We start from the raw sequence: 118,683 nt of genomic DNA, 5'->3' as shown, positions 1-118,683 counted from the left end.
AGAACGCACACCCATGATGAACATGCCGGGCTTATACATCAGGACTTCTAGATAAGGTCAATGTTTACCTCATTTTGTTGGTTGATCTTTTGGAGATTAAAGCCGAGCCTTGTGATGCCTAGGCAAACCTGTACCGCTCGGCTCCACCCCAACCCATGGCTTTTCTTTTTTTTCAAATCTGACCATTTAGTGACAAGGATGATAAAACGTGTTCGGCACACAGAGACACTCCATCATAGGGCCAAGGATGTGGTGATTTCCAGGCACTGGCTGACACTCAGCTGTCTCAGGAATAAAGAGTGTTGGTGGAGCATGGAGAAGCAAGCCTCTCCCCGTCTCTCTCATTCTGTAGTAGTAGTGGTTAAAAGAGAAACAAAACAAAGTTAGGGCAAGCAAGCTGTAAATCTCAGCAGCTGCCGACAGAAGAGAAGGGAACAAAATTAAAAACCACCCAAACCATGACATTTGAATTAGGCTGATATGGAGGTCAGAGACATGGCGGACAAGCAACCAAATGGTAGGACCGGGAGCTTTAGAGAAAGTGTGGGCAGGGGAAAGGGGCAGGCCAGGCTCCGACCATCATCGAGAGAGAGGGGAGGGAGAGAGAAAGAGAGAGAGAGAGAGAGAGAGAGAGAGAGAGAGAGAGAGAGAGAGAGAGAGAGAGAAAGAGAGAGAGAGAGAGAGAGAGAGAGAGAGAGAGAGAGAGAGAGAGAGAGAGAGGAGGAGAGAAGAGAGAAGAGAGAGGAGAGAGAGAAGAGGGAGAAAGAGAGAGGGGAGAGGGAGAGAGAGAGAGAGGAGAGAGAGGCAGGGAGAGGAGAGAGGAGAGAGAGGGGGGAGAGGAGAGAGAGGGAAGAGAGGAAAGAGAGAGAGGAGAGAGGGGGGAGAGATAAAAGAAGAAAAAAGAAATACTTCCACCTTCAGAAACACAGAGAGACCCGACTGAACCTCAAGGCAGTTCCCGGGGGGCTGAGAGTCTGAGACCAAAAGCACAGGGCCTCATTCAGGGACAATAATTCTGCTCATCTCCTTAGCACATACCCGTGTTTCTTGATGATCTTACATGTCTGAGTTTTCCAGAATCTCAGTCAGATAGAAGGAACCGGCCTGAAGAAAAATAGGAAATCTGATTTTGGGCCCTTGTGAGTTAGGTGGCCTCGGTGGTTCCACAATGTCCCCACCTATAAAACAGAGAGACGGGGCCAGGTGGTCTTGGGTTCACTTGGCTACTGCGACTCCATAAAAATTCCAGGGCTGCTTCAGTTCTCCTGGTCTAGACCCATGTTGCTGCATTTTTGAGAACCACTGGATTAGAGGGTGACAGAGAGATTTGCAAACTCACAACTAAAGATCACCTCCTCCCATGAACATTTTATCACAACAGAGGACCAGAAGACATGAAAGACAATAAGAGTCGGGGAGACGGCTCAGTGGGTAAGGCACCTGCTTTATATGCCTTATGACTGGGACTGGAACCCTGGAACCAATGTAAAAAAAAAAAAAAGCCAGATGCACATCTGTATTCCGGGCATTCCTGTGCCAAGACGGGACACAGGAAAAGGGGGAGAAATGGCCAGAAGCTGACAGCTAGCCTGGAGTATGCAGCTCAGGGACAGAAACAAGAGAGACTTTACCTCTGAACAAGGGGGAATGAGAGGACTGACTTCTGCCAAGTTGTCCTCTGATGGCAACATGTGTCTGTAGTAGCAGGTGCATGTCTGTACACACATATACGTGTACATGCGTGTACACACACACACACACACACACACACACACACACACACACAGAAAGAGAGACAGAGAGACAGAGAGACAGAGAGAAAGAATAAAGACATTTTATCCTCTGTGAGTTTTTATTTTTACTGTATTTATTTATTGAATATTTTGATTAATGGATGGGAGTCCTTTAGTCTAAAAACAGCCGTAAATGACTAATGACCAAGACTAAGATCCATTATGCTCTGTATATCCTATACAAGTATTACATTGCTTTTATTAGGTATATCACTTAGCTGATATTTATAGCATTTTATAGGAATGTTATACATTATCTGCCATGATTTAAAATGTTTTCAGAGGGCTGGGAGAGATGGTTTGGGGGGTAACGAGTGTGTACTGCTTTTCCAGAGACTCCAGTTCAGTTCCCAGCATCTGCCTATAACTCTAGCTCCAGGGGATTCCACCTTTCCTCTCATCCTAGGGCACACTCAGGCACACACACATGCAAATACAATAAATACACACTTTTAAAAAATGTTTTCAGATTTATATAGCACTTTATAGCTTTCATAGCAAACTTCAATAACGTGCCACTAAAACTTCTGCCTGATTAATAATTTGGTCATATACAATATAATTCTTCTGTCAAAAATTGTACTTTAATATTTAGGTTAAAGATTATGAGACAAATACTGCAAGTTGGTTTTAAAAAATCCAAGTATTCAATAGAAATGCAAAGTAGGATGGCATGTCTGAACTGCTTCTAACTTTTTCCCACAATAGTGAGTTAGGCAACATTCAAAACACTTCCTTATTTTAACTTTAAAATTTGAAATAACTTCTCTATATTGATAATAAGATTCTTTGTTTTCCGGGCAGGGAGTTCACACTATTATTTGACATGCATTTGGGATAAAGCAAGTGTCTAAACTGCCTATTGAAACCATCATATACCAAGAAATGCTCTATGGAACTAGTTTTTGTTCAAGTGATAACAAAAAAAAAATCACATGAGTAATATGCTATGTGTATTTGTGGCCAATTTCAGGGGCAGCAGTGGCCAACTTCATTGTTTCCAACGCTGAAGGAGAAAGTTGAATCTTAAGATAATAAACTCACTTTAGATAATCCTAATACTGTTAGCTGCAGAGCAGCCCAGATTGTTTACATTACACTGCTCCCTTCCAGTAGATTAGGGAAATTCCATATTGACTATTTCCTCCACACTCTACAAAACAGTATCGCACATTAAAACAACTGATTTCTTTCTGAGGCATAACACTATAATGAGTCATTCATTCGCTCAAATATTCAAGGATGACTCTTTTAAGTACTTACTGTATGTAAGGTACGATACTATGCTTCATAAGAAAGAAAAAGAAAAAAACCACAACTATATTGCTCCATTTATAAAGCTCTTGCCTGGCATGTGTGAGGCACTGGTTCAATTCCCAGCATCTCAGGGTTCTAGTTTTTTTCTTGTTGAAAAAAGACAAAAAAAAAAAAACAAACAAACAAACAAAAAAAACAAACAAAAAAAAAACAAAAAAAAAACCAAACCAAAAAAAAAAAAAAAAAAAAAACAAACAAAAAATCTCAAATAGCAATTAGGGAGAAAAAGGTTCATTTGGCTTACACTTTCAGGCCACTTCCATCACTGAAGGAAGTCAGGGCAGGAACTCAAGGCAGGACCATGGAGCAGGGACTGTGGAGGAATTCTGTTTGCTAGGTCACTCATGGGCTCATGGTCAACTGACTTTCTTATGCCTGGTAACGGTGCTGTCCACAGTGTGCTGGGCCTTCTGTTAATTACCAATCAAGATAATCCACAACCCTTTACAGACATGCCCACAGGCCTACCTGATAAAGACAATTACGAACTCTTCCTTCCTTCCTTCCTTCCTTCCTCCCTTCCTTCCTTCCTTCCTTCCTTCCTTCCTTCCTTCCTTCCTTCCTCCCTCCCTCCCTCCCCCCTCTTCCCCTCCCTCCCTTCTTTCTTTCCTTCCTTCCTTTCCTTCCTTAGACAGAGTTTGTCTATGTAGCCATGGACGGTCTCAAATTCACAAGATCAGCTTGTCTGTGCTTTCAGAGTGCTGTGATTAAAGGTGTGTGCCACCACACTCAGACTCAATCGAGACTCTATGCAGGTGATTCTAGGCTGTGTCGAGTTGACAGTTAATGCTGTTTAGGACTCACAGTTTTTAAAAAGAATAGTGTGTACCTGGATATTTGCATGAACCCAATAATTAGCTATAGTTAATGGTTATAGACAATGAGTGCAAATTCCAATCGCCATTACTGAATACTGTAATACAGTAGAGACAGTGAAGATTTGGGTGTAGTGGGTAGCCATTCCAGCTTTGATCTGGAAGTTCCAACCCCCATTGAGGCTTCGGTAACTATCACGCCTACAAGGCGGGGGCCAAGGGAGGGCCCTGAAGACCGGAGATCGGGACGCGTGGAGCTCTCTGTTCCTGGACCCTGGACGGTGGAGGTTCACCAAGCAGAGCTCCAGAGAACACCGCTGGACTGCGATACACCTTCCTCAGACCCTGCGACCTACCTATCCCTTCATTTGTAAGTTGCGCCACTAATAAACTTCCCTTTTAACTACGTGGAGTGGCCTTAATAATTTCACCAATATTTGGGTACTAGAACGGCATAGAGAAAAGCCAGGAGAGATGGGCAGGATTCATGTCATGAGAAATAATGGAGAAAGCACAGAGCAGGGAGCATTGCACAGACCATGACAATGCCAACCGTATAAAACACAGTAAACAGAGCATAGAACTTCAGAGTTCCTCAAAGGGAGGTCTGGGGGCCAGCAACATGAGCACCCCCTAGCTTTACAATTACAAGACCAATGTGTGGTTCTGCTTGGCTCTCATCTTTGGGTATGTTAACGCATTAATGTCTGAGAAGTTACACCAGCAGCTGATCCTTCAATTTAGAAAGGGTGGGACTGGAGAGATGGCCCAGTGGTTAAGAGTACTGGCTGATCTTCCAGAGGTCCTGAGTTCTATTTCCAGCAACCACTTTGTGGCTCACAACCATCTCTAGTTGGATGTGATGCTCTCTTCTGGCATAAAGGTGTACATGCAGATATCACTCATGCATAAAATCAGTAAATCTTTAGAAAAAAAAATGTAACCTCAATTTAGAAAGGTGCTGAGCCATAGAGAGGTTGAATGGCTTCCCTTGGATAATAGAAAGCTTTTTTAAAAGCCCAAATCAGACAGTGAATCCCCTGCCATGCAGAAGGATTTGAATCCTTGAATCCCATGTTAAGAAGTTTAAGCTTTCTTCTTCACTAATTAAACATTTATTATTATTGTTATGTATGGTATACTCCCTCCCTCCCTCCCTCCCTCCCTCCCTCCCTCCCTTCCTCCCTCGCTCTCTCTGTGTGTAGGAGACAAGAAGTCAACATTGGTGTCTTCCTCTATCTACATCTATCTATCTATCTATCTATCTATCTATCTATCTATCTATCTATCTATCTACATAGCCCTGGCTGTCCTGGACTCACAGAGATCTGCCTGCCTCTGTCTCCCAAGTACTGGGATTAAAGACCTGTATCACCACTGCCCTATTTTATTTATTTATTTATTTATAGTATTATATGACAAGGTTTCTCTGTGTAGCCCTGGTGTACACTCCCCCTGCCCAGCTATTTTCTCTTTCTCTCTCTCTCTCTCTCCTTTTTTTTTTTTTTTTTTTTTAAACAACTTACTTATTTTATATACATTGGTGTTTTAGTACCCCTAGGACTGGAGTTACAATTGTGAGCTGCCACGTGGGTGCTGGGAATTGAACTCAGGTCCTCTGGAAGAACAGCTAATGCTCTTAACCGCTGAGCCATCTCTACAGCCCCCTCCTTATTTTCTTGAGATAGAGTCTCTCACAGAACCTGGAGTGTGTAGATGGGCAGCAAGCCCCGTGATCTTCCTGAGTCCTCCACAAGCACTCTTAGCCCCTGAGCCATCTCTCCAGCCTCTCAGGTTACCTTTTGCAATGTGGTTTCTTGGGTCATGCTGGACTCTTTGCATTGCATGTGTGTTCAGGGGTCATCTGTCAGACTGCTCTGTACTGACTGGTTAGTCCTGTGTGAGGACATATGGAGTACCCAGAGTCCAGGGGCTCAGCTAAGTCTGGCGTGGGATCTGAGGGAAAAAGTCTACGTACACCATGTTCTGACGTCTGTTAACTTTATTCCTCTAAGACAAAATTCTATCAATACAGCTATAGCTCCACCAGGCATTCAAGGCAGGAGTAACTCTAGACATACCAAGCTCTATATCGTCTACTTTATTTCTATGGGATGAAATCCTGTCTCCATAGTTTCAGTTCCATCCAGCTCCCCAGCTCATAGTCCAGCTAACAACTAAACTCCTATGCTTTCAGCCTCATCTTCGTCCTCTGTATCCTCTTTCTCCATCTCTGCTACTCTCTACTCCTGGCACTCAGAAGACTCTACCCGAGATCTGCTTACTCTCTATGGAACCTTTGTCGTCCTCCCTTCTCTCTCACCATGCTGTTCTGTCCCTGTTTACAGAAAATGCCTGCCCTTTCTTTCCCTGGGCATGTGGTTCCCTGCCTCCTCAGGAAAGTTGTTTTACCTCTCACCTTGATATGTAAAAACCTCTTTTGTTCTCAGTCAATTGCTCTGGAGAATCACTAGGCCCTCTCAAGGAGAGGGGATGGTCTGAGCTTCATTAGCACAGGAAACAAAGCTAGGCGTCTCCCGCCAGCTTGTCTCCTAAACTCAGCAGGGGAGTTAGTAACTTAGTAGGTTCAGCAGGTCTGAGGAGCTGAAGTGTTTACCAATTGGTTTGGGCACGCAAGGATTTCATAGTAGAAGACAGCTGGAATATTAAAGGCTGGGCAACACCAAATATTCATAATAAATGGCTTGTCTTTTGACAGACCCTTGGCCGGTCAAAGTTCAGCTTTAATACACAGCTGAATCTCTGATATATTTTTGCAGCCCGCAAGAAGGACAGGCTAGTCTTGTGTGAGGATAGGCTAGTTCTGAGTGAGGATAGTCCTGTGTGAGGATAGTTAGCCCTGTGTGAGGAGAGACTAGTACTGAGTGAGGATAGACTAACCCTGTGTGAGGATAGGCTAGCCCTGTGTGAGGATAGGATAGTCCTGTGTGAGGACAGGCTAGTCCTGTGTGAGGACAGGCTAGTCCTGAGTGAGGATAGGGTAGCCATGTGTGAGGATAGGCTAGTTGGTATGAGGCAGGAAAAGTGCTGTGGCTTGAGAAACAATTCCTCCTCCTCAATCCTACTCATAGAGTGTGGTCCCCAAAGCCATTTGCTAAAGGTAATAAACATAATACAAGGACAGGCATTTGAGCTGTTTGGTCTTTGATTCTGTGAATAATGCTGTTTAAGCATCTCTGCACGTGCCTCTTGGTGCACACACATGCATCTGTTGGGTATATGGCACTACTGGAGCCATATCAGGACCAGTTTAGCCTTTGGGGGAGAAGAAGACCCTATGAGCAAAGAGGTCAACTCAGCCAGCCAGCAAACCAGTTGAATACTGCTACACAAGTAGCCCTACACCAGACTATTGAAAGAGAAAGAACTGCTCAACTAATCCGGATGATTTGAATAAGTAACACTTTATTGTTGCTTTAATCTCTTGAATTTGTGTATGAATGTGTAGTGCTGGGGTGGGACCTGAGGCCTCAGGCATACTGGTCAAGTACTTTACCGCTAATCTGTGTTCCCAGCCTTGGTTTTTGTTTTGTAGAGAGGGTCTCACTGTGTGGCCTTGGTTGGCCTGGAAATGACAATGTAAACAGGGCTGGCCTGAAATTTACAGTAACACTCCTGCTTCTGTCAAGTGCTGGGACACACACACCACGGTGCCTAGATGGAAATACTAATTCCTAAAGTAACTCGTTACACAGCAATACTAGCTGGCACCGAAATCAGTAGCAGACATGGGTACATGAAAATTTAAAATGTGGCCTTGGCTTTTGAACACAGTGGGTGGGAGCTGGAAAAACAGGCTATTTTGGCTATTAGTGAAGGGTCACCAGGTTGGGAACAAATGTCAATATCGCTGGCGGCTAGAGAAAGTGAACTGTGGCCGATAGCTGTGAAAAGGGCCCAAACCTTCCTGTAGCAATATGAACATGGCTAATGGATTTGCAGAGCAAGCTGGGCTATTTCCAGGCGGGGTATTGAAAAAATCACTTTGCTTCTGAGAACTAGAAAAAGTTGTAAGAGAGGAGAATGGTTGGGTCTGTGAGCAGAGAGCTGGCCAAGGACTGAAAAGATTAGAAAGCGAGACTTCAGTCCAAGTTTCTCCATCTGGCAAAATGGAAAAGCCAATGGTGTGCCTGTAGGACCTTTGGTTAAGACCTCAGAAAGAAACTGTGTGTGGTGGTGCAAGCCTGTAACCCGAGCACCGAGGAAACTGGAGCAGGCGTATTGCTGCGTGTTCAAGGCTATCCTGGGCTGAATTGAGACGTGGGCTAAACTTCAAGTCTTTGAAAAGTTACAAAGCTTTCAACAATGATATTGGTGCAGAAACAGCCAGAAGCCCAGCGGGGCAGGGGAAATTCTCCCCTCCACACCCCAGACCCTGCCACATCCTTAGGACAGAGTCAACACTGGTTCTCTGCAGCTCAGGAATGAGGATGCACATCAAGCTGGAAGTCTGAAACTTTTCCAGATACTAAGAGAAAGGAAACCAGGAAGGCCTCCAGGCCCTTCACTTAGACCAGTGTGGTTTCGCAATCTGAGTCTTTCTGCAGGAACAGGAAGTCGTAGGCCTCCCAGAGAAGAAAGGTTACAAAGTGACTAGGTGCTGTTTCCCAGCATCTCTGTCAGAGTGGTGTGAAGAAGAGCTGGAAAAAATGGCTCCCTGTGCCAATGAGCTGGTGGGATCTGTAGGGGGCCATTTGGGAGGCCAGCGAGAAATCAAGGAACAAACCCCGCCTTACCCTTTGGAGAGGCCCTACAGAGGCCCGGGGGGGGGGGGGGGGGGGAGAGGGGAGGTACTGCTGTATAGATGGTGATCCCCAATGTCCTCTCTGAGAGGTGCTGTTGACTCCCCACATCCTGTTACCTTCAGCCTCCAGGGTTCCCGCGTCCCCTTGTGTACAGTTGCTAGATGGTGGCGTCCGCTTCCTTCTGGGGAGCTGCACTGCTGCTGAAGCCCCATCATCACTGGTCTTCACTGAAGACCTTCTGGTTTCTGGGAGGAACACAAGCCTGCATGCATGGGCAGATCTACTCCTGCTTCCTGCCACTGGCCCAGGAGACCTCGGCCTCTGGCAGCCACCATCAGCCTCTTAGGACCTCAAGATCCTCAGAGAAGCAACAGAAACTCAATCGTTTTCTCTCTGAGGAACCATAGAAACTTAAAATGCTGTACCCACTGTGAAAACACATCTAATTTGAAAATTCAGTAAGTTATTATTGGATTATATCAACTGAAAAAGATTAAATCGGCTGGGTGTGGTGGCTCATGCTTATAATCGCTGTATTGGGGAGCTGGGGCTGAGGGAGCAGGATCATCATGAGTTTGAGGCCAGCCTGAGCTACAGAGTGGGACTCTGGAAAAAAAAAAAAAGTAGTTTCCTCCGAAGCTAGGCTATGTAATATACACTATGTTATCCTAGCATTTAGAGAGTTGAAGCAGGAGGATCACAAGTTTAGTGTCAGCTTGGATCACACACTAAGATTCTTTCCCAGTAAACGGATAAAATAGCAAGTTGTCCATTGCTTCTAATAAACTGACCAATTGACAGGGGTCAACAGCAATGGGTTTAGAGCACTACCTCCACCTAGTGGCCGCTCTTGACTAGGACGGTTCTTTGGTAATTTGACTTAGTATCACATTAATAGTTCATTTATGACTACTGTAGGTAACAAATTCAATAATGTAACATTGAAGAATTAGACTAATGATCATTGCATTTGTCCCCAAATCTCATTTTATAATTTAGCATATAGCTGGGCATGGTGACCCACACAGGAGACCAACCTGATCTATATAGTGAGTTCCAGGCTACCCAGGGCTAGAGGGAGATCCTGTCTCAACCAACCAACTAAACACAAACACACAAACAAAAAACCCAAACAATAACAAACAACAAAAACAAATACCTCAGTGCTCTTCTGCAATAACAATAAAAATTCACCTATTTTACATTTAGTGAATGAATATAAGATAATAAGCATAAGACAAGTACATAGTGAGCAAACTAGGTTCCTGTTAGAAAATGCTGTAGGTATATTTCTAATCTTGTTCAGGATTTTGTACTTCTACGGTTCATTTAACAATGTAATGTAATTTGCTAATCCTTGAATGTTATTATTACCAACTATTAGGATACAAATAAATGAAAGTTAGTAGTTAGACATTACAATAGAACTTGTATTCATATTAGGTATGTTTTCAAGGTCGAGCAGATATATTTTAGATACACAGGTCATCTTCAAACCTTTCAGAGATCTATAGAATATGGCATTTATAATGTTTTAATAACTTAGATTTTTTTTTTCTTTTCTTATGACTATGAGACATGTTGGCTCCTGGCAGCACCAATCTACTTCAGAGAGAATATGGGCATTGAAGGAACTGCATATGGAGTTAACTTTCCTTGTGGCAAAGTTAGCCACTGGACAACAAAGTGTCCTCGAATCGACTGCTGACAAACAGGACAAAATGGACAGACAGGACACGAAACAAAGGACTACCGATTCTTGTCAAGACAAGTGTGGTTGTGTCTTCAGCAACAGGCATCCTCTGAGGCCAGGACAATATGGCACCATCGCCGAAGTGGCCTTTGCAATCCGGAAAAGGTACAGTGCCTCTTTCTTCAAAGGCAGCTGAACAGGCAGTGGGCCGATGGCTTCTGATGTGCAGTGAACAGCAGCTGAAGCAGTTATTCTTGAAAGAGTAACTAAGCTGATGGAGTCTAACCTCTCAATGGTAGACTGGCATTTAATAAAAGAGATGAAGCCACCCACAAGCTAAGAAGAATGGACAGCTGAACTCCAAAAACAACAATTTCCACAATTTAAAATCCTGAATCACGACAGGAACTAGTGGAATTCAGGTTTATCTGGTACATGGACTACTTGCACCAAATGTGAGGTCGAACTGTAGGCCTTGTACATCTTACATCAACAAATGAGTCTGTCAGACATGCTGAGCCTATAGGCTGAAGATGATGCCCCAACGTTTTGAAGAAACCTCTGGTGACTGTCCAGGCAGCTGGCTGTTTCTGTCAACTCACAATTTTTTTTGGAAGCCGCTTGCTTGCACTTCCTGTTTTATTAGATAATATTATTTCCTCCTTGGGTCTCTGAAGGAGTTGAAGATTAGATATAGTTATAGTTAGTTTAAGATTAGATAGTTATAGTTTTCCTTGTTAAGAATTTTAGAAAAGAAACTCACTAAAGAGATGTTATGTGTATAAATTTGAAAGACATTATAAGATAGTTCTCTGTTAGTAATATGTTAGGATAGAAAATGATTCAGATACATTACTTACCAAATAGGATAGATAATGGAATATTTTCTCTGAATTTGTCAAATGCAAATGGACTAGACATTGTTGTATTTATTGCTTGTATATATTGTATATAGCTATTGTACTTATTGTATATAATTTCTTATATTAGTTATAACCTTTTTCTTTTTATTAGAATAAAAAGGGGAAATGTGGTGATATTTTATTTGTGCTGAAATGTGATATTTGTATGTTAATAAATAAAGTTTGCCTGGAGATCAGAGGTCATAGCCATAAAAAGAAGTCAGGTGGTGGTAGCACATGCCCTTAATCTGATCACATGGCAGGCAGAGTCTCTGTGTGGTCAAGGACACAGCCAAGCATGGTGACATGCATTTTAAATCCCAGTACCAACCATAGAGACCTGGAGGTCTGTATAGACAGGCAGTGACAAGGAAGTGATGTGGCTGGGTTTAGAGCCAATGAGAAGGCAGAACAGGAAGGCAATAAAAGCACAGTTTAGACAGGAAGAAGCTCTCTCTGTGGAAGCTACTTCATGGTGGTAAGCTAAGGCTAGTCTTGGCTATTTGCTCTGATCTCTTCAGCTATCAGCTGTATTTGGCTCTGTGTTTCTTATTTAATATGACTGTTTAGAAATTTGTCTACATTTGGTGCCCAAGGTGGGTAAGAATTTGTACTAAAAATTAGAGCAATGGGAAGTGGGGCATGTTGTGATTTTAAATATGACATTTGAGTGAACATGTTAAACAAGTTATTTCTGTGTGGTTGTCTCAAGAACAAAAATCCCAAGTTTTCCAATATAAGTATATTGTGAGCATGACGTTATAGTTCTACTTCCTCTAAGGTCACTCTTTAAAATATACTTAATTTGCTGGGCGGTGATAGCACACGCCTTTATTCCCAGAACTTGGGAGGCAGAGCCAGGTGGATCTCTGTGAGTTTGAGGCCAGCCTGGTCTACAGAGCGAGATCTAGGTCAGGCACCAAAACTACAGAGAAACCCTGTCTTGAAAAATACCAAATATATGTATGTATGTATTTATGTATTTATGTACAGTTGGTGAGTGTAGGAGCCCATGGAGGTCAGAAGAGCAATCCAATTCCCTGGAACTGGAGTTACAGACAGTTGGGAGCTACCATGTGGGTGCTGGGAATCTGGGTCCTCTGCAAGAGCAGTAGGAGATTCTAACTGCTGAGTCGTCTCTTTAGCCTCAAAGACTACTCTTCATTGTGGAAGTTTTGAAAAACAGAGGTTCCAAAATTTGCCTACAGGGTCTTACTTTCATAGTAGTTTTATAGTGATGTCTTTCTGTAGCTGAAAGTTTTCCTGTGTCCCACCTGGTCCAAGGTCAGGACAAATCTCTCACCTGCCGGTCCCGCAGCTGCTCGGACCCAAATAAACACATAGGCTTATATTAATTAAAACTGCTCGGCCATTAGCTCAGGCCTACCACTGACTAGCTCTTACACTTAAACTCAGTCCATTTCTGTTAATCTGTATGTCGCCACGTGTTCTGTGGCTTTACCTGTGTGCCATAACATGCTGCTCCCTGGACAGTGGGCTGGCATCTCCTGACTCAGCCTTTCTCTTCCCAGAATTCTCCTTGTCTGCTTATCCCACCTATACTTCCTGCCTAGCTATTGGCCAATCAGTGTTTTATTAAACCAGTGTATAAAAGCATTATCCCACAGCATTTCCTCTTTTCTGTTTAATTAAAAAGGAAAGTTTTAACTTTAACACAGTTAAAGTTTTAACTTTAACACACAAACAAAGAACAGGAAAATTTTCAGCTACACCTTTTCTTTCCTTTTTTTTTTTGAGACAAGGTCTCTCTATGTAGCCCTGGCTGTCCTGGAACTTACTCTGCAGACCAGGCTGGCTTTGAACACAGAGACCCATCTGCCTCTGTCTCCCAAGTGCTGGGATCAAAGGTGTGTGCTGCCCATCCTTTATAGTGATGTCTATTAGTTGACTTACAAATGTGGTATAGTTTTCCTTTTGGCCTCTTTTAAAGAAAATCCATACCCTCAGGTATTTTCTGCAATTGTACTCAAAGATAAATCTATAAGAGCACAGGTTTGAAGTAGCAATAACCAAGACCTGCCAAGTGTAGCAATTCATGTTGGAGAGCAGGTGGGGAAGAATGGGGGAGGTCAGTGGAATCATAAGCCTGCTTCATGTGTGAAGCATGCAAAGACATGGCAGTCTTTATAAATAACCTTCAAAAAGGCTCAGGTGTTGTAATGGCATTGACTTATCAGTCACGTGCTCTCCCTTGTGTTGGGTGAGCCTGGTCCGTGGCTCTGCAACACCAAGAGAAAACCAGAAAGGAACAAACAAACACAAAAACAAAACAAAAATTGCTGTGTCCTTGAGAACAGCTAGAAAGGGAAGCATTTCTAACAGAAGTTACTAGTGTTTACTCCATGTTATAAAAAACGCCTAGAATGAAAGCGGAAAGCCAGCCATGCAGCCATGAGAAGCTCACCAGTGGATGGACGGCACCAGCCATTCAGCCATGGGAAGCTCATCAGTGGAACGGACGCCGTGCTCTTGGAATTCTCAATGGTGACATCTGGCTTTGCTTTCAGGGCTGGCCCAGTTGGTTTCTGCTGGATGACTGCAAGAGCTAGACTTGATGGTGTCTGTATCTGCTGTCATTTGTTCTTTTACACGGAAGCCCCACCTAAGGGGACACTCAGGAACTCCAGGTGGTTGCTTCAGTGAGGATTCTCGTTGACTTCTGCTGGATGTTTAAGTTCCTGATTGGATGCTACCTACCTTTTGTTTGCTCTCTCAATTGGGCGGCCCCAGTTTGCCTCTGCTGGATGTTGTGAGCACCTTGAACTGATGTTTTATTTTCTGTTGCTTCTATCTCCTCCAGGCTATTTAATGTCTTACATTTGCTTATTGTATTCTTAATAAACTCATTTGTGGCTACCGTAGATCACTCTCCAGACCTCACAGGTGTCTAGGTAGAAATTCACTTTCTGGGACAATTTTTCCTTGCAAGGAATGTTTCTGGGAATCTAGGACTTTGGGTGATGATGAGGGTGTTGGAAGATTTAATTCAACATCTATATAGTAAATTTAAGTAAAAAGCAAAATAGACACTCTTGGTAGGAATGTAAAGTATTATAGCCATTGTGGAAAACAGTACGGAGGTTCTCAAAAAATAAAATAAATACTGTGGTATTCACTTTGGGGTATTTATCCAAAGAAAATTAAATCAGTATGTCAAACAGATACGTGCACGCATATATATATATATATATATATGTATATGTATAGTATATAGTATATACATATCAAAACATCACATTGTGCAGCATACATATGACTTTTGTCAATTAAACCTTAGTAATGCTAGACCAAATCTCATGCAGTTCGTAAACTTCCAAATAGATGAAAATTTCCATGGTAAATAAGAACATAATACACGAAATTTACATTTGGAAGAAAACCTAAAAAGTGCTGCCATTTCCGGCGAAAACTCCAGACTTTGAGATACTACTACTTTTCTACGTTTTTAGGAACTTAAAAAGAAAAATGCGCCAGTTTTGTGGTTGCCGTTCATTTCTTGCATTTGAAGTACTCTTCAATGACATCTTTGGCCTGAGAGTCTTTCCCATAGTTCTTCACCACCACACAGCTGCAACCTATCACTTTACGGGGTCTCCCCTTCCGATCGATTTTGCAGAGGCCTGCCCATTCCCCGAGTTTCCGGCTGTCATCAACCTTCATGAGGTGGGTCCGGTGCTCGGCACAGAGGGACTCCACCAACTTGATGTACATCGGTTTATCACAATTGGTGGCGAGCACGCACAGACGGGCTTGGCCCTTGCCTAAGGCTTTGACAGCTTCGTGAATTCCTCGCGCGAGGCCGTCGTGGGCCAGGGCGGTCTTCAGCACCTCTCTCAAAGCCGTGTTGACGTCCATTGCACTTGCAGCCGCCGCCGCCGCCGCGGTGGTGCCTTCCTTGGCCACGGCGGTGGGTCACAGGTGGATCCGATCCGGGGACGCACGCGAAGCCCCCCCCGAGCCCGTGCGCAGAAGCAAGGCGCGTTGCGAGGACTCAATCCTTCCGAAACCACTCGACAGCTATGGAAAACTACGTTAACTTCCGACCTCAGTCGCAGGAGGCCACGAATTCCCAGTCCTGCGGAGGCGGGAAGGTGGTCAGGTGACCACCGAGAGGACAAAAAATTAGGGGCGCCTCGGGCAGAGGCCGCTCCGTGTGGGGGGCACGTAGGGAGGATGGGTGGCTCGCGGGGAGCAAGGGTGAGCCTTCTCGTTATTATTACGTAACCTCGGCTGCTTCTGCGGGAAAGCATCTGGGGGGCGGGCGGGGAAAGTGGACGGCCTCCGCAGACCGCACCGGGACCCACAACCACCGCGGACGCCGCCGCAAGCTTGCGCCAGCATCCCGTGTGCCCTCGCTCCATCGATCTCTGACTCTTGTTTTGCGTTGGCCGATTCGCCACGACTCGGTGTCAGAACGTAACACTACGACGTGACGGTTTTAATATAGGAGAAGGGCTCACTGTTCAGAAAAGTGGAATCAGGAGACACTCCATTTTGGTTTCTAAAGACAAAAATTTTTTTTGGGGGGGACGGGGGTTATCGTTGTGGAGCCCACTTCAGCTCCGCGTGCTGAGGCTTTGCGTCGAAAACGCCGACGCGGACGCCCAGGCCCGTCGTGCCCCGGCGGCGCGCAGGCGCAGTAGCCTCTCGCCCCCAGGTCCCGCCCCCCTCCCCCGTCCGGGTGGACGACGTGGAAGTTGCTGGCCGACCTGGCTCGGAGGCGTCCGCCTGGGAACCCGAGGCCCGGAGCGGCGGAGGTGGCGGCGCCCAGGCTCCACTAGGACTCGCTGCCGAGTCCCGGCCTGACTCTGCGGATCGGCGAGGGCGCGGCGGCGGCTCATCATGGGTGAGGAGCGTGGGGAGGGCGGCGGGCGGGCGGCCGCGGCGGGGCGGGGGAGGGGGGGACACAGCCGCAGGGCCACGGGCGACCGAGCCACCGTCACCCGCCGGGGGACCCCGCCCCCCGGGCCCGGGTCTCTTCCCCGTCACCCCGCGTCCCCGGCTCGGGTGGCTGGGAGGAGCGGGGCGTCGGGCGCCCGGCCCCTCGGGTGGCTTCTGCGTGGGCGTCGGGACTGCGTCACTTTGAGAAAAGCCCAGGCAGGCCAGGTGCTGCTGTGGCTCCGGGCGCTGCTCGCCTGCTCGCCTGCTCGCCGGCTGGCACGGTTGGTGGAATTGCGAAGTGGGAGGTTAACAGCCGGCCAGTGCGTGGGTTTTTTTTTTTTTTTTTCATCGCGATTCGCACGATTTGCTGTTCCCCGGGTGAGGGAAGGCCAGCGGCGGCCCCAGCGCACCCCTAAGGTGACGCCCCCAGGACAGCTGGAGCCCTCTAGGGAGTTTTCTCAACAGGGATCCCGAGCATCCTAATTCTGTTGGGTTGCCTGTCACCCTTCAGTGTTGGTTTTCCGCCTCCCTTCTACGCGTAAAAGGGTTGAAAGGACTTTGTCGGGTCACACCCATTCTTTTCCCAAGGTTCTGTGTACAGTGTGTGACATCTCTTCTTCCTGTCTTCGTCCCTTCTCCTTTCCGTGTGTCCGGGTGCGTGTGCGCGCACGGAGCACGGGCTGTGTGGATTGAAGTCAGCCTTGAGCATGCTAGGCAACGCCCTGCTGCTGAGCTGAAGTCCCAGCCCTTTTAAAACTTTGAGACAGGCTCGCACTAAGTTGTTTAGCCTTGAATTCAACTCACGCTGTAGCCAACTCAAGACTCACGGTGCTTTAGCCTCTTTAAGTAGCTGGTACTATTAGATCACTAGCCAAAGGCCTTGCCTTTTATTTTTAAGATTAAATATATCCTGTATATAATGCATATTGAGCATATTCTCCTTTATATTCCCCCACTTTTCCCTTTTCTCACTTTATATTGTGAATCTTTTTTTTTTTTCTTTAGTGACTTTTGAAGGCAAAGAGTTTGTGCACAAATACTTTTATGTTGCAGGGTGACTTGGGTACATAATGTTTCCTGGAAATATTTCATAAAATATCGGATGAGTCTTACTGTCTCAAATGAGTTTTCTAATGCATTCAGGAAACAGAGGCAGGTGGATCTCTATGAGCTCAAGGCCAGCCTGGTCTACACACTGATTTCCAGGTCAGCCTGGGCTACAAAGTGAGACCCTGTCTCAAAAAATACTCCCCCCAAATAATAGTAAAATGACTTTTCCACAGTAGCTGTTATTAGAAAAACAAATCAGCAACAAAATGTATTTTGTCTTGTGTGGCCATCAGAGTCTCTTGTGGTAGTTTTGTGGGTTAGTGGGAGTGTACCAAAGGCGCTGGTACTGCATGTCCTGCATGTCCTGCATGTCCTGCATGTCTGATTAGTGTATCTTCTGCCTCCTGACAGTACTTGGGACCTGAGAACATCACTTAGTACTTGTTTGCTGTTGAATAATGTATTTCATTGGAAGCAAAAGTGTCTACCTGTGCATCCAGGGAGATGTTTTGCTATTCGATTAGGCATGTAGCTTTCAAAAGGCAAGGTTAAATGTTCTGTGACCCTAATTTAAAAGATGACATTAAGTACGTTTTTGTTTTTATTCTCTTGTAGGTGGCTTTTTCTCAAGTATTTTTTCCAGTCTCTTTGGAACCAGGGAAATGAGGATTTTAATTTTGGGATTAGATGGTGCTGGGAAAACAACAATTTTGTACAGATTACAGGTTGGAGAAGTTGTTACTACTATTCCCAGTAAGTATTGGTTTGATAACTCATTATAGAACTTTTCTGGTTTCTGTCTTAATACAATTTTCTGAATAAATTAGTCATATGATAGGTTGATAGGGGTTTGTAAACTTTTTGGAAAAAAAATGATACTGACAAAACTTTTTTTTTTTTTTTTAAATGAAGAAAGAAGCATGTTGATGTACTTGGTTCCTATCCAGGCAGGCAAACAGATGTCTGTTTAGAGCTGTAGTTGGCTTAAGTCACTAAATCTTTATACTTAATGAAGATACTAAATATCTACTGGCTTTGACCAGTAAGTAAATGAAGTGTACAAGGTACTTTGCTAACTGTGTAATGAATATAGAGATGTTAAATTGGTGGTGTTGTATATAAAGTACATTTTTTTCTGCATCCTTTTAGTACTTGAATCACAGTGTAGTTTCTCCTGAGTAGTTCTGTAGATCACTTTTAAAGATGGAATTGTAGAGGCTGAGTGTTGAAATGAACGGGTTACCTGAGAACTAAGAAGAAACACCTGAACTTTAACTCTGTTCATAGCCTTGTTATTCTTGCTGTCTTAGAAAATTATTTGCAAATAGTCCTATCTTACTACATAGGGATGCTGTTGATGTTTATACTTTTTCTGTTGTTGAACTAAATTTATAGAGTAATACATTTAAATTAAATTGAGGAATTCATATAATTTGCTCAAGATTTTAAACTGTGTTCTGAATGACTGTCATTTTGTCACTAACTCTTCCAGGATTGTTTGTTTGCGTTTATGGAAGAAGGTTTGGGTTCTGTAGCATCTGTTATTTCCTTTTGCAGTTTTTTCTGCCCGTTTCATTTCCTTTGACTCTGACTTCTCAGACTCTTCTCTCCGTCTGGGTAGCTTTGGTGACGTCACTTTGCAATCCCAGTCCACACAGTGGATGGACTGCAGTGTGGGCTGCTGTCACCTCTGCCCTTTGCACATGAACGCTGCTCTTGATGGTGAGGAACAGAGCTGCGTCTGTCCAGTTCTGAAGGAGAAGGAACTTGGACTTGTTTCAGTGTGTTACGTTTGCTGTGGTTTTATTTTTCTGTTGTAATGTGCATACTTGCCCACCAAATACATCATCTACCAACACAACGTTAACAGGGAACAAAAATCAGTGGTTACTGGAAGTCGTTTTTCACTCTGACTTTTTTTTTTTTTTTTTTTTTTTTTTTTTTGATTTTTCGAGACAAGGTTTCTCTGTGTAGCTTTGCGCCTTTCCTGGGACTCACTTGGTAGCCCAGGCTGGCCTCGAACTCACAGAGATCCGCCTGTCTCTGCCTCCCGAGTGCTGGGATTAAAGGCGTGCGCCACCACCGCCCGGCCGACTTTTTTTTTTTGTTTTTTTGAGACAGGGTTTCTCTGTGTAGCTTTGCGCCTTTCCTGGAACTCACTTGGTAGCCCAGGCTGGCCTCGAACTCACAGAGATCCGCCTGGCTCTGCCTCCCGAGTGCTGGGATTAAAGGCGTGCGCCACCACCGCCCGGCCGACTTTTTTTTTTTTAAGCTTAGGAAATGTGAGCAAACTTTGTACGTGTCCACACTAAGTGTTTTAAGCATCATTTTCTCTCTCGTTTAGACTCCTTTTCTCTGAAAGTAGTATCTGGTCTCAGCTGTGTGGTGCCAGAGCTACACCTAGGAAGGATGGTAGACAGAAGGGGTGAAATATAGACCATCCCAGTTGTGACCTTGTTACAACTGAGCTGTTGAGATGTCTGCAGAGAGTCTGTAAGGTTGCCACCTACAGAGAATGTGGCTCCTATAAAGTCATTGCTGTGTCCTCATTGAATTTTAGTTTTTAATTATAAGTCTTTCGTTATAATTTTAGTTTTTATTATCTACCAGAACTTCAGCTCTCATATCTATAACTGTACTTTTCAAATAAAACTTTCTGAAGATGCTGGGCAGTGGTGGTACATGCCTTTAATCCCAGCACTTGGGAGGCAGAGACAGGTGAATCCCTGTGAGTTTGAGGCCAACCTGGTCTAAAGAGTGAGTTTGAGGACAGCCAGAGCTGTTATATACAGAGACCCTGTTTCAAATAAACAAACAAACAAGCAAAAACCTTTCTGAACATTTGTATGCTAGTACTCAGGGAAGTTTAATAGACCGCTAGGACTGGGAAAATTGCTCAGTAGGTAAAATGCTAAGGATAAGAGTTCAGTCCCTAGGGCTTATATAAAAACAGACTGCATATGGTGGATGCCCAGGGCTCGATGGCCAGCCAGCCTAGCCTCCTTGGCTAGCAAGAAACACTTGTCTCAAAAAAAAAAGGTGGGCAGTGACTGAGAAACAGCACGGTGTTGTCTTTGTCCTCTGGCTTACATACTCTCACACACATGGGTGCCAGCAATTGTGTTAATAACATGCACAGAGTGGTCACGAGGTCTTTTTGTAACCTGAAGGTGGTGCTGATCTTGTTAATTTTGTGTGTGTGTGTGTGTGTGTGTGTGTGTGTGTGAATATGTGTATCATAGCATATTGTCTTAAATGTTATAATAACCCAGCCCATAATGTTTGAAAATTAACAGCAGTTGCTAAAACTCAGTGAAGTTGGAGACTTTGTAAAGGGAGAGTGTTAGTCTATAGTCTACATCTACTATTGATTTGATTTCTCTTTCAGCTATTGGATTTAATGTAGAGACGGTGACATACAAAAACCTCAAATTCCAAGTCTGGGACTTAGGAGGACAGACAAGTATCAGGTATGCTGTAAACACCAGGCTTAACATTTACTGGCTCTTTTTAGTGCTGACAGTACTAAACCAAAATACGTCTCTGTTGCAGAGTAGATAGGGGTCTGGTTGTTTAAATGAGGTGGGATTTGAAACTAGGAATTTCCTTAGAGCATCCAGTAATTGAAATCTAAGGAAGTCAGTTTCTCAGACAATCTCTTAAGTGAAAATCGGAAACCGGCCCCTGGTTTAGTTTTGTCTTGGCCCTCCGAGGACGTTTGGCACCCGTACACGGCCACGCAGCGGTGACGTGAGTACAGGTGCCCCGTGAAATTCAGTGCGGCAACTGGACTGCGTGACTGACTGCGTGACTTAGGGGACCGCTCAGAGCAGTAGTGAGGTTGCTGTTCAAAGGTTGATAGTGTGCGGGGCACACCTTTAATTCCAGAATGGGAGTCAGAGGCAGGAGGATCTCTGTGAGTTGGAGGCTCTTCTGGTCTACAGAGCTAGTTCCAGGCCAGCCAGGGCTACATAGTGAGACTGTCTCATAAAAGACAAAAGAAATATATGTATTTCTTCTTTTGTCTTTGTAATATATTCACTAAATACTCTCCCATTCAGTAACTCATTTAAGTCACTTTTGAGATTACTTCTGATTGTAGCCAATTCTACTTCTGGTTGTCATCAGTGATTAAGGACATATAAAGTCACATTAAAAATTCCAGGCAGTGGCCGGGCGGTGGTGGTGCACGCCTTTAATCCCAGCACTCGGGAGGCAGAGCCAGGCGGATCTCTGTGAGTTTGAGGCCAGCCTGGGCTACCAAGTGAGTTCCAGGAAAGGCACAAAGCTACACAGAGAAACCCTGTCTGGAAAACCAAAAAAAAAAAAATTCCAGGCAGTGGTGGCTTACGCCTTTAATCCCCAAACTCGGATCTGAGTTTGAGGCCAGCCTGGTCTACAGATCAGAGAAACCCTGTGTCCAGGGGAAAAGGCAAACAAACAAAAGCCATCCTTTTCTTGTAAGGGGTTCCTGGTTAAAGACTTGTAAGTTACAGTCATCAGGTCTGTGTACAGTTTTCCTATCGGGGTAGTTAGTATTCTTTGTGGATTAATTTCTATCTTCTCAGCCTGAAATTCAAACTTACTTTGAAGCTGTAATTTTGGGTCTATAATTTAATATTTATCACTCTTCTTTCAACCTAGTGATACCAAGTGTGATGCAAGATGCATTTCTGTCAGAAACAGCAAATCATAAGGCATTATTCTGCACAGAGTGGAGCAGGGCTGGCATGTAATCACCATCTCCCTGTCCTTGACCCAGGTCCAACTTGGAAATTGACATGTCAGGTTTTTTGCTCGGGATAACATGTTTTCCATTCTTGGACTTTCTTTAGGCCGTACTGGAGATGTTACTATTCAAACACAGATGCCGTCATCTATGTAGTTGACAGTTGTGACCGAGACCGAATTGGCATTTCCAAGTCAGAGTTAGTTGCCATGTTGGAGGTAAGCAAACATTTAAATATTAACATTAAACATTTAAATGAGGAACTGGAGGAATCACTTACATTTGTTTACTTTTTCCTATATATATTATCATGTGAAAAACACGCAAGGATAGTTTTCCTCTATTCTTTTCCTATCTGTTTTATTTCTTTATTTGTATGAGTGTTTTGTTTGCATCGTTTGTGAGTACCATGTGCATGCTCGGTGTGAATGGAGGTCAGAAGAGATTATCAGATTCCCTGGGAGTGGAGGTGTAGATGATTGAGCCAATGTGTGGGTGCTAGGAATTGAACCTGGGTCCTCTGCAGGAGCAACAAGTGCTCTTAACCACTGGGCTAACTTTCCCCACCCCTTTAAAGATTTATTTTTTAAAAAATGTGTGTGTGTGTGTGTGTGTGTGTGTGTGTGTGTGTGTGTGTGTCTGTACAGATGGTTCTCCACCACCTGTGTGTCTGAAGAGGCTGGAAGAAGGTGTGCCTGAAAGTGGAATTATAGATGGTTGTAATCTACCATGTGTATCTGGGAACCAAACATGGGTTCCTTGCATGAGCAGCAAGTGCACTTAACCAGAGCCCTCCCTCTTTCCCAGCCAGCCAGTCAGTCAGTCAGTCAGTCAGTTGGTTAGTCTGTCTGTCTCCCCATTTTTTTTTCTTTTTAAAAAGTGCACATTACTTCCTATTCCAGAAGTACAGTTGGAAAGATGATGGATGGAATAAAAATCTAACCCTATAGCTTCCTGTAAGGTAGATTTCATGATTCCCTGAAAGTTCAGAGCTATTAGCTTGTGTGTGTGTGTGTGTTTGCATGTGTACACACTTGCACATTGAGGTCAGAGCACAACTTTGTAGAGCTGGTTCTCATCTACCTGTATGTAGGTTCCAAAGATGTATATCAGGTTCCCATACTTAGGCAACTTTTACCTGTTCAGCCGTCTTACTGCCCCAATAGTATGACTTCTAAAGGATTTATTTTTGTCTGTGGTTTGTGTCTGCGTGCACATATATGTGGGTGCATGCTCATACATGTGGGTGCCCTCAGAGGCCAGGAGAGGGTGTCAGCTCCCCTCGGGCTGGAGTCCAGGCAGTTGGGAGCCACCTGTTGTGGGTGCTGGGAACCGAACTCTGGAGGAGGAGCAGTGCTTTTAGGCACTGAGCTGTCTCTCCAGTTCCGTCTTTTAAGCTGTCTTACCTTTGGCCAGTTTCGAAACGTTGTGCACTGAGAAGTGTGTGTTTCTGGGTTGGCAGTTGCGGCTCTGCCCTGGTTACGGAGTCTCTCCTGTCACTGTTTGCAGCCCAGCAGCCGCGCTGAGCTCCTCTCTGAACCTGCGCTTGCGGCACCCCCAGCGCCAGCTCCTCGTTGCTTCTGTCCCCATGTCTGCACTGGTGCCCTCTCTAGTGAGGCACGATCTTGCTTTGCATCAGTTTTGTTTGCTTGAGACAAGGCTTTGCTCTGTAGCCTTGTCTGCCTTTGAACTCACAGACATCCATCCACCTGGCTGTCTTTTAAGTGCTGCGATTAAAGGCCATAAGGCCTTGCAGTTCATTTTTTTTTTTTTTTTTTTGATGGTATTGGGGGTTGAACTTGAACTCAGAGCCAGCTCAAAAACTCAATACATTTACTGAGATCATCAAATTTAGAGCATTCGTTAAATAAAAGACTCAAGTAAATATGCTTCAGTTCACTAATAACAGCCCAGTAACATTTGCTTTTGAAAATTAAATGGCTATTCCTTTTCCTACAGTTCTAACGTATCCAGCTATTGATGCTTAAATACCAGTTCTGGCTCCTTGGTCCCGAGGTGCACTAGTTACTGTTCTGCTGCTGTGGTGCGGCAGCACACGGAGGCCAGTACAGGAGGGTCAGTGGGCTCGTGGTTCCAGACGGTCGGATTAGAGTCCGTGACGCTGGGCGGGCTGAAGGCAGGGCAGCAGAGGCAGGAAGCCGAGGGCTCACAGCCTCAAGTGCGGCCGGGAACCTGAGAGAACACACCTCACTTCCTCTCAAAGCCAGCCCCGTGACTTACCTTCGTCCATCAGGCCACACCCCTAAGCCTCCTCAAACACCCCCAGTGGGGGCCAGTGGATGCCGGAGACCCTCCTTACACTTCTTGCTCTCTTTAACTCTCATGACTGGTTTCCATTAATTAATTACTGTTACATATAATGGAGTTTTAAAACAGCAGCTTTATTTAGGCCTGGTTCACATTATATCAAGTATTATTTTGGAGAAACTGATAATTTAATTTATAATTCTGGAGTTGTGCAAGATTGTTAGGAGTCATTTGCAACATTAGGATTTGGTTTATGAAATCTTACAGAGATGGGTCTGTAATTATAGGGACACACTTCTGTTCTAGTACTGGGGAGGCAGAGGCAGAGGATCGTGAGACAAGACCATCCTGGACTACACAGTTCAAAGACTTATTCAAAACCAAGGTGGGGAAGGTGGGGAAGGTGGGGTGTAGCTCAGCAGAGTGCTTCCCTAGCTCACTCTGGAGAAAACAAAACCTTACAGAGCAAGAACTGGGAGTCACGTTGTTAGGAGGTAGCTTTTGTGTCCATCAGCAGACACTGTTATGTGAAGTGTGGGTCTAGTGCCAGTTTGTACTGTTCACATTAAAACATACACACAAAGCACTAGGTTCTTACCTTCTTTGTGTACATAAATACATTCCAAATGAAATAACTAATGTGTAAAATACGGAAATTAGCTACATGAATGTGTAGGTGGATAAGCCTGAGATACTTGGATTGGGAAAGCCTTTCTGAAACAGTGGGAGGATTTACAAAAGAAAAGATAGGTTTAATTGTAACTCACAACCCTCAAAGTTCAAGTGTGCTAAATACCAACAAATAAAATAGGAAGTCAGGACTGACTGGAAATCAGGATTGATTAGTGGTCCTGTTTTTTTCTGAGATGAGATCTTGCTTTTAGCCTCCACTGGCCTGAACTTGTTTGCCGTGTCCTCAGGCTAGCCTCGGACTTGACTGACTGCCGTCCTTTCTCTTTCTCTGGTGTGGTTGGATGCGTCTGTCTCCTTAGCATGCGCCAGCTGTACCCAGCAGTGGGTTTCTTTACATTGCCCTGCGTGTACACACTGTGTGTGTTTATGTGCACTCCCTCTCCTCTGCGTGTACACACTGTGTGTTTATGTGCACTCCCTCTCTCTCCTCTGCGTGTACACACTGTGTGTTTATGTGCACTCCCTCTCTCTCCTCTGCGTGTACACACTGTGTGTTTATGTGCACTCCCTCTCTCTCCTCTGTGTGTACACACTGTGTGTTTATATGCACTCCCTTTCTCTCCTCTGCGTGTACACACTGTGTGTTTATGTGCACTCCCTCTCTCTCTTCTGCGTGTACACACTGTGTGTTTATATGCACTCCCTTTCTCTCCTCTGCGTGTACACACTGTGTGTTTATGTGCACTCCCTCTCTCTCTTCTGCGTGTACACACTGTGTGTTTATATGCACTCCCTTTCTCTCTTCTGGTTCTCTCACTCCACCAGCCCCTTCCTCCCACGGGCCTCCCTTCCGTGTTCTTGTCTTTTTTCTGTGACCCAGTGCATTTCATTAGAGATGTTTACAGGAGTACGGATACACCAGCACACACTACTCTTCAACACAATTTAATGTTGGTGTTTTTCCCAATTCAAGGGTACAAACTGATGAAAGGATTTTTCCTCTATTTTATTTTTTTATTATTTTTTTTTAATTTACTATTTCCTTCCATTTTATTTAGGAGGAAGAGCTGAGAAAGGCCATTTTAGTGGTGTTTGCAAACAAGCAGGACATGGAGCAGGCCATGACACCCTCAGAAATGGCCAATGCACTTGGGTTACCTGCTCTGAAGGACCGGAAGTGGCAGATATTTAAAACATCCGCAACCAAAGGCACTGGCCTTGATGAGGCCATGGAATGGTGAGTGTCTGTGTTTGAAGCCAGCTGCTCGTGCATACGGCGAGCTTCCTGTGGGGTAGTTTTTATTTTTCCCCAGACAGTGTCTTGGTATACAGCCCAGGATCTGATCCTGCTTCAGCCTCCTTAGTGCAGGGACCAGACAGTGTGCGTTACCACACCGGCCTATGGGCAGTGCTGCCTTTCTTGGGGATGCCACTTAGATAGCAGCGAATAAACACCCCTTCCAGCCTTTTCTCCCGCTGTCTGCCTGAGTAAACGTCTTCACTCCAGCCACACTCACATGACTGCTATTACTAGGTAAGCTGCCCCTCTGCTTTACGTCCCCTTCCAGTTCCGAGTCCTTCAAGAATTAGGATAAGGCTTGCTTCTTGTCAAGAAGATTCTTGACAGGCATGGTGGTAGCTCATCCCTTTTGTATCAGCACTCGGGAGGCACATGCAGGAGGATCACTATGGGTTTGAGGCCAGCCTGGTCTACTTAGCCAGACCAGCTGAGGCTATATAGTGGGACCCTGCTGCAACCCTCTTCCTCCCCCCCCCCCCCCCCCGAAAAGATCCTCAAGTGCATCTGTGATCCCACTGTCTTACCACACAAGTGAAGTTATATGCCCTTGTCACAGACCAGTGACACACGCTTGCTCCGTTAGTCTGTAATTGTTCAGTAGGTGTGTCTGCTCCAGGTGCTTGAGAATAGAGATCAGTTTCTACCTCTGAACTGTGCATGTACACATCCCAGCAGTAATAGCAGACTATAGATACCTGAGATCTATATCAAATCAAATTTGATGGTGCCTGCCTATGATATCAACACTTTGGAGGCAGAGGCAAGAGGGTCAGGAGTTTAAGGCCACCTTTGGCTATGTGGTGAGTTCAAGGTTAGCCTGGGGCTACTTGAGACTCTGTCTCAAAAAAGAAAAAAATAAATAGAAAGAAAAGAAAGAAAAATTAATAGATACTTGGGCTTTTTCTTTAATCTGTGTTAATATTTGTAATCTCAATTGTGAAATTTATATTGTAAATGTTCATGTTTTATACCTGGAAGTTAGTTTTGTTAAACTATTGCATTTTCTCTCTGCAGGTTAGTTGAAACATTGAAAAGTAGACAGTAAGTCCACTCACATCAGTTCCTGTGAACCAAACGCTACATCACATACTCATTGGAATCAGCCGGAGTGCTTCTGTGACTGTTAGGACTGTGTGATTGCTGGCTGTACAGAACTACTGACACCATTTGTAATAAATAGAAAAAACAAGTATTTGGCAAGAGGGTTAGCTTGATTGAATCACCCAAATGGTTTATGTAATGTAAAATAGTCTTCCTTGCTTTCTTGTGTTAAGGTATATATTCTATTTGTATGGAATTCTTACACAAATACAATTCTATTAAAGAATGTACACTCTTGGGGGGAACCCTCCTATTTTTAAATTAGTGGTTGCATTTTGTTTGTATGAACACTACTATTTAGCTCAGACTTTTTTTCCCTTAAAATGAATTAAGGCTTTCCAAAGATTAGTCTTAGCAAAGTAGATTAGAAATATAGTGTGTGTAATATAATCATCACTTGCCTAACTGACTAGTTTATATAAGCTATTCCACTTAAGAGTTTTTGGTTATAGGCATGAGAATTATTTTGTTGGCTCACTTTACTGACGTCATTATTTTACAATACTTTATACTTGTCAAAGAATTTTATATATGTTGACCTGAACATTGTATCAGACACCCTGTGAGAAAGGCACGGTTCTGCTGTGTTGCTTTCCGAGGCCCTATGTGACGTGGGATAGAGTCCAGAGTCAGGCTTCTGGGTCAGAAATTTGTGTTATAAATCATACTGTATCTGGAAATACCAATATGGGAATGCAGACACCCAGGTGTGGTGGCACACACCTGTAATCCTAGGACTCAGGAGACAGAGGCAGGAGGACCAAGAGTTCAAGGCTAGCCTCAGCTTTGTGGTGAATCTGAGGCCAGCCTGGGCGCTTGAGACAATGTCTCAAAACAAAAATAACAACCAACCAACCAAATTATGCTAAAGTAGTTACAGACATTCAAAGTAATGTTTATATAAACTCTTGTCTATGCTAGTAAAATGATAAATGATACAGTCAAAATGATCCCAAATGGCTGTATTTCATGAGTTCACAACACAATAAAAAACTTAACATGAAAGGAAATAAAAAGTAATTTTAATAAGTATTAACAAGATGTCTTTACTGTCTTCCATTCATTTACCTTTTTCAGTATTAAATTGGTTAAAAATAAGGATCTTACTGGTTCTATAGCAAAAATTAAATATTCCTAGCTTTAAAAATTAGACATAACTGCAGACTTAAATTTGTCTTCAGAGGAGGTTTCCCAAGCTGATAATCTAGCACGCACTTAGCAGCGGTGCGACAGTAATAAAATAACATAGTATTACTAACATTGGGAGTTCTTTCAAACATGGACAACTGGCATTTGAAAATCAGATATTGCTAGAGACGTGGGCTCTAGCCTCCCTCCCACATACGGTCGTTTTTGTGGAGGTAAGTGGAGGAATGCACTTTGCTCCTGAGGGATTTTTATTCTTTGGAGCTAGCCCAGGCTGGCCTCAAACTCCTGGTAGTGCCGAGGTTGTGGCTGCTTACTGTCATGGCCAGCTAGGAATTCATAACCTTTTTGTTCCTGCTTCTGTTTAGTTTGATTTCTTTGAAGTCTTTTTAGGGACCCTCTTCCTCCAGGCACAGTTATTTCCAATAAAGCGAAACAAAAACAAGGCTTTTGTTTTCCCTTGAATTCTAGTACCCATATACGTGGACATCCCCTTCCACTGGAATACATTCATACTTAAGGCTGGGGAGGTGGCTTAATTGTTCGCTATGCAAGCGTGAGGATCATCGTTGGATACCCAGCAAGCATGTAAAAAGCCAGGCATGTCTTGAACCTCAGTGATGGGGGCCAGTCTAGTGAAATGGCAAGGTCCGGCACTGAGACCTTTATCTCAGAAACAAGATGGAGTACTAGATGAAACTCAAGTCACCCTCTGACCTTCACATCTGCACACAGACAAGTGCATCCCTCACACCCTTACACATATACCACGCAAAAAAGTCTAAAGTTGACATAGGATTATATTTGTCAGCTAGACAAGAGGCACTGCAATTTGTAGTTTCCTTCTGGTCAATGGCAATAGCACATACGCTGAGTTACTATGTTTATTCTTAAGGTGTTAAGTACTCCCCTGATTCTGGGACACTGGAAAAATGGTGTGGCAGGCACATGCTGCCTGGCACACAGCCCCCACCACCTCAATCTGATCATGATTCTGCTGATTTATCACATATAGGCTAGGATATATCCTGAGTTCTGATGCTGATGTTTACAAAGTTTTTTGAATACTAGAGTGTCCGTGTGTATGTGTGTGTGCACAAATGTGTGTAAGAAGCTCGGTAAGGGAAGTATTTTGAATCTTGCTTCTACATTCCACATCTCCTTAGGTTATTTACTGAATGTTTCATCTATAAAATAGAAACAATTTTGAATCTCAGAGATAGTATCAGAATTTAGATGTTTGCCAAGTACCTAACATACAGGATGGACTGCTTTACAAGTACACTGGGCACTGAAGAATATCTCGACAACGTTGAGTGATGAGCAAATGATGTGGCTGGACAACTAAAAACAGTTTCCTTCAAATGTGAGTCACTGCAGACTTATGTATATTCGACCTTAGAATCAACTGGTAGTTTCAGTGAAAGCACATACTAATATTTGTTTCTTGTTGTTTGCCCCATTTAAATTGAGGCATTTGCATATAAGCAAAATACGAAAACCTGGAACTCCAAATCTTATGAGTATTGCTAGTACAATTTAAGACCTCTGCCACCAACATTATGGGTTTAAATTGTGTTCCTTCTCAGGACTATCTTTAAACACTGACATCATTCTCGTTATCCATATGTGTGTGTGTGTGTGTGTATGTCACACACACATATGTATATATGGATAACAAGAATGGCTTCATCATATAGTATATTTGCACATGTCCAGATTCTTAAGTTTATTATAACACAGTGGTATTCTATTTTTCTATGACTTGCTTTCCCCGCTAACAGTTTCTAAGACTCGCCTATATTGATGTAACTAGCTCATTTTCTCTACTGCATTTCTGTGAACAAATATACCTCTATTCATCTATTCTCTTGTGTAACTCCTGTCTGTGGTACCGTAGTTCTAAGTTTCTCTAAATAGTGGATTACTGGGCTGGAAGCCCACTCATCTTCAAGTTCATAGTTAATGCCAAGCTGTTTTCCAATGTGCTGACTTCTATTGCTCCACTAGGTACCTAACACCTAATGGTCAACCTTATCATAACAGTTTGGCTAGGAAATACTCCTTTATTATATGGGGAGTAGCGGTGAAGGAACTCACTCATGACCCAGGGTGGCAGTTGGTGGTGGTGAGGCTAAAGGCAATGATTACTTACCAACTAGCATGTAAGTTCTAAGGCACTGGTACAGCCATTATCAGCTGACAGTTAATGGTAAAGATCATTTCTGCTTCTCTTCTGTGGACCCATTCTTTTGCCACGTTTTCTATAGGATCACCAGCTGATCCATAGTTTACTCATTACATATTCTGGAAGCAAATCCTTGAACAGTGGTATATGGAATATGCCATATCCCAGTGTGCACCTCTTTAGAAGCACCTTTAAAACAAAAACTTTTATTTTTGTGTATGTGCGTATGCCATGTTAGTGCAGGGTTCCTTAGGGACCAGGAGAGGGCATCAGATGCCCTGGAGCTGGAGTGGCATGGCTGTGAGCTGTCCGCCATGGGTGCTGGGAACTGAACTGGAGTCCTGGGAAGAGAAGCAACTGCTCATAACCACTGAGCCACCGGAAGGAAAGCTCCTTATCCATACAGTAGAAATGACCACGTTCTGATACCGACAGCATTTTTATGTCTTTGAGACATACAGGCCAAGTCCTTATTTCATCCTTTTCTAAAGGCACCTTGCTTTGTTGGTTCATTGTCTTATCTTCCATGTAAATCTTAGAATTGGCTTTATTAATTAGCTTAACATGAATTTTTGGGGTTTTGCTCCCCTGCGTAGTCAACCAATGGGATGAGTTTGGGAAAACAGCATTTTATACTAATCCATCAGCATGGCTATATCTTTCTGTTTGCACAGACTTCTCAATGCCTTCTGATAGTATTACAAATACTTTGTTTTACTTATTTATTTATTCCTAATATCTCCTTTTTTGCATATAGATATGTGTGTGTGTGTTATCCCCATTTTAAATGATCTTTTTGTGAAAAAGCTAAGCTTTAAACCATGTCATTTAGTATCATATACTTTTTAGACAATGAAGATACAGGAGTAGCATATTAAACATTTTAATTTAAAAAATACAAGCATGATTACATTAAAATATACATTACAAATCTATGCCAAAGTTGAACTCATTTTCTTTTCGTTGAGACCTGTTCTCAGTAGTCCAGCTGGCCTGAAACTCACAGGCGGGCCTCAAACATGCAGCAATCCTCCTGCCTCAGCCTTCCAAGTGCAGAGATTACAGGTGTGAAGCCACACCCACCTTTCAAAGTTTAACTTAGAAAACAATCTGCTGGGTATTCAGTCCAGGAGAATGAAGCCGGAAGTTCAGGTTTTCACCCCAGTTGAGACAGCGTGAGTTTCTGGTATGCACACAGGGAGACCTCACTCCACGATTGCTAAATCTCTCAGGCTGTGGGATTTTTGTCTCTTGGCCTTATAGCCCAGGCGCAGGAACTCTATCTTTCTTTTCTTTGCTTCACTTTTATTTTTATGTTTCTTCAACTTTTTCTTGGCAGCGATATCAGGATTGGTTACAAACTACAGAGAGAAAGCAGAGATCTTTCATTACTTTCCCGGTACACGTTAAAAGATTCCAAATCAAATGCAGAAGATGTCATTACTGACAACCCCTCTCCTCTCCAGCCCTCCTCCTTCCCCAGGGAACAGCAGCACACGTGTGCACGGCACTCCTAGCACTAATGTGGCCCAGCCACAGTCACAACAGCAGCCTCACTCACCTCCAGGGCCTTCCTCTTCTTCCGGAGTGCCCTCTTTTCACTAGCCTGCTTCTGCACAGAGGCAAAGGCCAATGAGAAGCTCTCGAGCCCCACCAGCTTTCTGAGTAATTCTATGATTTCCTGGGATAGATTCTTCAGCAGAGGATCTAGTCACACGGAAAAAAGATGAGAAGCAGTCACACGTCAAAACATTTAAACTCTTGTGGCACCACGACTGTTACCACTCAACACAAATCCACTGGCCTCTGAGCTCCTGAGACCGGAGGGTGTGGCACCTGTAGTGCCCCCTCAGGCAGAAGGCAACAGGAGAGCCGACTCTAGGGGGCCCACCTCCCAGCAGGAAGCTGGCTGCGAAGAACTTGGCAGCATTTGGGTTTCCTCTGCGAGCCCGCTCAGCTCTGCAGATGTGGCCTCCAGGGCACAGGTCAGAGCCCAGCTGTGCGCCCCCCCCCCCCCCCCCCCCGTCTCCTTCTCTTTATAAAATGCGAATCAGCCACACAGTTGCTTATTCCTCAAATACCGTGGGAATTAAGATGTATACCCAGTGCCTAACACACAGAATGGACCTTTCCAAATACCCTGGGCATTAAAGACTATCACTTCAAGACTAAGCGCAGTGAGCAAAAGATGAATGGGGCTGAACAGCTAAGAACAGCCTCCTCAGCTGGGTGGGGACAAGCACACGCCTTTAACTCAGCACTCAGGAGGCAGAGGCAGGCGGATCTCTGTGAGTTCGAGGCCAGCCTGGTCTACACAAGTTCCAAGATAACCAGGTCTACAGAGAGAAACCCTGTCCTGAAAAACCAAAGCAACTCCACAGCAACAACAAAACTCCAGCGTCTTCTAAAAGTGTTACTTACTAGAGCATCAGGAATATCAACCTCAGGACCAACTGCTAAGGTCTCATGAAATCATGGACTGTTTTCTTTCTATACTTAAGCCACATATTGAAAAAAATTAAATTATGAGGTATTTGTGAATAAGCAAGATATGAAAACCGGGGAATCTAATGCCAAATCTAACACAATTGCTCCATTTCCAACCTAACACCAAATCTGCCCCATTTGTCTTATTTTTAAACTGTTTACAACTTTTTTTTTGGTTGAGATACTCTCCCCATGTAGCCCAGGCACACTCCAAACTCCCAATTCTGCCAGCACCTCCAGAGTGCTGGGATTACAGGTGCGCACGGCCTGTCCAGCTCACTGTGAGGTTTAGGAATACCTCAAACTTGCCCCTGGGAGTAGAAGTAAAGCATTCTCTCTCTTTTTAGATAGCGTTTTACTGTGTAGTCGTGGCTGGTCTTGAAGTTATCAAGATCTACCTGCCTCATGCGGCACACCCCACAGAAGGTTTGTTGAATAGAAAATAAACGTCTTCCTTACACTCTAGGAGGGAAGGAGACAGAAGGGAAGGGGTCATGCAGCAGCATTCAGGAGAGAAGCCAGGGGTTCCAGTGTGCACTCAGAGGACAGGGTTACCTTGCTCTGCATAGGTGCTGTTGAGTTCCCGGAACAGCGGGGCGATGATCACTGGGAGGTAGGGCTTTACTCGGTCCACCCCGAGGTCCACGGCCACTGCGCCCAGGAACTTAAAGATGCAGGTCCTCTGCAAGGAGAGACTGGTCACTGCAAACGCCTCTGCTCAACATGCAGCCATGCCAACAGTGTGCATTTGAAAAGCAGAGTTCTCGATTGTGAGACAGATATTGATGCTGTTTTAGGTTCAAATTACAAAATAACGGGGACCTGAAAAGTCTCACCCATAACATAAAAACATTCAACAAGAAACCTCAAGCCCCCAAACACCCCGAATCAAAACTCCCAAATCAACAAACATCAGATTTATTATTACTCCCATAATAAATCTAGCACTTGGGAGGGCGAGGCAGGAGGATTCTTACAAGTTTCAGACCAGCCTAAGATATATAAAGTGAGCACCAGGCAATGAGTTAGAACCTATGTCAAGAAATCCTGTCTCTAAACACCGGAAAACAAAAACAAAAAACAGACCCACGTCAAAAAACAAGAGCCAACCACAGTGGCACACACCTCTGACTCTCCAGCATTTGGGAGGTAGAGGCAGACAGATCTTTGTTGATTCCAGGCCGTCCTGGCCTAGCAGAGCTCCAGGTCAGCCTGGGCTACACAGTGAGCTGAGACCCTGCCTCAGACAGTAACAACAAAACAAAGCTTGAGTCGCCCTGCTGCACCTTTAAGGGGTTTCTAGGCGTGTAAGCAGCCTCCAGCGTAGCCGTCCGGGACAGCTTCTGGATCAGCCACAGCAGTGTGGCCGGCCTGCTGGGTTCTTCCTTCTCTTCTCTTTCAGGCTCCGTCTTTCCATCTGCACCAGCCTCGTCTCCTGCCGCCTCTCTGGCCAGAGCATCTTCCAAGTCTTTCAACTCTCCTCGCTTGTTCCCAGAATCGGGTTCCAGTAAATATAAGACTTTGGCTATGAACAGTAAGTTCTTAACAACCTTAAAGGGGGAGAGGGAGGAGGTTAGATTTTGAACAAGCACGGTTTCTGGGCTCTAACCCAGCGTGCGGGAGCCATGGTGGGCACCCAGCACCATGACACTGAGGGCTGTGTTCCTTCAACTCTTAAGTTCCTCCATGAAGTATCCAGATTCATTCTCACGTAACTGTTAGCATCCGGCCTAGTTCTGTCTGTAAAGTCACGGAAGCAGAAAACCTTTTCCCATGGAATAAGCTTTGTCATTTATCTTGCACTAATTCTTTGAACCTAATTATGCAGAAACAATCTGAACTGATCAGCTGTTTCCTATCCATGTTGATTCACCTGTGGAAGACCTCTCTGAGGTACTATTTCTAGGAGGGAAACAGTTGCCCTAAGTTACACTAACATAAAATATCACTGGTGGTCAACCAGGATCCAACAGTCTTTAGAATTCAATGCCAAGTACTTAATTCGGCCATCCACCAAATGGCTGTCCACTCCTTCCCTGACCCTGCCATATGCAAGCATGTTACCATTTACTTTTTAAAGACAGAGACCCTGTAGCCCAGGCTAGCCTCACACTGATGGCAACCCTCTCGCCTCAGCCTCCCACGTGCAGGGATTACAGGCCCGAGCTACTACACCAGCTGTAGTTGTACTTCATCTATGGAGTATATAAACTATTTTTAATGATGGAATGACGTATCTGCTTTTAGGGACAGCCAGTTTGTAGGTCAGACTGTGAATGATATTCTTTCTTTTTAACTTCCAGGGATATGGGAAGAAGAGTCAATACCAGGTCTTACTAGAGTACTTAACCCATCAACCAACCCCTTTAAAGCTTTAGTCACAAAGTAGAACTGGTATTTTAAGGTTAAAGACCAACAGGTAAACAGTTTCCCTACCCTATCATCTTTATTGGGAATGGTGATGAAGCCACAATTATTCCAATATTGACCCAAGTCAACTAGACACATATGTATAACAACACATACTGCAGTGGATGTTTATATTTTACCAAATATTAAAGCTGGCTGAAAGCAGGTGGTGGAGGCACACGCCTTTTATCCCAGCACTCAGGCAGCAGAGGCAGGTGGATCTCTGAGTTCAAGACCAGCCTACTCTACAGAGTGAGTTCCAAGACAGCTAGGGCTACACAGAGAAACCCTGTCTTGAAAAACCAAAACCAAATAAAACAACAAAACCCAAAAGAAAGTGAATAACAAATGTAAGCCGATTTAGTGTGTTGGTAGAACCGTCTGTCAGCAGTTTCTCTTATACTGGAGACTACACACACTCTTACCTGTTCTCCTAGGGACTCGTCTAAGAATTTGGAATGCAGCTGATGGCATGAAGCCAGAGCGATGCTCTTCATCTGTGAAAGAAATGGACATCAGCAGTCAGACAGCACACCTGCTGGCCATACACAACAGCTGGGTGTGGTGGTGCACATCTGCTGGCATCAGGAGCACACCAGGAGCCTGAGCCAGAGGAGCCCTGTGAATCTGGGCTACACGATGAGTTCCCGAACAACGTTATGTCACACAGTGGGATCATGTCTTAAACATACGCAAGTCATCAGCTGGTGCGTCTCCCACCCCACGACAGCCGCACAGACCAGAGGACGTCTCACACAGGTCAGAAGGGAGGGACAAGGTTTAGAGACACTTCTCCTTACGGACACACAGGCAACAGCAACCAATCCCAAGCCAGGCACGGAGGACTTGGGAGGCCGAGGCAGAAGGATCCCAGTACTTTTCAGGTCAGCTGGATTTTAGTCTAGCCATGGCTACACAGTGAGACTCCGTCTTAAACAAACAAACAAAAACAAAAACAACAACAAAAAACCAGAAGCAAACGGTACCTTTTGGTCAAGGTCACTTGTTAGGAACCTGATTGCTACAGGCTCCGTGGGTTTCTTTTTGCTTTTCCATTTTTGAATGAGTTCTTCTGGTTGGCAAGATGCAAAGAGCAATCCAAAAATCTGGGCTGCTGTGAGCCACACCCAGCTGTGCGGATGTCTGAGGTGAGAGTGTACATGACCTGAAAGAGCAGAATGCATTCTCAGACGCCTGCCTCACACTGTCTGATTCCCTGAGGTGGACGTGGTGAGTGCAGGCAGCCAGGGAGCCTCTCTGTGTGCTTGGACCGAGGAACCAAAGAGGAAAACAATCGTCCCTGCTTCCCAGGCCACAGAAGCCAGGGAAAGTGAGGTAGAAAGACACAGGAAACAATTATAAGCTAACTGTCTGGTACACTGTCTGACGCTGAGGAAATAATGAAATGCCCACAGTTCCCTATGAGCTGGTGTCACCTGAGCTAGTTTCAGAATCCAGTGAGGTAAGATGCTGTGAACGACACCTTTTTTAAGGTCAGCAGCGTAAACATGTACACAGGCACCAGCTTAATCCTAATGGTGAATTGGTGGTCGAAAACGATCGTTTCCGTACTGACTTCTTTCTACGAAGTGTGTGCTACAGTCACCTCCTCAGACCTCCCAACGGTGAAGCAGAACCGCAGAACCAGGCGAGCAGAGAGAGATGCTCCTGGGAGGCTGCTGTCACCTCACCCGGAACTCAGGCTTCAGCAAGAGCAGACAAGGTCACTCTCCATGCCCACAGGTGGCAGGTAAAGTGACAGGTCTGATGTGACTTGTCATCTACCCACAGCGTTCTATGTAAAGACCCACGGACCAACTACTCTAAACTCACACGCTAAATTACTTTTATTTCAGCCCCCTCCCTCCCTCTACTTCTTTTTATCAATAAGGCCCACAGATAGTTCTTGTCTGTAAGTCACATCTTAACAGAGCCCTGGGGAGACAGGGAGGAAAGGGGAGGAAGAAGGAAGGGAGAGCTGGTGGAGGGGGGTGGGTGCCAAGCAAATCGTCACGCAGCAGCCGGACTTCTGTAACGTCTGCCTTTTCAAAAATTTACCCCCAATGAATACCCTTTGTCTCATAAGTGAAATGTATTAGTGGTGAAGAAATACACCCCCCCAATAACACTGCAGTGTAATAATCTGATGGGGTCCTTTTTTTCCTTACAGACTTTAAAAAAAAATAACGTTTATTTTCTGTGGTGTTCTTATTCAAATTTCAAGCATTTTCAATAATTCTATCACAGCTACTTTGTCGTTAAATAAAATACTTACTCCAGATTTTATTCAGAGTCTCGGAGGGCTTGGTAAAGCGAATAATGTTACATTCCTTGACGAGTTTACTTATCAGTGTGAGAAAAGCAAAGAGCAGACGATCTGCAGCCTTTTCTTCCGTCTCCTCTATGATCTAAACACAAGGTGAACGCACGCAGTTAACGTCATGGCCTGGAAGCGCCCAATGAACGTGTCTTTCCAGCACGCGTGTCTCCACCAGGCTTCCCAACCACAGCAACAGTGATTACCTCACTCTCTACCACGATGCCAGTGCAAACCACCCCTCGGCTGTGATAACCAAAAATGTTTTTGGATACCACCAACCGTACCCTGTGAGGTAAGATGCCTTAGCTGTCTCTGATCTTCACATACCATGGAAGATAACTTACTTTAGAGACAGCATCTCACTGCGCATCACCACAGCAGGCTGCCCCTTGGGATTATGGGTGTGCATCACCACAGCAGGCTGCCCCTTGGGATTATGGGTGTGCATCACCACAGCAGGCTGCCCTTGCCTGTTTTGGCGGTGCTGGGGCTTGGGCATGCTGGGTAAGCACCCTATCACTGAAATAGTCCCTTAACCCCTAGGCCCCATTTATAAAAGCTCCAGCTGCACTGAATTCTCATTTTCACTAAGGAAAACTGCACTTCAGTACTAGCTATACCAACTTGACCAAGTGTTCTCATAAACACTTCCCAAGTTTTAACCTCGCAATTTACTTACATCTTTAAAGTTTTCAGGATCAATCTCCTTTTCAATCACAGGAAGAAGAGTCCCAAGCCTTCTCTCAAAATCAACTCCTTCACTTTCCACGAATAAGCCACAGGTCAGGGCAGCTAGCTGCCTGTTTAATCGCTACGAAAACAAAGCACACCACGCCGCAGAATGATGGAAAGGCCGGTGTGGTCAAACCACAGACAGAGAAACACCACGCGCCACCCCTTCTACGCAGCCCTAGCTTTACACGTGTGTTTACCTGGGAGTGAGTGTGTGAGGATGGCAGGGAACCAGAAAAGGGAGGACAGGAGGGAATGACACGTCGGAGGAGTGCAAGGGGGCCTGCTGGGGTGGGAGGTTCACCTCAGCCCGGGGCCAGAGGGCACCAAACCAAGCACGGATCAAACTGTTCTTCAAAAGAGAGAAGAACTAAGTGAAGTCACCGCTGAACTCAGTAAAAGATGGGCCAGCAGGGACAGTGACAGATCAAGTGGGAAGATAATGAAAAGTGCGTTCTGGAAGCCAACGAACCAAAGTGGAAGCAGAAGCGTTGCTGGGTGCTGTGCTTGGTCAACATTAATAACATCTGCGCACAGCTGGGTTTCCTGTTACTTTCTGTAGCGTCTCATGCTCTGTGAGACTTTAGGAGCATACCGTCTACAGAACCACACCAGGGCTGGCTGGGATGTGCTGGTTCAACAGTATATCTATCTATCTAGCAGGTACTCTGATATAAACGCGTCCCTGAACTAGGACAGGAGCAACACCAACCTTTTTCGCTTTGAACCAGGAGGTGACCAGATCAAAGAGCCAGTCCTTCTTCTCAAGGCTGACCTTGCTGAGCAGGGATTTGATGGCCATGGATGCCATCTTCTTGCACATGGCAGAGTCATCGTTGACCATCATCAGGCAAAGGGGGATGAAGAACATGCCGCAGTTGTCATGGAGCAGTCCCTAGGGGAAAGCAGGCCCCGGTGAGAACAGCCAGGACGGAACTGCGATGGGTGTGTAACGGCGCAGAGGCGGGGCAGCCGGGCCCTGGGTGAGCAGTACCTGAGGGAAGGTGTCAAAGAGATAGGCAATCATTTCCAAGGTGGACTCTCTTCCAGTCTCATGTTCGTAACTAGGCGAGAAAGACAGGCAGACTCAGTATCCTGTGACTGTTCTTAAACGAAAACACCAGTTTGTCAACTCATTTCTTAACACACTGGGCCTGCTCCATCCCCAATGTCAGTGATGGCGTGGACCATGGGGAGCAGCACAGCACCCCCGAGGAACCGCCACCACGCTCAGGCCTTCTTTTCAAGACGGCCACCACATCCAAGGCAAAGATGAAGGCAGCCCTCTGCGGCTGGAGTCATGGTTGCGCTTACTTCAGTTGAGCGAGCATGAATTCCAAGTTTGGTCTCAATTTCTCACCGAGGGGATAGTCAAGAATGTATTTCAGAAAAACCTAGAACAAAACACACAGCTGATTATATAAATCCTGTCTGTCCACGCGGGAAATGTGGCCCCTTCCCACCTCTCCCTTGTTTCCTTATGAGGCAGGAGACTGACGCAGGCACTGGGCAAACACTACCACTGAGCCATGTCTCCAGGATTCCTGCCTGCTAAGGTGCTTTCTGGGACTCCGAGCAGGGTAAACCTGCCCCAGGGAAGAAGTCAGGCTTTCCTACCACCTCCAGACTGACCTGTCTACTGACCTAGACCTGTGCCTCTTTCGGCAGCCATGGCACTCATGGACGCCAGGCTCCATGGAAGGTCCTGCCTGTCACCACAAGGCTAAGCTCCAAACCTAAGCCTACATATCCAGAGCTTCTCTGACAGGCGGCGTGGTGACGGAGCTGGTTCAACCTTCTGTCTTCTCTTGGCTACAATAAGCTAACACCGGGAGTGTTAACGACTGCACCTACCAAATACCACCTACGTGCCCAGCATCGTTAACCCTCGGTCAGTTCTTTTCACTTCCTTGGGCAGCAGATGATATAACAAAGCGACGGCACAGAGAGATTAAGTAGTTTACTGGTCCAGACTTGAAATTGTTTTTAAACATTTATCCATCTAGTACGTGTGTGCTTGCTCACGCATGGAGGGAGGAGGCTAACTTGTGGGAGTCCTTGCCTTCCACCATGTGGGTCACAGGGCTGGCAGCAAGTGCTCTCCTTGATGAGCCTCCCAGCCTGCTAGGCTTCATCTTTAAACCGCTGGAAGGGAGCCTTAGTTGAATTCATGTGAGAACGAAGGCAGGGCCTTAAACTTTCAGAGCCTGCTTCTTCTGAATGCTAAAACGGAGATCCTACATGCCTACACCAGGCTGTGTAGACTGTGTAAGTGGCTGAGTTGAGTAAAAAATGTGCCATGCACAGCCCACTTTGGAATTACTGTGTACTCCTTATCACAGCAAATAAGGGCAGACCACAAGCCAAACTGAAGATCAGAGATCATGTATGTCAAGTCCTGTCTCCTAGTAAGGAGTCACAAGAAAGGGATCTTAGGCTTTGTACACAGTAATTCCAAAGTGGACTGTACACAGCACATTACTTATTAAACTCAACCACTTAACAGCAGCTGGCCCTCCATTCTGCAGTCAAGCAATCTTTTGTTTCTAGGGACTTGTTTTCTCTCTACCACATGGGCCTCTGGCAGCAGCCTAAACCATCCCTGTGCAAAACTGCAACTCTGATGTCCATCTCTTAGGTATGGTATGTAGTGTTCCTAAGATTAGAGATGGACAGATGTATAAGCAATATAATCCTGTCACTCTTCTGCCTAAGGATTACAATGACTGCTTACTGTTCTTAGAACAGAGCCCTACATTACAAATTATATATATTTAGAGAGTGTGTGTGTGTGTGTGTGTGTGACAGAATTGTATGGAGGTCAAAGGATAACTTGCAGGAGTTGGTTCTGGGGTCAGACACAGGTCATCAGGCGTGGCAGCCTGTGCCTTTACCCACTGAGCTCTCACGAGCCTCAAGGCCCTCCATCTTTAACCAGACCACAGGTTCTCTCTAGCCACCAGTGCTTTGCTCTGAAGTAAGCTCGGCTCCAGATCAGCCTGAAGGTTACTTTCTGAAGGCATCTACTGCCCTTCACCTGAAGATTAAGCCTACTTTTCTTCAGATTTCGGTTTACATGGCAATCCTTAGGAAGGCCTTCCCGACCTTCTGCCCTAGAAGCTTGAACTTAGAACACAGGAACAACATCACACAAAGCAGTCTTCAGAATCCAGTCAGAGGTGACCTCTCTAGCTAGAAAAGCCAAAGCTGGCAGGTGTGGCCCAACCTGTACTGCAGTAAGAAGTTCTCTCTACGCACCTGTCTGCACTGTACCCTGGCAGGTTCATTTTGTGCAGAAATTGCCAACTTGGATACTTTCCGCATGATATCATCAATTTCTGGGACCAATAATTTCCTTGATAAAATAGCCTGAAATATAAAGGGGAAAGACATATAAATTTCATCCACAGATGATCTCAGTAGGCATGACATTAAAGCGTCACAGGCACTTTTCAAACACAATGAAAATAACCAAAAGAAAAAGTACGTGCTTTCATTTTACCACAGAAATCGTGTGGTATTCATCCAAAGTAAGCACAACAATGAAAGACCCTCCACCATGATAACCCAGAGCAAGGCATCTGTCCAGGACTCCTCGGGCTTAGGTAAGCATGTATGTACATATGTGCATATGTATGTATGTATGCATATATGCAATGCTAGGGATCGAACCCAGGGCCTTTCCTAGTCTAGGTAAGTGTTTCAACACTGAGACAATCCTCAGCCCCTCTGGGAAGATTATCACAGACCTCATGTTTCAGTACTATATTAGGGCTGGAGAGATGGCTCAGAGGTTAAGAGCACTGGCTATTCTTCCAGAGGTCTTGAGTACAATTCCCAACACCCACATGGCGGCTCACAATGGTGTGCAGACACACATGTAGACAAAGTAGCCATATACGGAAACAAATAATTCCTTTTAGAAAATACTCTATTAGCTTGTATCTGACTATCAAAATCATAATAACCTTTATCAATTACTTAATTTCAGAAGTTAAAGTAGTACGCTCCATATGGATCTGATGTGCATACATAACCATCCAAAACCAACATCTGGCAACATCATACCTTGAGAAGACCAAATGCAGTGGCTTGTCTTGTGGTATCATAAATGTCTTCCTCAGCATATGCCAGGAGAACCTGAAGTTGTTTCTCAGTTATCTTATAGGACTTGACCTTCTTGACAACGATGGTCACACACTGTAAGTCACAACAGTGAATCAGCAGCAGCCACCCCAATGTGAGGGTCTAATGAAATGAAAAGGCCTTAACAACAACCCAGGAAACCCATCTGACCAAAGATGGGATGTGGATCCCGGTCCTAGCTTTTTCTATCAGGGTAACTGTTTCTTCTCACCTTGAAACAATTCACTACCAGGTGGAAGTTCTGGCCTCGGGCAGCCCCCAGTCTTGCATAGTTCTTCAGCAGGAGGAAAAGGTGCTTCGTTAGCTGTCCTGCTTTGCTTTCTATGGAAGGCAGAGGGAACCGCAAGACCCAGATCAGGCACTGCAAAGCCCCTGTGATGACCTGAGAAAACAGAAGCAGAGCTATGACCCGGGACGGGAAGGGGAGGTGAGGAAGTAATGGGCTGTGTTGGGCCAACTGTGGGAGAACTACCAGACTAGAGTTTCTCACTTCTTAAAAAAAAAAGTTTTTTTTTATATTTATTTCTGTTATGTGCATACGTGAAGAGCATCAGACCCTCTAGAGCTGGAGTTACAGCGGGTTGTGAGCCACGTGGGTGCAGGGACGGAACCTGGGTCCTCTGGAAGAGCAGTGCTCGTAACTGCTGAGCCATCTCTCCAGCCCCAAGTCACTTATTTCTTGCTGTAGAAGAAATGACTCCCTGTCACAGCAAGTGAAAGCAGATCATAAGTAAAAACAAAGGTGCTCACTTACCAAGTTCTTAAGGATTTGTATAGACTGGACAATTTTAGGACTTTTGTCCTAAAATTAATTTAAAGTAGCTTCCTGTTTTCTAGAAGGACATTTCAATGTAACCCATCTTCGCTAAGTTTGTTTTCTATATACAAAGCACTCTACTGGGTATCGTTAGAGCTGCCACCAACACTACCACCTTTTTTGAAGTCTTATGTGTGGGAATTTTGATCTCACTGTGACACTCAGAGACTGTTAATAAAGTTTACCTTGAATCAGGGGGCGAAGTTAGCAACTAGCTAACCAGAACTGGCCATAGAGATGCCAGCAATTTGGATAGAGAAGATGCACAGGGATGAAAGGGGGGCGGGGGTGGGGGGATGGGGGGTGGGGAAAGAAACGTGAGTTTGGGCTTCCTTTTTGGTTTTGGCCAGAGACTCTTGCTGGGTCTCTGGCCAAAAATCAAGGTCAGCTGGTTGCTTTTTGGCTTCTCTGATCTAGGTTTTCACTCTCACATCTGACTTCGAGTCTTTGTTGGTAAATAGAAGGATAGAGACTTAGTTTAAACCTACATAATCAGGCAGTGGCAGAGCTGTGGCTGTGGGACCAGAAGGCCTTCCAGGCCGTGGCCAGAGTGGCTAGTGGGCGCTAACTGCAGGGCCATGGGGTTGCAGACGTAATTAAAATATCAGTAGATTCATGTGCAGCAGCCACTAAGCTGTCAGAAAAACATCAGTCCTAGGATCAAATCCAGCGCCCTTCACATGCTGGGTAAATGTTTGGCCACTGATGTACACTACCAGTACATTACTGGGCATGATAAATACAAAGATAGCTAGGCATGGTAGTGAAAGCCTGTAATCCCAGCACTTGGGAGGCTGAGGCAGGGAGATCTTGAGTTTGTGGCCAACCTGGGCTACACGCTACACAGTTAAAGAGTCTGTTTCAAAAACCCCAAATAAACACACATATAACCTCTTGTTAAGAAGACACAACTGGCTCAAAATCAGGCTGAAGAACAAGTACCATTTAATACAGTGAAGTGCAGGAATAGAGAGAGTGTCGGTGCTCTGTGATGGCAGAGAGAATCCCTAAGTTCCCAGGCTCGGATAGCTCTGTAATACCCGACACACTCCCTCTAGCACAATGCACCCTTACTGGGCTGGATTGTGAAGAGAGAAGGAGCCCGGGCGCTGTGTGGTGGTGGTGGTACTCGCCTTTAATCTCAGCACTTAGGAGGCAGAAGCAGACAGATTTCTATGAGTTTGAGGCTAGTCTGGTTTACCGAGCGAGTTCCAGGAGAGGCTACAAAGCTACACAGAGAAACCCTGTCTCAAAAAACCAAAAACGAGCCTGGTCATCTGAAAGTTCTGGGCTTAAATCTGAGCTTTTGAAATGATGGCCCGTGTGACTCTGGAGATGTGGAGGCTCTGGAGTCTGGCAGACAGAGGTTCATCATCTAGATCATGAGTAGTTGCCAGCCGTACCTTCCTCATTACAATCTGCCTCGGGCTGGCAAGAAAACTCAGTGGTACGGCACTTGTCTAGGTGCATAAAGACCTAGGGTCATTACAACAGAAACCGGGAGCTGGAGATAGAGTCTGCTGCTCTTCAGAGGACCCAAGTTTGGTTCCTAGAACCTGCATCAAACAGCTCACAGCTTTAACTCGAGTGTTTCAGGGGATCCAATGTCCTCTTCTGAGTTCCTTGAGCATTCACATGCATATATGCATATATATACATATATACAATATAAATAAAACTAAGATAAATCTTTAAAAAGAAAAAAAGTCTGCCTCAGGAATTTGGAAGGTCGGCGGTGAAGTCATTAAGATAACGGCAATAGTGACCACGATGCAGATGAAGATCACTGGCCTGGGGGCACCACTGAAGGTGTGTTGAGAATCAACGAGATCACCTACCTACAAGGACTTTCCAAGATGTGAAGGGCTGTCCAAACAAAGGACTTTGTGTGCTGTGGCTTTTGTGTGCATGTTGAGACCCAAACTCAGGTCCGCATGCTCACACACCATCAACTCTTCTTACTGAGTCTTCTTCCTAGCCCCAGTGGTTATTTTCAATGAGGTGGACGGTGATGGTTGTACCAGAAATCCCTTTATAAATCTGGTCATCTCAGAAGCGATAGCTCCTGAGTTAAGTTCCACTATTCCACAGTGCAGCCCTTGTGAAGGAGGGGATGATCCAGCATGGACCAGTACTCACCTTCACATCCCTGGCACCCAGGCAGTTTATGAGGACCAACACAAAAGGGTCCAGCATTTCCAGCACATGCTCATTCGAAGACTGGATCTTGGAAGTCTTTAGACTCAGATGCAGCAGCTAAAAGGGTTGAAGAAGATATTTTACATTATTTCCCATAATGCCAGGCGGGTGACCTGCAGAGATGAATGTGACATTTCAAGATGCTCCTATTCAAAATAATAAAAGAAAATGAAGGAAATCTACGAAGTGAGTCTCAGAAAGTGCGTGGGAGCTCAGCCTGCAGCTGACATGCTATTCACAAATGACCACTCAGCATCTCCTGGGATTCCAGGCACTGGCCCAGTGCACAGGGCACAGCAATGACCAGGACAGCCCTGGTCCCTGTCCTGAGGGCTCTTACAGACTCAAAGGGAGTGAGGTGACTTTAGAGCTGAAGGGAAGCTAGGCTCACTGCAGTGTAGGTTGGGATGGCGCAGTAGGAGCCTGCAGCCTTGCAGCCCAAAAGGACCAGGAAGACTGTGAGCCACAGGAACTAAAATCATCAGATTTAAAAAAGAATCTCATCACCTTAAGAAAAAAAGACAGTGAAACTCTAATAAACAGAAGACTCAGAATAGTAGCTGAGTCAACTGTATCATCGAGGAAGGAAGGGGCCAGAGTGGTGGTGCACGCCTGTTATCCCAGCACTTAGGAGGCAGAGGCACGTGGGTCGCTCAAAGTCTCAGGCCAGCCAGGGAAGCCTAGGACTGAAAGTAGGTAGAGACAACAGTCACTTAACAAATGCATCCCTCAGCACTTCTGTAATGACGTCACGGCGCAGCATTTCTACGGAGGCGAGAGGCACCTGAGGTTCTGCAGATGATTTAACAGGAAGCAGGGTGTAAGGAAAGAAAGGCTCACCCGAAGCCCAGACTCGATGAATATGTGCATGTTGGTTTTCTTGCTCACAACAGCTTTTGGCCCACCTCGAACTGGAGTTGGGGGGAGCAGAAGGCAGCTCTGGGGTGGCAGTCGTGCGTCAGGTCCAGGGGCTGCTGGCTTTCTGTCAATCACAATGGAAGAGAAAGAGCATTGTCATGCGCTTCAGAGACGTCCCCTGTCCCCTGGCCTGTGGAGACCTGAGCAGCACTGAGAGGCCCGGCTGCTCTAGTATGGTCTTCTCCCGTCCTGCAGATGACCGAGGGCTGCCCAGAGCTACGGCAACCCCTAGCAACGGAGGCCAAACTAAAGAACGGACTGAACGGAGACGGACAACAAGAGGACACTGGGGTTGCAATCTGAAAATAAATGCCAAGGTCTCTTCAGAACACAGAGCAAAATCCAAAGGATGTGCATGCAGTATTTTCAGATCACTTAAGCTCTATTTTTATTAGAACAACAGGAACACATTTCAAATCTATCCTTCCATTCAGTAAATACTTAAAATAAACTGGCCCCAGAGAATGGTATGAAAATAACCGACTGCTGTCTTTCAAGCTTACTCAGAAAGAGAAAAATACTCTTTCAAAAATTTATTTTATTTTATTTTTTATTTTCTGAGACAGAGTCTGTACAGACTTGGCTGTCCTGGTACTCACTATGTGTGTAGCCCAGGCGACCTTGAATTCAGAGATCCCCTGCCTCTGCTTCCTGAGTGCTGGGGTTAAAGATATGCACAACTACACACAACAAAAAACAATCTCAGGTTGAAATGATCACTTGGAAGGGTCTCAGCCCAAACAGCACAGAGCTAAGAAGAATTCTGCTATCTAACCTGGGCCGGCATCAAACTCAATTCTCCTGCCTCTGCCTCCCGAGTATTAGGATTACAGGCATCCACTGACGGGCTTAGCTAACTTTTTTACATTACATAACTGTTTTACATTACATCCGATTATTAATTAACTGCACTTAAGAGACAACGACCGAGGGCTTGCTGGAAAAAAGCACAGGGCACATGTTTATCTTAAGGTCCCCCTACTAACTTACTTTTCCTTTTCTCTTAGCAGTGGCAGATTTTCACTGACCAAACCATAACTGAGCAGTAGAAGAGATTCTGCTGTCATGTCTGGATTCACAATTAATCCTGCTATAATTCGGCGTAAGGTTTCGTGAACTTTCCGGGAAAGTTTTAAACTCGTGGTGTTTTGCAGGATCTAAATTAGCAAAGAGAACAGCACACAGATGAACAGAGCCACACTTTCATTTGCTGTAATGGCTCTTACACAGATTTGCTCCCTAGTGTGTTCTCTTTCTAATTAAAGAATGTATGTACTGCATCTTCAAATAGCTGTAACACATACAGAAAAGTTAGGCACAACCTTGTGAACCAAAGTTTCCGAAGGAAAACAGTCTACAAGGCTGACTGAATAATTAAATCCCCAGTGACTGTGGAGAGCCGGAATGCTGCAGGCCCAGAAACAAATGATCTCAGGCTATCTTTAGCCCACAAATGGTCATTCACTGTGCACCTCTGTGTTTGACCTCACATCTCTGTGACTATCTAGTAAACCCTTTGGGGAATGTAGGACAGACTTCCAGCTTCCACCAAGACAAGGCTAAGATAACATGACAGGGCTACTACAGAGACTCTCGCTTTACTGTAACTGACCTGCCCAATGTTTCCACAATGTATTTCACTCATTCATTCATTTTTGTTTTTTAAGACAGGCTTTCTCTCTGTAGTCCTGGCTGTCCTGGAACTCACTCTATAAACCAGGCTGGCCTTGAACTCACAGAGAACCACCTGCCTCTGCCTTCTGAGTGCCGGGATTAAAGCCGTATACTACCACCGCCTAGCCTATTCTACAATGCACTTTTAAAACGCCTTCATTTATTTCTTTGTTTCTTCTGCTACTATAAAAACTTCATAAATCTGTTACCATGTTGGAACACAGTATTTGGGGTGATATGAATTCATGGTCACTCATGTTTGGCTTCAGAATAATAAAAAGCATAAAAATCTCGTACTCCCTTTGAGGGGAGAGCTGTGTTTTCCCGACAGTCTCAGCTCTAGAGACAATCACTGTGATTGGTTTCTGTGCTTCTGATTTCTTCCATTCCTGCGACCTCTTTTCCTGTTGGTGAGGCTCAGGGCACAAACCTGTAGGTATCATCTGCCAAGTGCACTGATAGGGGTGACTGGTAGGCGTGTGTGTGCATGCATACACACACATACACATACACACACACACACACACACACTCACATCCCACACCCACCTATCAATAAAATGCATAGTTGCTATTTAAAAGGAACCACGTGAATTAAGGACTTCGATGGTCAGGCTTCAGGACAAACTCAAAGGAACTTGGTGAGAACTTGGGATCATCATCATCAACCTCAGCCAAAGACTCAGCACTTCACTGTGTGAGACTCTTTCCATCTCAAAACAGACCCACCATTCTTAGGTCCGTGCACTCTAGTGACAGCGTGACCTCCTACCAAGACACCTGGGACTAAAAGTAACCTGTCACTCCAACAGCACGTGTTGCTCTAGTTTTACTACCTAATGCTGTAATAAAGTCATCACTGACATTACTGAGTGATTGTCACTGAAATGGGCATGGAAAACAAGAAAGCGGGTAATTTAGAGTCCCTGTTCTCTAGCAGCAAAAATAAAATAAAACAAACAGCAGAAAGCACGTGAGCTTTGGATCAGAGTGGTCTAGAACTAAATCTGGAGTTCTTGTAACCACGTTCCTTCCTTTCTCCCAAGCCTGTAACAGTGTTGAGAACATTTTTATTTCTTTTTATGGGCATGAGTGTTTGGCCTGCATGCATGCTTGTGACTTCAGAGGCCAGAAAAAGGTGTCAGATCCCTTGGAACTGGAGTTACAGAAGGCTAAGAGCTGCCATGGGGGAGCTGGGAATTGAGAAGAGCAGCCAGTGTTCTTAACCACTCAGCCATCTCCCATCTAAGCCCCATGCTTAGAACATTTAACAGCAGCATTCTTCTGCTTGTCAATATGGGAGTTGTCTTACCTCCAAAGACAGAGCTGTAAAATGCACTCACACTCCAACTCTTCCTGCCTTTCCTTTCACCCTTTGTCTCTGTCAGGGACCGTGACTGGCTGATCATAGCACCTAAGTCAAGGCCGCAACCCAGGCCCATTCGGGACTTGTCTGTTTAGCACAAAAGGCAACCCTGGGTGACCACAGACAGTGTTTCCCCATAAGACTTTCAGGAGCTCAGAGACAGAATGTTGGGTATTCCTGGATCTCACTCAAGTCCTTACCTCTTTTAACGGAAGAATAAGTTTTGTAACCTGATCTTTACCGACAAACTTGCCCAGGATTTCATAAGAATCATAACTCTTGCTCCTTCGTGCTTCCATGACTTTGGACAGAATCTGCTTTACTTCCTTTTCTTCAGCAAGGGCACCAAACAATTCATGGTTAAAAATCTTTGAAAGAAAGAAAGGACAAATGGTAGAGATGAGCACTCAGCAAGACACGCCCAACTAGCAGTCCGTGAGGGGCACCACAGGACCCAGTCAAAGTCAGACTGGGCTGGAATGGAATGAGAGGAAGTTCTGTTAGATCTCCCACCTCCTCAGTGCACTTTAGAAACCAGTCTAGAAACACAAGGAACAACACAGAGCAGCACGCTGAGATCCATAAAGCCTCATATTTGCAACTTAATGATTGAAATGAATATAAATTTTGAAAATGAGCTCAAAAATTAGAGCCCACGTTCTAAAAATAAGCAAACAAAAGGTGTGTCAAGTTTATTATACTCCTAACCCTACCTCCCAATTATTTGAATTATTTAACTTGAAAAGTTAAGTATTTCTTCATTATTATAAAGCTCTGATTGAACATACTTTTAGCTTTTTCAACAAATCTACGACGTATCTCTGATTATTCCTTTAACCAAGATTATTGGAGATAACTGGAAATTTTTGTTCAAAAATTTCAATTTTGTTTCAAAAGCTGTTGACATGCAATGCCAACCCTCTTTTGAAAAATAAGGTTAAACTAACTTTGAGACACTAGCAACGACAGAATGCCATGGCAACAAAGTCGCAGCTTTTCTAATATCTGCTAATCTAAAACATGAAGATAGTAAATTCTCTTTGTGTGTGTGCTGAGGTTTAAACATAGGGAGGGTCTTCTACATACTAAGAACCCACCACCACTGAGTGAAACCTGACCTTCTACTTTCACTTTTATAGTCTATTTTTATTTCTTATTTGTGAACTGTTAAAATGATCATTACCCACTTAGGGAAAGCAGAATTGCATTCTATGAATCTTACCTCAGTCATTATTGGTAGACAAGGGTCTAAATCCCCAACTTGCAGCTTGCTGCTGAGGCCTTGTAGCAATGTGTAAACGGTGAACGTGAGCACGTGGACCTAAGATGAGATACACAGTCAGAATGCAAATGGCTAAGAGCCCTACACATGAGAGTGCTGTCCATAACTCAAAAGAGTGATGTCCCTTTCAGGAAGGAAGGTGAGATAAAGGCCTCCCAGAAAAAAGGAAGTGAGACCCCACTGCCCCCAGTCCCACATTCACTAGATGTGATTACTAGAGAAGTTCTTCAGACTGAAGGGAATATTAGCAGACACACCCAAAGAAGAAGCAATGGTAACTCCCCAGGGCAAGACTACTTTCCACCTTGGACTATTAAAGTTACAACATTAACCTATGAAGTTCCCACTCCTCAAACACAGAAGCAACTATAATATAGCAGGGGGAGGGGAAAGAACCCACACAGCAGTGAGTTTCCACATTTCACTCGAAGTAGTAAAATACTGACCTTCATACACTGTTAAAACATATATGCTGGCAACAAAAGCCACATAAAGAAGGAAGACTGGAATTGTACTTAGAACATGTTCCTTACACATCAAAAGTTAAGACATGCAAGGAACGGTATGAACTTTAAATGTATCTGAACTTTAAATGTATCTGAACACGCTGTAAAGCTTCCTAAACTTGACCCGAGGATCCTGGTAGATGCAGGTTCTTTAGGCAAGTGCGGGTGGGCTCTAGTTTGCACCTATCAGCTCCTGCGTGCTGCTGTCCAGGCCCACACCTGGAGCTGTGGCAGGTTAGACCACCATTTTCCAGGCCCACACCTGGAGCTGTGGCAGGTTAGACCACCATTTTCCAGGCCCACACTTGGAGCTGTGGCAGGTTAGACCACCATGCAACTGCTATTGTTTCATTTCCTGGTAGCCTTACTAATTTTATTTATGCCAAGTTTACAAAGTTAAACACATACATATCTTCTTTTTTATTCACTCAGTTGGCAATGCCTTCAAATAAACATGACCATAAAATTTTATGAAGATCTACAGACTATGAGACAATGTTAAACAATGTGAAAGAAAGAAGACCATGTAATGTAGCCTATGAGGAAAGTAAAGTAAGTTGGAAGGTCTTTTGACCGGATGGATCCTGATGACAAACTTTGGTTTTGCTGTTAGTTTGAGATAGGGCCTCATGGAGCCGGAACTGCCTTTGACTTGCTGGCTTTTCTCAACTCCCCAATACTGGGAGGAGAGACATGAGTCCCCAAACTCGGCTGTGACTGGACACGTGAATGTTGTTGACTGCTCGCTCAGTCAGCTTCACTGAAGACAGACACAAAGTACTACGACTCTTGTGCGATCAAACACTAGCTCACCTGATACCCACGGACAAGGGTCGTCTGTAATTCTTTGAGAACATACTGCAGAAAGTGCACCCCCAGATCTTCGATTATTTTGGTGAGAGTACTGCGTGCAATGTCTCTGATTTCCTGAGCTCTGTTCTTGAGGAGGACACACACTTTCAGCAAAACACTAGAAGATGCACAGTTGAAAAATAATCAAGAGGCAGCAAAATAAAAACACACCCGTCTGTTTGTCTCTCACTTATTCACAACCCGAATTCCCAGTTAGGATTTGGAACTACAGCAAACCATGGCAGTAGTTCTCTTCCTGACAAAAGAAATTCCCAAGCCAGGGGGCAAAGGAGCAAGTCCTGAGTTTCTCTGAACTCCTCTCATGTCTTATGCCATACCTGGGCAGATTTGCCTCCATCACCTCCTGTGGGAGGGACCGCATCAGCTTCACCATGGCAAAAGCCAGGGGGACCCGGACCACTTCCTCCTCATTCACGACCTTTGACTTGACCAGCTTGTGCTCTTCTTCCCTTTTGGTCTGCAAGAAAAGTTCAGGGGAAATTTAAACACTAAGGACCACAAAGGCCTGCTAACGCTGCATCCTGCATCTGACTGTCCCCTTTTCTCCTGACTCGATCCTGGCCAGTGACTGGTCTTGGGGCTTGCTACATTGAACTTTCTTGACCCTCTAACTTTACATTTGAAAGACAATTATTCTATTTTAAGACTATTGCTAGTTTACGTGTGTGTGTGTGTGTGTGTGTGTGTGTGTGTGTGTGTGTGTGTACACACTGGGAAGCCAGAGGTGGGAGTCTGATGTCCTGCTCTATTGCTCCACCTTATTCCTTTGAGACAGTCTCACACTGGACCTGGAGCAAGGCGGACAGCCAGCTAACCTCAGCCACCCTCCCCACAGCACTGGGGTAATGGCATGTGGCACAGCCATTCCCAGGTGCTGAGGTGGAGGCCAGGGGAACCAAACTCAGGTCTTCATGCACGGCAAGTGCTCTTATTCTGCTTGTCTCTGTTAGAGCTAGTTAACTCTGCTGCTATAATGCAAAACAATGGCTGTGTTCTAATAAAACTTTATTTATTAAAAATAAAACAAAACCCAAAAAACAAAAAGCCCAAGCTGTTTTATACCAAGAAAGGCCCTGGGTATGTGAGAATGCACTGTTAAAGGTTACCCTTGTCAACCAGGAGAAAGACGGATCTGTCTGAACACTGTCTGCCTAAGATGACATTTAAATAGTACAGAAGTAGCCCAAGAGCAGAAAGGGAAATAGATTCTAGTGTTTAGTTAGCTTTCTTTGGCTGCAGCATGTGCTGGCCCAGTCCTTACCGCAGATGCCAGGCACTTGTGGAGCCTGGGGAGGATGTCCCCAGTTATGGCTCCCTGGATGGTTTTAATGGTTCTTTCCAGCTCTTCCTTAGTCCGAGGAAGGAAAGAGACGGACTTCGAGCTGCACTCTTGCTCCGTAGCTGCTGCCCTACCAGACTCCGCTGCCTCGGGGGCTTCCAGCGGCTCCCTGCCATCTGACAAACTCTTACAGGTTTGCTCCTTCTCTTCCTCATCCACGGGCTCCAATTCCATGGCTTCATGCTCCAGTAACTCAGTCATTTCAACTGTGTCTGTAACAAAAGTCCCCTTTAATTACATAAAGAAATGTCACAGCCAGCTGTGGGGCTCACACCTGTCTACAATCTTAACAGTGGTACTCTCGAGAGGCCAGCCTGAGCTACATAGTCAGCTTCTGTCTGAAAAGGAGGAGGAGGTGGGGGTGCAAGAGGAAGAGGAGGTGACGATGACAATGATGAAGCTGCGCAGCTGTGATAGGCTGCCTGCTCTTTCCATCAAGATCTATCGTCCAGTAGATAATACTCATTTCCAATTACAGGCAGGTAAGGTAAGAGCGGAGGAAGAGTTGAGAGTTCAGTGAGGGACAGAGACAAGGAAAGGGTGATTACAGACACATGTGGCTTGGCCAGGACAGGGTTATTTTCGAACAGTCGGGGGGAGCACACTGCAATTAGGATTCTTAGCCAAGAGAAGGTTTCCTAAACAGAGTGGCTAAAGTTCCCTTACAGCAGAAACTCCCATTTACAAGAACGAGAAACAGTTATCAGCTGGTGGCTCTCATGGAGAAATGGGCCTTCTGGGATTCAGCTTATTTATGTACGTTTGCTGTGTTGGGTAGAACCCAGGGCCCAGTGCTTGAGTGCTGCACCACTAAGCTACAGCACATTAGAGAACTGAGACAGGGAAGGACCGTGAGGCAGGCCAGTCGTGACCCTGCTAACACACTATCTCAGTTAACCACCTCACCCCTGTGCGCTTTCAACTCACCAGTGAAAGGGAAGAGGCACCCATCTTGCAAAACTACTGTGAGAAATAAATTCTATAACTATCTAAAACACGTTTGTTATTCTATCAACTACTAAAAAAACGAAGTCCCTTCTTTTGTCATTTATTGACTGTGAAACTTGGTTATCTTTTGTAACCAAAGCTCAGGTTCTATTATGAAATCCAGGTAACTAATGGGTTCTTGAGGAGTGCCTATCAGAATGACAAGATACTACTGCCCATCTGCTCACAAAATTCCGTTTACCATTTCATTGTTGTTGAGCATCTTTTTTTTTTTTTTGCTTTTTTTTCCGAGACAGGGTTTCTCTGTGTAGCTTTGCGCCTCTCCTGGAACTCACTTGGTAGCCCAGGCTGGCCTCAAACTCACAGAGATCCGCCTGGCTCTGCCTCCCGAGTGCTGGGATTAAAGGCGTGTGCCACCACCGCCCAGCGAGCATTTTTTTTTTTTTTTTTTTTTTTTAATTTCAAGACAAGGTTGCTCTGTAGACCAGGCTGGCCTCAAACTCAGAGAGATCTGCCTGGCTCTGCCTCCCCAGTGCTGGGATTAAAGGCGTGCGCCACCGCTGCCAGTCTTATTGAGCATTTAAACTAACATATGGAATTAAGAACTAGAAAATGAAAACTCTTGGCTCAGCATCATAAGGGACTGTAAGTCAAAGATGCTCTTCATCCTCAACTGGATGTGAAGCCCCCTCCACCTTGGGCTGCTCCAGTGCTGATTAAGGCTACCCGGGGGAGATAGACAGCTGATAGGTCAAGAGTTCTGGCTGTGTCTCAGTGGGATGCTGCTCTGTCACAGTCTGATGACAGCACAGAGGAGGCTGCCGCAGAGGAGACAGAAGGAAGGAGGCTGTCCTGAGCTGACGGCCCAGGATCTCACTGCCGGGACCCACAGACAGACTGCCATACATAGGGCATCAGACCTTTAGGACAGAAACAGCATTAGACAACTGTAGATGTGTCTTCTTTACAGGTAAGTAAGATTTCCTAAGAATAAGCCTTTCATTTATTTCAGTTTCTTTCTGACTCAATAACTGGTCCTTACTACAAAGAGAAGAAAAATCAGTGCATTTTGCCATCTTTAATTATCACAAATTATCCAGGAATAAAATGAGAATCTAATTTAAGAAGTTTCAAAACGTACTTTCTTCATTCTTAACACTTCCCATTTGTTCTTCAAGAGTTTTGTAGTCAAAATGGAACGCTTCCAACACTATCACCAGCAAACTGTCAAGAAAGATAAAGACATGCCCTTTGATTAGCAATATCATCGATGATGGGGAGAGGGACTGTGAGGATAGCAACAGGACGACTGTTTACCACGTGACACTACCGAGCATGACTGTAACCACACTCCTACAGTGAGCATACGAGCAATCTCAGAAAGACCCCTTTAGGAAACAATGCTTAGGTTACACGTTAAAGACAAAAAACAACTGACTATACCTGACGCCCAGCTTCTGGTTGATCTGGCCTGTCTGCAAGACGTGAATGAAATGTTTCAAGTAATACACATAGGCTGGCCAAGACAGGTGTCTGCAAATAGCTCCAATAACCTCTGTGGCAGCAATGGTTATGTTTTCATGCTGTAAACAAACCGAGAGCATCAATGTACAAGTAACGCTAATAAAACACAAGGTCGAGCTGGGCGGTGGTGGCGCAAGCCTTTAATCCCAGCACTCGGGAGGCAGAGCCAGGCGGATCTCTGTGAGTTCGAGGCCAGCCTGGTCTCCAAAGCGAGTTCCAGGAAAGGCGCAAAGCTACACAGAGAAACCCTGTCTTGAAAAACCAAAAAACCAAAAAAACAAAAAAAAAACCACACAAGGTTACTTTGGTAAAGGCCATAGGGCAGCAGGCCGCCGGGAATTACAGAAGAAAAGAGACTATCCGTTCTTTCACAAGGAAGTTTACCAACCACTGTGACAAATACTGATTTGGACATTGTGTATGCTTGTCAAATAAATCATCCTTACTCCTTTTCCTACCCTAATCCCAGAAAAGGATGGTATCAACTTCTTTAAATTCTTTAATATTAATACACTCTGAACTCCTTGTTACCCAGATCTCCCAGATGGGTTCAAGACTCCTGGTAGTAAATGAGAAAGAAAAGCAATTGTGATCAATGTCAAAAACTACATACTACTGCTCTTCAACTAGAAAAGTGGACAAAAATAAACCCAGCTGTCAGACTCTGGATGTTCAATACAGCAAGAGAACAGTGCTCCCGAAGAGGAAGGACGGGAGTGAGCGTTGCCATGACCTGAATTTTCTGTACACACGGGAACTGTGGGGTTCCTGCACAGAAGGACCCCGAAGAGTCAACTGGTCTCTGAGTTAGAGACAGACGCTGTGCATGGTAGTTGGTCTCCAGGGTGTAGTAGCCTATAGTCCAGGGAGACGAGAGAGGTCTGCCTGAGGAAAGGCTCCTTGATTTGAACACGACACTGAGTTGGTTGTTCTTACTGCTTTTAAAACTGGGATTTAAAGAAGCAACCTTTGAAGGTTGGGTATGGTGGTACATGATCACAGTCCTGCTACCAGGAAGGGAGGAGGGTGTAAGTTCAAGGCTAAACTGGGTAACACAATGAAGCACCCCCACCCTCAAGAATACGGAAAGAAGGAAGGAAGGATCTTGCTAGGCATGGTGACTCCGGCCTATAGTCCCAGCACCTGGGGTCTGAAGCAATAGGATCGCTGTGCGTTTGAGACCAGCCTCTGCTACACAGTGAGTTCTAGGACAGCCTGAGTACAGAGTGAGTCTACAAACCAACCAACAAGAAAACCAATGAACCAAACAAACACACCTGTAAGGACAGCAACTGGAGAGCTGAGATGGAAACTGAGAGTTCAAAGGCACCATGGGCCACACAGTGAGATTCTTTCTCAAAGAACCAGAAACCATTTTAGAAATCTAGAAATTTCTAGAAAGGGGAATTTCATTTTTATTTTGGAGATTAGCCCATATGTGCAAATAATAATAAAAATAAAAAATATATTTACAATTTACACAGAATTTCCCATGTGCCAGGAGTGGTTCTAAAAAATCCAAACCACATTCATCTCAATCTAGTTATTATGATAAAATTAGTATGGTTACTAATGCTCATGCTTCCTATACCCAGTGGTTTACCTTGAGCAGTTTCTCATCAAGAATTGGAGTCATGGCGTAAGGCATGATGTAATTCTGAAGAGATTTAGAAGACAGCACAACCTGCCCTTCGAGGAGTTGTTTGGCCAGTTTCTTCAGGGCTCTCGCTCGTCTGTGGATCTAGAAAACAGATAAAACACGCAGTGGTCACTGCACACTCTCTGCTAAAACCACCTCTGCCTCAGCCCTATGTGCTTATCTCTGAACCGTGTACAGGCGGGAATCCCTGGTCATGGACTAGGTGACCAAATACCCAGGCCTTGCTTTGTTTTCAGAAATGTAATGCATAGCACCTAAAAATGGACCTGAACACTTAGGAAAACCGGAGAAAGTTGACACTGTTATGGTTTGTCTTTGGTGATGCCACCAAGAATCGAGACTCCCAGGAGATGATCGTCTCACATGCCAATTTACCCGATGGCTATGCAGAGCAGGGAAAGGAGCTGGGGACCTCGGGCCGTCTTTGCCAGAGGAAGAGTTGTTTCAAATGTTACTCTGAACGCATCTACCTGAATGTGCTTCATGTTCTCAAAGAAGTCCATTTCCGGGTCAGTGTAATGAGTGAGCTGCACCAAGTCCTTAAACTCCAGTTGATTGGGAAAAGTTTGAATCAAACAGGAAAGGATCAGAGTATAATCATGTTGAACACTCTGCAAACATCAAGATGAGACAAAAAGAGGATTTTAAACGTACCCGCTTCCTAGATAGTATAAGGTAGATGAAAAAGCTATTGCGATTTTAAGTAAGTCGTTTCTTCCCCGGTAAGAAAAAAATTATAAAATAAAAAACCAAGTCACACCACTCCCACCCACCTTCTCCTCAAAAGACTCGGTAACTGAATTATTTACACTAAACCTGACTGCTTTCAGCAGCAGAAGAGGGGAAGCACTGCAGACAGTGGTAATGAAAGGGTAAAGTCCCAATACCTCTGTCTGGCTCTTCAGTCCTTTCCTCAGTCTCTCCAGGAGAGTGCGGTGAACGATCTCCTTATAGTCTTTCTCTGTGACGTTCAAAGCAGCTAGCCTTTTGATGATACTTGTCAAGCACATGCAGGCATTGTCACTTAAAGACATGTCTCCTAACTGAAAGTAAGAAAAAGCCCAAGTTATTCTACTGTTAATAACCGTTATCTACTGAAACAATACAGACCATTATTTCCCCAGGAAAGCGAAACCCTATCAAAGCTACCTGCAAAACCCTACTAACAAATGCCTGTGGCCAGGTGATGGTGGCACACGCCTTTAATCCCAGCAAAGGAGGCAGAGGCAGGAGGATCTCTGTGTGAGGCCAGCACGGCCTACAAAACAAGTTCCAGGACAGCTATAGTGACACAGAGAACCCTGTCTCAATGCCCTCCTCGAACTCCAAAAAAATCAAAAGAACTTAGTGAGTCCAGAGAAAGTTTTCCCAACTCAGCTAGCAGGCAGATGCAGCCTCCTTGTGCTGAAATTTAACATGATAAATGAAGAAATAAGCCCTGAATAGACACTCCCTTGTCCACATCCCAGATAAACTCTTAATGTCAAACAGAGTAAGAAATGCCAGTTACTTGAGGCCACTGCAGGTTAAAAATGGTCATTGTCTTCATTTCCTGTTTCAGATTTCATTCCATTGAGTAATATGGCACTTAATACAAATACCCTTTACTTCTAGTAAATCTTTAATAAAAGCAGATAAACCTTCTGTTAAGTAACAGTTAACCCAGAGATCAACATATTGAAATGCCATAAAATTATCCTTTTAAAGTTCAACGGTTTTAAAATGTTTACTTGTGCGTGTGTGCGTATGCGTGTGTGTGTGCGTGTGTGTGCGTGTACGTACACGTGTGGAGGAGGGCAGAGGACAGCTTTTAGGAGTCAGTCCTGCCTTCCACCCTGGCAAGGCAGAATTTCTACTGCTGCGAGTACTTCAGGTTAGTTAGCTATCAAGCTTTGGGGATTTTTTAGTCTCCCTCTTCCATCTTGCTGGAATTACAGATGTGCAATACCACATCTGGTTTTTCACATGTGTTCTGGGGACTGAACTCAGGTCATCAGTCTTGCCTGGCCCTCGTGGGTTTTAGAATATTAAGAAGGCTGTGCAACCATCATTGGAACCTCCTTCCCGGAGGTTTTCATCAGTTACTCCCTCCCTATAGCTCTTGGCAAACATCCCGCTCTTCTTTAAGACGGGCCAGTTGTGGTGTTCCACGATGGTAGGACGTGCTGAAGAGGTGGAGGCAGGAATACCTGTGAATCTGACGTCCACCTGGTCTACAGAGTTCCAGTTCAGACAGGACCCCACAGTGAGCCTCTGTCTATATGCAAACATTAACCAAACCAAATAACAAAGCAACAAAAGACAGGGGCCTGCTCTGCAGACCAGGCTGGCATCAAACCTACGATCCTGTCCTGCCTCCCCAGGGGTGAGACTGTGGAAGTAAGTGTGCCACCACTCAGGCAATCCAGAACTTGTTGATTTGATCCCAACTGCTTCCATGTATTTACTACATTTTAGTCCTTCAAATCATGAGAGTAGCAGAAAGTGGTTCACAAAACAAAAAGTCAGCATTTCAAAGAAAAATCTGCCCTAAAAACACCTGTCCTGTTTCTGAAACAAATTTAGGAATTAAGTCAATGTATTTAGTGGTGTCCTATCCAAACAGTCTCACCGTCTGCCATGAGCACCCACCTCCATATTATAGAAGCAGTTATGCATCACAGGGACCAGGTAGTCAGTATCCACCGTCTGCATCTCCTTTATGGTAGAGGTGATGGTCTGGAATGCTGAGAAGCGGACGTCAAAGTTGATGTCATCGAGATGCCTTTTATCAAAGGCATTAAGCTACAAGAAATGATGGTAAAACCATATAAACAGATAGATATTAGGGTTAATAAACCAAAATGATAATACTTTTGAAGCCAAAAAAAAAAAAAAAAAGAGCTTTCTTTCTTTCTTACCTTTACAATGTCTGTAATATATTTTAGTCCACTTTCAAAATCAGACAGACTCTGAAAGGAAAGGGCAATACATTTATTCTTTGAGTTTTAGGAGACAGATTCTCACTGTGTAGCCCAGGTTGGCCTTATCCTCCCAATACCGGGCTTGCAAGGCTGTGGCACCATTCCTGGCTCTGAGCATAATTAGTAATGGATAAAACTAATTTTTCTGCTCTAAACGCCTTAGTCCTCCAAGCCATTCAACTTCATGTATCATCAGACTAGAACAAAGGTGGCTTGCTCCGATGTTTTAGGGGACAGAAGGAAAGGGCGATCTGGGATAAAAATGCCTATCACATACCTGGAAAACGGTACACAGCAACTGTCTTGACAACTTGTTCTTAATAACTGAAAAGAGTTTGGCCAGAGGTTTGAGGAAGCTAGTGGGGTCCAGACAATGCTGTAACAAGTTCTGTACTGTCACCAGGATATCAAGCTCTGTATCCTGAGAATCAGGAGAAACTGCATTTCAGTATTTCAGAGAACTGTATTTATTCACACACACACACACACACACACACACACACAAACGAGTGCGCACAGAGTGTTTATATATTTTGAGATCTGGCTTTGATACTTGCAACAATCTTCCTGCCTCTGCCTTTTAAAGTGCAGGGATCACAGGTGTGTACCACCACGCCTAGTTCAGTTTCTATTTTATGATAGCATTGGAAATAGTTACCAGAATTGGGAAAAATATTTCATGGCATTTAAAAAATTAGCATTTTAACTTAACACAAAATCTATGGTTACAGTTTTTTCCTTCAATTCTAATAGAGATTGTATGTGAGTTTGAAGCTCTCTCTTTGGTTGGTTAATCAAAGTGGAGCCAATGGCATGAGCATGCTGAGAAAAATGGATGCTTCTGGCTGTGTACAGATTTGTGGGCTTACAGCTGAAGGACTGTCTGGTCATTCCTGATACCTGATAAATGAGCCATGAGAAGACCTCTTAACTGGACTTAGTTAGGGTTTTAGAATCTGATCAGAAACTTTTGGTTGAATATTAAAAGAGAGATTTTTCACTCAATTTTGCCAGTGTGATCTATACTCATGACTCCACAATGCACAATGAACTTCTTGGGCTCTATCTGTTGTTAAAGAGGGAAGCATCCAGGAATGGACAGAAGTAATAGGAGGGGGTGGCAGGTGATGACTTCTCTCCCATCTATTCTAGCCCAATCCCCCTCTACTTCAAATGTTTGACTTCTATACAGCCTTAGGTTTTCTGGAACAACTACATCACAGAGGTTAACCAGTAAAATCACCCACACAAACAACCGAAGAGGACAGCAACCCTCTGTGGACAAAGTAACCGTCCTGTGAACTGTACCTGAGCAACACTGCCCCGGAGGAGGAAGGGAAGGAGAAGTGTAATGAGGAGAGAACTCTGCTCTTTGTCTTTCATAAACTTGCTTATCCTAAAGAAGACAATGGGCACGTTAGGAAGATGCACCAGGAAGAAGAATCGCTAAGCCTTAAGTGGCAGATAACCGTCAGTTGGGCAGCGGGCACTCTCACTCCCAACTACTGCTGTATCGTTTTCACAGTATCTGGTTGTCTGGGTGGGTTCGGATGTCAGTGCTGTAATCAGGCAACTCATGCTTCCTTATTTTGCAAGGAAATAACATTCTTAAGCACCACCACTAAGGTTTTACACACACTATTTCAATGCAATTCCATTAACAACGCCACAGCAGAGGAATTATTCAGCCCCATGTTGCTTAGAGAAAAACTGACACTAAGAGGAGCGGCTGGAGTGTGGCCGGGAAGCATCAGTGAGGCTGGAACTCTGGCCTTCCTGCAGCCTAAGGGCTCATCATCTTTCCACTGCCACATCGATGACCCGGGATAACTTGGCCAACACTTAGAGAAACTTAGAAACGTAAATAAAAAATTCTAGCTTCTATCCTAATCATTTTTATGTTGCTCAAAGTAATATTAAAAAGTTGTCAATGTTTCATAATGCTTACATTAAAATTTAAGATAAAATCATTTCTTACTAACTTTGCCTTTAGAGAAACTGATTATATATTATTACTTTTACTGCCCAAGTCTTTGAAAAAACAGGCTTGAGTCTTCAAACAGTTTGCTCTTTCTAGTATTTTTAGTGATCTAACAGAACTTGAGACTGATTAAGCAGCTATGCAAAGGAGGAGCAAGCAAGTCTGACCAGGGCCTGGAAGACTCAGCAGGTGCTGGCCCCTCCCTCCTCCCTCCCCTTCTTCTGTTTGATGTTTAGTGCTGGAGATTCAACCCAGCATCTTGCACATGCCTTGCACATGTTTGTTTGTTTGTTTTTCCCCTAATTTGTTCTTTTTTTCCTCATTTGTTCAGTTAAAGGTTTTAAAAACTTTAAGCCTATGAACGTTCACTGTACCTTTTAAGGATGGAGACGTCACTTACTTTGAAAGAATGCCGAGCTCCTTACTGACTTGTGCCCTGTTCTTCTTCTTCTTCACCTTCTCTGCACTTATTGTGCTTTTGCTGAGATACTGAAGAATTGCAGGCACATGAGGCAGAATCAGTCTCCCTCCCACAGTGATAGGCTCTGAAACAGTTATTGCTTCAATTAACTCTCCATCATTATATATTATCCTCTTGTTAACATTAGGAAAGTATTCAACTATTAATGAGCATTTAAATTTCAACTCTAATCATTAAATAACCTTTTCTTCCTTATAAAGAGAGACAGCAGTAGCTAAATCACACTTATTTATTTATTTATGGTTTTTTGAGGCAGGGTTTCTCTGTGCAGCCCTGGCTGTCCCCAAACTCTCTGTAGACCAGGCTGGCCTTGAACTTACAGAGATTCTCCTGCCTCTGCCTCCAAAGTGCTGAGATTAAAGGTGTGCACCACTACTGCCTGGCTTTTAAATTACCAATTCATGTAAGACCTTAGGGTACATAACTCATCGCTTATAACAGTGCAGGGACTGTTGGGATAGTGTAACAGAAGAATTCAGGTACAACAGCGGAAAACATTTCCCAGTGTCCTGGAAGACAGCTAAGAACTTCCTGGGAAGAAGTAATCTACATGTGCAAAGAATTTCTGATTACACACTTCTCTGAGACAAGAAACCTTTCCACACGGGCTGTTAAGAAAGTCAAATGCTACCGATTCTTTTCTGAGAGTGACAGCTACTTTGAAGTCTGTGAACCACCCTCTCTGCACACACCTGTGTTGTCTGCCACCTCGGTGTACACACAGCCAGTAACCGGCAAGCTCGGCACTGTTTCTGTGGGCTCAAAATCTGGAAGGTTGAGAAGATCATCGACTATGTCCATTATAATGCTAGCTGTGGCATCGGACAGATTCTTTGCCGAAAGAACTGCAAAGACATTGGTCAGGATATCACATTCTGGGTGTCCAGGTTTCTGTTTAGCCAGAAGAGGGAAGTATCTGCAAGGAGAAAGACATTGTAACAATTACCTTGTTTCTCAGTATCTTTATGTCTAAAACATTCCATAAGAGTTTCTGCGTTGACTTTAACAGGTGTATGTGTATAGGAAGAGAAATTACTTTAAAATCTAGAACCCAATGGCTCATTCTAAGCACTCTATAAACATTCTATTACATATAGAGTCTCATGCCATCTCTATGAGGTACCGCTATTTCACATCACAGATGAGGAAGGGCAGACCTGCTAAAGCCACTGAGCTAGCCTATGAAACAGCAGAGCTGAGACTCCAGTCACTGCTGGACTTCCAGTCTCGAGCCCTTTCTAACGAGCCCAGGAAGGTTCGGTTTTCAGTGATAAGGTTTCCAAAATGCAATGTCTACAAACTTCTATAGAGATCTATGGACGACAACATAGTGTTGTATTATGTATGTGGATATATAGAACTCAGAGAATTATGATCACTTGGAGAGGACAAAGCCATCCTAATAATAAAGCACCCAGGAAGAAGTAGAATATTCCTCCGTGTAGAAACATATCAAATACTTTTTAAGAAAAATACCATGGGTAGATTAACTTTATCATTGGAAAGAGTTCAAATACTTGGCACCAGCAAACTAACAGAAGTTCTAAGGAGTTCTGTTTCTGTACCTTTTGGTCCAATTAATATCTGACACAGTATGGACAGGCTTCAACCCTTCACACACATATCATCATCGTAAGCAGTTATTCTGTCATGTCTATTATGTCAGGTACGTCTGTTATTTCTGCCTGTGCTAACGTGCGTGTTCACATGTGCGGGAGGGAGCATGTGGAGGTCGGAGGACAACTGCAGTATCTTCTTCCACTTTTGTTTGGAAACAGATTCTCACTGGCATGATGTTTGCTAAGTGGGCTAGGCCAGGTGCAGTGAGCGTCCACACATCTGCCTGCCTTTACACGGTCCTGCAAACAGAACTCTGGCTCTCACCTTGCCCGGCAGGAACTTCACTGATCCATCTCCCAGCCCTACTTAGGCTCTGTTACGTCTGTCTTACAGTGAACAAGCGGAGGATCCGAGACCCACGGTGCAATGCCCATGCCCATGCCGAAGGGCGTGGCTTAACCAGAAACTTCAACCACCCTCTGGACAGGCAAGGAGTACCAAGTACCCTGTGTTAGGAGGAGAACTGTGGAGGGAGACACACCAGGAAGGAGAACCGGTCTCTGCCCTGATATTTTAGGTAGATAACTAGAGAGTACAAGCCAGGAGTGACGGCAGAGACGGGCAGGGCCGACAAAGCTCAACGGCAGAGATGAGTACCATGGGGACATGGGTGGATGTGGTGACCAGCGCAGCTGAGTCAGTGTCACGGCTCCCAGACCACAGTGCCTGTCCTCGCTCATCATTACTTTTAAAATTACATGTCTCCATCCACAGTAATGTTTAGTTTGTACAACCAGACAGCAAACAAGTGTTAGCTGGCTTGAGTTCCCCGAATTTTGAGACAATGTACTCTTCCTTGTAAGATTAAGGATAGTGATACAGCTCAGCTCTAACTGTATCAATGCAAAAGCCAACTGTTAAACTTTTCTATAGATGGAAAAATCAATTTTAACATCTGACTGATACTATGTAAGTGGCAGCTTTACTTTACATTTTTTTTACATTGATTTATTTTTGTGTGTGCACATGTGTGTGAGTGAGTGTATGCTACTGAGCAGTACACGTGGAAATCCAGAGGGCAGCTTGTTGGAACCAGTTCTCTCATTCCACTATCCTTGTGGCTCTAAGGGATCAAACTCAGGCCCTGTCTGTGCCTTTGCCCGATGAACCACACCGCTGGCACTAGGTCTACGCTAACGCTAGTTACTCTGCCCTCGAAAAGAGTACCATCCTCATGAAGTAGTGTTTGACACGTTTATTCATTAACTCTTTCACATACAGCTTTCTATGTGTGTCCGTGTTTACTGGGATTCTACAGTCAGTCAGGCCTCCTGGAAATACTTCTCAGGTGAGTACTACACAGGAAAGGGAAGAGCTGGAGTTGCAGCGCTGGACGAGCATTCTGGGAAGCAAGCCTAGGTCCTCTGAAAGAGCAGCAAGTGCTTGTAACTGCTGAGCTACCTCTCCAGCCCAGCGTCTACTTCTCAGCAAAGAAAGAGGAAGAAATTTCAGGATTCGTGAAGTGATGTCCAATGTGGATGTGCCTTGACTAAGGAACCAAATAAAGTAAGACCAAGCTGCACTGTGGCACCTTCCTGGACTAAAGCCTTGAGTGGCCTGTTTGTATATGTGGAAATCCTTATATACAAAATGTAGTGGGAATAAGTTCCACTACAGAACTTGTCTTAAATACGACTACAGAACACTGCTTATGCTGCTCAAGAGTAAGACACAAAATCGCCATATCAAATGCGGAAATAAGTGAAGTGAGGCCTTCTCCTGCCAACAAACAGGCGAAGAAACGATGTTTCTGGGTTTTAGGGAAATCTATTTAACAATAAGAAAATACTCATGCCATAATTGTAAACGATGAAAAACAAAATGAAAAACTGGTTATCCAATATGGTCCCAGTTTTGTAAAAACCAATGCCATGTAAATGTGCCACCAGATCAATGTCAAAGCATCCTCTGACACAGAAGCTGCATGTTTATTTAGACAGGAGGTTTAATTCTCCATTGCAAATAAGAACTGGGAAACAGATACAATCGACTATCAATGAACAAATAAATGAGCATTTATTTTTGGGAGAGCAGGCCAAAACATAGTAAGTTATGTGACAATGCCACTCCTTACACGATCTACAGTCCTCTCCCTTGGCCAGGTCAGATCGAATGACTGATGAATTGTCACACAGTGGAGGAAGGTACCCATCGACTGCCACGCCTGGGCATCGCTTTGGACTTTATATACAATTTTCATTTATATCACATTGCAAGGTGTAATTTTACCATTTTTGTTGTGAATGACTCAAATATTACAAAGGACGTATGACGCCTCCCTTCCCGGCTAAGATCTCACTCTCACAAGGAGTCCAGAAGGGCTGGTGATGTAGAGGCTGAGAGCGAAATAGTAGTTACTAGAGGCCAGGAAGGGCAGGGCAGAGGAGGGGCAGAGAAACACTGGGCAGCAGGGACCGCTGAGCTTTGGACTCTACTGCACTGTAGGGTGACAACAGGCAAGGCTAAGGCACTGCACATTTCTAAAGGATGGAAGAAAGGATACTGAATGTTTTTACAGGAAAGAAAAATATTTGAGGACGTATGTTCATCCTGATTTTTACACTATACAATGTACATAATATACTTCACAAACATGTAAAATTTATATATTTATTTTTTAAAGTTTCTCACATATCCTAGGTATTTTTGTTTTATTTCATATTCATAGACAAATATATCTATGAACATTTTTCTTGGGATACATCACGCACATTGTTTCGGTCCATTAGTTTTCTTAAATTATGTATTTTGAGTTCTTCCCATGTTTTTATTCAAATGCTTTATCTGTTTTGACTGTACTTAAGTAACTCCCTACACAGCAGACGGCCTTAGACCAATTCTGACTAGACTAAAACACTGCTCTTTTTCAAAGGAAGGAAAGTCTTACCTTGCATTTCTGCTCCAGATACTAATTAGCTTCAGCAGAGGAGTAGGTGAATATTGACTCTCAGATCCAAGCCTGCAGATCTAGGAGACCAAATAAAGGCAGTATAAAACAGAGACTTAGAGGAGAAACAAAAGCAGCCACTAAACAGAAGAAGCACCCCAGGGGAGGATGGACAGACCAGGGCAGAGAGCACGCAGAAAGGGCAGAAGCAGGCAAAGAGAAGGGCAGCCAGGATGCCAGCAGAAAATGGAAGCAGTGGTGCACGGAGCATCTAGATACCGGGAGCAGCTGCTTGGGGTTCAATGGTCAGAAATGACTGAGTTTACACAGCCAGAAACTGTTCTCAGGACCATGTCCCTCACAGTCTTCTTAGCTAACTACACCAGTTACCATAACAATGGTCACCAGCAGAGAAATCAGGAAAGCAATGCTGGGAAACACATGCACCTCCCCTGTGTTTGTTAGTACACAGTGCTATGGAAGTCAGATCCCATTTCTTTAAGGCATACAGTCACAGTCAAGTGAACCTTCAGTATAAATGTCACGACATTTAAAAACTGACTTTTGATCTTTAGGTCTAAATGTTCTATCAACTTGCAGAAATAAAGAGTCTTGATGCAAGAAAAAAGAACAGACTGCATCCATGTCTGGGTGGTGGGTTATGCTGGTGAATTAAGAATTAAGAAGTAGAAGTCGTCAGGTAGGAGGTAGAAATCAAATCAAGGTTTACCTGGGGCCAGACTGCACCATGAAACACAGCATCGATTTCTTCTGCTCTGAACTGATAGGATTCCCAATCCAAAAAGATATCGCTCACCATTTTGATTCCCAGACGTCTTAAATTTTTCAGTGGGTTAATAAACCGTAGCTGTATCTGCAAACAAAGGTCTTTTTCAGATAGACACACAGACACACACACACACACACACACACACACACACACACACACACACACACACACACGATTCCTTAGAGGCACTCTTGCTCATGTGGCAGGGGAAAAAGACTCAGGGCTGGCGAGGTGCTCAGTGTTTAACAGCACTGGCTGCTCTTGTGGAGGACCCAGGCTCAGTTCCCAGCACCCACATGGCAGCTCACAACTCCAGTTCCCCGGGATATGATGCCCTCTTCTGGCCTTCAAGGGCACTGCATGCACAGACATACAGTGAAAACACTTATATGCATGCATAAAGCAATTGTGTCTGCTTGGAGGCACAGAGGCTGGAGAGTCACAGCAAACGCTAAACAAACATCACATCTCCTTCTCTACATGGTGTGAAACTGTAACAATGCAGGCCATATGTTCAGGCTCAAAGCAGACTTATTTATTGAGTCTCCATCAATGGCATTATAGCCATAGTCCGTATTTACATGAGGGACTGACAATTCTGAAAAGTTCAGTATGTGGGGGATTTTATAAACCTGGGAATGACAAACATTATGCAGAATTCCCACTGATATTAAAGAATGAATGGGTTTAGCTCCAGAGAGGAGAGCCAAGGGCTTTGGAGTGATGCTCTCCAAGCAAATAATGTTAAACCCATCAGATCAGAGATGACTCAAACCCTCACCACCTTTCTACCTGATCAATATATTGGGGGTGTTAGCATTTATATATACGGCCTTATTTTCCTACAGCTTCACCTAAAAACCATCCTGAAATGTAGGGCAACAAGGGAAACCCTCTTATGCAGTGAATGTCAACTCTATGTCCAGGACACAATGAATAAAACCACGAGGGAAGTTCCTTGCCATGAAAAGCCAACACTCTGACCGACAGAGAGGTCCAAATCTGAAATCGCTCCTTTTAAATTCAAGCGCCTATGAACAAGGATGCTCCTCATCTGCCACATGAGCTCAAGGAAGCCCGGATCTCACCCCACCCGCCTTTATCTGATAACCTCCTTAGTCAAGGTAGAGGCAATCATGCAAACACAAGAAGGTGACACAGTGACAAGCAGTCCACTGGGAGCATCTGGGCTGTCCCTGGAGTCAGGTTTGTAGAAGACAGAAAAGATCACAAGACATTGTGATGGTCTGGAGCAAATGACAAACCAGCGTTAGGAAACAGGACCTCAAATAAGAGGCCCCACCATTCTCCATCCCGCTTCTCCCCACGGGCAGGACAGGCACACGCTACCATTTCTACAACTATAGTGCCAGCTGTCCAGTTTACTCCAGGATTGTTGACCAAGCCAGAGGAAAACCCGGAAAATAAGCCTTTGTAGACTTTATGTATATTTATACACAGCCACTGCTTTAATGTACAAACACCACAAAACCATTTACTGCCTTAACAACACACACTCATGACGGCCAACACCCCAAAGGCTATCAGAGTCATAAAGAGCAAGTGTGTAACTGAGCTCAAACACATATTAGGACAAAATCACCATGGCGTGATTCATTATGCCTCTTAGAGGAACTCCTTGGACCTGTGTAAAAGAGCAAGAGGCTCCACATCCGTGAGCAAGCCTAACACCTCTGGAACTAATGAACCATGAAATTGCACAAATGATCCTCTGAGTTACCAAATGTTGGCTTGGGAGCAAGGCCCATTACTGAGTAACTTCTTAGTTAATCAAAAGTCCAAAGGACACCTCTTTATGAAACTTGTCACCTTCGTGATTTAACACCAGTGGAGACACTGACTTCGGTTTGCTCTGAAGCACCAAAGGAAACGCTTATATTCACCTTTAAGCTTGCACATAACAGAGAATTTCCCAAGACATTTTTTGGCTTCTCCAAGCCTCTTTCCTACAAAGCAACCAAAGCAATATTTTTCTGTTTTGTTTTTTTTTTTGAGACAGGTCTCACTATGTAGCCACTGGCTGTCCTGGATCGCACTATGTAGACTAGGCTGGCCTCAACTCAACAGAGATCAACCTGCCTCTGCTTCCAGAGTGCTGGTATTAATGGTGTGTGCCAGCACACCTAGATAAAACAGCATCTTTTTTTTTTTTTTTTTTTTTTTTTTTAACGTGTAGCCCAGGCTGGCCTCAAACTCATGATCCTCTTGCCTCTGCTTCCTTCAGCAAATCGTAGCTACTGGTGTGCCCACCACACCTGGAATGAAGCTGCATCTTTATCACTCCCCTGCTTACGGTTCGTCAGGAATCTCCCAGGAGGAAGGAAGTTTCCATCCTTTCAAACAAACACACGTCCTATCACCAACCTCACTTACTGGGCACTTCCACTCACTGGGACACTCTCTCGACACTCTGCCTTGTCTCTTCTTAGAACACACTGCAGATGTCTATCTTAAAAAGTAAACAACTTGTACTTAAGACTGCATTCGAACGGCAGTTCACTGGGTGTGTTATGAATCAACAGAGACAATTTCTTTTCTTTTTTCAAAATTTACTTTTCATATGCGTTGGTGTTCTGCCTGCACACATATCTGCAAGAGACTGTTGGATCCCCTGGAGTTGAAGTTATAGATAGCTGTGAGCTGCCACGAGGGTGCTAGGAATTGAACCCAGGTCCTCTGGAAGAACAACCCATGCTCTTAACTGCTGAGCCAACTCTCTAAGCCCCAGAGACAATTTCTTGACAAACTGAAATTTTTGCCCATTTGCCAGAGTTCAAAAGACAGAATCGGAGCCTGGGTCTTTACTTCAAATCCAATTGCTCTCAGGAGCCTTCTGTGCATCTAATGTACAAACTATTCCCTTAGGTTCCTGAACGTAAGCTCATGGCCATGTTCCTATTGCAACAGAACAGGTCTGGAATACAATTCAGAGAAAAATCTACAGGCTCCCCTTCCGGCATTCGGCCAGCTAACTAACCAGTCCTGCTCATCACACGGCTTACTTCCTCAGAACACTGACCGCACTGGCTTCAGCATGTATTTCCGAAAGTCTATGCGACTCTCAACATAACAAGGGATACAGACGGAGGTTTAACCTTGAAAGCCACTAGTGATCAGATGACAACCCAGTTCCCAAGAAAAACACTCTTTCAGTTGAGAAGAAAGCATCTCTGAGGCTCTCACCTTCTCTCGCTGGTCGAGGATGTGTGAGACGGTCGCTGTCATACACAGCAAGATCTGCAGAATCTTTGGAAGGTACTCGCTGATTAGATGACTGATGTTCTTCAATACAACCTCCATGCTATTTAAGATGCCATGCTGACGACCCACGGGAAGAACCTTAGACAAATCCAAGTCCTCTACTGCCTGAATGACTGCAGAATGGCACTCCCCTAGTCAGAGAGAGAGGATGTGGTGTTCAGAGAAGTGCTAGTCTGTTGGGATCACCGTGTGCTTCCCATCTCCCTAAATAATGCAGCTTTCCCAGTGCTGTGTTATTTACAGGTGTCAATGCACTTTTCTCATATATCATCTCCCAATTTTTACAAAATGCTCAGTGAGCTGATTAAGTTGGGTTTGCTATTCACATTTCAGATAGGGAAACTGAGGGATAAAGAAAGATAAGAAGGTGGCAGTTGGAGGGCTGACTCTTAAGTGTAAATCTCACTCAATTTTATTTTATTATTATTTTCTTTTTTGAGATAGAGTCTCTCTATTATGTAGCTCTGGCTGTCCTGGAACTCACTCTGTAGCCCAGGCTGGCCTCAAACTATCAGAGATCCACCTGCCTCTGCTTCCCAAGTGCTGGAACTAAAGGTATGCACCACCACTTGGCTCACCCAATTTAATAAAAATACCATTCCTGAACACTGGACTTACTGAGCTATCCTGAGTTTGGCAGAGTCATGAAACTGCTAGAAGACTAAGAATAAAAAGTCCTCTTTCTCATATAATTTCAGGTTAATAAATAAAAACGACTCTATAAACAACTGCTACAATACTGATTGTAGAACTTGCTAAAAAGATCTGAACTGGGTACTGCTTAAGCTTTGCATAGCCATCTGAAATCGGATGATGAACTTACTGATGCACACATTTAACTACAGCACCTGTAACTGTATTGTTTGTACCCACCCACCCAACAAAACCTTAGTACTCACTAGTGCCTCTCCTGTAAAGGACAAGAATATACTAGATGGAAATCAATCTGGAACAAAACAAACTGTACTACAAAATGAATATTTATGTTGGGCTAAAGCCAATCTATTTTGGAACTAGAACAAAGGATTTTATAATCTGAAAGGTCTGAGTTCAAATCCTACCTCTACCAGTTTTCTCATCTGTAAAATGGGCAATTACATGGGAATCCCTGTGTTTGTGCGAAGGGCTTTTATAACGTTTCGTGCGGAGTAAGTGCTCCACACATCTAGTCATGGCAGTGATCATCATGACAAACCACACGCCATGACAGAAGAGAGCACCGACCTTAGCCTGCACTATTACACTTCTCCACAGCTCTTCAACTGAGCCCAGCATCTGGGCCACAGGAAAGACGGACAAGCTGCTGCTCACTGCTCAACAGGTAAATGATTCTGTGAATAAATACATGACTAAACAGCAAGAATTCCAGTTAATTCCTGCAACTTGTTCTTAATATCTCTCTCTCTCTCTCTCTCTCTCTCTCTCTCTCTCTCTCTCTCTCTCTCTCTCTCTCTCGTGTGTGTGTGTGTGTGTGTGTGTGTGTGTGTGTGTGTGTGTGTGTATTCTAAAATACAGTCTCAGTATGTAGCCCTGGCTGACCTGGAACTCGTTATGTAGACTATAGTCTGGCACGTTTTTTGTATAAGGAGTAGTATTGGACATTTTTCATTGGTAGAAATGCACACCAACAAAATGCACAGTTTCTAAGCAGTCTTCTAATACAAGGTACTGACAACCCGGGGTCAACTGAGATCAGCAGTTTACAGTGGACTGCATTCCAGCAAACAGACATCAGTGAGGTGGGAAGGAGCCCCATTAGGAAGCCTTCTGCCCTGGAACGTCAAGGGTCACCACAGAGTGTGCACTGGTCAGAGAGGCAGTGGGTAGCTACCGTTTTTGAAGTGCTTCACAGGTTCAGACAGCAGGTCTAAGAACAAGTGGATCTCTCCAGGTTCGGTCCCAGCGAGGAACCGCAGGACAATGGCCATGCGGGTGCCGGAAGCGGATTTCCCCTGGGTTTTACTCCCTGTCTTATTCTTCATCCGCCCATACAAAATTCTGAAACGTCAAAACAGCATTATCCATATGCATGTTACACGTATCACTAGCTGCCTGCTCTGTCTGCTACAGGCTTAAGGAGCTAATCCAAAGACTTCAAGGGCTGTATTATAAAGTGAGGAGGAAAGGAAAACAGGGACCACGGAAAACAATGAGACAAGGCCAGCAGGAAGCAGGAAACAGAAAATAAAGAGGCTCGAAGGTAATTCACCTTATGACAGAGGGAAAAAAGCAATAAAACAGGCAAGTCAAGGGTAAGTTAAACCAAGGATAAATGAAAACAATAATATAGATGCTAAAAGGAAGTGAATTAAGGGTCTATAAGGAAAAAAAAAAACCATATAAACCAGCAAAAGGTATTTAGAAAGAAAAAATATATCCTAGGCCGGCCAGAGACCCTATCTCAAATCAAACAAACAAAATAAACAGAACAAAAATCACATGGAACTTATCTAGTTTTATATGCAAATTTTTAAAAGCCTTTAAGGAAAAACATAATTCCTATGCTACAGTTTCACAGCAGAGAGAGAAAAGGGAAAAGTATTTTTTTCCTTTATGGAAAGTGAGAGAAGTAATACATGGATGAGTTAAAGAGTAAAAATGAAAACCAACAGGAATTTTGCTTCTAAACACAAACCACCATTTCCCATTCCCCTCCCTCCCAATAAACCCATACACTAGACTAACCCACAAACATAAAACATGGCATTTGTCCCCTCTCCCTTCCTTGTACTGCTGACACTGGCCTCGAACCCGGCTTCTAGGATCACATGCATGCAGAACCACACTAGACTCAAATACACTTCTCTCTTATTTTTAAAAGATTATCATTTATTTTATATGTGTGTTTTCCTTGCAAATATGTGCACCACATGTGTGCCTGGTGGCCAGAGGTCAGAAGTTACAGACAGTTGCAAACACCTAACAGTTGTGAACATCTGGTAACTGAAGAGCGTCCTCTGCAAGAGCACCACATGTTCTTAGCCACGGAGCCATCTCTCAGCCTTCACATCAACTGATGTGAAGTATCAACTGATGCTTTCAAATTGAGTAAGGATCACCCCAGGAAATGCAGCAAAGAGCAATCAGTACATGTATGGGGATAAAAAGTTAGCATGACCATTTTAATACATGCTTAGTAACAGTATTCAACATCCATCTCTCATAAGCCTTTAGATATTTAATAAAAGCTATTTTGTTTGTTTGGGGTAAGGTCTCACTATGTAGCTCTGTCTGGCCTGGAACTTGCTACATAGACCAGGCTGGCTTGTAACTCAGACATCAGCATCCTCTTCTTTCCTGAGTGCTGGGATAAAAGGCATGCAACCCAGCTAACTGCTTCTTTGTAGTATAATAAAATTTACTGACAACACTCAAAACTTGAATATATGGTTTAAAAAAATATTAAGACACCTTTAAACTATTAGAGGCCTAAAGAACTTTCGTGTGAGTTTACCTATGGTAGTTATGATTTTTAGAAATTAAAATAGACCAATTTTTAAAATATTGTTTTCTGAATTCACTTAAGCAAAACATGTTTATTACATGTTAATATAAGTAACTTTTTAATGAAAAAATAATTATATCTCAATACTCGTGAGACTGAAGGCTCTGTTTTATTTTCTGACTGGTTTAACAAATGATGACCAGATGTTCACATTGCTTCTGCATCTAACCCACTGGAGTGGAAGAAAAGCCCTCCATGTTACAATAATTGTGTCTACTCCGTTTTGATACTAAACAAATGACAATTGGCTGCAACATGGAATATGAAAATCTATTAACAGACTCTATAAACTGTTTACTAAAATCTATTCCTCTTGAGCTTTGTACACGCTGATTTTGTGACATCCATCCGTTACTTGGGAAATAATGGCTGACCAAGTCACGCAGAAATATCATAGGCTGACACATCCCACTGTCAACCAGAAGAAGAGGCATACTAACCAACTTTTCAAAATACCGTTACCCACCTCATCAGACATGTTTTCAGGTTACTGGGAAGTTATAAGTTCACAGGAACAGATAGAAGTTTTCCAAAATTCTAATTTTCATTTGATTGTTAAAATTTAGTAATTTGAAACCAATTCTGTCATTTGTTTTCTTTGATTTGTCAAACTTACGGCATTTGTGTTTAAGAAAATTCTTGTGAAATACCAAGTATAAAAAGAATGATGCTTCATTATTTAGGCTTTCAAATAAAAATGGTGTTGCACTGGGGGTGTGTGGGGGGAGGCATCTGGTACAGCTGTCATCCCCGAGATAAGCAGTGTGCAGCAGGAGTATCTCATGATATGTCTAATTCAGCACCTAAAACAGTAAACAGAGCCACAGCCAGAGCATTCGAAGGACACTGACAGAGTCCTTTGTTTTCACCTCGTTCTCCAACTATGTGTCCATGACGAGTGACTAGTGCAGTTTGCTGCCACTGTCCAAAAGAGCCAACTAAAGAAGAGAAAAAGCAGGACTGCAAGTACGGCTCAGCAGGCGGAGTGCTTGCCCAGCACACACAAGCCCTATGTGTCATCTCCAGTACTGCTGAAACTGAGCATGGTGATGCATGTCTGCAGTCCCAGCGGGAGCTCAAGGCCATCCTCAGCTACACAGCAAGTTCGAGGTCAGCCTGGGCTACATGAGATCCCATTTAAAGAAAAAAAAAGGAAAAGACTCACATGACTGTATTAAAACTGTTCTTTGTTTGTTTGTTTAGTTTGTTTTTTTATTTTTGTTTTTCAAGACAGGGTTTCTCTGTGTAGCCCTGGCTGTCCTGGAACTTGTTCTGTAGACCAGGCTGGCCTGGTCAGAGAGAATCTGCCTGCCTCTGCCTCCCAAGTGCTGGTGTGCACTACCACCGCCCAGCTTAGAACTGTTTTGATTCACATTTTTAAAGAGTATAAATACCTCATCAGAATTGGAAACAAATCTGCCCGGTGTGCAGTTTTCACTATGGTGTTGTCTTCTGAAATGCTGAAATGCACGATCTCTTCTTTAAAGCTCCTGTCCTCCAGCAGCCTCTGTAAGTTCTCCCTTTAAACAGAGTCACACAATCGTTAGTCCACAGCACTTTCCAAAGATGGCAAGAGCAATATTTGCAGGTACAACTAAATAAAGTAACACACTGAGGAGTTCATGAGGCTCACACCCAGTAGGCCATCCTCACAAAAACATCTTCAAATTTCAAGAGGTAAATGGGTTAGAAGGGACTAGAGATGCTCCATAACCCCATGCTTAAAAGCACATGACACAAAAGCTTTACTCCTTAGGCATTCCCATTCCCTAGGTAATCACAAAAGTTTTATGGAATTACATTAACAGAGAAATGTTACCACTTTCCAAGACATATTTTAAAAATCTCTTTTCCACTTTGTTATCTACAGAGAATAATTCAACAAATACACTACTGATTTTCATTTCTTCCCTGGAAATGGTTATGATTACTTTGGAAGAGGAAAATTTCTCAGGCCTTTAAGACATTATTTCAGAAGTGACTCTAGGTAAAAGGAAGTAACGTTTCTTATGCCTACATAGCTCACCTGTAAGGGAGGACATGAGGGTGTTTGTAGGTCATTATGCAATCCAAGGCTATTTTTTGCACGGTTTGATCTTGGTGTAGCAGTAACTAGAAAAGAAGTTTTACAGAATAATTTAATGAGGTAATATATACACAAACCATGAGATAGAAACTTGTTTAAAAAACCAAATAACAAGACTCTACCTAGGCGGAAAAAAAGAAAGAAAAGGAAATGAAACTCTGACCTGAATACTGTGGGTGACCTGGATTTTAACCAACTGGGCTGGTCTTGTGACAAGGACACCCTATACTATAAAGTTAATGGTCAGTCAGCTGTCAGAGGACTTGGCTGTGGTCCCACTGTTACCTGTGGCAGGAGACTTCTGAGCTCAGTCTTTCTAATAAGGTCTATGTGAATTATGTGCAGAATATGGACAAAGTCTGCTGAACAGATCAAGTTCCACCAAGACCACTCACATATGAGAAAACTTCATTTCCCCAGTGGGTTTAGAACGACAACCCAATTGCATTTCTGTCATCTTTTCGGGGGTTGGGGATATACATTCTAATTACAGCACTTCACCTATCTGTTCTCATTCCATCTAACCGACGCAGAAGCCCAAGTCCCCACCATGGCTGAAGTCAAGCAGCAAAGGCAGCCTTTCCTCTGATATAACATGATTTCACTGTCCTTACTTCTAATCCAGCTGCTCAGTGTTAGTCACTCTGTACTGAAGTTGACTTTAAAGTTAACTCAATTAGTGCAATCTAAAATGGTACATTAAGATGATTTTTAAAAGTATGCCTACTAACAAAAACAGCACTTAAATGTAGAAATGGACCCCATCCACGGTTACCAAAAACCTAAGTTACTCTGGTAAAAAAAAAATGAGAGGAAAGTTTGCAAGGATTAAAGCACCGAGGATTTATTTGACTTACCTGAAGATATAGTTCATATAATTTGGATTCTAGATACAAGGCCCGTGGGTTTGAAAACTTAGAGAAGACTTGCAAATGAGCAATTAACTGCCTAAACAAAATAAGAGGTTATTGTAGTAGTAAACAATAAGGATCATCTTCAAAGAGCATTGTGCACAATTTTATTCTTTGACAAGTATTCCAAACCCCCCTCCCTGCCCCCCCTGCTCCCATAAGTCTGCTGTTAATTACCCAAGCAAATTTTAATGATTAGGAAATTATCTTCTGGAAACTTTGAATCTTGGGCAGGCTTTCCACACTAGAAAAACCTTCAAGATATGCTTAGAAAGGCTTAAGCTAAACCAAAACTGGAAAGAAGGTGGTTAAAAGATTGCTCTCAAAATGTGAGTACAGGTGACCTGGGGACTTATTCCTTTGCTAGGTTCCAAAGGGCAGGCAAGAAGTGGCAGGATCCACTCTTCCTCTCACTCGAGAGAACACAAACACTTGATGGCATGCAACAGAGGTCCAAGTTTAGGTGACAATGGCTCTTGCTTATACGACTGACCAGAAAAAGCAGTGATGCTCTGTGATTAAAAGTTAACAAGAAGACAGGGCTGTCCAGAGCAAACGACACCATCTACTACAACAGACTGAGAAGTATGTGTGTACCTCATTTGCCCATCTGATTTCCCAGTTAACACATGGGCCCTAGGAAGAAAGATTATAAAACTGGGCTATGCATATACTGAGACAGCACCAAGGTCATTCACTCACTCCCCTCAACCCTCTCCCAAGGGTCTCATGATCTCACTATGTAGCTCTGCTCACCTGGAACTTGCTATGTAGATCAGGCTATCTTTGAACTGAGAGATCTGCTTGTTTCTGCCTCCTGAGTGCTAAGATTAAAGATGTGGGTGTGTGCCACACATTCAGAACAATTAATTCACATTTTAAATTTATTTATTTTTAATATTATGTGCATTGATGTTTTACCATGGGTGTCGGGTTCTCTGGAACTGGAGCTACAGACAGTTGTGAGTTGCCATGTGGGTGCTGGGAATTGAGCCCAGGTCCTTTGGAAGAGTAGTCAGTGTTCTTAACCACTGAGCCATCTCTCCACCCCCTTAATTCACATTTTAAATGATGGTATGTGGTAGCAATATTCTAGGTTTGGATATAGGTGGTATATGAATTACAACGGAGACCTAACCCTCATAGAATTTCTCCGTCCTTCCTTCCTTCCTTCCTTCCTTCCTTCCTTCCTTCCTTCCTTCCTTCCTTCCTTTCTTCCTTCCTTCCTTCTATCCATCCACCCACCCACCTATCTAGATTGCCCCTGAACTATGCAGATGAGGATAACTTTCAACTTCTGACCCTCCCACCTCCACTCCCAAGTTAAGATTACAGCTGTGTACTGCCAGGCCTGGCAGATGAAGTGCCGCCTGAACCCAGGGCCACATGTACTCTAGGCAAGCACTCTACCCGCTAAGCCCAGCACATCTTCATGTTTAGTATTTTACGTAAGTTTCTTTAGAACACCTCAAAGTGCAGGGAGGCAGGCAGTTATTAGTGAGAATACCACTTGCAGCCCGGAGGGAATTTCTGATTTTCATAAGAGCTGTAAAGAGCTAATATCCAAAGCAAGCAGGGATTCCATTCCACAAGTATAATCAATCGGTTATGAGAGTCTGAATCATGTAAGGTAATTTCTACTCTAAAAGACAAGAAAACTTCCGTGAGGGAACTATGGCTGGAGTACATCTTGAAGTATGAAGAGATTCTCTCAGTGGGTAGAAGTGAGGCCAGGGCATTTGGACAGAGGCAAGAGCACGTGTGAAGGTCTTGGGGGTGAGAAAGGTCAAGATGTGACTGGAGAAATGGCTTATTCATTTATTCGGCAAACACATACCTAGAACTAATCTTTTGCTAGGGATTATGCTGATGGAAAGAGAAGAGACTAGAGTTTCAGGCAGCTCGGCTGTGGGCCCATGCTTTGCACACCATTTCCATTGGTTGATAGGTCTTTTCCCTGTCCAAGGCTGGAGCTTTCATCTCTCAGCAGCAAAGGATCCTTTCCTCTGCAGAAGGCCTTCTCTGAGTCTCTGCCTCCCTCTTTGCAGTAGACGGGAGTAATTCTTTCCAGTGCTCCCGTAAACCCTATTGAAGTATCTGACACATCTATCCCTACACTACAGGTGTTAGCGGTTCAGCTTTGCAGTCTTACACTCAGCAAAGGGCACTGGCTGCAATTACCAAGTGGATAAATTTATAAATGGCTAGTGTGGAAATACACAACAAGTAATATCTAGAAGTTTAAGAGCAACACCAGCCTTGCGGATCAGACCCTCAATCCAGACAATCTTTGGGTAAGTTCAAAAAGCCTCTGAGAGAGGGTTTTTTTTTAAACAGTTTGGAACAATTTAAGTAAATGAGTAACCAGGGGAACTAGAAAGTGTCATAGCATAAGAAAAAAGTAACCAGCAGGGCTAAGTCAAAGGGAAGGCAAGTGCTGACCAGAGACTCTGGTGCCTGCGACCCTGGCACACAACCACACCTAAGGTACTCAGCACTCCAGGCTGCAATGCTCTCATCTTTAAAAGGACCCATGACAAAAACGAGCCACATCCAAGTTCCTCGGCTCCTAAGATTCTGTGCTGAAGCAGGAAAAACTAGCCAGTAACTGTTGCCAAACAAACCAGCAGTCCCCACGGTGCCAAGAGACTCAAGAAAGAGGCCGAGAGAGGCAGGATGGCAACACCCGTTTACCAGGGCATACTGACAGAAGTGTGGTCCTGGGCAGCACCGAGGCCAGCAGATCCCAAATAAAGGTCCCGTGTGTAATCTGGGCCTGTCTTCCTCTAGCTTTGGTGTCACAGACCACTACAGCCAGTTCTCAATGCCCGGCACCAGCATGTTTCGGAGGAAGAACCCTCAAAGACTGACAAAACTGTCAGGAAAATCCAGGAAGATGCACCACGGCATGCCAATAATGATCGGAGGAGTTCATTTTCACGAAGCTGCTCCCCACGGACACAGAGGCCTGCACTGCCCCCCCAAAACCATAGCTCCCTGATTGGCTGGGGATGGGGAACTCACTTGGCTGCGGCCCTTCTTGTCTTCTTCTTCTGGGGGGCTTCATCTGCGGGCACTGCCTCTTCCTCCAACTCTTCATCTTCCCCCACAGCAGGCTCCTCTTCCACTTCCTCAGCCTCTGCTCCTCTGCCCTTTCTGCGTAGATCCTGGGTTGGAGCAACTTGCAGATCAGCTGGATAATACTCATTGCTGTTAGAGGAAGCATGTGATAACAACGCAAGTGAGGAGTACACTTCATTGGAAAAGTATCCATAGTACACAGGCGCACGCGCACACACATACAGTGTCTTAGTCAAGGTGCCTTTGTACTAGCATTCTTAAATTATTTTATTCTATATGATGGGTGCTTTGCCTGCATGTGTATCTGTGTACCAGACATGTGCCTGGTACCAACATAGGTCAGAAGAGGGCGCTGGATCCCCTGGCTAATGTTACAGATGGTTGTGAACCACCATATGTGCTAGGAATTGCACCTTGGTCCTTTAAAAGAGTAGCCAGTGCTCTTAACCAAAGATCCACCTCTCTAGCCCCTCCACCAGTATTCTCTTTCCTTTAATTTCTCTCAATGACAAGTCGATCACTAACTGTAAAAGACAGTCTGCTCCATTACTACGTTGTCGAAAATTGAAATGTCTACTCTAGACTGGAGTGAAATCAGCCTCTGTCTCTGGAAGCACAGCTGGTCAAAGTGGACTATAGAGTAAAGGATTAATGTGAGCATTAGGACTGGATTTCTTTCCTACTTTGCCAATGTCCTTTCAAAAGCATAGCATTACAATCTCAAATAGTCAAAGCAATAGCAAGCAAAAGTAAAGTCAGAAACATTACCTAATTTCCTAACAGACTAAAAAGCTGCTTGATCAAAACAGCATCGCATTAGCATACAAGCTGGCCCACAGCCAGGGCTGGCCTTTCACTGACACACTGAGAACTCTGGAGAAAGCGCAATCTTCCAGATAAATGGTGCAGAGGACAAATGGATAACCATACGCAAAAGAATGTAACTAGACCCATGTCTCTCACCACTTACAGGACTCAACAGAAAAGTGCATTTAAGGTAAAAGGCCTACAATTATGAAACTACTAGGGAAAAGAGACAAGAAGGAAAGCTTTCATTTCAGTCAGAGGCTAAGGCTTTTTTTTTTTTAATGTAACCAAAAGCACATAAAACAAAAAATGCCACCTATTCTTAAACATGAGCACTAGTTTCTATTAGAGCGTCTAAGTCTCCCCTTCTACTAAAGGCCTCTTTGTCCCTTTACCACCTAGTATCTTTACAGGAAGGTCTTTAGTCTTAGATGAAAGGGACGTGCACAGTCCACTAACATGGCCCTTGCTACCTTACAATCAGCTGACACATCCTTGAAGACACACACGATGTGAGAGAAAAGCCAGATACCTCTTTTCTCATTCCACAAACAACCATCCCACAGACAATCCTGGGCTGGGGACATTATTTCCCCACTGCTGACCTGTTGCATGGTTTGTATGCTGTACCCTTTCCTGGTTCCTATTCTCCTCCCTGTAGTCCCCATTTTTTAAAAAACAGGCTCTCACTGTGCAGCCTTAATTGACCTGGAACCTGATATGTAGACCAGGCTGGCCTCCAACTCACAGAAACTCATCTGCTCCTGTTTCCAGGTGCTGGGATTAAAGATGTGCGCTAACCACCTAGCTTCTCTGCCCTTCTTGATCTTTTGTAACAACCATATTCAGTAAGCTGTTTCAACTTTGAATAACAAAACCATCATCAGACACGCCCTCTCCGCCTCACCTCCCCATCCCCTTCAGTCTCCATCTTACTGCGAGAACTCACAGGTTCCACTCTTCTTTCTCCAGAGCTCGTATCATCAGACTTCCGTCCAGATTAAATAAAGCAACTCATTATGGTCTCTGTGTATCTTTCTGGTGTAAGGTCTCCTTTAAGCCAAAGGCCAAGTCTAATTCTAACACAGGATTGACTGCTCAGAAATATCTAATTTTCTGATCCAGCTGACTATCCCTCCCCGAGACACTGCTCTTTAAACTAAGAGGTGATGTTATTTCTTGAGGGAAACCACAGACAATTAACACACTAGGAAGTTCAGATCCATGTCGTGTTTCCTTTCCAATGACTTCCATGGCCTCCTTTGCTGGTTCCCGACTTCCTCTCTCTAAACACTGGTCAGCAGCGGCCCCTGCAGGTCTCACTTTCTGGTCTCTCTAGGAGACTCCATTCTGTCAGGTGACTTTAAATACTGCTCATCTGCTCATAATTCTCAATATATTATCTCCAGATCAACCCTTTTCCTTGAACTCAATCTTTCTAAACTTAATACCTACTTGGGTATCTTCTTGGTTTCCCCCACAAACCAGCAGCGTCTGAGTCCCTTTACCCTAAGGTGGTGACCTGCCTTTCCTAGCTGCTCAGGCTAAAACACCTTGAGAGAGATACTCACTTTCCCCACTCCCTTCTGTTCCCTACAACCACCACCACCTCCTCCAATCACACAACTGACCTGGGTAGAATCTTTTCAGTTTTTTTTTTTTTTCAAATTGGAATTCTTTTTTAAAAAAATCAGTCCACCAGCTAACCCTGCTCACACCTGTAATCTCCTTCTGACTGACCTCTCCCCACCTACCACTGCATTCTACAATCTATTCTCAAAACAGCATCTCCAAGGCCTTGGCGCTTCTGCTTCAACTCCCTCTTCTCTGACAGCAAAGGCCGATTTCCCCCACAAGGCCCCGCTGCTAACTTCCTGCTCCATCTCCACCGCTTCCTCTGGGATCACGCTGCAGTGCTCACCCCCCCACCCCTACCCCACTGTTCCCGGGACTAGCCAGACATGCCGTGGCTTACATCCTGCTCAGCCTGACCCCATACCTTCCTCCCATGTAATGAGGCACACCGGAGCACACACTTACTGTTTACTTCAGTCTGTACAGCACACCCTTGTTAGACTTCCAAAGCCATCAAGACTCTCATACAACAAAACCAGGGTTCAGAAAGCTCTTACCACTCTTTAAAGAGCGCATCCCTTGACACCAAGAGGCTCAAAACAGCAGTTGTGCTTAGGTACTGAAAACAGCTTGTACTCCCAGGCAAGTAATAAAACAATGAACAGGGCAAGAAATAGTAAGGCCTTTGTAACTGCAACACGGCCCTTCTTCTGTGGTAACCTGACCTATTTTTACTCACACCATTTGTATGTTGAGTCAAACATAAAACTAAATGGGGAACAAAAGTAGTTTAGTATTTACCTGAGGAGGCAGTGCTTTGTAAACATGACAGATGTGCAAAGTTGTCAGTCGCCGGGGGAGGCTGATACCCCTACTCTCACACTGTGCCTGGGACATCATCCTAGGTACTTACTTGATGAACCTCAAGAACAGTGGGGAGAGTTCCCTGGACCGTGGCTCTACTCTCTCTGGAAATTTGGCCAAGGCTCGCCAGAGCAAGAATCGGAAGTTGGTATGGTCCAGTCGTTCCCGACAGTCGGTTCTGGATGCTAACTGCTGCTGGTAGAGTGCGCCAACGTCTCCCTCTTGGGTTTGCTCCCAGCCTCCATCTGCAGTGGGCTGTTCGTCTCTCCTATCCTTCTGCAGTTCTTTCTCTGCAAGAGAAAACTGTCATCCTAATGCCTGTAGAGGACCACACTTATCCCCAAGACTGGACACTTGCTTTCTAGGAACACAAAAGAAACAGTGACCTATCTCAGAGCTTTCTCAAAGAGAATGTATTTCTCATGTTCCCCAGTTTCATGCATAAAACACAGTAAAAATTAAACAATTCAATAAACACTGGTGTCCCCAGCCCTTGAGACTCCTGCTCATACCAGCATGTGCAGCTGCTTTCTCTAGATGTTCATAGCAGACATTCCAGAATTGCTTGTTTTCCATTCCATGGGCATGAGAACTGAGAAAAGATCATAAAATACATGATACAGCATGGTCTTTAGTGTGAGATATCCCACTAGAAAAATGTACAAGAATTAACTAAATGCTAATCCGATTAGCCTTCAACATGAGGCTAAAATAAATTTCACACTTTTCTGTTTTTACACTGCCTACATTGCATCAACTCTTTATTTTACTTTATCATTATATGCGACTGTGCGTGTGATATCCATGAGTGAGTGTGGGTGTACATGTACCAGTGTGTGCACAGACATTAGAGGAGTCACATAATTCGGGGAATTTCTCCTACTGTGGGATCCAAGGACTGAACTCAGGTCATCAGGCTTGTGCAAGACCTTCTTTCTACCTGTTGAACCTCCTTGCCAACCCACAGAAATTATTTTTATAGTCATAAACAACTACCGAATATTTTTTAAAACTATAAATAGACTCATGTAAGACTATTTAGCTTTGCTGTTGAAGGTGCTTTGAATCTTTCTATGCAGTCTAAGATGGCCTAGAAGCCATTATGAAGCCCTAAACTCCCAATCCACTGGCCCCACCACTGGGTGCTAGGATGCAGGCATGAATTTCCATATCCAGTTAGAAAGACATAGTAATGAAAATGAAGCATGATATACTCTCTGCTTTTTCCTCTGTTGGTGTGACAGACTCCATAAACAAAAGCAACTTGGGGAGGGAAATGTTTACTTGAGTTATATTTCCAGGTCATAATTCACTGATGGAAGTCAGAGTGGGATCTCAAAGTAGGAACCTAGAGGTATGAACCATGGAGGAAAGCTGCTTGCTGCCTTACTCCCAAGCTTAAGTTCAGCTAGCTTTCTTACACAGTTCAAGTCTACCTACCTAGGGACTGTGCTGCCCACAGCCCTCCCACATTAATGATCAATCAAGACAAGTCCTTGGACCAACCTGATAAAGAAAACCACTCAATGACTCTGTCTTCACATGACTCTGTATTTGAAATATACTTGTCAGCTGAATGTGGTGGTACACGCCTCTAATCCCATCACTTGGGATCTGTGTTTGTCTGAGACCAGCCTGCTCCTCAGAGCCTGTTCCAGGCCAGCCAGGGCTACATATTTAGATCTGCCTCAAACACAGACTTTCCAGAACTTAATGATGAGACATGAAATGAATTGTCTAGGGTTATTCTTGGTTTTGTTTATTTGTTTTGTTTTTACAGTTTAAAGACCTTGCAATAATATTTTCAAGTTTTCTCTACTCTTTGTCATTAATTTCCCTTTTCTCCTCTCTCCTTATCTTCCTCCCCATTCCCTTCACTCTCATCCTCCTCTTTCATGAGACATATAGTGATGTAGCCCAGGCTAGCTTCAAATTGTAATCCTCTCTACCTTAGCCTCCCGAATGCTGTCATTAAAAGTGTGCATCATCACATGTGGCTTCTCCTTAACTTTCTAATATACGTAAACTTTACACTGGATATGAGAACTACATATGTTGTATATTATACATGGAGAACAGTCCCCAACGGTAAAATAGCCCAGCCACCATGGAGAGACTTTAAAAGCATTTAGGAGCCAACATTTGTGATAACGGACCACTGATTACAAATATGTCACTTCTTATCTTTTGAAGGTACCAAAAAAAGAAAGAAGAAAAAAGCAACCCAGGTTGAAGTCAAAAGCCATTTATTTTCACTACACTTGTTTGATGGCTCTGAAAGGAAGTAAAAGCAGGCAAAGTGGTTTAAAATTGGAAAGGGATTTGTTTATTCTGCTTCTGTCAAGTAAGAACTAATAGGATCCGGAAAGACATGACACATGACATATTTCCAGTCTGACAAAAAACCAGAGTAAAGTCTCAAGGACAAACATTTGTAAAAGGACAGATTTCTACATCTCAGCACAGCATATGCTATTTCCTGTGACTATTAAAATTATTTATGAGAGCTAAAGGGATTTGTGTGTGTTTGTGTGTGTGTGTGTGTGTGTGTGTGTGTGCTAGACAGCAAGGGTTTTGAAAAGTCCTCATTTTTAAAGTATAGTTCAGTGATCTAATACGTAAAAATAAAAGTATGTAATTATCATAATGTATCTTTTCATCATACAAATAGTATCACATAAAATAAACAGAAAATTCTCCAGTCATTTAAATGCATAGAAATATTCATACACCTAAACTACCGAAAAACAGGCACCAAAGAGAAAGCATATCTTTCTTCTTTGTGTTGTTTCCCAAAGGATTCAGATACCCATGCACTTAAATCATACCCAGCTGGAACAAGCCCTGGCACCATCATTCTACATCAGTTAACGTGAATGGTCCCATCCACTCAGCCCATGCTTACCTTATGAGCTCAATCACAGGGTCCCAGAGGGCGCTGAAGTTGACATACAGCATGCCTAACAGGTAACGGAGTGGCACCTGCAAGTCCAAGAGACTGGTTTAGTGAGCGCAGACAGGCTGCAGTAGAAGGGCAGAAGGGAAGTGCTCAGATGCACACGCCCCCCCCCCCCCCCCCCCCCCCCCGACAAAGTGAAGTCTGGAAGACGCTTGCACTTAAGAGCAAAGGTTCTTGGTATTAACCCAGAATTCAGTGTGTAATAATTTTTCTCCATCTCCTAAAATCTCACTCATTTTCATTTGAACACAGAATTCAAGATCCTAATCCAGGCGCTCACTCACAAAGTCTAATCCCACTGGGAACGAAATTCCATCATAGCCAACCCTGCCGCCACCTGAAGAGCATCATTAGTGAGAGAGACACTAAAGAAGGACAACAATGAAACAACAATGACAACACTGTGGGAACGGGTGCGCAAGCCTCCTGCACAGCTGATGTCGGAGTTCTTTTTTGGGGGTCTCTTTACATAGCACTGGCTGTCCTGGAACTCACTCTGTAGATCAGGCTGGCCCCAAACTCACAGAGATCTGTCTCTGATTCTAAGTGCTGGGATTAAAAGCATGCACCACCATGCCTGGCCAGATGTCTGAATTCTTGAAACTGAACTTTCAGAGAGTCCAGTTCAGGGGGCCGAAAGCTTTCTCAGTCAACTTTTGAACAGCATTCATTATTACCAACGCCTGATTTTCTAGGAAGACATAATGGAGAACGGCAGATTTTTTTTAAATCTGGGGGTGGGATGTTGGTAGAGGTTCCAGCTGCAATCCCTGTTCCAAATGAAATGCAGGACACTAACATTTAAAACAGCAAAGAACAAAAGTAAATGAAAGAGGAATGCCTTCCTCCACCTTGCTCCTAGTGAGTCAGTCCATAATGGATTTCAAAGCCAAAGCCAATATCCAGCAGCAGTGAATGCCTGTGGTAAAGAACACTGGCTTTAAACCTGACGCGGTGTCCTCCCCCACCAGGAGTCATTTGTAGAAAGGGACTAATGCTGCCCACACTTGGCTGTGAGGACTGAAGGAGGAGCCGGATGGGAAGGATTAGGAATGGAAAGGCATGCTGTGAACCTCCAAGTACAGTAAGGAAAGCGGCTCTTTCCCGGCGGACTGGGCTTTGTGCATACACCGCTTCACTCACATGAACTTGCTTCTGAAGTGCTGAAGGGCGGCACTATTTGAGTTGCCACCGACTGAGGGAGGCAGCGGGCACAGCAGCTGACGGCATGGCCGGGATCCGGATACCTCAGCTCCATCCCACCCCACCAGCTGGGCACTACACGACCCTGAGTAAACGTGAAGTTCACGGCTTTCTTCTCTGGAGAGCATCCTGGTCTGCCTCCCACTCATTCCCTAGCCTCTGGGCAGTGCCTAAATCCAACGAGAAACAACACAAAGGGGCTTTCCAACGTTCCTTCTCAAGGAAGACACTTCCGGAGACAGCGGTGACTTGTCCTCTCTTGAACAGCAAGGACAGAAATCAGGATCAACGACGACAACTATTTTAGTCTTACAGTTTTCCCTGTGTGTTTTACAGGCAATGCAAAGTGTGACTGCTGTGACTGTTAACCATCTCATGGCCCTTCTCTGAATCCTAAAAGCTAGCCACCACCCATTTTGAAAAGCAGTGGCCACAGAGATCATTATACCATGAAATGTTCTTGATATGAGAGGACCATGTTTTCCTAGTCTACTTTCAATTCACTTAACAGGCATTTGCCTTTTTAGGACAATGTCTAGAATAAAATGAAAAAAGAAAAAAAAAAGCTTTCCTATGTTTTTAGTCAGCCTGTTGTAATGACACAGAATAAAGAAAAAGATAAGATTATGTCCCCGGTATGGATCACACAGAACACATTCTCACTGAAAGCCGACTCCATGGAGCAGGGCACTGTGCTCAGATGATTAAAAGACCTAAATCCCTCAAGGAATGGACTAGAGAATTCCTTCCAGAGGGAAAAAAAGGCCAGTCTTGTGACCCACAGCTAATCAACAAGCAGAATAATCAAAGCCAGCAGGACGGCTGGGGAGGAGAGCACATGTGTGACATCAAAGAGATGAAGATGTAGCAGTATCCTCTGACACGCCTATCTGCAGTGTCCCTGAATGACCTACGATGTGCTCTCAGATCTTGCTTCCTTTGCACGCTCTTCCTCTACACTGGGACATTATCGCCTCCTTCAAGATGCCACCAAACCTCACCCTTCTAGAAATCCTAGGAACTTACACACTCTTGAGCAGGTACCAGAGGGCATGCTCATTCTAGATGGCAGGCTCCCTAGTTCTTGCCCTTGACATCATCTCTTTGAAGGCAGAGGCTGGGCTTTTGCTGTGATCTTTATCACCAGCACCAACATGTTTGATGGAAGATTAACATAATTAATGTTAATAATAGTTACCATAAAGTGCTTGGATGGTTGCGTATTTTGTAGTGGGATTTTAGATTTATCTCATGCAATTCCTATAGCAACAGTGGAGTACGGACTATTGTTTTCCTAATTCACAAACAAGGAAATGGTGGTGCCAATCCTTCACCTTGGTAATCTTGAGTACTCTACTTAAGCTGTTGTGGGGATGCCAGGGGCCAGCAGTTAGCTCTGCTTCTCATTTCTGCACCCTAAGCCCACATCCACCAATCATACTCCACCATTTATAGCCACATCCACCATTCATACTCCACCCTTTATAGCATCTTTTAAAGGACGGAACCCACATTTTAGAACTATTCTGTCAACAAAACCGGTTTCTTTGTTTGTTTGTAAGGCCCTTGAAGCCAGACGACTGTGGAAAGTGAAGTGTCACATTTTAAAGTGCTCGCGTGCTATACCCAGGTGGGAAACACAGGAGAAGCCCAGGTGAAAGGAGCTGCTGTGGCCGCCACGGCGTCCTTTCTAGGCAAAGCAACACAAGATGAGGTCCGTGTCCCACCTCACACACACAAAAGAACACTAGCTTATTTAACAGCTTATTTAACTTTAACCAAGAGTGAGTGAACTTGAAGCACGGAAGAGAAGCAGGGTTCGCCTCACTTATAAGAAGGACATTTTCATTGTTGACAACTCTGTGACCCGATTTTCAAACTAAGATTTCAAAGATAATTGAAGAAACGATTTTCAAGAGAGACAGACAGACACCACGGTTACCTCCTGCAGCGGCCCCGGAGGGGTTGCATCCTGCACCACATCATGCCTCAGCTTTCTCAGGTGGAGGAGCTTCTCTCTGTAGTCACTCACAGTGGCCGGCACCAGCTCTGCCTGGCGTAGGACAGCAAAGGCCGACTGCCGCTCCGAGAGCCCATCATCCTGAACAACCACGACAAAACCCAGGGTAGCTCAGAACCCTGACTCCAAAAGGGATGTGAAGCAAGACTGAAGGTCTTTGTTTTTTGAGATAAGTCCTTACTATATAGTCCTTGTTGGCCTGGACCTTGCTATGTGGTCCAGGTGACCCCAAACTTACAGAGATCCACCTGCTTCTTGCCTCCCGAGGGCTAGGACTAAATGTGTGCACCATTATGCTCAGCTTAAAGGTTTTCAAAAAGAAAAACAAAACAAAACAAACAAAAAACTCAACCTAGAATATGTTAGAGAAGGGCAGACTCCTGGAGCTCAGGGGTCAGCAGGCCTAGCTGATTCAGTGGGAGACTTTGTCTCAAAAGATAATGATCAGGGCTGGCTCAGCAGTTAAGAGCTGGCTGCTCTTCCAGAGGACCCTGGCTCAATTCCCAGTGCCTACATGGTAGCTCATAACCTATCTGTAATTCCAGTCCAGGAAATCTGATGCCCTCTACTGGCCTCCTTGGGCACCAGGCATGTACACAGTACACAGATATACATGAAGGCAAAACATCCATACACATAAAAATAAAATACAATAATTTAAAGTAAAAAAAAGTGATTAGCTCTAAACACATATACACACAAGTAACAGTAAATGGACTTAGCAGGTTGTACTTACACATTTATTCATACTTAAATATATGTAACAATAAAGAATTGGAAGTAGGGGGATGGGAGAAGTTAGAGGGGGTAAGTGATGTAACTATATTTTAAATTAAAAAATAAAGTAGAGAACAATAGAAAACATCCAACGTCACCCTCTGGCCTCCACATTCATGTGCACTAAATGTATGTGCATGTGCCTGTACGCACACTTGCACAAATGCGTGTGTGCGTGCACACACACACACACACACACACACACCACACACAGAGTAAACGGGAAACTGTCAAAGGATTCCAAATGACTAACAGCACCTACTCAAATGAAAAAGAATACACACACACACACACACACACACACACACACACACACACACACACAGAGTATATATATATATAGTCTCACTGTGCAAGTCTACTTCTAGTATTTGTATCGTGGAAACAGTTCTATGCATGAAAATATCCATCTAAGGGAGTTCACTGTGGTGCTGTCGAAGATACTGGAAAACGGTAACTAAAACCCCACTTAACCTTCCATTAACAGAGGAAGCAGTAAGATTTTAAACTGTGGGGTACTATTAACTTCTAAAGAAAGAGGTAAAACCAGAGGCACTGATGCGGAAGAGTCCCATGGTAACATGAGCTCCCATCACGTCTGCTACCCACAAGATTTGAAAGAACATTTAGGAGACTTAGTGGTAGGCAAGAATTCGAATTCCAAAAATAACAATTTTTATCATACATGTTTATATAGCTTAGCTACATATAGTTATATAGCAAAGATATCATTTTGAAAATTAAATTATGTTTTATTTCTCTCTCTCTCTTTTTTTTTTTTTTTTTTTAAAGACAGGGTTTCTCTGTGTAATCTTGGTGCCTGTCCTGGATCTTGCTCTATAGATCAGGCTGGCCTCAGAGATCCACCTGGCTCTGCCTCCCGAGTGCTGGGATTGAAGGCCTTCGCCACCACCATCCGACAAATTATGCTTTTTTTAAACTATACACTCTAATAATTACAATACCTCCACTGATGCTGGAAGCCGGATGTCAAAATGATTTAGGATCCTTATTGTCAAGAGCCGAATCTAGAGAGAGCACAAGTGAGATTTCCAATGCAGATTTAGGTGAAGGAAAAAACTGATGTGCAGCTAGGGAGACCCACGTCTCAGCAGATCTCAGAGGTACTATTGCTCAAGAGTAAAACTCGGCCTTTTCTAGTCCTTGTCTCATATCCAACAATGACCAATACCTAATCAAACAGTCAATGAATTACAGACAGCATGAGACTGAGTGGGGAAGGCTGCTGACACACTGTAACTTCGTTTTAGCTATGGCAGGAAGTGCAAGGACCTGGCTAAGCTTGTCCAAGATTCAGCTAAGATCAGCAGCTCCACACTTAGTCACATGGGTATGTTCACACACTTGAATGAGTAGGTAAACCATCTCAATTTTTTTTTCCCTTTTCTTCCTTTTTTATTTTTCAAAACAGGGTCTTACTCTGCAGCCCTGGCTGTCCTGGAACTCACTATGAGGACCAGGCTGGCCTCACAGAGATCCATCTCCTGACTAGTGGGGTTATGGGTGTGCAGAACTATGCTTGGCTTAAGTTTTCTTTTTATGAAATTTGAAAACTGTTTGAGAGCAGCAATGTATCACAAGAACACATTCTTCTAGTTTTAAGTTGTAAGACATGGATAGGTTGTTCATCTATTAGTAGAAGCACAATTATCTAGTCCATAAAATGTGCACTATGCAAGGCTGTTATAATGGAGATTTAGTCAAACAACTACCAACTATGAGTACATAAATGAAAGGAAAATGATTTTATTTCTCTAGCTTTTTTCTACCCCAGTCCTATTGAACTGGAATCTTTGGAGGCAGACCCCGAGGATTTGTAATCTGACCACCCTAAGCTGTGATTAGTCTGAGGCCAGGGTTGAACAACCACTGTTCCAACAGAAATCCCCCAGCAGTGTCCTCTGCTGGGGGACCACATGGTCACAGGCTGCCCACACAACGTAGTATTACCTTGGAGACACCAGTTGAAATGTTTGTCTGTAACTTGGGAAATAACTCCATTAAAGCTTTCTCAGAAAGCGGCCCTTTGCATCCACATAAGGCCAGCCTCTGATAATAGAGGTCAGCCAACAGCAACACAGATGGCTCCGTCGGAAACGTTCTGCAACAAGACATTTACGAGATTCAAACTGCATCACACCGCTAAGTTACCAAGAAATGTCCGCGGAGGAGGGAAATATAAAATGCTTTAAGTTTTATAGAGCTTGCCAACATCATTTTATAGTCACAGCAGAAGACTAGGCCTGCCACGTGAGTGCTGTGCTTAGCTACAACCAGGTGGCGAGAGGCATGGGGGGGACTAGAACAGCCAGTGCTGCTCCCCCAACCCACAGCTGCCTAAGAAGGGGACGTGTGAAATGCGTGAAGTGTGTACTGCATGCCAGGCACTGAGCTGGTGAGGAACAGTGCAGCCATTTCTAAACCGTCCCCCGTGACAAGCTACAGACCCTCCATGCCAACTTCATCCACATTTGGACTGAGAGCCTACAGTACACCAGTGGTTTTTCTAGACACTGAGAGAAAGTCAACCAAAGACTAAGTTCCTCCTTTCCTGAAACTCAAAATTTCTAGGAAAAGGGAGCCATAGCACACTGAAAGATAGTCAGTAGAGCAGTGATAAATGCCGGGAAGAAAAGGATTCAGGGGAAGGAGGCCAGGGGCAAGCAGGGGGAGAGCAGTTGGCAGGGACCAGTGGGCAAAGCGGAGCGCATCTGATACAGGACGGTCACGGAATGCAGAACTGGAAGAAATGGAAACGTGGGCTCAGGGGTATCTGAAGGAAAGCATTCTAGGCAGAAGAGTGAGGCCAAGGCCCATGCCGATGCATTCTAACCTACAAGAGCACTAGAGACCAGTGTAGCTGGGGCCAAGTAAACAAGGAAATATGGGTGATGTCAGCAGTCACAGGGGTTAGATCATAAAAAGTCAGAGGGACTTGGTGAGGACTTCAGATTTTATTCCCCGTCGTTCAGGGCAGGAATACTTTGCTAGGGGCTGCCTCATGCTGTACATTGCTTAGCCACAGCCTTGGCCTCAACCTACCTGAACCAGAACAGGCCTAGTGTGTGTGAGGCCTTGGGTTCCATTCTCAGCACTACCAAATAAAGTAACTTTTTTTCCCTTTTAAATCCAACTGGGCAGAGCATGGTGACATATGCCTTTAATCTTAGCAGTTGGGAGGCAGAAGCAGATGCATTTCTGGGAGTTCAAGGCCACCCTGGTCTACTTATTGAGTTTTAGGGCTGTGTAGAGAGACTCTGTTTAAAAAAAAAAAAATCCAGCTGGCATTTTAACTTTATAACCTAAAGCCTAGGCATATAATGAAGTATTCCTTTGCAAAGATGACTTTATACTTAAAATCTGTCAAAAATTACTTATTTTAGTTGAAGGATCTAATGTCAACATTTAATTTCCCCATGTGACTGTATTTGGGTATAAAACAGATTAGAAAGATTTCTGTTATATCCAAGACTAGACAAAAACGGGAGCTTTTGATATTTTGTTTATTATTAAGACAAACAGAAGTCACTTACAGCACTAAATTCTTCACCCGCTCCACAGGAACCAGATGAAGAAGTTCAGAAGACTCTTCTAAACTTAGCAGGGTACTTACAGCTTGACAGAGAACAAATAAGTTTCCTAAGGACAGAAAGACAGGAAAGCACATATTTCTTTCTCAGCTGTGAAACATCTCATTACCAACAGTCCTTACAGAAAGCTCATTTAAAGGGAATCTGTGCTCTCTGATGCAGTACTGCATGTCAAATGTCTAACTGGAACACGCCTGTGCTCTCTGATGCAGTACTGCATGTCAAATGTCTAACTGGAACATGTCTGTGCTCTCCGATGCAGTACTGCACGTCAAATGTCTAACTGGAACACACCTGTGCTCTCTGATGCAGTACTGCATGTCAAATGCCTAACTGGAACACACCTGTGCTCTCTGATGCATTAATGCATGTCAAATGTCTAACTGGAACACGCCTGTGCTTTCTGATGCAGTACTGCATGTCAAATGTCTAACTAGAACACGCCTGTGCTTTCTGATGCAGTACTGCATGTCAAATGTCTAACTAGAACACGCCTGTGCTCTCCGATGCAGTACTGCATGTCAAATGTCTAACTGGAACACACCTGTGCTCTCTGATGCAGTACTGCATGTCAAATGTCTAACTGGAACACACCTGTGCTTTCTGATGCAGTACTGCATGTCAAATGTCTAACTGGAACACACCTGTGCTCTCTGATGCAGTACTGCATGTCAAATGTCTAACTGGAACACACCTGTGCTTTCTGATGCAGTACTGCATGTCAAATGTCTAACTAGAACATGCCTGTGCTCTCCGATGCAGTACTGCATGTCAAATGTCTAATGGAATAGAAAGCAACAGAGAGTCTAGTCTCTAAGTCGGACACTGTCTCTTTGTTACAGTGAACACATGTCTGAGGCAGAGAATAAAAGTTCATGCCACTGACTTAGACAAGAAGCAAGCTGAGGTCAAGAGATCTACTCCAAACCTGAACGTCTGAGCCCTGCTGTGCTGTGTGCTTAGTTTCAGAATCAAATGTTAGATCTGGGATTTTCAGGGGGGCTCCTCAACCAGTGAAAATACATGTACATATTTCAAAATCTGAGGGACTCAAAAATCTGAAGCATTTCTTAGTCCTGAGCATTTCAAGGGAGGAGGAATACAGTCCACCCTCCAGCATCACTCAGACTAGAACTTTCCATAACAGTCGACCTGGACTTTTCAAAAGCTGTTATCTTTACATAAAATTACTCATGCTGAAATTATTCTTCAGTTTATATTAAGTCACATATGCAATAGACTGGAAATTCAGAAACTCAGTTAACACTAATTAAGGAGTGACTTGGAGCATGGCAACCCATTCCTGCCTACAGCAGGCAGGTAGGCCTTCCTAGTGATGCACCTGTGGAGTCTGGATGAGACTGAGCAAGTCCCCACCACAGACTCCTGTATGTGGACACCGGGTCCCCAGCGGGTGGCGCTATTTGGAGGAGGTTCTGGAACTCCTAGGACACAGAGCCTTGCTGATGGAAGTCATCTCTCAGCAGCTTCCTTCTCTGGCTGCCTGCTGCCATACCTCCCCCGCCAATATGTACTCTCCTGGAACTGTCCGATAACACAGACTTTCTTCCTAAGTCACGTTTGGGTGTGGTGTTCTATCACAGCAACAACAAGCGACCAGCCTGAGTGGTGTTTGGAAGGAACTTAGGAAGGTCCTCGCACAGAGGGTACATGCATATACAGAAGAGCATTAGACTGTGTTCTGGGGACTAAATGATGCAGCTTGGAGCAGGTGTCTCTAAGGGTAGGAGGACCCGGAGACAGCAGGGCTCAAGTGTCCCAAGTTATAACAGCCTCTTGACACTTGACTTTCCTTGTGCTCACCCAACTTGGACCCGGTCACCACACTATGGGGCACAAGTAACACATATCCCTGCCACACATGCATTTTTCATACAGGGAGTCAGAGCAGAATAATGTTAGTACTATTCTCTGGCATTACACGTGTTTACATTTCCTTTGGGTGTGCCAGAAAAGACCAGGCAGAGAACAAGTGCTCATTGTCACTGACCTTTCCCAAAGCTCCCCTTGTCACCAGCCATGAAGAGTGACTCTATGAAGCATGACACGAGAGCTAGCACCTTCTTCTTCTCAAGAGGTCTGTTCAAGAGGTGCGGAGAAAAAGGGAAATTTTCAAATTTCTAGTTAACGGCTTATTCACAGGAAGGCAAAGAATGGTTAACATTTTAATCGAAACGTTAGACACTTGTAAAACTAAAGTTTATTTTCTTACCTGATATGAGGTAATACCACAAGGGCTGCCCAAGACCGTGAAAGGTAAGTGGTATCATTATCTGGGGGCAACTGAACTATGGATAAGAGATGGTCTAGTACGGGAAACTGTTCCCCTCTTCTCTTAGAGTCAGTCTTCCTCTGCTTTAAGTAGGATCTGAGGGGAAAAACAATGCACAGACATTTACTAAATACAGGCACAAGTTTGAAAGGCTGCATCTTGAATGGAGGAGGGACCTAGAGATGAAGGCTGGACGCAGATGAACAAGCTTGCAGGGACAGGCTCTTCAACTCCATGTGCTGACTTGCCTCTCCATTTCACCCCATCTGTCACCTAGCCCGGGTCCTCTCTAGTTCTAGGCACTGCTGCATATTTTGTGCTGCTGGGCAGATCTCTGATGGACCAGGACAAACTGACTTCCTCTATTCATTTCGTATTTACTTGAGACAGGGTATAGCTATGAGCCCTGGCTAGCTTGGAACTTGGCTGGCCTTGAACTCGTGGCAATCCTCCCCACGAAGTGACCATGGTAAAATAGGCAAATACCACTTTTATTGATTATGATTGACAGTTCTGACTTTAACACGGCACAAGGTTATTCAGTGATATTTTCTGACTTAGCATTTGTTTGTGGGTATGTGTTAGACATACAGTTATAATTACCCCCTTTTCTATTCTTGCAAGCAAAGTCATAGAAATGATAGGTAATATGCCTTATAACTTGTCCTCCACATAGAGTTTAGTTAACTTGTATAACAGAAGTGGACTGTAACAATTTTTTTCTTAATTTAAATCAACAAAAAGTCACATTTTTTTTGTTTGTTTTATACTTTTCAGGACATAGAATATTTGGAAATACAGACAAGTAAGTTAATTTAACTTAACTATCAATTCATTAGTCATCTTATCTTTTCTAGACAGTGTTTCTCTGTGTAGTCCTGGCTGTCCTAGAACTCACTCTGTAGACCAGACTGGCCTGGAACTCAGAGATCCACCTGCCTCTGCACCCCCACACCCTCCTCCAGTCAGTCCCCAAATGCTGGGATTAAGGGCATGTGCCACCACCACTCAGCTAGTCATCAGATCTGGCTAGTCTTTTTGGCAATGGGCACGATTTGACCATCTATAAAAATGTAAGATACTGAGATGATGTTAAACAACAGTCATTACCTGCCCCACCACTGTCCTATGGTTAACGTCCCTCCTCGCCTGGAGTCTTGAACTCAGACCTTGCAAGGCTCAGTCCTTTCCACAGTTACAGTAAGTCAAAAGGCCAACTCCAGGAAGGACTGTTCCTCTCCCTGTCCTTGCTCCCCGCCTAACTGCCTCAGCAGGTCCTTCTCCACAGCAGCATTATCTTCTGAACTGTGGAGAGGCTGCTCTTATTCGCAGTTACACCTATTGTCTACAGTACACGAGGCTTAGGTGAGCACTTTCACATCAATGTTCTCTTCCTAGTCCTGTGAGATGGACAGCTGGGGTGGGACTAAAGCTATGAAGTTTTAGAGACAGGTCTACTACGGCTCCTAGGCTCACCTCAACTCACAATGCTCCTAAGCTTGCCTGTAATTGCAACACTCCTCCTGTTTGGATTCTAGCTGAGCGTACAAGACAAAAGTGACCATTCACACAGACTGTATGTGGTGGGGCGCGGGGAGGGGAAGGGATGCTTTCTCAGAGACAGACACTGAAGTTGTAGCACTAGCTTTGGGTTAAAAGATCTAGATTTTTTTTTTACTATGTACTTTTCTTGGGAGGATGAAAGAACTGCGAGGTGTGAAAGACGGCCTCATCAGTCCCCTGGGGAAGCCAAGAACAAAGCTCCATGGCACAGAACCCAGAGTTCTGGCCACCGGCAAGAATGTGCCTGCTGGAGACTGGCTCTGGGTTGTGAAATCGAGATAGAATGCCCAAGGAAATGATTCTCCAGGAGTTATTCATTACTCACTTCTCAAGAGTGAGACTCAGGTAAAGAGAGCAAGACTCTGCTCAGGCACATTTGACAGAGAAGCTACCTTCAGAGGAAGAGATGTACACAGGCATTAAGGAAGCAAGGCTCCCCAGATCTCAAGCTCCCGTAATTCAAAAGTAAATGCCGTGTGACTGTGTGGACAATCCCTTCATTCCAGAGAAGGCAGCCAAGTTCAAAGCTGAGTACTTTAGCACAAACTCAGGGAACCCCATTCAATTACCCTAGTGTCTCAAAGCAAACCACAGACTGACAACAGGTGCAACCACTCCAGCAAACACAAAATAAAGTATGGAAGCAAAGGAACGGGGCCAGTGGGATGGTCCAGCAGGTAAAGGTGCTTGCTGCCAAGCCCAAGGACCTGAGTTTGAGTCCCGGAACCCACAGAGCAGAAGGAAAGAACTTACAAAAGCTATCTTCTGACTTCCCAGACGTACCATGCACCCACCCCACCTACCACAGAAGAAGAAAGTGAGCCGTGGCCTTTTTGAACAGCTGCAATACACAGGATAAATGGAGCAGACTATGGAGCACAGACAGACAGAAACATGGCCAGGTGATTTATGACCCAAGTACAAGGGCAGCACACAGAACAGCTTCTCAACAAATGCTGCCAGAGCAAGTCAACAGCCCGCTGACCTAAACCGTAAATCTGACACAACAATGTTATGCATTCATAACGAGTTACATATGTCATATGATACGGGAGGGAGGATGGGGGAGGGAAGGGGGAGGGGAAGAACCACATAGTGAGGTCCTGTCTCAACATCAACAACAACAACAAAACCACTTTCAATTTTTTCAATATGTTTGGTAGAACTGCTGTTTCTATCATGAATTCAATTGTATCTGGCTCTTCAAAATGATGCCTTCACAAGTCACTACAATGGCTATTTACAAGAAGTGGGTTGCAATTCTTCACACTTATGATAAACCCCCAAAATTCCACTTTGAAAACATGAATGTTCACAGTAGCTTAATGTGCTTAAATAACTAAAAGTTCTTCCACATGTGAATGATTAAACAAGTGTTACGTTTACTGAGTGAGTTTACTGATATAGGAACTTGGGTGAATCTCAAAGGAATTGTGATAGGTAACAAAGCCAACCAATCACAAAAGATACACTGCACAGTTCTTACAGAACACTCTTACAGTGACATACTTATAAAAGTGGGAGGGCCGACTCTGAGTACAAGAGGCTGGAGGGAGAAGAGAAACGATGGAATTGTCTTTGGATTTTTAAAAACTGGAGGACAAAAAGGGACATACTTCTGTGGAGGAATACTTCTGTGCCTTCAGGTGGTGGTGATAGATCTGCTGAGTGATCGCCTGCACAGAGCCACTGATCTACATATGGAAAGTGCTCAGGTGAGTGATCGCCTGCACAGAGCCACTGATCTACATATGGAAAGTGCTCAGGTGAGTGATCGCCTGCACAGAGCCACTGATCTACATATGTCAGTGCTCAGGTGAGTGATCACCTGCACAGACCCACTGATCTACATATGGTCAGTGCTCAGGTGAGTGATCGCCTGCACAGACCCACTGATCTATATATGTCAGTGCTCAGGTGAGTGATCGCCTGCACAGACCCACTGATCTACATATGGAAAGTGCTCAGGTGAGTGATCACCTGCACAGACCCACTGATCTACACATGGACAGTGCTCAGGTGAGTGATCGCCTGTACAGACCCACTGATCTACATATGGTCAGTGCTCAGGTGAGTGATCACCTGCACAGACCCACTGATCTACATATGTCAGTGATCAGGTGAGTGATCACCTGCACAGACCCACTGATCTACATATGTCAGTGCTCAGGTGAGTGATCGCCTGCACAGAGCCACTGATCTACATATGTCAGTGCTCAGGTGAGTGATCGCCTGCACAGACCCACTGATCTACATATGGTCAGTGCTCAGGTGAGTGATCGCCTGCACAGACCCACTGATCTACATATGGTCAGTGCTCAGGTGAGTGATCACCTGCACAGACCCACTGATCTACATATGGTCAGTGCTCAGGTGAGTGATCACCTGCACAGACCCACTGATCTACATATGGTCAGTGCTCAGGTGAGTGCACACTAACTGAGGAAGTCTGAGTGAGGCTGCTAAGCTGTATCTAGCTCCAATACTACAGCAAGATTATGTAAGGTGGCACCAGTGGGAAACACACACAGAACCTCTCTATACTAGTTCTTAAAATTACACATGAATCTAAAATGATCTTTAGAAGGTTAAAAAATTAATAATCACCTCTTGTTTTTCTTTTTTGGTTTTTTCGAGACAGGGTTTCTCTGTTTAACAGCCCTGGCAGTCCTGGAACTCGCTTTGTAGACCAGGCTGGCCACCTGCCTCTGCCTCCTAAGTGCTGGGTGGGGATAAAGGCATGTACCATCACGGTCCAGCTAATCACCTCTTTTCTTAATCACATTCTGAGATAAACAAAGCTAACAGGTTTATGTCTCCATCCACATTTTTCTATATTCGCACACACAACTTTTGTTTGAAACACTTCAAACTAGAATCTCACGAATCACTATGTGTAGAGGCACGACACTTTATCATGGACATCTTTCTGGAGAATATATAAGACCATCATTTTGGGCAGTATACTTGAACATTCAATGAAAAGTGGATAATCTTACCATCACCATAGGGAGTGCATTTAGACTTACCCCACAGTCTGTTGAGAGAAAACCAGAGGGTATTTTTCAATGGCCATAGAGCCAGCAGTGGGCGGGGCAGCTTTTTTCAGAATGAGCTTGGCTAAAATGGCCAGGGCTTCATCGCAGACCACGGAGTCGCCCATCAAGAAGCAATTCTCAATGTACCAGAGAAAGCTTGGTAGGAACAGCTGAAGACAAAAAAGGAAATTAATGCTCATTACCAGGAGATTCCAGAACACCCAGGAAAGAGATCATAACACTTCAACAGAGTTCCTAGCAAAAGATCAGCATTAAAGCTCTCCAGGTGAACAACAGAAGCTGGACGACAATGTGGCAACACTCTGAACACTGTGAGGGAAAAATGACCAACAACCTAGAATTGGATGCCTAGCCTACTGTCAATGCGGTGCACGAGGGAATAAACGTATTTTCAGATACAAGAAATCTTATGTTCCTGCCCTTTACCTTCCCCAGGAACCTGAAGGAGCTATGACACTGAGATAAAAGAGTAAGGTAGAACAAGAGGGAAATGCAGAGCCCAGGAACAGAAAAGAATTACAGGGCCATCCTTATGGAACATCTGTCCAATGGGCTGAGAGCAAGACCTAACAGGAAGTACTCCAGGAGGAATCTAAGGAAGTGGAAAAAAGCAGTTGCCATGTGGGTACTCATAATGCTACTGGAGAAGAAAGCAGTAACCACGTGGGTACTCATAATGCTACTGGAGAAGAAAGCAGTAACCATGTGGGTACTCATAATGCTACTGGAGCAGGAAGCAGTAACCATGTGGGTACTCATAATGCTACTGGAGAAGGAAGCAGTAACCATGTGGGTACTCATAATACTACTGGAGAAGGAAGCAGTAACCATGTGGGTACTCATAATACTACTGGAGAAGAAAGCAGTAACCATGTGGGTACTCATAATGCTACTGGAGAAGAAAGCAGTAACCATGTGGGTACTCATAATACTACTGGAGAAGGAAGCAGTAACCATGTGGGTACTCATAATACTACTGGAGAAGAAAGCAGTAACCATGTGGGTACTCATAATACTACTGGAGAAGGAAGCAGTAACCATGTGGGTTCTCATAATGCTACTGGAGAAGAAAGCAGTTGCCATGTGGGTACTCATAATGCCACTGGAGAAGAAAGCAGATGCCATGTAGGTACTCATAATGCTACTGGAGAAGAAAGCAGTAACCATGTGGGTACTCATAATGCTACTCGAGAAGGAAGCAGTAACCATGTGGGTACTCATAATGCTACTGGAGAAGAAAGCAGATGTCATGTGGGTACTCATAATGCTACTGGAGAAGGAAGCAGATGCCATGTGGGTACTCATAATGCTACTGGAGAAGGAAGCAATTGCCATGTGGGTACTCATGCTACTGGAGAAGAAAGCAGATGCCATGTGGGTACTCATAATACTACTGGAGAAGAAAGCAGTAACCATATGGGTACTCATAATGCTACTGGAGAAGAAAGCAGATGCCATGTGGGTACTCATAATGCTACTGGAGAAAAAAGCAGATGCCATGTGGGTACTCATAATGCTACTGGAGAAGAAAGCAGTTGCCATGTGGGCATTCATAATGCTACTGGAGAAGGAAGCAGTTGCCATGTGGGTACTCATAATGCTACTGGAGAAGGAAGCAGTTGCCATGTGGGTACTCATAATGCTACTGGAGAAGAAAGCAGTAACCATGTGGGTACTCATAATGCTACTGGAGAAGAAAGCAGTAACCATGTGGGTACTCATAATGCTACTGGAGAAGAAAGCAGATGCCATGTGGGTACTCATAATGCTACTGGAGAAGAAAGCAGTAACCATGTGGGTACTCATAATGCGACTGGAGAAGAAAGCAGTAACCATGTGGGTTCTCATAATGCTACTGGAGAAGAAAGCAGTAACCATGTGGGTACTCATAATGCTACTGGAGAAGGAAGCAGATGCCATGTGGGTACTCATAATGCTACTGGAGAAGAAAGCAGTTGCCATGTGGGTACTCATAATGCTACTGGAGAAGGAAGCAGTAACCATGTGGGTACTCATAATGCTACTGGAGAAGAAAGCAGTAACCATGTGGGTACTCATAATGCTACTGGAGAAGAAAGCAGTAACCATGTGGATACTCATAATGCTACTGGAGAAGGAAGCAGTAACCATGTGGGTACTCATAATGCGACTGGAGAAGAAAGCAGTAACCATGTGGGTTCTCATAATGCTACTGGAGAAGAAAGCAGTAACCATGTGGGTACTCATAATGCTACTGGAAAAGAAAGCAGATGCCATGTGGGTACTCATAATGCTACTGGAGAAGAAAGCAGATGCCATGTGGGTACTCATAATGCTACTGGAGAAGAAAGCAGTTGCCATGTGGGCACTCATAATGCTACTGGAGAAGAAAGCAGATGCCATGTGGGTACTCATAATGCTACTGGAGAAGAAAGCAGTTGCCATGTGGGTACTCATAATGCTACTGGAGAAGGAAGCAGTAACCATGTGGGTACTCATAATGCTACTGGAGAAGGAAGCAGTAACCATGTGGGTACTCATAATGCTACTGGAGAAGAAAGCAGTAACCATGTGGGTACTCATAATGCTACTGGAGAAGGAAGCAGTAACCATGTGGGTACTCATAATGCGACTGGAGAAGAAAGCAGTAACCATGTGGGTACTCATAATGCTACTGGAGAAGAAAGCAGTAACCATGTGGGTACTCATAATGCTACTGGAGAAGGAAGCAGTAACCATGTGGATACTCATAATGCTACTGGAGAAGGAAGCAGATGCCATGTGGGTACTCATAATGCTACTGGAGAAGGAAGCAATTGCCATGTGGGTACTCATAATGCTACTGGAGAAAGAAGCAGTAACCATGTGGGTTCTCATAATACTACTGGAGAAGAAAGCAGTAACCATATGGGTTCTCATAATGCTACTGGAGAAGAAAGCAGTAACCATGTGGGTACTCATAATGCCACTGGAGAAGAAAGCAGATGCCATGTAGGTACTCATAATGCTACTGGAGAAGAAAGCAGTAACCATGTGGGTACTCATGCTACTGGAGAAGAAAGCAGTAACCATGTGGGTACTCATAATGCTACTGGAGCAGGAAGCAGTAACCATGTGGTTACTCATAATGCTACTGGAGCAGGAAGCAGATGCCATGTGGGTACTCATAATACTACTCGAGAAGGAAGCAGATGCCATGTGGGTACTCATAATGCGACTGGAGACAAACCCACAGACAAGGTATTCAACCTATGTGAAGAATGAGGCAATTGTTAATTCAAGGAAAGATAAGGCGGCATACACAAAATACATGTAACTCTAAAGTTCTCCCTGCTTATAAATGTAAGTGGTAAATATGGATTCAATCAAATCCTGAGACAGATCTGTCCTGGGTGAGGAGACAAAGGAACTGAAATTAACCTACCAGAGGAAGACCATAGATGAGACCAAAACCAACACACCAAGGAAAGAATACTCAGTGAGTTCAGAGTAAATACCAGGGAATAAGGGCATGGTTAGTGTTCTGTGGTTGCTGCTGGTAACATGGGAAAACAAATGATTTGTCTTTTAGCCTTGTGTGACTGGCTCAAACCAAGGCGTGTGTGCACACGAATGCATGCATGCATACGCGAGTACATACACACACACACACACACACACTTTTAGCTTTTTTGATACAAGGTCTCCTGATCCTTCTGTCTTCATTTTCCAAGTGTTGGGATCGTAGGTATATACCACGACATCCAGATAAGATTTAAGACAGAATCTCACTCTAACACTGGCTAGTTTGGCTCCTGTTACACAATCCTTGTAGACCTTGAACTCACAGTAATCCACTTGTCTCGGCCTCTGAAGTGCTGGAAGTATAAGCATGCCCCACACTGGCTTCATTTTGGGCTTTGCTGGTGCTGGAGACAGGGTCTAAACAGCCTGGACAGGCCTTAAACACCCTGTCAAGTCTTCCTGCCTCGACCCGCCAAGAGCTGGGATTACAGTCCAACCTGGACATTTTATATGACTTAGCATATAAAGTATCCCATATAACCTATGATTGAATATAATTGCTTTAAAATTATACTAGCTAAACAGCAATCATTAATTCTGTTTCTCTCAAAAAGCAACAACAACAACAAAAAAGAAGTCACAGAATCTCAAAAGTGATTATATCATGACATACTTAAAAAGTACCCTAAAATGAATGTCTTGCTTACCTGTTCAAACTGCTTCATAGGAAACATGACTTCAGAAAAATCCAAAATCAAACGTCTCTCAAATTTGCTTTCAAATATCTGTGAAGCAAAGATCAAAAGTATTTACAAACGTATACAGCAGTTCTCCCCTCACCCCCAATGTAACTGCAATCAGGGATGGCAGGCACACCACACGCCAATCAGCAGCATTCCATCCAAAGGCTTAACCTGCTCTGAAGGAACATAGATGCAGAGTACAGTATCTCAGTGACTACTGCAGGCCCTAAAGGCTGCTTGGCTCTGCCCAGGTACAGACAATCACAACAGGAAAAGCAGCAGGGGCCACAAAAGCTCAGTTTTTTCTTTTCAGTCCCATTTCAACATACTTTGGAAACCCACGAAATGCAAACAGCAGATATGACCCTGCTTAGCATTCTCCTGGGGCCTTCCCTACTTGCAGGATAGAGCCTAACTTTTCAAAGCCAAGAGAGCTCTACTGCTATGGTGTCACACTTTCTCCAGTACCTGTGTGCCCAGACTACACGCATGATGAACACAAGTCAGTCACTAAAGTTCCTTTGTCAGGTGTTTTTTCCCCGTTGGCAAACTGTTAAGAAACCTTTAAAGACTACTCCAAGTCTATGTCCTTTGAAAAGCTTCCTCTGTTCCCCCAGTAAGTAGAATTAACAGTTATAATTCAAGAGACATCTCTAAGCTATGAGTTCACCATATTGTAACTACCCACTCCCAGGCTCCCTTATCCAGACAGAATGGGAGGCATCATAGCTACCCTGGAATATGCAGCACACGCCCACTGCACAGCAAACTACACACGTTCACTCATGTTTGCCTTGAGATTGAGCTGCTTGTTTCCATGATGGCATGCAGCTCCCATCTCCCTAACAAGCTCAATCCCTTGGGGGCAGAGCCTTTGCCATGCTTCATCTCTATTTCTCAGCGGTATACTCAATGCTAAACACATTATTAACTACACAAGTAACATCTGGTGAAGCAAATTACTTTGTCTATGGTTTCTTTGATGAGAGTCTCTGGCAAGGAAACATTTTCAGCTAGGAGCAAAGCAGAAACCACATCCAAGAGGGTCTTCCGGCAAGATGTGGAAAGATTGGCTGTCTGTAATGCTTCAGACAATACCTGTAATAATGAAAGAAAAAACAAGGCACATATAGCAATCTACATCCGGCCCCACTCTCCAGTGCTGGGGACCATCAGTCCTTTGCACATGCCAGGGGAGTGCACAACCTTTAACAAACCCTTAAGCACATCAGACTTGGAAACTCACCCTACAGACGTCAGCAGGCTTTGTTATTTTTGACCCACTTCCGTGTTTCACGAGGATCAGCAATGTTTCCAGCAGCCGACTGATCTGTTCAGAGTTTTCACGGCAGTTTGTTTTCGTCCCTTTGCTGTGTAGCTCCAGGAGTGATTCCTTCAAATCAAAAATTTGAGAGAGTAAGTAACTACAAAACACCAAACCCATGTGCTCATGCAATAATGGGATGTCCTGCTTTCTAAAGAAGGGTGCCTATTTTGGACACCACTAGACAGTGGCAGCCAGTATTTACTGAGTACTCTGTCTTCGTTCTTTGGAAGTCTTTACTCAACACCCTCACAGCGACCTGGACATAGGTAACATCAGCCCCATTTTACCATATGAAAATACTGAGCAACAGGCGCTCTACATAACTTCTCCAAATCACACTTGTACCAAGATGCAAACAGGAAATCTGGCAATTCTTTCAGCCACTATGCTCCACTGCATCACACACACACACACACACACACACACACACACACACACACACACACGATCAATGTGTAGATATTCAAATGAGGAAATGATGATAAAATACAATCTCCAACAGTGCTCAGCTCAGCTCAGAGCAACAACAAAGGGTATGCAGACTGTCCTGTTACATACCCATTCCTAAAAATTAGAACTTACTTGCAAACAGTCAAAAAATACACCAAAATGTTCCTTATAGATATAGCCGACAGTGGATTTGGCCATGTTTTTCAGGGTTTCCCCAACTAAAGTCCATGGCAGTTGAGTTTCTGTTTCAGTTACAGGTCCCAGTTTTTGCAAAATGAGCTTCAGTGCCTGTGGGAATGCAAGAGAAAGCAATGTAAAGTTTTGGATAGCAATTTTTAAAAGAAAGTCTTAATCTGTGGCTTATCACTGATTTTATTAAAAACTTAGCATGGAATAATTGAGGATATGGCAGCTCTGACTGTTAACTCTGTGGCCCAGGTTGTGTGTAAATTTACGATCCATCTGCCTCAACATCCTGGATGCTGGGATTACAAGTGAGTATAAACCACACTGCCTAGCCTTAGGATGTGGAATTTATCATAGAACAGTGTCTCCCCCTCTATCCATGACCATCAATTAATGTTACAGCCTCCAAGTACTCAGGGCCAAGAAGACCAATGTGATTTTGTAGGTCAAAGTACCCGAAGTCCACGTTCAGAAGCACATTCTTAGCCCTGACACTGCCCAGTGTGTGCTTCCTATGTATTCTAGGACTTCTACCCGCCCCCCACCATTTCCTTTATTCCCTCTGTTTAACCCTTCTGCACAGACTCAAGTGTCTCCCCCACTCTTTACCTGGCCCGCACAGGAATGAAACATATTTCTGACTCCTTTGCACATTTCAAAGAGCAACTGTCCAACTCCTTCCACTTTTTCTGGATGTTCATTGAGATCAAGAAACATTAAATTGAAAAGTGCATTTTTATCAGAGACCTAAAATGAGAAATGGAAAATTGCATTTACAAGTATGTCTAAATAAGAAACTATACTTTCTATTTCATATATTCATATTTAAATAGACTCTGAACATTTCTGAAAGGAACAGACATGTGTACTGATTTCAAACTACTGGAATCATGTACTTGTCCTTGTAATTGTCACGGGAGGTGATGAATTCATTGGTATGATAGGAAGGCACGTGCTAAGAAAAACAACCTAAGGCAACATGCTATCTTTTAAATTGAGTCAAGTATTTAAATTTTATAGCACAAAAGAAACTTAATAGCAACGTTTTATTTTATTACCAAAACCTAAAATTCACCAGGAAAAATTCAGACAAACATAAATGGTACTATGCTATTGTTTCCTTGCAAGAAATTACAGAAATCCCTCAGTGACTTTCAATCAAAGGGCACTTTATATTATATTATGTACACTGAAAGCTGTAAAAACGTAAGTAACAGAATGACTCAAATTACAGCTCACTGATTAGTGAACAGAGACTAAACCTTAGGGTGACATGAGGTGAAAACAGTAACAAGCTTCTGCTTATGGATTTTAAAAAGTTACTTCATAATCACACTAACAAAGACATCTATCCTGGCCATCAGAGTCTTGACAATTTACTACCAATAAGCACTAAAATATCAGACTAACCTTTCTCATCAAAAAAGTAAAACTTTCGGCAGCAAAATTTCTTATGTGTAGTTTTTTATGAGCCAAGAGGGTACTGTACATGCTGTAAAAGAGAGGAAACAGGGCAGTTCAGTTAACAGTATCAGTGTAGTACAGATGTGCTACATGTCAGCAACGTGGTCACCAGTGCTACGAGGCAGATGATCACAGAGACAGCCAAACGTCACACAGAGGCTGAGACCACAGACAGCAGTGGAGGCCAGTGGTGTTGGCCTTCAAGGAAAAACTTCATCAAACAGTGAAACTCACAGTGAGTTCGGAAAGGTGGTATGAATTTGGGTGTGAAACGTAGAGCTTTTTATTAGGAAGAGCAAAGATGGGGTAAGTAGAAATAAATAACACACTCAGGAAATAATAAGGAGGCAAGACGTACATCTCAAAGAGAGTGGTGATATGGCTAGAGGGGAGCAATGGGTAAAGCTGCCCTGGTAAACGTGCACTCTGAGCTCCAAGCAGAGGAACCTGGGCACTAGTTTACACTTCTGCAAGTACTTCCTCTGCATTACTTCATTTAACCAGCATAGCTCTATAAGCTGGATACTCTTATTCCCGCCATTATTTAGATAGTGAGCTGAGGGAAAGGCTAAACAGTCTGCTCATTGTTATAACTGTTCAACAGCTATAACTAGTTATGTAACCACAAGGTTAGCTTGCCTAATGATGGAAAAACACCAAATACGGCTAGCCTATTTTCACCATGTACCTAGTATCTGACAGCTCCTTACTAACAGCAGGTGCAAATCAATAGTGGCTGGATATCATATTTAGTAGATTAATTTGATGCAACATACAGGATAAAGGAAGAAAAAAGAGGCTAATGATCTAGTTGAAATATAGCTCAGTGGTAGAGCGCTTGCCTAGCAAGCACAAGACCCTGGGTTCAGTCCTCAGCTCTGGAAAAAAAGAAAGAAAAACTAGTCAATAATGGAAAGTTGGGGCATCGAGGCATAAAAGAGGCAAGTATCAGAGAGAAAGGGCAAAGGGTGGACCCAGAAGATATTTCAGGAGTTCCTGCAATGGAGCTGAAGACCTTCCAGTGATCCAAGACCCTCTGTGATCTGTCCTTTTCCTACTGTTCCTTGGCTGTTACCTAATTACGCTCGCCCTTACACATGCCAGTGTGCACCCAGGAAACCTACTATAAACATTCTAATATAAACATAGAAAAAGGACTGCTATCTATTTTATTTGTAACTATCCCAATTAATTTAACAGCAAACAGCAGTCACTACAAGTTCACTGAGCTGTATGAATGACAGAAAAGATCTGGAATCCTGAATAACTAGATCAAAGGTGCCTCTAAGGAGCCAAGACAGGAAGAATGCTGGCTTCACTCTCCTCCACATCCACACCTTCTACTGGGATGCACAGAACTGATCTTTGATCCCACGCTAATTACAGTAGAAATAATCAGAAAACCAAAAGGCGAGTTCTATTAAGTCTGACAGATTTAAACAGAGAGGAATCTTTTCTTTTCTTTAGACAAAAAGCTACCAAGGAATTTATTCTCCCTCCACAACTCCATGTATTTAAAAATGGTTATCTCTTTTAGCTGTGCAAAAAGGCGACAGGGTTCTCACACAGTTCAGGGCTTTGCAGAGGACAGGATTATATTACAAAGAACTATAATAAAGCCTGTGTGATCTAAGCGAAGAAATGGAACAAAACACAGCCAAAGAGGTACAGAATTTAAAGCTATCATGGCTACATAGGGGCAGGGGTTGCTAGTATGATGAATTCCGAGTCAAGCTTGGATGGGTGGGAGTCATTTTCAGAGTTGATGAGGAAAGTAAGTAGGTATGATATACACAGCAGCCTGCAGACTAACATTAGATCAGTGACTGGCAAATCAACTCTGAACAAGGAAATAATTAGCACTGGACCGGGAAGGTATTCTGGAGTCAGGGAGAGGTCAGGGCAAAGGAAGAAGGCAATCAAACATACTACAGGGGAAGGATCACCTGTAGATCTTGGCCATGTCCTTCACCATCAGTCTCCACAGGTACTTGTAAAGATACGACAGCGAGGTGAAAGCCCATTCTAACAGCTCTGTGTCCTGAGTCTCCAGGATGGAGGTGACTGTCAGGAAGAAGTCTTCAAAGTGTGGATAGAAATCAGTCTGCAGATCTCGTGCCAACTGCACTACTAAACTGGATTGAAAAAAGGCGACCAATTTAAAAAAGAAAAAAAAAAAAAGGCCGTTTAATGATATAGATAACCTGTGACTGTTTCGTGAACTAAACGAAGTCAGTTTAGTTCTAAGTCATCTCTGTTGTTGCTGTTTTAGTTTTTGAGACAAGATCTTGTCTTGCTATGTAGCCCAGGCTGGACAAGATCTACCTGCGTCTACCTCCTGAGTGCAAGGATTATGGAGTGTACCACCATTCACAGCTCAAATCTTTTTTCATTTCTTTCTTTTTATTTTTTGGCTTTTTGAGACAGGGTTTCTCAGTGTGTCTAGAACTCACAGAGATCTGCCTGTCTCTGCCTCCCAAGTGCTGGGATTAAAGGCGTGTGCCACCACTGCCCAGCAGCTCAAATCTTAGGAGATACAAGATTCTTCAAATCTTAACCAATGAGTAGAGAAATCAATTCAAAATAGTTACTGCAGAACTCGGGGCGCCCATCCCTAGTGTCAAAGAAGCACACAGCTCTGCAGTGGCCACGTGTGTGATATACAGATTACAGAGCAGGTGTTACCCTGCTTTACGGCAACACATCTTTTTCTGATACAGTAAACTAACAGGGAAGGCAGATTCATCTTGTTTCTAAATCATAAACACTACTTAAAGCCAGTGATGAAAAATGACCTTTCTTAAAACTCAGATAAACACCATCAAGCCTTCATTTGAGATGTGACTTACTCCAAAAGAGGTTGGTAGGCAAAACTGTTCCTAATTTGCAGGTGAGTCTTCAAGCTCTGAACTATTTCGTTTTGATGATAGACCAACTGGTTAAAAGACTGGCATTTGTCAATGACTTCTTTGTAAAATTTCCCTGGATTAGCAAAAGAAGAAAGAAAGCAAAAAGGATTACATTCTGTTTCTCCATTACATCATTAGTTGTTGCAAACATAAAATGTGCCAATTATGGCCATGAGAAGAAAATACAAACAAATTAAAAATACCGAAGTGCTCTGTAAGGTTCAGTTCTCTCCACTTCAGCAGAGCCTCGAAGAAGTAGGTTTCAACCTCCTGCAATAACAAGGGAGCCCATTAGTGAAGCAACTCCAAGACCACCGAGCAAGCTTGAGTACAAACCACACCCCGGCACCTCAAGACAAGGACTAAGGGGTTAAAATCTCCTCTTTGTGTTTTGAAATGTAACAGCCACAAATGAATTACAACAATGCTTGCTGCTTTGGATGCAGCAAGGGACTGTCTTAAGCCCATGTAATAATCATAGGAAAAGCTGCCTACACAGAAATGTGTGGCCTCTCACGGTTCTCTCATTCTGTTTTAGACGTACGGACTGCTAAAACCCTGTGGGGAGGGAATCTAGACTTTATAAAGACATAAAAGTAAATATTCTCTTACACACACCATTTCTACTTTTAAGCTATAGCTTGTAAAATTTACACACATAAAGGTGTTTATGCAGCTTTATTATGAGAGGGATCAAAACAGCCTAAAAACTCAACAGTAAGGCAACAGTCGTAGTAACGTATGGTCTATACACACTGAGTGTACTATGTGGCTATTAAAAATTCTATTAGGAGCTGGGCTATGGTGGTGCACATCTTTAATCCCAGCACTCAGGAAGCAGAGACAAGATGAGCTCTGATTTCAAGGTTAGAGTTCCAGGACAGCTAGGGCTAAGAAAAACCCTGTCTCAAACCACCCCCCAAAAAATATTAGGGGATGGGTATATAAATCAGTGGTAGACAGCACATCTAGCATGCGTGAGGTCCTGGGGTCAATTCCCAGTAACAAAACAAAACTCAAAATAATTTTATCATCATTAAGTAGAAGGATATTGATGGCACATCCCAGTGTAAAAAAGCACATGTAAAGTACATACTGGTTGGTATCTTATTCTTCTTATGAAAAGCAAAAAAAGTTCTAAAGAAACTTTTACAAATAGCTATACCTATTAGTTTAATACAGTATATATTATCTTGCACTTTGGACAAGTAAAACATAATGGTTTAATTACAGAAAGTAAAGACCACTTTTTAATATTTTCCTACTGTCATTCTTTAGCATGTATCAAATTAGTGTATCTTTTGATTGTACTGTGTTGGAATGGCTGGTTTAAAAATTACTACCTGAGTTGCTGGATAAAGCAAGTTGGACGTAGAGAGTTTAATGAGTCCCTCTATGAACAACAGACATACGATGGAAATGACTCTGCCACACCCACAACAAGGCTTTATGAGGGGGTGCCCTTCCTGTTATCACTGTCTTAGAAAGATTCTTACATGATGGAAAGAAGGCCAGTCTAGCTGTGTCCTGGTTAATTCTGTGTCAACTTGACATAAGCTAGAGTCATTTTGAAAAAAGGAACCTCAATTGAGAAAATGCTCCTACTAGATCTGCCTTGGAGGAAAGTTTGTGGGGCATTTTCTTGATTTATGATTGATGTGAAAGGGCTCAGCTCACTGGGGACCATGCCACCCCTGGGTAGGTGGTCCTGCGTGGTATAAGAAAGCGAGCTGAGCAAGCCATGGAGAGCAAGCTAGTAAGCAGCACCCCTCCATGGTGTTTGCTTCAGTTTGTGTCTCCAGGCTCCTGCCTTGAGTTCCTGCCCTGATTTCCTTACTTGATGGACTATAAATGGTAAGCTGAAATAAATCTTTTCCTTCCCAAGTTGCTTCTGGTCATGGTCTTTACCATAGCAATAGAAATCTCACTAAGACAACGATAATAGAGACCAACAAGACCCAACTGCTATGTGCATAACTAAGGTCATTTTGGACCATTCAGTCTAAGAATTTTTCTAAGAGAAATTAGATGTCAATACACACTCATGTAATTTGAGTGTACATGACATGAGTGTATTGTACATGCTCATCTTTAACATTTTACTGCTTGGTACTTTTGACCTCTCCTGTAGCTTCTACTAAAACCACCTGCTGAACCCAAGAGTATAATCTATCTCTGCATTCACCTATGCTCTAGATCCACACATTTTTTAAGACAGGGTCTTACTATGTAGCATAACTGGTCTGAAGCAAGATATGTAAACCATACTGGCCTCCATCTCAGAGATCCACCTGCCTCTGTTTCCCAAGTGCTGGGATTAAAGACATAACAACACACCCTGCTAGTCAAATGTCTTTTAATGTTTCCCCTGACGGTCTAGTAGTTAGGATTCAGTATGCTTTCTGGTACTGTCCTTTTCTCCCAAATATCCTATGGCCAGTATAATTTTCATGGTCACAGGTACTACACAGCAAATTTAGAAAGTTTCCAGTGCAGCTAATTATCTTCCTCTAAGAATTGTGCTCTCTCTCTCATTAGCATTTAATGTATAATGTGTGTGTGTGTGTGTGTGTGTGTGTGTGTGTGTGTGTGTGTGTGTATATATATATATATATATATGAGATCAGGCTTAAGATTTTGGGCCTGCCTGTCTAAACCATATATGATCTATCTATCTATCTATCTATATATATATATATATATATAGAGAGAGAGAGAGAGAGAGAGAGGGGGAGGGGGGGGGAGAGCGATTGAGCAAGAGCGTGCGCATGTGAATAGCAGGGTCTTACTATGTAGTCCAGGCTGGCCTAAAATTGGCAATCTTCCTGCCTCAGCCTCTGCTGGAATCACAAGTATGTGCCACCACACACAACCCTTCACAAATCTATATTGCTGAGTGGTATCTCCAACCGTCCTGCAATTGTAACCAAAAAACCTTAACCCCATTCCCTTTCTCAACACATACCCAGTAGGTCCCAGTTCCTATCCACTCTACTATCCCTGAAACTTTTCTTCTGTTTTAGGTGCCACTACCATAATCATTTCTCATTTAGACGACCATCAGATCTTCACAGCTGGTTTAGACAGGCAGGCCCAAAATCTTAAGCCTGATCATGTCACTTACTCCTCTGTTTACGATTTTGGAAGAACATCCTCTAGCTCCAGGATAAAATCCAAACTTGCTTGGCACATGAAACTCTTTATGATCTTTCCCATCTCTCCAGCCACCCTCCTCTCCCATTCCAGTCACCACACACACATGCACCCTAAGCACATCTGTACGACCGACAGTTCTGTAGTATCTTAAAGGTGACATGAATGTCCTAGCTTCTGCTGCTTTGTGTAGACTTTTCCCTAGGCTTGGAAGAGCCATTCTTGTCCTCTTGCCACACTAAAACCTGCACAAACAGCAAAACTCAATTCCGGTACCATCGTATACAGATCCTCTTTTGACATCCTTTCTGATCCCCTCAAAGAGTTGAGTAAGGGCTCCCTTCACTGTGAGTTCTCAAAGCATTTGATGCTGATCTACACGATACCACTTAACACACTAAAGTGCTAGGAAACAATGCACGCCAAGAGTCAGGACGGAATCTGATTTGTAACAGATGAAGACGACCTGAGGTTAAAACCCCAGTTAAAGGTGTCTACATCACAAGACCTTCAAAGGCTAGCAGAAGCATGCAGCACAAAGGAAGACAATTCTTCACAGAAGAACGAGAGTGAGGAATGTGCTTAAAACAGGAAAATCGTGCAGCCTAGCAAAATTTCCTTTTAAAGAGGAAGAAACTAAACCCTAAGAAACTGACTTCATTAAAATCACTTTGAAATCAGAGCTGGAAAAAAAAAATTACAGGACTGTAGACCCGCTTGCAGTATACATGAGAAAAGAGTTTCCAAATCAAGTCAAGCTTGTTTAACACTGCATCACCCAACTGAACTTGTAGCATGGATGGAAATGTCCCACCCACGGTATGGCACTTCTCCAGTATGCTAGCTACACACAGCTATTGAGGACTTTTTAAAGTGAATTAAAAATGTATTTGTACTGGGCAGTGGTGGCACACGCCTTTAATCCCAGCACTTGGGAGGCAGAGCCATGCGGATCTCTGGGAATTCGAGGCCAGCCTGGTCTACAGAGCGAGATCCAGGACAGTTACACAGAGAAACCCTGTCTCGAAAAAAACAAACAAAAATGTATTTGCTATGTGTGCTTTCTTTACTAGATAACACAGGTCTAAATCCCTGCATGTATACATTTAAAATGTCTTGAAAAACAACTTACTTATATTAGTAAAACAGTATGAGAGTTGCTAATATCACATCCTCTTACCTCATCATAGCTTGCAGTTCTATCGATACGGTGAATAATATCGATGTTCACATTGCCCAGTCTTTCAGCAAATGTAAGAAACTGCAAAGAAAAGCACATTTAAGACACATTAGCATTCATGCTTATCATATCTTGATATCGACTGGAGTACACTAAACCATAATCACATCAGACTCTGAAGGTAGAATGTTCAGAGCTTCAGTAGGCTTTCTATGAGCTAGCTGTCACCACAAATATCAGTGCCCTTCGCTATCACTGACGAAACACAGAAGGTAAATGTAAGAACTCTGAACAAATGCACTGTGTTAGTATTTGACAATAATAAATACTGCTATATTTCCGTATTACTTGTTTTTGTCTTTTTTTTTTTTTTTTGACTTATGCATCCCAGGTTGGCCTAGAACTATGTAGCCAAGGGTGACCCTTAAATTTAACTTCAGATACTCCTGCCTCTACATCCCCAGTTCTGGGACAACTAGCCACTAGCCACCACACCTTTATTTGTTTGTTTGTTTGTTTTTGATGGGGTGTAGGTGTGCTGAGAGCCAGCCTAGGGTTTCTTGCACGCCAGAGCACTATACCAATTCTACCTCCTAAGCTATGGATTTCAAATACAATTTCCATACTGACTGAGGAAGCTGGATGATCGCTGACAAGTAGACCTGCTTAGTCTTTCAGATTCCATACGGGACCAAAAGCACAGGGATCTCCCTAAATCATGGCAACAAGTGTGTTCTTTAAAACGCAGGCGGACTCAGTTACAAGAGGATCTGGAAAGACTAGAAAGTATTACAGTAGCTAGCTAGCTGGAAGTCACTCACCGCTTGCCCGCCCGCTCCACGCCCCTCAGTTCAGTCTTTAAAGTTACAAGGGGGGGGGGAGACGAGTTTGCACGAAATCTCCCGGGGCAATACATTTGACCCTGAACGGAAGGGAATCCCCCAGACAGACCAGATCTCACCGTGGAAAGGCGAAATCTGCTGTTCACACTTCCTAACTTCCCCGGGAACTCATGTTCACTACAGCAGCATAGTCTCCCACCTTCGCCAGAGCCCGGGGCGAGTGGGCCCAGCTTCGCCCCGACTCTGCAGGCCCACCCAGGACTGACGCGATCAGCCCGTCAGGCAGAGGCAGGAGGGCCCGCGGGCTCCCGGCCCGAACTCCCGCGCTCACCCGGTAGGTGTTCTCCGTCTTGTGGGAAAGCGGCTTTGTCTTCATGGTCGGCCGAGGGGCGGCGGCCCGCGAGGGCCTCAGGGAGGCAGGAAGGGATCCGCGGGCTCGACGCGGGGGAAAGCGGCGCACACACGCTACTCTCGGACGCGGGCTTGCTTGCTTGCTCTTCCTCACGTGCAGCTCGGGCCGCTGGGCGCCGCCATGTTGGGAAGCCGAGCCGTGCCGGTCACGTGGGCGGAAGAGGCAGACCGAGCATGCGCGCTCTTCCTGGCCGCCTGTGTCCGGGTTTGTAGGTGCGCAGTTTTCTTCCCTTGAGAAGGTGGCCGACACGAAACGAACTCGGTGGCAGTTTTGCGGACCTTTTGTTTGTTTGGGGCAGTTTTCTTTGCCTTGTCGGTCATTTGCCTGTTGGTTTTGATTTTCTTTCCTATGGATTTTTTTTTTTTTGTTTCTTCCTTGATTTATTTATTTATTATGTACACAGAAGAGGGCACC

General features: G+C 44.1%; 3 protein-coding genes across 5 annotated transcripts; 1 reads left to right on the top strand and 2 right to left on the bottom strand.

Moving 5' to 3' along the window:
- Positions 1-14,635: 14,635 nt before the first annotated feature.
- LOC131895069 (small ribosomal subunit protein eS12-like) lies at positions 14,636-15,202 on the bottom strand. Its single transcript, XM_059245481.1, has one exon. It carries the CDS (start codon positions 15,160-15,162, stop codon positions 14,797-14,799), a length of 366 nt encoding a protein of 121 aa, XP_059101464.1. The 5' UTR covers positions 15,163-15,202; the 3' UTR covers positions 14,636-14,796.
- A 370-nt stretch (positions 15,203-15,572) lies between these two features.
- Arl1 (ADP ribosylation factor like GTPase 1) lies at positions 15,573-27,530 on the top strand. Of its 3 annotated transcripts, none has more exons than XM_059245326.1 (6): positions 15,573-16,153; positions 17,854-17,991; positions 20,627-20,708; positions 22,074-22,185; positions 25,927-26,105; positions 27,183-27,530. In XM_059245326.1, exons 1-6 carry the CDS (start codon positions 16,150-16,152, stop codon positions 27,211-27,213), a joined length of 546 nt encoding a protein of 181 aa, XP_059101309.1. In that variant the 5' UTR covers positions 15,573-16,149; the 3' UTR covers positions 27,214-27,530. The 3 variants fall into 3 exon arrangements, with proteins under 3 accessions (XP_059101309.1, XP_059101311.1, XP_059101310.1); XM_059245328.1 differs by lacking the exon at positions 15,573-16,153 and adding an exon at positions 16,381-16,469; XM_059245327.1 differs by lacking the exon at positions 15,573-16,153 and adding an exon at positions 16,469-16,493.
- A 3,940-nt stretch (positions 27,531-31,470) lies between these two features.
- Positions 31,471-118,407, bottom strand: Utp20 (UTP20 small subunit processome component). Its single transcript, XM_059245117.1, has 62 exons — positions 118,189-118,407; positions 117,016-117,096; positions 112,886-112,952; positions 112,623-112,755; positions 111,720-111,908; positions 109,720-109,801; positions 108,919-109,056; positions 108,256-108,411; positions 107,593-107,739; positions 107,310-107,444; positions 106,311-106,388; positions 102,091-102,269; positions 97,439-97,594; positions 97,217-97,305; positions 95,149-95,254; positions 93,566-93,716; positions 92,560-92,622; positions 90,740-90,898; positions 87,541-87,617; positions 85,148-85,227; positions 84,685-84,925; positions 81,333-81,518; positions 78,255-78,345; positions 77,338-77,423; positions 76,706-76,831; positions 73,638-73,804; positions 71,729-71,937; positions 68,465-68,608; positions 67,735-67,814; positions 63,920-64,143; positions 63,147-63,291; positions 62,074-62,161; positions 61,043-61,186; positions 60,703-60,753; positions 60,434-60,586; positions 58,690-58,845; positions 58,273-58,413; positions 57,746-57,883; positions 56,062-56,201; positions 55,760-55,842; positions 53,593-53,882; positions 52,649-52,788; positions 52,272-52,428; positions 50,893-50,991; positions 49,871-50,038; positions 47,622-47,788; positions 46,554-46,695; positions 45,654-45,770; positions 42,909-43,079; positions 42,620-42,751; positions 41,810-41,920; positions 39,866-39,945; positions 39,546-39,615; positions 39,264-39,446; positions 38,499-38,630; positions 37,775-37,907; positions 36,486-36,664; positions 35,925-35,996; positions 34,377-34,640; positions 33,646-33,772; positions 32,165-32,310; positions 31,471-31,964 (listed from the first exon to the last, which is right to left on the bottom strand). The coding sequence occupies exons 1-62, from the start codon at positions 118,231-118,233 to the stop codon at positions 31,809-31,811; spliced, it is 8,340 nt and encodes a 2,779-aa protein (XP_059101100.1). The 5' UTR covers positions 118,234-118,407; the 3' UTR covers positions 31,471-31,808.
- Between the last annotated feature and the right edge of the window lie 276 nt (positions 118,408-118,683).

This window comes from Peromyscus eremicus, chromosome 18, assembly GCF_949786415.1.
Source record: "Peromyscus eremicus chromosome 18, PerEre_H2_v1, whole genome shotgun sequence".
Taxonomy (NCBI): domain Eukaryota; kingdom Metazoa; phylum Chordata; class Mammalia; order Rodentia; family Cricetidae; genus Peromyscus; species Peromyscus eremicus.
The sequence above is the reverse complement of the archived record's forward strand: the minus strand, read 5'-3'. Positions and strand labels throughout refer to the sequence as shown.

Bases quoted from the DNA above. Each gene is read 5' to 3' on its own strand.
- LOC131895069 (XM_059245481.1), bottom strand. From the start codon at position 15,162: ATGGACGTCAACACGGCTTTGAGAGAGGTGCTGAAGACCGCCCTGGCC.
- Arl1 (XM_059245326.1), top strand. The intron at 20,709-22,073 runs GTATGCTGTAAA...GACTTTCTTTAG, and splicing joins GGAGGACAGACAAGTATCAG to GCCGTACTGGAGATGTTACT. The intron at 26,106-27,182 runs GTGAGTGTCTGT...TTCTCTCTGCAG, and splicing joins CTTGATGAGGCCATGGAATG to GTTAGTTGAAACATTGAAAA.
- Utp20 (XM_059245117.1), bottom strand. From the start codon at position 118,233: ATGAAGACAAAGCCGCTTTCCCACAAGACGGAGAACACCTACCGG. The intron at 84,926-85,147 runs GTATGAGCAGGA...TTTCTCTTGCAG, and splicing joins GAAAGCAGCTGCACATGCTG to AGAAAGAACTGCAGAAGGAT. The intron at 43,080-45,653 runs GTGAGTACTGGT...CTGTTTTCTCAG, and splicing joins TGGGTGCCAGGGATGTGAAG to GTCATCACAGGGGCTTTGCA.